Source organism: Lagenorhynchus albirostris, chromosome 18 (assembly GCF_949774975.1).
Source record: "Lagenorhynchus albirostris chromosome 18, mLagAlb1.1, whole genome shotgun sequence".
NCBI lineage: Eukaryota > Metazoa > Chordata > Mammalia > Artiodactyla > Delphinidae > Lagenorhynchus > Lagenorhynchus albirostris.
Window position 1 is genome coordinate 78041907 of NC_083112.1, and position 105049 is coordinate 78146955.

At 61.3% G+C, this 105049-nt stretch overlaps 1 protein-coding gene across 6 annotated transcripts; it reads left to right on the forward strand.

The window, feature by feature from the left end:
- Positions 1 to 28742: 28742 nt before the first annotated feature.
- MCF2L (MCF.2 cell line derived transforming sequence like) lies at positions 28743 to 104756 on the forward strand. Of its 6 annotated transcripts, XM_060129434.1 has the most exons (32): positions 28743 to 29388; positions 56000 to 56083; positions 59177 to 59291; positions 71969 to 72059; positions 80665 to 80784; positions 82647 to 82763; positions 83193 to 83342; positions 84007 to 84131; positions 84468 to 84582; positions 85643 to 85762; positions 86809 to 87000; positions 87406 to 87597; positions 87961 to 88120; positions 88568 to 88641; positions 88881 to 88954; positions 90006 to 90072; positions 90654 to 90769; positions 91987 to 92056; positions 93284 to 93376; positions 93479 to 93571; positions 94364 to 94489; positions 95292 to 95513; positions 95627 to 95719; positions 96747 to 96825; positions 96981 to 97047; positions 97888 to 98006; positions 98230 to 98322; positions 99347 to 99421; positions 102290 to 102411; positions 103707 to 103819; positions 103887 to 103990; positions 104095 to 104318. In XM_060129434.1, exons 1-32 carry the CDS (start codon positions 29283 to 29285, stop codon positions 104178 to 104180), a joined length of 3573 nt encoding a protein of 1190 aa, XP_059985417.1. In that variant the 5' UTR covers positions 28743 to 29282; the 3' UTR covers positions 104181 to 104318. The 6 variants fall into 6 exon arrangements, with proteins under 6 accessions (XP_059985417.1, XP_059985412.1, XP_059985414.1 ...); XM_060129429.1 differs by lacking the exon at positions 103707 to 103819 and having other exon boundaries at positions 28744 to 29388; positions 104095 to 104756; XM_060129431.1 differs by lacking the exons at positions 99347 to 99421; positions 103707 to 103819 and having other exon boundaries at positions 28745 to 29388; positions 104095 to 104756.
- Positions 104757 to 105049: the final 293 nt, after the last annotated feature.

Here is a 105049-nt window from a genome sequence, read left to right on the forward strand (position 1 = left end):
CCACGTCCAGAGACCCCCGGTCCTGAGCCCGCCCTGGAGGCCGCTTGGCGAGCTGCCGGCCGGGGTTGGGGGGCGGTTAGCACCACAAGGCCGCTTCTCCACTGCAGAGTCACCCGCAGATAACTCCCCGCTCCGCCCGGGCCCTCAAGCAAAGATCTCATTTCTCATTTTTTCACAGTAAGTATTTTAAGTCCTTAGAAACATGTCGCCGCTTTTTCATGTAAATCTTGAAACTATTGTGTTTTTTACAATAAGGCACTTGTAACTGGTTTATTTTGACACCCTTGCAAAGGCTGTCATAGCTCACTTTCCTGTGTGTCTGCGGACAGGAGCGTCCTTGGTGACTCTGACGCCCCGCCACCCGGCATGTGGAAGGGGCCAACATGTGAACGCAGGGACGCAGCGTCTCGCGGGCACCCGTGGTCAGCTGCGGGCGGAGATCCTGGCGTCCTGGAGGGCCCGGGCTCCGTTAAACACTGACTTTGACTTTGAAACCTGTGTGCTAGTATCTGAACATGGAAACTGCAAAAATGCTGTCTGGTTTTGTGTAAAATACAGTGTTTCTGGGCTCAGATACATGTACCCAAATTTTACTGACAGAATGTCCCAGGGGTGCAGGGCATCGACAGTTGTTGACGCAGCGTTACCCCGGCTCGGACGCCGCGAGAATTGCAGTTCCCCTGCCGCCTGGCGGGCCGGCCTGGCCCTGCTAGGCCCCCTCGTGCCAGCAGGTGGCACTGCTGGGCCGGCCGAGGCTGGACCACCTTTCCGTCCATGTTTAGGGGTGAAGTGTGTTCTAAGGATGTGACAGAATGATGGGGGCGCTGTAGGCGAGTACAGTTTGGATGAGCGGGGAAGTGAGGCCTGCTCCTCGGAGAAGCCGAGGGGTCCCAGGAGGCCTGGAGCCACAGGCTTGCGTACCTGCCCCGGAGTCACGCAGCTGAGTTTATGCACAGGCGAGTTTGCAGGCAGCCCACCCTCCGGCTGGGGTGGCGCCTGGGCGAGCTCGCGTTCCCTGAGTTACTCCGCCAGCTTCTGGATTGTTGCAGGGAAAGTAGAAGAAACTGGCTTGTGAGCAGCTCGACAGCGTCCAGGAGGGGCTGGTGTGTGTGAACGTCGATTGTCTGGTCCGCCATTCACTTCAATTTTCATAACAGCCTGTTTAGGCATAATTCGCATACACGCGGAGCTTGGAGATATCGTGGGTTCGGTTCAAGGCCAACCACGATAAAGCAGGTACCTCGATGAAGCGAGTCACGTGAATTTCTCGGTTTCCCCGGTACATGTAGTCTGTTAAGTGTGCAACAGCGTTACATCTACAAAACCAAAACCCGGGCTTCCCTGATGGCGCCGTGGTTGAGAGTCCGCCTGCCGATGCGGGGGACGCGGGTTCGTGCCCCGGTCCGGGAGGATCCCACATGCCGCGGAGCGGCTGGGCCCGTGAGCCACGGCCGCTGAGCCTGCGCGTCTGGAGCCTGTGCTCCGCAGCGGGAGAGGCCACAGCAGTGAGAGGCCCGCGTACCGCAAAAAAAAAACACAAACAACCTACATACCTTAATTTAAAAATACTTTATTGCTAAAAAATGTCAGTTATCCTCTGACAGCCCAGGGTTGCCATAAACCTTCAATTTGTAAAAACTGCAGTATCTGCGAAGCACGATAAAACAAGGTGTGCCTGTGCCATAAAGTTTCACCCTTTTAAAACGTATAATTTGGTGGCTTTAAGTGTATTCACAGAGCTGGGCAGCCACCAGGCTCTAATCTTAGACCATTCCCCTGGCCCCAGAGAAGCCCACACACCAGCACTGCCTCCCCAGCCCCCTGCAGCCCCCAGCAGCTGCTAACCCACCTTCTGCCTCTGTGGGTTTGCCTGTGCTGGGTGTGTCTCACGTACCGGACTCAGTACGCGGCCTTTTGTGTCTGGCTTCTTTCCCTTAGCATGTTTTCGGGGTCATACGTGTTGTAGCGTGTCAGCGCTTCCTTCCTTTCTGCGGCTGGATCGTGCCCCCCCGCCCCGTGTGGGTGGACCTCACTTCATGTCCACCAGTCGATGGACGTGGGGTTCTCTCCACGTCCTAGGTGCTGTGAGCACTGATGCACTAGTGTCTGTGGGGCCTGGCTTTCCTTCCTCTTGGGCTGGACCTGGGATGGAGCTGCCGATCACGCCTCCCACAGTGGCTGCCCCCCCCCCCCGCTCCCATCCCCACCGGCTATGTCACTGTGCATCGCCTCTCTTTCGGCCACCCGCTGGGAGGGAGGTGGTAGGTACCTCCTGTGACCTGACGCACTTTTCCCTGATCACTGACGTTGGTGAGCATCTTTCCATGAGTTTGAAGACCTTCTTCAGAGAACGGTGAATGCAGGTCATTTTCATTAGGGGCGTTTGTCTCCTTACTGTTAGTTGTGGAGGGCTCTGCGTTTTCCGGGTACAAGGCCCTGCACCTCCCCGTGTCCCTGGCTCTCACTCTGGGGCTCCCACCTGGTATGGCAGGTGTGCGGGCGAGTTGCTCGTGGCCAGGGGGCCCTTCTGTACACAGTGGGGCACGCGGCAGGTCCGGCCTCCACCCACCCATGCTGACAACCAAAACCGTGCCCAGGGGCACGAGTCTCCCTGTGGGAAGTGCGACCTCACTCATGCGCTGACCCCTGAGGACCCAGAGGGCGCCGGGGCTGGTTTCCTGCCAGGGTGAATGGGCGTGGTCCCCGGGGCTGGGTGCACCTGGGCCCGTGACACCCTGAGTGGAGCGTCTCAGAGCAGACTTTGTCTTGGGGAATGTGCCTTCCCGACGGGCAGGTTTCCAGGGTCCGGCACCCCAAACCATGTGTTTTTTGCTTCTCAGGCTGCAGCAGGGCCTGGGGAGAGGGAGGAAGGTCCTGTGGGCACCACGGGGGTGTGGGGACCAGGGAATTGGGGGGTGGAGGGGCGAGTGGGCGGGACATGAGGGTAGGTCGCCATGCCTCCAGCTTGCGTCCTGTGGGATGGACCACATCACAGGGACGCCCCAGAGCCACCTGGGGTGACCACAGGGTGGACAGAGAGGGGGCTTTTAGGGCAGTGAAACCATCTTGCACGATACCATAATGGTGGGTACGTGACACCATGCATTCGTCCAAACTCAAAAACTGCCTGACGCAAAGAGCGAGCTCTGATGTAAACCGCAGATTTAGCTAATAACATAGAACATAGCAATACTGGTTCATCAGTCATAACGTGGGTACCACACCAGTGAGGGGGGATGTGTGGGGACTCCCTGTACCTCCTCTTCCGTGTTCTGCAGACCTCAAACTGCTTTCAAAGTTGAAGTCTTATTTCTAAGCGCTTGTCGTGGAAGGGGGTGATCCCACGTCACTGTCGTTGGGATCTTTTCCCACGAGGTGTGTTGGAAGCTGCGGTGACGGGTTTGCAGCCTCACCTCCTGCACCGTCTTCTTGACCGTGGGCCGTGTGCCCGCCCGGCTGAGCAGGAAGTGCCCGTGTGGGCAGAGAGTCAAAGCCTCACCTGCACGTGCGATGCGGTCTCGTCTTGCGTACACGGGTGGTGGTGGAGCATGCCTGGCACGTTTATACACCCACTACCTGAGGTGGTCAAAACAGATAATTGGGCTGGTACCAGCGTCCTTCTTAGTCTTACAGAAGCGAACCACAGGCAGGTGAATCAGTGACACGTGGTTCACTGACACGGCTATTAACCATGTTTTTAATTTTTTAAACCCAGGACTCCTCCTGTGGCTTCCAGGTGGTTCCAGCCAGGTGGGAAAGTGCGGTTATTTCCTGCAGAACACCTGAGCTCACCCGAGGGCCAGCCTTCTCTCTTTGGGGCATCATGTTCTGAGGGGATTTCTCTTATTTATTTATTTATTTTTAACATCTTTATTGGAGTATAATTGCTTTACAGTGGTGTGTTAGTTTCTGCTTTATAACAAAGTGAATCAGTTATACATATACATATGTTCCCGATATCTCTTCCCTCTTGCATCTCCCTCTTTGAAATGCTAACACTTTTCCGTTTGTATTTGTTGAAATTCCAGAGCTTTCCGTGACGGATGCTAAAATTTAGTCACCTTTTCGCTTGGTCAGCTTTTCATTTGATATGTCAGAATGTAAGTAGGCACATTTGCTACCCAGTGAAATTACTCTAACTAAAGCTAGCCAACATCCTTCAACAGATATCCCTAAAGATCATTTTTCTTCCCTTTGCAATAAAAACGACAGTAACTCTAATCTCAAAATAAACAAAATAGATGCAGCTGTGACCCGCAGAAGCATAATTACTAGCTGGATACCCTGTGAGCCGACAGATCACTAAACTTTAAACCTATGGGAATGCACGTGTTCTACCAAACAGGAAGGAAACAGACGAGAATGGCAGGTCACAGCTTCACTGCAGCCGCTGGAGGAAGAGGGCTGTGTCTGCCCGGACCCTCCTCGGATTTTGCTGTGAAAATGGGCTGGAGGTTCCCTCGAGGTCAGCGCCCGCCCCCAGGTCAGGGCCCTCCTCGAGGTCAGCGCCCCGCCCCCAGGTCAGGGCCTCCTCTTATGTGGGAAACTGAGAGGCAGCCCCCTTTGTTGTCTCAGGAGTTTTTCTGAATGAATTCACCCAGAGCCAGAGGGAGGTATGTATCCAGAGCTCACTGGGTCAGAAGAGATGCTTGTGCTCTGATGTCACTTTAAAACTTAACCCATGAAAGACCACCTCACAGAAGATGGAGCAGACGGACTTTCCCCCGACCCTTCCACTCGGTAAACACGGGCCCCTGAACTTCACATGTGAAAAAAGTGAGAAGATTCTGAGGAGAGCAGCCGGGATCCCAGGGCCCAAGAAGGACACAGTGGTCCAGGCTGGGTGCTGGAAGAACCGGCAACCGGAAGCACCACTGGGCGTAAACCCCAGAAAGCCCTGACCAAAGCCTGCTCTCTCCACCAAAGGACCGGGAGAGGAAGGACAGCAACTTCTGGACGATACCTGCTCCACCCCAGCCTGACATCACGGGAAGACTGTGCCCCTCTACCCACCAGGCCCCAACGATGGCGGGGACGTAGACTCCCACTCTGAGAGGCTGCCTGAGGCTCCCCTGCCTCATTCGGTGGCGATGAGTCCCATCCCAGCCCTGACACTTGAGGTCAGTGGAGACCACGTGGGGAGCCTGGACGTCCCTCTGCCCTGGGACTCGGAGGAGGCTTAGTGGACCCAGGACTTTCACCACCACCCGGGGGACCAGCGAGCCCCCCCCCCCACAGTGACAGTGGGGATGCTCAGGGAGCAGTGACAAGGAGCTCAGACCCCCAGCCGGGAGGCGTCAGTGGGGACCCCTCAGCAGTGACAAGGAGCCCAGACCCCCAGCCGGGAGGCGTCAGCGGGGACCCCTCAGCAGTGACAAGGAGCCCAGACCCCCAGCCGGGAGGCGTCAGCGGGGACCCCTCAGCAGTGACAAGGAGCCCAGACCCCCAGCCGGGAGGCGTCAGCGGGGACCCCTCAGCAGTGACAAGGACCCCAGACCCCCAGCCGGGAGGCGTCAGTGGAGACCCCTCAGCAGTGACAAGGACCCCAGACCCCCAGCCGGGAGGCGTCAGTGGGGACCCCTCAGCAGTGACAAGGACCCCAGACCCCCAGCCGGGAGGCGTCAGTGGGGACCCCTCAGCAGTGACAAGGACCCCAGACCCCCAGCCGGGAGGCGTCAGTGGGGACCCCTCAGCAGTGACAAGGACCCCAGACCCCCAGCCGGGAGGCGTCAGTGGGGACCCCTCAGCAGTGACAAGGAGCCCCCCGACCTCTCACCCTCTGCCCCAGATGTCGAGTCTTGAGTGTCACCGTTGGGGAACCTGGCCTCTACCCCTGCCTGGCAGTAAAGAGGCGGTGCCCTTACTTCCCCCCCATTGGAGCACCCAGAGGAAGTCCGCCAAAACGGCAGCTTTTTAACAAATACAGAGTTTCGTAACATAATGCAGAAATGTCCTCGTGTCCTTCGAAAACTAACTCATATCAGGAACCAGGAAAGTCTCAGAATGAATGAAAAAAGACGAGGTGTCAACACAGAGATGGGAGAGACGGCAAGACCGTCGGACAAAGAGGTCAAAGCAGCCACCGCAGACGCTTCCCCGAGCGATTACAGACATGCTTGAAAAGGGAAAACAAGAAATCTCCGCAGAGAAATAGAAGATGGAGAGAAGGAAGTGGGCATTTCATAAATTTCATAAATACTGTAATTGAAGCAAAAACATCCCAGTCAGTGGGCTCAGCAACAAAAGGGAGAGGACGGCAGGAGCAATCTATAAACTTGAAGAGAAAACAACAGAAATCACCCAACCATAAGGAAAATAAACTAAGGGGAAAAAAGAAGAACAGAGCCCTGGGGACCCGAGGGGATTCTAACGGAAGATCTGACCTTCCCGTCACTGGAGTCACAGGAGAGAAGACAGAGGAGGGGCTGAAAAGTCCCTAAATAAAGGCTGAAAATGGCTCTACCTGGCAAAAGACACAAACGCAAATATTTAAGAAGTTAGTAGAACCCCAGTTAGAATAAATCCCCCCGAACCACACCAAGACATATAGTTAAACTTCTGAACATTGAAGACAAACAAAAATTTCTTGAAAAGCGCAGACTGCCACCATTCCCTTGAGAGGAAACAGACAATCTGAACGGTCTGAAGCTGTTAGAGACACTGAGTTCATAATTTAAAAACGCTCAGAAAGGAAACCTTCAGATCAAGATGGTTTCACGCAAGAGTTCTACCACGCAGTAAAGAACGCCAGCTCTGCACGCCCTCTTCCTATTCATCTTACGAGGCTAGTGTTACGCTGATGCCCAAACCGGACAAAAACGAGAAGGAAAACTGTGGGCCAACAGCCCTCATGGATACAGACACAAAATCCATAACAAAGCATTAGCAATGGAGTGAAGCCACAAATAATAAGAATTACTCATTATGGCCAACGTGGGTTTAATCCAGGAGTGCAAGGCCGGATCAATATTTGAAAATTAATCGGTGTAATCCACCATATTAATGAACTAAAGAAAATTCACACGGTCATTTCAATCAATGCAGAAAAAGTGTTTCACAAAGTTCAACACCCTTTCAGAGACACAGGAATACGGGGGAGCTTCTTAAGTTATCAGAGTACTTACAAAAGACCCCTGCAGCTGACGTTACACTTAGTGGTGGGGATTGTACGCTGTTCCCGCACAGCTGGGAACAACGTTCTCAACATTGTATTGGAAGTTCCTGCTGGTGCAGTGAGTCAGGAAAAGGAAATAAAAGGCATGGAGATTGGCAAGGAAGAATTAAACAGTCTCTATTTACAGATGACACGATTATCTAACTATAAAATCTCAAGGACTCTACAGAAGTGCTCTAGAACTAATAAGTGAGTTTAGCAAGGCTGCAGGATACAAGATAAACATTGAAAAATAAATTGTATCTCTCCGTATAGCAATGAGCACAGGGACACCAAAATTAAAAATACAACACCATTCACAATTACTCCAAAAAATGAAGTACTTCGGTGCAACTCCAACAAAACACGTACACGGCTTGAAAACTGGAAAATGCTGATGAAGGAACTCAAATACCTAAACGAATGGAGAGACATACAGTGTGTACGGATCGGACGTCTTAACATAGTGAAGACCTCAATTCTTTCCAAACTGATCAACAACATTTTTTGTAGATATAGACAAGATTATCATAAAATTTGTGTGGAAAGTCAAAGAGGTAGAATACCTAAAATATCTTGAAAAAAAAGAATGTAGTAGGAGGAAGCAGTCTAAATGATAGCAAGGCATTATTTTGCCACACTAATCAGGACGGGTAGGAGCTGGCAGAGGGACAGACAGCGGAGCGGAATAGCGGAGCGGAATACAGCGCTCAGGAGTAACCCCACACAGACGGACCAACTGATTTTTGACAAAGGTGTCAAATCAGCTCAGTGGGGGGAAAACAGCCTTTCAACAAATGGTCTGGGGCAGTCGGACATCAGAGGCAAAACAAAAACGAACAAAAAACCATGCCTTAAGTTTCACACCTTATACAAACATTACCTCGAAATGGGTCACAGATTTAAACATAAAGTGTAAAACTATAAAACGTCAGAAAAAAATATAGTAGATGACATTCAGGACCTAGGAATAGACCAAGAGTTCATAGACTTGATGCCATAAACATGATAAAAGAAAAAACGTGTAAATTAGACTTTATCAAAATGAAAAACGTATGCTCTCCAAAGGACCCTGCCAGGAGAACAAAGACAAGCTACAGACAGGAGAAAATATTTGCAAATCACAGATAGAGGACTACGGAGACTCAAAGCTCACCGGTATAAGAGCAAACAGTCCAGTTAGAAAATGGAAAGCAGAGATGAAGAGGTGCTGATGACAAAGGCACACCAGAAAGGTGATTAGGGAAATACAGAATGGCTACAAGCTACCATTACGCAGCTGCCAGAGGGGCTCAAGTGAAGAGCAGTGGCCGCACCCAGTGCTGGTCAGGGCGCTGAGGAGCTGGGTCTCTACGTTGATGGTGGGGATGAATGTAAAATGGTACAGCCATCTGGAAACGGTTTGCCAGTTTCTTTGAAAACAAAACATGCAGCTGTCATCCAGCCCAGCAAATTGCACTCCTGGGCATTTATCCCAGAGAAAGAGAAACATATTCACACGAATTCATGCACACGAATGTTTCCATTAGTTGTATTCATAGTAGCCCCAAACTGGAAAGAACCCTCACGTCCTTCAGTGGGTGAATGGCTAGAAGAAGCTGTGGCCCCTCTACTCTGTGGAACGCTAACTACTCAGCAAGAGCAAGGACAGACGACAGGTTCACAAAACCACCTGGATGAACCTCCAGAGAGTCAGGCTGAGTGATTCCATTTGGAGAACATTATTGAAATGACAGCACTATGGAAATGGAGAAAAAACTAGTGGTCGCCAGGGTTCAGGAGGGGGTGGGAGGGAGGCGGGTGTCTATGAAGGGGGCCGCGTGGTGATGGGGAGCCCAGGGTGTGGGCTGTGCTGGTGTCACTGTCCACGCTGTGACATCTTACTGTACTTTTGCACGTTGTAACCACTGGGGGGAAGGGATCTCTCTGGATTATTCCTTGTAACTGCCTGTGAACCTACAGGTGACTTTAAAAAGGGAGTCAATAACCCACAGCCCTGTTCACCCGCTGCCAGCAGGTCCACACGTGCTGGGTAGGAGGGGTTTTGCCGAGATGTAGACTCTTCCTTGCAGTGGGAAGGAGGGGAAGGAGCTCTCCTTTTAGATAGCTGTGACCTTGGCTGGCGTAAAATAAATATTTGCTACAGAGTTATAGGTCCAGATCTCCAAGTTGAAATACATGTTAAGGTAGGTTAAATTCAATTTCAGTGACCTTGGTGTTGAGCCTTGGAAAATACGGCCTCTTGGTTAACCCTTGAATACATGACATTTCTGAAATTAATCAGGTATGTTTAAATATTCAGTGGTAGGCAAAGGGGATGGAGGCGGATACATGACATTTCTGAAATTAATCAGGTATGTTTAAATATTCAGTGGTAGGCAAAGGGGATGGGGGCGGCGGCGGATGCCCGGGGGGTGTGGTTGCCTGCTGCTGCTGCTGGAGCCCCAGCGGGGGCCGCAAGGGAGCTCAGAGCACCCCCCGCCCTCCCCCCGCCGCCCTCCCCCCACTGCCCCCGCCCTCCCCCGCCCCCGCCCCCGCCCTCCCCCCACTGCCCTCCCCCCGCCCCCGCCCTCCCCCTGCCCTCCCCCCACTGCCCCCGCCCTCCCCCTGCCCTCCCCCCACTGCCCCCGCCCTCCCCCTGCCCTCCCCCCACTGCCCCCACCCTCCCCCTGCCCTTCCCCTGCCCCCCTGCCCTCCCCCCACTGCCCCCTGCCCTCCCCCCGCCCCTGCCCTCCCCCCACTGCCCCCGCCCTCCCCCCACCCCCTGCCCTTCCCCTGCCCCCCTGCCCTCCCCCCACTGCCCCCCACCCTCCCCCCTGGCCCCCGCCCTCCCCCCACTGCCCCCCCTCCCCCCGCCCTCTCCCCACTGCCCCCCACCCTCCCCCCACCCTCCCCTACTGCCCTGCGGCACCGCTGGTGTCACTGTGTGCGATTCACACACATGCCCGGCTTCCCGGTTCCTTCCTGGAGGTCTCAGCGCCAAGGCGCCCCTGCGTCATCTTTTCCACTGACCACGTCCCCGGGGACAGACAGGAGGCCCACGGCCCACGTACCAGCCCCCGAGCCTCTGCAGAGCCTGAGTGCCTGTGACCCCCTCCTCTGGACCTTCGGGTATTTTGTGGATTGTTGGGTGGGGAGAATCTGAAAACATATGATAAAATCAAATTTAAAGTTGTTACTACTAGTTTTCTAAACAAAGTAATAAACCAGCTTCCTAATCACAGATTGGCATGTTCCCCATGTTTACTGTTTTGGACCAAAGTCCCCGGAGAAGGAGTACAAACAGCACAGAGACGTCAGCGCGGGCGCCCCCGGAAAGACCCGCTGTCATTCCCGTCGGTGACCCCTATTGTTAGCAGCTTCCTCTCCACTCAGACGTCAAGTCCACTGCCAGGGAGAGCCCGGTGGGGGGGGGGGGATAATTAAGGCTGCAGGCGACAGTCACACACCCGCCCATTTGGGGAAGAGACACTGTTTGTACGGAGAGCAGCTGGTACCCAGAAGGTCCGAGGTACCTCGGGTGTGAGGGGCTACTTTGCGCGAGTCTGTTCTGTGGGCTGGTGCTGGGCACACCCCACCCCCAGGGAGCTGAAAGGGGCCCTGCTCCCTGCGGGGGGAAGAGGATGCGACCCTTTGCCAGGGGCCCTATTTCGGCATCAGTGCTTATTCCGTACATTTTTGGTGGAAGGAACGTTTCCAGCCCTGATCTCCGTAGGATGTGGTGAAGGGCTGGCCACCTGACACTAGTCCAAGAGAGGTCTGACGTGGGTGTCCATCTCCTCCAGGGTCCCGCAGACAAAGATGGACACTAGCGGACACACATGGAGCCGCCAACCGTCCAAGGGGCCGCAGGAGCCTAAGACGGAAGCCGTGATCTCTGTCACGGGGTTCACCTGTGCAGGGGCACAAATGGCAGAGACGGGTGGGAGAGCCCCTGCGGGTGTCCCGGCCCCCAGGGACTGCCATGACCCCTGTTGCCTGGCCTCCCGTCCACGGCCTCCCAGTGGGAACCTGGGAGCTGCTCCCAGGAGGGGGCCGCCCGGCCGGAAGACTGTGTCTGCGTCCAGCGCCCTGACGCTCTCTGGAGGGGACCGTATTTGACAGCCTCCTTCCGCCACCCTCCTGGCCTTTCCCAGCGGCTGTGAAGTCGGGAGTCAAGTTTGCTTTTATCCTGGAGCTTCCCCCAAACTTGTCTTATCACCCGATGAGATTGTAACTGCCTGGAGCCAGGGTAGTATTTCACTTTCCTGGGACATCCGCCTTCCCAGGCCTCAAACACAGCGGTAGCGAAAAGAATGAATCTCCCCACCTCTGCCCGCCCGGCTCAGGCCCCTCTGGCTGCCCTGGTGCCCCCCCCCCGCTCCAGCCCCCACCTCCCGGGGGAGGGGACACCTGCCACCGCCCCCTCCTCACGCTGGTGTTGTGCTCTAAACGCCTGGCTAGGACGGCCAGCCTGAAAGAAGGCAATCCTGTCGCTTGTCACAACGGGGACTGACCTGGAGGACATGACGCCGACTGACGTGAGCAGGCAGAGGGGCAAAGGCTGCAAGGGCTGAGCTCTGAATAGTCAGACCCAGAGGAGCAGGCGGGCCGGGGCTGCAGGGGCTGCAGGGGCGGCTCAGCGGGCGTGGGGTCTCGGTTATGGAGACGAGGGTGCTCCGCAGCTGCTGACGGCACAGCGCCCTGGTTGAGAGCCCGGTGCTGGGCACCTGAAACCGCGTCAGGAGGGCAGGGCTCACGTTAAGTGCTCTGGCCGCAGCTCGGGGGTGCAGGCAGCTCGGGGTGGGGGCTCCCTCTGTTCCCCTGACTGTGGAGGGGCTCTCGGTGCTCTCGCAGGTCCAGGCTCATCGCACCGTACATGGCGACGGCGTGGCTCTTCGTATCTCAATTGTCCTCAGTAGAGCTGTTCAAAAATGGAAACAGTGAAATAAAAGAACAACAGGTGTTAGCGGGGCCGCTTTAATTCTTCACTCTCTCTTTACTGAACCTCACGATTCCCCTGACCTAGTCCGGCAGCCACAGGGGCCACCTGGAGGTGGGCCCCTCTGAACAACCGTCCCCTGTGGGCTGAGCCCCCCCCCACGGCACCCCCTACGGCCAAGACCCCGGACTCTGGTTTGATGAGGCGGCAGGGCCTCGGGAGGGCCCTGGGTTTCCGGGCTCTGTGTGCTCGTTGCGGGGTTGGGTGCGCGGCTTTGCAAACATAAGGTGGCTTGCCCTGCAAGGAGGAAACAGCCCTGGGATCCTCGGAGCTACGCCGTGTCACACCCGCTGTGCCCTGAGGGGCCGCTGGGCCACGGCCAGGCTGGGGGCCCCGCATCCTCAGACCTCAGGAGGCGGGCAAACGAAGAAGACGTGGCCGCGACCTGGGCCCCAGAGGGGGCGGCTCAAGTCCGTGCTGGACAAGTGGACCCGCCGCCAAGCAGGAGCGCAGCCTCGCGTCCGTGCCGGGCCTCGGGGCTCGGGGTAGGCGAGCGTGGGGTCCCCCCCGTCGCCCTGAACCACGGGGACAAGGCCTGATTCTCTGAATGTTACAGCACTGCCGATATTTATCGAACGTGTGCCACGTGCCGGCACTCTTCTCACCGTTTCCACGTATTTAATCTTCAAAACGACCCAGTGCTGTAGGTATTCTGTGGTCCCCATTCACAGATGGGGAAACTGAGGCAGGGCGTGACTAAGAAACTTCTTCGAGGTCACCCACCCAGTGAGTGGCCAGGCCGGGATGTGAGCCCAGGTTGCTGACTCTGGAACCCAGACTCCGAGCTGCGCTGCTAGGCAGAGTCTCCCAGAGGGGCGTTTCCACCCCCAAAAGCACACTGTCAGCATTTGGCCTTCCGTGGGGATGTCTCCCCAGAGGCCCAGGGTTGGGGCTCACGGTGGGTATGCCACGTGCACGACCCCGAACACGGGGGCCTCTTAAACGCACGCACAGGAGATCCCCAGGCGCTCGGAGACTAAAATCAACTCCAGCTGCTGTAGGACCGGGCGTCAGTGTTGCACTGAGTCCCAGAGGGAGCGGGGCCAGGTCCCTTCAGGGCCTACCACGCGCTCTTCTCTAGTCTCCTTCGGTCTCTTGGAAAGTATCTGAAATGAGGGAAGAAAGTCCAGATGCCACCGTGCACCGAGTTATCTTTCCTGCTTCCCAGGAGGCGTGATTCCCAAGGAACCGAAAGAGCCCAACAAGGTGCGAGGTCGTGGGGCCGGTGCTGCGCCCGGCCCTAACCCCGGAGCCTCCCGCGTTGCTGCTCGGACCTGATGTTCTGTCCTGAGAACCCGAACTGAGGTTCACGTGACGTGAGGAGAACGTTAGACGTCACAGTGCGAGTTCGCTTTCAGCATTTTGCCTCTTAAAACTCTTGTGTTTCCAGCCAGCACTTGTTCTGGGCGACGGGCCGTGTTTATAGAGCGAAGCAGGAGGGTCAGGGTCTGGAGAAGGGACACAGACACGCGGTTCCCGCTCCGAAAGCTCATTTCACTTATAAGCGAGGTCGGTGTGCACTAACAGAGCACCTCGCCTGTCTGTGACACCCCTTTAGAGTCAGAGCACCTGCCGACGTGCGCTGGGCCCGAGGGACAGCAGCGCGTTACCCGGGCCGCGACTGTCCTCGGGTAGCCTGTGTCCCTGCCTCGCTGCCCGCGCGCTTTCCTCGCGGGGCATCCAGCGCTGTTGGGATGGACGAGGCGGCCCCCAGGCGAGGCTGCGTCAGCTGTGTTCCGACCAGGGCTCCTGGAAGCCAGGCGCGCTGGGCCTAAAGCCTCACACGGCTCCACTGACCTGACCGCGAGCGGATGTCCGTCAGAGCCAGACACCCGCAGAGTCTTCCTCAAGTATCAGGCTTGTCTGCTGAGCTGCCAAGTCTTCTGTGCATTCGTGTAACATCTGGGGATCTTACCAGCTGCCAGGTGGACGGATCCTACTGTCCTCACGGCCAGGCAGCCTGGTCACTTTGGTGACTTTGTAGCAACACGCCTACGTCATGGCAACCACGACTCCTTTTCTCCCCCTCCCCGGACGGCCGACTCCTTTTCTCCCCCTCCCCGGACGGCCGGGAACAAAGCAAAGAGCTCAGGAGGACTGGAGCGTGGCCGTGACTGTGAGCAAACGAAGCCAGGACCTGCTGTCCAGGGCAACGCAGGAAGGGCCCCGGAGGCCACCGGGCTGCCGTCACAGCTGAGTGCAAGGGCCGGGGGGCTGCTGCTCCCGGCATCGCGGCACCTCGCTCCTGGGCGGGCCCGGGCGTGGTATGGGCCTAGGTACGCCGTAGGCCCAGGTGGCCGCCCCTCCGGAGGGTCCGGGGGTAAACCTTGGTGTTGTCATGGCAGCGTCTTCTCTGCAGGGCTCCAAGCTGGGAAGGCTGCGTGAGGGCGGCCCCTGGGGCCTGCACCGACCCCGCGCCCCATCTTGGAAGACGGCCCCCCCGGGGCCTTAGGGTCTGGACGGGCTAGGGGCCTGCTACCCTCCATTCTTCCCTTTCTCCCCTTTGGGACGGGGCTGTTTGTCCCTCGGAAGCGGCCGCCTGTCCGGTTCCACGGGCTCTCGGCCGGAGAGGACCTGGCCTCGGTGAGTAGCCTCAGCCGTGTAGCTCAGGTGAGACTCGGGACTCTTCTGAGTTGATGCCGGAACAAACACGTTCTGCGTGTGAGGATGTGGATTTTGGGGGGCCAGGAGCAGAATACCGTGGATGGGCTGTGTCCCGCCCCCAAAATTCATATGTTGAAATCGCAACTCCCAAGGTGATGGTGTTAGGAGGTGGGGGGATTTGGGGTGATTAGGTCGTGAGGGTGGAGCCCCATTAGGGCTCTTATAGGAGGGACCCGAGAGAGTGCCTCACCCCCTCTCACGTGTGAAGACACGGCAAGGAGGCCCTAGAAAGGGGGTCCTCCCCAGACCAGACCATGCTGGCGTCTTGGTCCTGGACGTCCAGACCCCAGAACCGTGGGAGCTAAGTTTCTGTTGTTACGAGCCCCGAGCCTATGCCGTTCTGCTATGGCTTCCACACCGACTCAGGCGCGGCAGCAAAGTGTGAAGTGGGTCCTTGCAGTTATTTACGTCTGAATGAACGTTCTTCCCAGAAAGTCGGAATCTCTCTGGCTTGGAGGCTGCTCAGGCCCACAAGGAGATGCACAGGCCCGATGCCCCAAAAGATCTGCGCAAAGTGCCCAGCTGGGAGGTGGCAGGGCTGAACCCCAGCCTGGTGACATTCTTAAAATAACCACGGAACCCGAGGAGGCCAGAGCTCTGCAAGCGGGAGGGAGTGGGGGTGGGATCCCAGACCTGCACTGCCCTCCCCCCAGGCCCTGCCCTGTGGCTGCAGGGGGGCCCATGGCCCCAGCACAACAGGGGCTGAGTTCGGGGCGGAGCCCTCGCTGAGGAGGGCTCCACGGGGGGTCCCCACCTGCTCACTCACAGCCTGAGAGCATCACTCAGACCAGAGGCTTTTACTTTCCCAGTTGGGATCTTTCTGGACGGTCAGTCCTGCGTCCCAGAGTCCTTGCCCCAGTTGGTCAGAAGTCATTTATGGGCCGCTGGGGGATCTTTGTGAAGTTTCCCTTGAACAAATCCCCAGTAAATTATGAAAGGGACACCCTGCCTTGCTACCAGGTAAGTGATGCTGTGACAGTAGGGAAGCACTCTGAATTTTGCATTTCCTCTTAGAATGCACAGGGCGCTGGGCTCCTTGCTGAGCTCAGGAATGGCAATGCAGAGCCCGTTAGGCTGTGAAAGGGCAAAGCTGGAGAAGCAGGGCCCCGGTCTGTGGAGGCGTCTGGTTAACCTGAGCCTCGTGAGACAGGATGCCGTCTGCAGGTTCCCCGAACTGGGCCGGGATCCCGCAGGTGTGGCCACGCCCAGACCAGCCCCTCTGTTACCTACAGAGGGGGTCCCAGTGACTTTTTATTCTGAGTCTAGAAGTGGATTAATTGTTGTCATTCAGTTAGCTCAGCTCAGTGTCCAAGGCTCAGTCCTAATGTAAAACCTGGTCTCCATCTCTCCCTCCCCACCCTGTCCCGCCCCACCTGGGCGCAGGTTTGGGATGGATGGGGCGCTGCTCTCCACTCTCCCTCCCCCCAGCGTCTCCCTGGACCCAGGGCGGGGCAGGGCGGGGAGATGCAGGCACGTGCACGTGCGGGCTGACTTGCGGGCTGTCTCCTGGAGACCAGCGTGTGGGGTTGGCCAGGCGCACCACCGCCACCCCTGTGGTACCACTTCTAGCCGATCCCGGTGATGGCCACCCTCCCCTGGGGCCTCTGCACCAAACCTGGGCCATGGGACCGCTACCGCCTTTTCGGTGGATGCCCCTATACACACTGTTGAGCTTCAGGTGCCCGGTGTGGCAGTGTGATACACAGTACATCAGGTGAACAGCACGATGAGCTTAGTGAACGCCTCCACCACGTCACACAGTTCCCGCTCCGCTTCTGCGGTAAGAACCTTCAAGATCTACCCTCTTAACAACATTCACATGTAGAATACGGTGTTGGTAACTGTAGTCACCGCGCTGAACAATGGAGCCTGAACTGCCTCATCTGTAACTGTAACGGGAGGTTTGTATCCTTGGGGCACCATCTCCCCGTCTCCCATGACAACCCCCTGCCCGCAGCCCTTGGTAACGACCATCCTACTCTTTCTCTGAGTTTGGTTTTTCTAGATTCCGCATGTAAGTGAGATCACACAGTGTTTGTCTTTCTATGTCTGACTTATTTCGCTCAGCCTAACGCCCTCAGGGTCCATCCGTGTTGCTGCAGATGGCAGGACTTCATTGCTTTTTACGGCTGAGTAATATTCCATTGTGTGTATGTACATCGTCATCCATTCATCCGTCGATGGACACTTAGGTTGCTTCCATATCTTGGCTACTGTAAATAATGCTGCAGTTAACGTAGGGGTACTTATATCTTTATGAATTAGTGTTTCTGTTTTCTTCAGAAAAATGCCCAGAAGTGGAATTACCGGATCACGTGGCAGTTCTGTTTTTAGTTTTCTGAGGAACCTCCACACCGTTCCCCACAGCGGCTGCGCCCGTTTACGTTCCCACCAACAGTGCACGAGGGCTCCCTGCTCTCCGTGTCCTCACCAGCGCTTGCCGTCTCTCGTCTATTTCATGAGGCTGTTGGCAGGTGTGAGGGGGTGTCTCCCCGAGGTCTGGTTTGCATCCCTGACATCCCTGGTGTTGCGCACCCTCCAGCCATTCTTACGCTACGCGCTGGCTGAGCCACAGCTGGTCCCTCCCACAGCATCCTGGGTGACCCTGCCTTCTGTCTGCGGAGTGTTCTGTCCGCGCCTTTGGCCCGGGGCTTATCCTGGGAGCCCCGTGAGGGCGGGACCGCCCCCAGCCGCGCCGCCTGCTCAGCACCACCTGGACCCAGTGCCCAGGGGGAAGCTGCCCAGGAGAGGCGGGTGCGTCCTGAGGTCCCCGAGGGCTCCGGGATGCCCCCTCAGATGGAGGCTGGCTCTGTACCCCAGCTCACAGGTGAGGCTGTCTGCCCAAAGCTGTGGGTTTCTTCACAGCATCCTTTTCAAGTCTCCTCTTCTTCTTTGCTGCCCCCCTGCTCCGCCGTGTGGGACAGTCTAGTGCACGAAACAGCGCGCCCAGGCCTGGCGGGCGGCTCCCGCTACCTTCCAAGAGCCACGTCGCCGCCTCTCCCAGGGCCCCCTCCTCTCTCCCGAGGGCAGGCTCCCCCGGCGCCTGGGTTCTCAGAACCCGACCTGCACACCCTCCCAGCTCTCCTGTTTCTCGCCTCCCCTTTCAGGGCTGACTTTCCGGAACAGTTGCTAAGAGGATGTGTTCAGTGTCCGGGGATAATCTTACGTTCTGCCTCTTTCTGGGACAGGCCGAGGCAGCGATGCAGAGCAGGCCTGTGCTCTTGGGACACTCGGGCTAAGATGCGCTGTGCAGGGTGGGGTCTGGGGGTGACATTCCAACTGATCCGTGACAGTGCTTCCCTGAAGCAAACACTTGTTTTTAGGCCTGTGTTTATACGCGTCGAAGTTTGGTCCTGTCTCTGACTCCTTACTAGCTGTGTGACCTTGGGCAAGTTACTGGACCTCTCTGCCTGTAAATTCTGTAAAGCAGGGTAGAAACAGTGCCAGCCTCCCAAATCCTTGTGAAGATTTAATCGTTCACATCATGGAAAGAGCTTAGGAAGCGCTCGGTAGTGTTGGGCGGGGTCGTCACGACTGTTATACTTTATGCCACATCCAGTGATTTTCATAGCAACGGCACCATGTGTGCCGTAATTTAAGGAGAGAGTAAAGGTCCGATACAGATTGAGAGGGAGGGAGGGACTGGCTCACGGGGTCACGGAGGCCTGCAAGTCTGCAGTCTGCAGCATGGCCGCAGCCTGGGGACCCGGGAAGAGCTGAGTCTGGACAGTCTGGAGGCAGAATTCCCTCTCCCTCGGGGACCTCAATCTTTTCCTCTTCGACTGATTGGACGAGGCCCACCCACACCGGAGAGGGTGATCTGCTGGTCTACATGTTCATCGTGGCTACCAAACACCCTCAAGATGACATCCAGACAGTTTGAGCAAACACCTGAGCTCAGCAAGGAGCCCAGTGCCCTGGGCACCGAGGCCAGCAGACTCGACCCTGAAGCAGCGCTGGAGTTAGCGGCTTGGCCCCAGAAATGCACCAGCGAGAGGCGCTTCAGGGGACGAAGCTGACAGTGAGTGGGAACAGCTGACTGACAAAGGGAGCGGGAGCCAGTGAGAGCAGCACGGCCAGAGGTTTGCATTTCCCTTTGTTTTGCTTTTGGTTTAAAGATGGGCTAGACCCCGGCAGCAGTTCTCAAAGTGTGAACCAGCGTCACCGGGGTTCCCGTGAGAAGGGCATGTTCCTGGGTCCCCCAGACCTACTGGATGGGGAACTCTGGGGGGAGGGTGCTGGCCTTCTGGGGTTAACGAGCTCTCGGGGGACCCCAGTCACCTCAAGTTGGAGCCCCACTTGCGCACACTTTTGTGCCTGAAGCGGGGGGGGGGGGGGAGGCGGGACCAGGAGGACGGGGTGGTACCTGGGAGAGAGGGGGCCCCGCCCAGGTGGCCGTGGAGGCCTGAGGGCACGTGGCCTGGGGCCAGTTGTGCTCCTGGACAAGTGTGGCTGTTTTTGCCCTTGGACCAGTGGGAAGGCAGACGTGCCCCCTGCACTTTGGGGAGGGCTGGGCCAGCGTTTCTGGACGCTCCGCCAGGTGACTGGCCTTCCCTGAAGTTGGAGGTGGGAGGTCGTGATGGGGGCACGCTGGCCTGGCGCAGGTACAGCGGGGTTTGCATCAGCTGCAGGAGCCCAGGCCGTGTGTCCACAGGGAGAGGCTCACACCTCTCCTGACCCCCACGCTCTTCGCTGGCCTCCACTCTGAACCGCACAAAACTGCTGACATTCAGTGGGTTTTGACGTTAAAAAAGAAAAGTCATCAGTTTCTTAGCTTTGCTCCACTTTCCATGTGTGGCTATCGTACCTTCATCTCATGTTGCAATTATGTGTTTCCAGATCTTTCTTGCCCCCAGACCCTTGAGCTCTGAGGGCAAACGCTGGGCAACCTTCACCTTTTCACCACCCCCCCCAGCTCCTGGCCATCGGTGCCGACGGTTAGTGGGCACACACTGTGCTGACACGAGCTGCCCACTTGAATCCCCAAAACCACTTACGAAAACGGGCACTTCCTCCCGAGACACTCCCTCTGTGATGCCAGCCTCTAAGGGATGGCCAGCCCCGCGGTAAGGAGAGGCCAGCCAGGGTCAGAGCGCACACGTGGTGCACGCACATCCCTGGGAAGTGGTTTCATGGCCGGGCACACTCACGACTGGCATCTGCAGGATGCCGGGCTGCAGAACGCACTGGGTGGCTTCGTGCCAACCGCGGCGAGGTCCCAGGGCCCAAGTCTGGGCGCGCGCTTCCCTCCTGCGCCTCGCGTCCTCGGGGCAGGCAGCGCAGGGGGAGCGGCCGGTCCACCCCTCCACCCGCGGACCCACCGACCTACTCACCATGGGCGGTGCGGGGAGGGCGCGCTCGGCTGCTGCGGCCTCTGCACCTGCCTGGGGGCAGCCGGAGGTAACGGCGGGCAGGTTCCCGTGCTCGCGCCCGCAGCATCCCCTGTCTCTCCGGGGAGGGCGCAGAGTCGCGCGGCTGGAGGGGTGGGCCGGGCCGGGCTGCGCCTCTGCGCCCGCGGGGAGGGGAGGGGAGGGGCGCGCTGCGGGCTGAGGTCGCGGCGGGGTGCGCCCGCCCGCCTGCCCGCGGGGCTCCCAGGTGGCCTTGGGGGTGCGCGCGCGGGACTGTCCGGGGTCCGTAGGTGCGCGCGCGGGGCTCCCGGGTGACCGCGGGGGGGCCCTTGCCGAGCGCCCTGGTCACCGCGGGGGTGCACTCGCGGGGGTGCACTCGCGGGGCTCCCAGGTGGCCGCGGGGAGACGCGGGGCGCGCACCGCTTCCGCTTCCGCCGAGCAGCTCCCCGCACCCCGCGCAGGGCGCGCCTCCTTGGCGGGGCTCGGGGACCAATCCCGGGAAGGCAGCGCTGCCGGCCCCCTCCCCACCGCCTTCCCCGCCCATAAAGCACCTCTGGTGCAGAGGAAAGCAGGGCTGCGGACCCTTCTGCTCGGTCTCAGGATGAGGTTCTGGCTCAGAAATGACGAGATGGCCCTGGAGGAAATGGTGCAGAGGCTGAATGCGGTTTCCAAGCGCACTGGTAGGCGGAGCCGCTGGCCCTGAAGCCCGTTCTTGAGCTTGACATCATGTGCTGAGTCTAGGGAGATGCGGCTGGGTTTTCTGTAACAGCCTGCATTTCTCCTTCCAAGCTGAGGTAACAGGACAGCAGAAGGACGGCTTTGGTCTGGCCGCTGATAGGCTCCGTGGCCGGTCAGCCTGATTTTATTCCGCCTAGGAAGGGGGACAGAATTGCAGATTGGTGGCGGGCTTTCTGGGAGACCCCAGGTTTGTACGTGGAGCCGTGGTCTGAAATCTGCTCACTCAACCCGCATTTCGGCTTCATGGCTACAGCCGCAATGGAGAAAGCGTACGTGTTTGTGGCCTGAAAATAACGTGAGCCCGGGCGTTTCGAGCTGGTGTAGGGCTGGCGGAGCGTCAGAGGCTCATCTTGAGGAGGGGGAGTCTGGTCAGTCAGGTAGTTCTCTCCACCAAATATGACGCGAACCTAAGACAGGTGTTGGAACGCGGTGTGGCTGTGGAGCGGGGCACAGCTTGACTCGATGCTCGTTTTCTGCCCCGAGTAAAGGATGACTCACGATTAGCTTTGAGGACAAGTTCCCAGGGGGTCGTTTGGACTCAGGAGAGCCCTGCGCAGGCTGCGCTGGGCGCTGCTTCCAGGCGGTCACTTAGGAGCCTTCCTGCTGCGTGTGCAGGGGCACGTCGGCCTGGGCTCGTTTTCCTTGAAATGAGTGGGAAATAAGCGGGTGTTATTAACAGGTAGTCGCCAGCCTTTTGCCTGACGTCGCCCTGCGTTGTTACAGAGCGTGGCCTCGTTGTCTGAATAATGCTTTCCTGAGAGATTAGGTTACTTGGTGTGGGGCATGGTATCCCCCCACCCCTCTCTTATAAGCGCGGGACCCAAAGATTTGGAGAGCAAAGCAATGACTAAGTCGGTGTAAACACACTGTATGTGATGGTCTAACCGAGACTTTGGGAGACATTGTTTTTAATGGTGATTTTTGTGATTAAAGCTACTGGATTTATTGTAAATGGGTCAAAAGCAAATAAAGCCATTTTGTGCCACGTGGCCCCTTATTCTTAGGAAGGGACCCCTTTTTCTGACACGCAAGTCGCGTTTCGCTGGGTACAGGATGCGGCGTGCAGCTGAGGTAAAGGGCACGGGACTGGGTTCCAGGTGCCCTCTGCACTGGGCTGGAGCTGGGATTACAGAGCCAGCGGGAACTGTTCCCAAGAGTGATGTCATCCCTGCGTTTCAAGCAGGCTTCTTGGTGAGCTCGGGAGACGCATGTGCACTTTGAATTGTGAAAAGGCCTCCTGCCCAGAGCGGGGAGGTGCTGACCGCCCCCCGAGTCATGCTGCGAGCCGGGCCCTGGGGGACCATCGCCTCGCTGTAAACAGCAGCTCTCTAGGTGTGTCCTTTGACACACCTGTGCTCCAGGCTCCAGTCTCACCAAGACTCTTGAAAATCCAGGTCAGCAGACGCTGGCCTTAGGAACACCCCATCGGGCTTGGTTAGCGGAGACCTGCTTCCCTCCCACTAACGCCGCCTTCTCACTCCTGCGATGGGGAGGCGTTGCTGGATGGAGGCTGTGAGACACGGCGCCGGGCGTGTGTCGTGCGGTGTCGACGCGGTGCCCCCCGCCGAGCGTGGGTGGGTTACACGTGCTCTTGTGGGAACGGGGATATAGGTCACTGTAAACCCCCTGCCAGCTCAGGTCTGTATCCCCAGCACCTCCTCGGAGGAAGCCCCGTCCGTAGCAGAACAGCTCTGTCTGGAGGCCACAGAGGTCACCTGGATGCTGCTGTCGCGATTCAGGGGAGGGGGTTCGGAGCGGAGGCTCGGGTACCCTGAGCCCTCCCGGGGCTGGGTGGCAGTTTCCCTGCGCGGAGCTGGACCCTCCGAGGCCCTACCCCGGACCGGCGGCGTTTTCTCTCGCCTGCTGTGCGGACGTGCCGCCGCCTGGTTTTAGCTTCAGGGTTACCGTGGCCCGTGTCCTCCAGGACAGTCATCATCCGGTTAGTCCGCCTGCGAGGGAGGCTGACGCGTGCTGCCCGCGTGGCCTGTGAGGCTGTTGACCTTGAGAATTTAAATTCTCTGGACTCTCGAACTCAATCTTTAGTCACAGGGCCAGGACCCCCTTCCATGTGGTTGGGCTCCTTTTCCAGCATTTTCATTGTTTTGGTTTTCTCCCTAGATTTGCAGTAAGTGGTGACAAAGTACGAAACATTGGAGGCAGGGATGCTGACGGATCGAGTCCTTGTAACGTTTGCCCAACCGGAGCGTCTGGGTCTTCTGGAGGGAATCATCTCAGGTTCCGGGGCCACCCCTAGAGTTTCTGATTCAGGAAGTCAGGGGCCTGAGAATTTGCATTTTAAGTTCTCAGGTGACGCTGAAGGTACTGGTCCAGGAAGCAGAACTGGAGAAACACTTAGTAGAAAAGTCTTTAAATCTAGTGCCACCTTCTCCACTGATTGCCCTTGAGCAAAGTGCCAGCTACTGTCGTGGGGGGATGGACGGACACACGGACGGATAAGGATGGATGGGTGGGTGGATGGACGGACACACGGACGGGTAAGGATGGATGGATGGGTGGATGGACGGACACATGGACGGATAAGGATGGATGGGTGGGCGGGTGGACGGACGGACGGATGGATAAGGATGGATGGGTGGGTGGATGGACGGACGGACGGATGGATAAGGATGGATGGGTGGGTGGGTGGACGGACACACGGATGGATAAGGATGGATGGGTGGGTGGATGGATGGACACATGGATGGATAAGGATGGATGGGTGGGTGGACGGACGGACGGACGGATGGACCCATGGACGAGGTTGCACACAAGACAGTAAAGATAGAAGCTCTATCACATTTCAGAGTTTTCATGTCTCCTGATGAGGGCTAACAACTCCTAGCTCTTTGCATGTTGAAGGAACAAATCATTGGTTTGCATCAGGACGTAAGCAGTGAGGCCGTTCAGCCCCGGGACCCTTACTCTTTATCCAGACGTCTTCCTTTCTGCCCTTTCGGTCCCATCATCTCATCTTTTACACCACCTTTAACCACAATGCAAGAAGCTAAATGCACCTGCTGTCCCAGCTGCTAACTCGGCCTGTTGGGGGCAGGGATGCTGTCCCAGCACCATCATTCTAGCAGCACCTGAGTACATGGTGTTCACGTGTCTGACCTGTTCCCTTTAAGGACCCAGGCGTCCCACAGCCGTGTCCTCTGAAAGCCGTGATCAGTTGCAAGAAGGGAGGCTTTGTAGGGTTCCTATCGCTGAGCTCCCTAGAGAGCCCCGGCAGAGGGAAGCGGATGTAGCTCTGTGCCAGGCCTGACCTGAGCCGTCTCTTTGTAGGGAAAACAGACACCGTTGGGTGGAGAGGACGTGCAGGAGACTGACGGCCCGGGGGAGGGGCGGCTGCAGCCACAGCCTGGCCTGGCCTGTGCGGCCTGCACCCCGCGGAGTCCGCTGTGCGCTGGGTTGTTCCTAAGGAAACCGTTGGGCTCTGCGGCTGGTCGTTGTGGTCCTGCCGCCCCCCTGCACTCCCGCCCCACCTGGGACAGCCTGGCTCCAGCCCAGGACTGCCACCTCCGCCCCCAGCGCGCCCACTTCTGGCCCGAGGCGGGCTCTGCCCTGGTCGTGCCTGGTCCCTCCAGGATGTGCCCGCCTGGGCAGGGGACTTTCTCCCTTCGGCGTGGCAGGGCTTGTGGTGCCTCTTCTGTGTCCAGGGTCCCTGGTGACGCTCACCCCTTCCTCCGGACCCCCGACTGGTGCCCACACCCTGTGGTTGGCATCGCTGGGGCTGAGCTGCCTTTTCTCTGTACCAGCCTGAGTCCTACAGCCAGCGAGGCGGCCCGGCCCCCCTCCCCTACCATCAGCGCTGCGAGGAGGGCGGCCACCTCTCCCCGCCCCCTCGTAACACTTCCTAGGGGCTTGCTCAGGATGGTAGATGGGAGCACAGCACTTCTCAGCTTTGTAAAGTGGCAACAGTGGCTTTATCTGAAGAGCCTCCACACACAGCGAAGCAGTAAGTGGGGCTGAGGGCAGCGTTTGCTGAGGTTTCGTGAACGCGCCTTGGTCACCCGCCCTTGCAGCTGTCCTCTGTCTTGCGATGCTTGATGCAACCCCGGCTTCCTCCCCAGGACTGAGCAGGTTGTCTTTCTGATTTGCCAGGTACCGCCTCTGAGGGTCCAGAAGCGCCAGGCTTCACGTCTCCTCGAGATGGGGGGACTGTTCTCTTCCTGGGGAAGTTGTGCTTTTCCTGGGTCGCTTCAGAGAGTGAACCCGCGCGATGAGGACGCAGGGGGATTTTGGGGTGAGCGTCCCCCAGCTGATCGGCAGCTGGAACCTGGTTCTTTCTTCTCTGGTGGGTGGGAAACTCTGAGGATTCACTGAATACCTCTTTGTTAGGTGTTTGGTTTTTCATCTTTGGAGTTTGCTTTTCCCCATACGTAAATAGACCAAACATGGGCAGTTGACGAGTCAGAGAAATCGTGTGCTCCTCTCCAGGACTTAAGGTTTGAGCAGATGATTGTCAAAATCTTGTGTTTTGATAAAAGGAAGAATTATATTTTCCCAAGTAGAAGTCAGCATGTAGTTAAGAAGCTCCCTTCAGCCTCACACCCCCTTGCCCCGTGCAGAGCTGGGCCTCTGGCTGGCCACGCCCTGGCCTCTATTATGCGTGTTATTAACTACGTCATTTGACTAACATCCCAGTAATGAAAGGTGGGGATTCTCCAGGCGAGTGAGAAGGAAAAGGAAGTGTCCTGGGGGAGTGGGAGTTGGCTCAGGGGGCCAGGGCCGATGACCCAGGCGCGGCAGGTGTGCAGAAGACACACACGGGCGAGTCCGGGGCCCAGACCCCTTTCCCCAGCTCAGACCCCACAGATGCACACGTATGAGAGGAAGTCGAACTCTGGGGAGGAGACTTTCAAGAAAATTTAAAGTTGAAAATACAAAAGAGCTGATGGTTCTTTCTCAGCTTTCGAGCTAAGTGCCTCTTATGTGTCTCAATCGGGGTTTCAACGAATGCTCTGGGTTTTTGCTTTATTCCATTATTAGTAGTGTGAAAGAAATGAGTCCCAGCCTCAAAGCATGACCAGTTCCTCATGCTTATCGTCATCTGCGTGGCCGTGGTACTTACTTCAGCAAAGGAAAGAACTGGTATCAAAATGTCCCCAAATGATGACATCTTGGACGAGATGTTAGGGACGGTGCACTAATGCCCCCCACACGACTTCACTTTTGTAAGGGTGCTTTGTCTTTAAGGACAACATGTTTTACTGTTTTGATTCCTGAATCCTTAAGGAGGGGAACGTGTCATTTGATACTTAAATGATAACAGAATATGGAAAGCAGTTGAATGCACGTAGATGGTAGGTCTCTGTGTTTATCAGTTTATAACCATACCTCCATCAATTGGAGGACTAAAGTTTTTACTGTCTTCTCCTCTGAAACCACACCCTTAGTGTGGACAGGATCACTCATTCCTGTGGACACTTTCATTCATTCACTCACCGGACGCTTAGGGAGCAGAACCAAGGCCGGGCGAGCAGGGCAAGCACGTCCACCACGTGGAGTGTGACTGCGAGGTTCTGTCCGGATCCGGAAGCTTTGCCGGGAACAGACACAGCCGTCACTAAACGTGATCAGTGTTAGAACCTGAGCAGTTCACGGGCTGCGTGCTTGTTCCCAGCACAGGGAAGACCCTTATGTAAGATGTGGCCCAGCCACGACCCAATCCGTGTCTTTGATTTTTGTGGGAATTCCCTGGCGGTCCAGTGGTCAGCATCCACGATTCCACTGCAGGGGGCACAGGTCCGATCCCTGGTCAGGGAACGAAGGTTGTGCAGGCTGCAGCCGAAAAGAAAAGAAAGAAAGAAAGAGTTTTGCAAACACAGCTTAGAAAGGACCTGAATCACCTTGTCATCTGTTATCTGTGTTTTCAAAGATTTCTAAAGTCATACGCCTTGGACATCATCTCCACATGTTGTCATGATTGGTCAGTCAGTTGTGACGTATCCTTTACTTAAGGAAATTAAGCATATCATTTAAGAAGCTCGTTTTTAAGAGTAACTAGTTCCAGACTCTATAATGGCCTGTTTCTCCACACATGGTTTTATTCCTAGGTTACAGAAGCCTCTGAGTTTTAGAACCATAGCAAGTCCTACAGGTTACCTTGATCGCCCAGCTCCCAGAACTTTCTTTGTTAGAGGGAAGACATGTGCCTGGAAATGACAGAAAGCATCCCTCCTCGACGCCCCTCCTGAACACGGAACAACTTAGGAGGGACTGGCCGCGCGGCTGCCTCAGGAACCGCCACTAGCGGGACCGCAGGTTGTGGCCAAGAGCGGTGCCAGGTCATGGGGCTGGGGCCGAGGAGGGCTCGTCGGGTGTGTGGCCGCCTGTGGACCTCGGTGCTCACTGGACCCGAGACCACACAGCCAGAACGAATCCCCTCTCCCCCCGACCCAGTGCAACAGGGGCACCAGGCACCAGGTCGAGGAAAAACCCAGGGAGGGATGAAGTGGGCAGTAGGGCCATGCTTGTCCGTGCTCCGCGGGGCAGGGGCTCCTCGGGCGCAGGTGTGCTCAGCGGTGCGACGGCTTCATGGGAATCCACTGACTCCACGTGTGAGCCACGGGCTGCCCTCTGTACGCGGCGTCCCGAGAAGAGCGAGGGGCACACTTTTTGCACCTCAGTTCGGAGCGTGGTGCTCCCGCCTGCATCCTGCCCCCGGAGGGTTGAATTTTCAATCACCCAGTGTCTCACTTGGCATCAGACCTGCACTGAATGACTCCCCGCTCCCCTGGCAGGATTAAAGTCTCTTTTACTGCCAAAAGCCCTGCCATTTATGGAATTTCCTAGTAACTTGAGACCACGTTGTATGAAGTACACCCCTGGGTCCAGAGAAGCGAGTCCGGTTCGTGAATGGCCTTCAGCTTACCCGGCCAGCGTCCTCCCAGGAGCCCTGGCTCTCAGGAGTCTTTGTGAGTTTTTCACGGGGTCTTGGGGAGGAAACGCCCGCCAACTGCTGGCAAAATCCCGCAGTCTCAGGATGCTCTGACACCCGAGGCTGCAAACGTGCGAGACAAAGAAACCAGCAGTTTGTGAGTGAGGCCCCAGCGCAGAGCAGACTTTTGGAAAAGGGTTTAATTAGTAACATCTTTAAAACAATTAGATATTTGGGAGAAAGTGGATTAACCCCAGCCACTGGGTGGGAAGACTGTACTGGGTCATAAACCGTCTGCACCGGTGCGCAGGGGCGAGTTCTGACTCACCGGCCCGACCCCCAGCGTTCAGGGGTCTCTGTGGAGCCGCACGCATGGGGAGGGACACAGCCCAGGGCGACGGCTCGCTGCGGGTCCCGGTAGGGACCCCGTTTCCACGTGGCTGTTCCCGAGGCGCTGCACCCTGGTTGCGGGAAGGGGCCTGTGTCCCGGACATGCCACATCAAACGCACCATCTGTTTCCTCTGGATCGTGTGCCGGGCCAGCCTCTCTCGGAAGCCGGTGTGAAAACGCAAGCGTGGACGGCGTCTGCTCCGGCTTGGGTGTCGTGTCGTGTCGGGAGCGCTCGTGGGAGGAGGGTGAACCAAGGCGTCATGGTGCGGCCCTGTCACCCGGGCTCCGGGAAGGGCACCCAGGTGCTCCCCCCGCCCGCCCTGCGACCTTGAGCATCTAGTAAGCGCCCGGAGCCCGGGGAGCCTCTGTGTCACATGGCGTCATCGGCACGGAGCTGCGTGCAGGGCTCTGCCACGCCCAGGGTGCCCGGCCGCCGCCCGCAGCACAGGCGTCCCGGGACGGTCCCGGGCGGCCTGCTGGGGGGCCTTGGCCGAGGGGCGGCTCAGCGTCTCTGTGTGGAAAGTGTTGCTCACCAAACAAAGCAGCGTTAGGGTTTCCTCTCCCGGAGCCGAGCTGCAGGAGTGACAGGGGGCGGAACTGCCGGTTTATTTCAAGAGAGCCGGGCCGCGTCCCCTGAGGCCCTCCTGCCACGTTGTTTGTTTGGACCTGAGGCTTCCTGAGCTTGGAAGGGGCTTTGGCTCTAGCGGCCCCCGAGGCTGGGAGCTCCGCCACCACTCCCCACCCCCAAGGAAGGAAACGCCCAGGACTTGCAAGTAGACAGCCGAGCCTCGCCTCGCCCACAGCGGAGCCCTTCCCTGACGAGTCCTGCGCCCTGCAGCCAGGCCCCCCGGTGCGCAGCTGCCCGAGTGGCCTGGCGGTGCCGGGCGGTGTGGGGACCGTGGCCTGGACGTGCACGGCAGACCCGAGGTCACCCGGGGCCTCGTCCCAGCGCAGCGCGCAGTGCGCAGCCCACGCCCGGCACCCCCGCTCCACGTCCCGGCGTCGGCTCGGCTTTCGAGTGAGCGTCCCCGACGGAGCCCTGCGGGGCAGCCCTCGAGTGAGCCCGGCCTGAAGACCCGCTGCCGCTGCCGCCGCCGCTGTGTCCCCGGTGGGGAGACGACACGATGGCCGAGAGGGGCGCGTCCCGGGGCCCCCCCGGGCGCTGGCTCTGCCCGCTTCCCCTGCTGCAGTGCTGGAGGCGTCGGGCGGCCTCGCGGTGCCCACAGCCCGGTGAGGCGGGACGGGTGGCGCTGGCTGCGGGGCGTGGGAACCAGCGCCTGGGTCCCTTGGCGGGCGGGCGGCTCCCTGTATATTTCTTTCACCAAAGAAACGTGTGCCACTCACAGGACTTTTCGGAAAAAGGCTGGAATAGAAAAGCCGTGTTGGGCAGCCTTGACTGAGGCTGGGGTGCGGCTCTTATCTGGTTCACTTTGTCCTCTGTCCCGAGGGCCCCGGGCTCTGGCTGGGAAAGGCTCAGCCAGACGGCGCAGGACAAACACTCGTGGGTCTCAGAGGATGGTTTTCCTGGCTGACTGCCCCAGGAGTGGGGCTTCCACGGGGCTGACTTGGAGAAAAGAGCCCCGTCTCCCTGCTCTGCTCCTTCGGCGGGGGGCCCCTTCCTCCTTCGGGGACCTGGAGGGCGGAGGGTGGGTGCTGACCAAGGCACGCTCCGCGCAGCCATGAGGCTGGGATCGCTTCCCGGGACAGACGCCCGTGTGTCTGCAACGTGCGGCATCAGAAACAACAGGTCAGAGCCGGCCCCTCTGTGGCTCGGCCCACGGTCCTCTCCTTTTCGGGGAGTGTCGGACAGCTGCCCGGTGCTGGGGGGCACTGAGAGAGGGGGCAGGGCGCCCCGACTGGACGGAGCTGCGCGCGTGGCCCCGGTGGAGCTGGACTCAGCCTCACGCTGCCGGCTCCGTGGCCGTCGTTCTGGGCTCAGCCCCGTCAGCGCCCACGACGCAAGGCCTTTCACCAGGTCCACTGACTCCTGCCCTAAACTCAGCGCGAGGGGCCGTCACCAGGGGCTGCGTGGGCCCCCGCCTGGCCCGGTGCACACAGGGGTGTGAGTACTCCGTCAGGCCTTCTCCTGTCTCCCTCCCAAGCCCGCGGTGGGCTGGGCACTCCACCCGGGTGGCGGGGTCCCCGAGTAGCCTGACCGGACGAGTGCTGGCCCTGGGGATCTGCGCCGTGGCTTTTAGGGTGGCACCCAGGACCCCCAACCCCAGAAGGACTGAATTGTTGTCCTGACGCCCGGGGGGGAAGAGTGGGGCCTGAGTCTGCCCCCCACTCTCCAGGTGTGCGTCGGGGCAGTGGATCTGGGGCTCCAGGGGCCCTATGCTATGAAGTGGGCCCCGAGGGTCCTCTCTCTATGGAGCAGGGGGTGGCTGTGACCATCGGAGATCTGGGGAGAGGGGGCCATGTGACCGGAGCAGCTTCTCTTTTCCTGGTCAGCACGTTAGATGCCTTTGTTCTGTGCTCTGCCTGTTGGTCGTGAGGATCCAGCGTGGACGGTGGGCAGCTGCCTGCTCTGTGACACACGTGGCCCCTGGTCAGTGTGGTTCCATGCAGCCTCCACCTCCACTCTGTCCGTCTGCTCCCCACACCCCGCCCGTCTGGCCTGGCCTTTCTGGGATCAGTTTCCTCGTCCTGCAGGAGCAGTGCCCAAGCTCTCGGGTCCCCACAGCATCGCTTTTTCCTGCTCCCATAGAAGCAGTCTGGCCGCAGCTTTCCTTCCTGCCTGTGAGTTTGCCCTGGTTCCTTCCTTGCGAACCCATCCATGCACATGTCTAGGTCAGGCTGGCCTCTGCGTCCCATGGACAGACCTTCCCAGGCGCCTCAGCCGTTTCCCTGGGGGGAGTGTGGAAGGGAGCACCTTCAAGTTAGGGGATGAACAGGTCAGACTTCCCGCTGCAAGGCGAGGGTGCAGGAGAAAGTGTGGCTGCGAGGCTGTGGTTTTCTTTGATCGCCAGAGTGGACATTATCAGTTCATGAAGGGGAACAGGGACAGCTACCTGATTGTCGCCTCTGCTCTGTTCCTACAAGGAGCTGCCACCCTTTCAGAAGCGGAACACTTCCTGCAGTGGGCCCTCGAGCAGTGGGGAGGAGGGTCCACTCTGCTCTGGGACATTTGGGACTGAGTCCCAACGAGCAGGAAAGCCAACTGTTTCCCTCAGAATTGACAGTTCTTTATAGGAAGGTGTTCCAGGTTGTCACGGACAGTTTTGCTCAGGACCAGGACTGATTTTTACAAAAGCAGATAAACCCACCCTAGGCGCGTGGGTGAGCTGATCACTGCAAGTGGGCGCAGAATTTTCCCTTGAGCTTCCTGGCAGCTGAGGCAAAAAGGGGAAATGTTTAAATGCAAGGTCACGGGCCCAAAAGAAAGGCCCTTCTGGAAGGAATTCTGGAGGAAAGCGGTCGCTTGTCTGTGTGCCCTAGAGGCACTGGAACACTAAGTAGGCGACGTCTTTGGAAGGTTTTCTTTCTTTTGGAAAATCGATGCACCTGAAAATGTTGAAAACAGCCCTAAATGTCGGTGAGGCCCCTTCAGAGTCGGCTGAGGCATCAGTGTGGTTCCAGCCTTTGCCGGGGCCCCTCCCCCCGTCGTTCCAGGAGAGCCTGTGTGAAGTGGGATCTGACTCGGGCCGAAACTGTCTCAGGACCGCGCCGTCATGCTCAGGACACCAGGCCACGGGCCGCGGAGCTGCCGTTCCCGTGGGCCTGGGCGGTGGAGGCCCAGGTCTGTGCCGAGGCCAGAAGTGGGCGGCGAGGTGCCCGCGAAGCCCCGGTTTCCTTAGAGTAGCCGCACGTGGGCCCGCATTTGGGAAAGCACAGTCGACGCCCGGCCCTGGCGCTCCGGGTCTTCCCCGCTCGGGTTTGCCTTGTGAACGTGGTTCTCATCCCTGTGGGGGTTAGGGAAGCTTCGGGCACTTGCGCTCGCCGCGGTCATTCCGCTTGGCTTCTTGGAGCACACGGCTGAGGGCTGATGGGGGCTGTGAGGACGGAGAGAACGTGCCGTGTTAGTTACAGTGCTTTCTCGGGGGAAAGACTCGCCTTGAGGTGTCTCCCTGCGGGCCGTACCGCCGTGGGTAAGGAGACGCGTCACAGTCTGAGGAAATCTGGTGGTGGTTCGTATTTTTATTACTTTGAATTTCAGGCAGCTCGGTTGAAGTCCCTCCTCTGGCCTCCTGCTGCAAGTTCCGCATTTCCCCAGATCCAAGGAGGACACAGACTGGGGTGTTCAGGCGTCTGGGTCTTGGCGGGGTCCCGGCCCAAGGAGCCCTGGGGCTGCAGGCCCACCCGCCAGCCGCCTGCCCCAGGCCCCGTGGTCTGCGCGGCCTGGGCTCCATCCGCTGCGCAACAGGGAGCCTCACTGGCGCCTGCTGGCTGCGGTTTGGGGACTCTGCCCACCTTCGTCTCTGAGCACTGGGTGAGGGGAGCCTTCCCGCCATCCCCATGGTGGGCAGGGCAGGGCCACCGTGGCAGCCGGGCGGCACGGCGTTCTCTGGGCTCTGAAGGGGGGTCCCCAGGTGGGGCCGCTGCTTCACGCCCACACGGCTTAGAGATGCACACCCTGAATGGAAGTCCGGGAAGAGACGCGAGGGGCCTTGGACGCAGTGCCTGTGTCCGCACTCCCTCCCCTTCCTGAGACAAGCGTGGCCGCCCTCTTGGACTTTATCAGATGGGACGGGACGGTATTGTCCGATTAGCACCTCCGGCGAGTCCCGGGCGGGGAGGAGCACGTCCCTGCTGGAGAGCACAGATGTCTCGCCCGCGGAGGTGTATGTCTCTCGCCCGCGGAGGTGTCCCTCGTGCCTGGAACCGAGGCCGGGACAGCTACACGGCCCGAGCCTGTGCGTAAACACGCGGGGCAGGGGTGGGTGGAAGCGCTGGCCCGCGGGCCGGTAGCCGCCCTGTGATGGTGCGTCCTGGCTGCCACGTGAAGCAAAAGTAGAAAGCCGGCGGGTCGCAGGCAGATTCTAGGGAGCGAAGCTCAGCGGGCGGGAGCTGCCGGGCAGCGGTGGCCCCTCGGCCACGGGAGACGGGCGGCTGCCCACACCCCCTCGGGGGAGATGAGAAGCGACTACGTTTACTCTGACTGCTGCTCCTGGCTGCTCTCTGTAGCTGAGGGTGAGTCCTTTGGGGTCACTCCCCGGAGGCGTGAGGGGACGGGGCAGGGACCCGGCCGTGGTGGCGGCGGCTGTGCAGTGTGGACGTGGCACGTGCAGGTTTCTTGTGTTGACAAGGGAGGGTGTCTTGGTGGGTCACGTGCACCCTGCATCCCCTTGGCATTCAGAACAGCTCGGGGATGGGGTGTGAGCCCTTCGCCCAGTTATCGTCAGATGACTCTCCCTTTGGCTAATAGCATAAGCTTTGCCAGTCCAAGCCTGGTGCAGTCAGCACCACACCCGTCAGAGCTGCAGCCGGACCTCCTTCAGGCACCCTTGAAGGACGAAGTCCATGCAGAACGCAGAACAGAACAAAGCCGTTAGCTACGCAGTACCGACGAGCCCATGACAGAGAGGCACGAGCAGGTGACTCACTTGGACGAATCCCCCGGGCCGTCCCGGCAGGACCCGGGCCACGCGCTGGCCAGCGGGTCTCCTCTGGGCTGAGTCCCGTCCTCTCTGTGGGAGGCACCCTGGGGTCGCCATGAGCGGTGGCTCGCTCTTAACCACACGCCTCTCTGGGCCCTTCCCCAGAGGACAGCGGGGACAGGACGGCCGAGGGGCTGCCTCTTCTAGGGGCACAGGCCTGGGGGGCCACCGGGTCTCTGCCTGGGTCTCATGTGGGCGGGATGGAGTCTCTTACCGCCTGCCCCTTCCAGCACTTTCTGAAAACACTTTTGGCTCCGAGGGGTGGACACTGCAGCCCCCGGGCAGGGTGGGAGTGCGCAGGACGCAGCCCAGGTCCCCCTGAGCCCGCCAGGCATGAAGTTAATCCGGGCAGTGCAGTTTCTGTTTTGATTCTCCGGCGTTTTCACGTTTGTTGCATGTCCAAGTTCCCCCCGGAACTGCTCTTCACATGACAGTAGCATCCACAGAGCGGGTGCCCTTCTCCCCACATTTGGCTAAAAATACTCAGCTGGTGAATTGAAACTGAGTCAGAGCGGCCATGGGGAAGTGGAACTCGAGCTCCTGGGACCTCAGCGTCTCGTGTGGCCCTGAGTCTCAGAAAGCTCCGCTTCCGCCCCGAAGAGCAGAGGCCGGGGAGGCGGGCTGGGGGCGTATCCCCACCGGCAGCAGGTGTCGCTCAGAGCTGCTGCCAGTGCCCGTGCACGTCAGACCCGGACGTGGAGGTGGGAGAACGTCCGCCCCGAGGGCAGAGGCGCCGTCGGGACCGTCCGTCAGGTGGGGCACACCCAGACCGAGCCCTCCCGAGGGAGGGCCGCGGCCGTTGGGCAGAGGCGGCTGCTCTCAGTAGTCTGCGTCTCGAGGGGCTGCAGGCAGTGAACCGAGGGTGGGAAGCTTCCCCGGGGAGGCGTGCCCAGCGCGGTCCTGCTGGCGCCGCCGTGTTTGCTGTGATTCCCGGGAAGCTGAGTGATATCAGCGAACAGCCTGGCAGCATGAAGGCGTGGGCGCGGCTGCTTCGCACCGGGCGCGAGATGCTTTTATGTGCTTTACGTGCTGTGCTGGCTTTTCTTTCCCCAGTGTGGGATGGGGAGCAGAGGAGGTTCAGTACCTGTGGGATGTGGTTCTGCGATATAAAAACACGCATCTAAAACGTACAAAAGAGCAAGGAGAAGCGGCGAGGCCTCCTGCTTCACCTGCGTCTCTGCGGGTGGCCCCAGGAGGGAAGAGGGTTCCGAGACCCCGGCCCAGCGCAGGAACCTCCACTCGGGTCTGCCTGGCTCACCTGAGGGCGGTGGCCCCTCTGCATCCTGCCCCCCGGCCCTGGGGCACCCGAGCTGGGTGGGCAGCAGCAGAGATGCCCCCTCCCTGGCCGGCTGGTGCGGGGCGTGCGGGACCGGTGAGACTGACGGAACAGGAGCGGGAGGCTGCAGCCCCTTCCGTCCAGTCCGTGCACCTCTGCAGGCCCGGGGCAGGGCCAGGACGCTCCCTCAGGCCCCCGGTGCCCCTGGCCAGGCGCCCACACAGGCTCCACCCTGTCCTCTAGCGGGTCCGGCCCCCATGCTTCTCCCCCGAGACCGCCTGTCCCTCCCACGGTCCCCCCCCACCCCGCCTCACCATGAATCAGGCATCTCTTCTGAGCCCAAAACAGTTGGCCCAGTGTCTAAGTAATGTTTAGTTATGTCTGGTAGCACAAAGGTAAATGGTGTTTTAAAACAAAACATGTTGGCTTCAGAGAGTTTTTCTTTTGTTAACATCTTTATTGGAGCATAATTGCTTTACAATGGTGCGTTAGCTTCTGCTGTATAACAAAGTGCGTCAGCCATATGTATACATATATCCCCACAGCCCCTCCCTCTTGTGCCTCCCTCCCACCCTCCCTATCCCACCCCTCTAGGTGGTCACAGAGCACCGAGCTGATCTCCCTGTGCTATGCGGCTGCTTCCCACTAGCTATCTATTTCACATTTGGTAGTGTATACATGTCCATGCCACTCTCTCACTTCGTCCCAGCTTACCCTTCCCCCTTCCTGTGTCCTCAAGTCCATTCTCTACATCTGCGTCTTTATTCCTACCCTGCCCCTAGGCTCATCAGAACCTATTTGTTTGTTTGTTTTTTAGATTACATATATATGTGTTAGCATATGGTATTTGTTTTTCTCTTTCTGACTTACTTCACTCTGTATGACAGACTCTAGGTCCATCCACCTCACTACAAATAACTCAATTTCATTCTTTTTATGGCTGAGTAATATTCCATTGTATATATGTGTCACACCTTCTTTATTCATTCATCTGTTGATGGACACTTAGGTTGCTTCCATGTCCTGGCTATTGTAAATAGAACTGCAGTGAACATTTTGGTACATGACTCTTTTTGAATTATGGTTTCTCTGGGTATATGCCCACTAGTGGGATTGCTGGGTCATATGGTAATTCTAGTTTTAGTTTTTTGTTTTTTGTTTTTTTTTTTGCAATACGCGGGCCTCTCACTGTTGGGGCCTCTCCCGTTGCGGAGCACAGGCTCCGGACGCGCAGGCTCAGCGGCCATGGCTCACGGGCCCAGCCGCTCCGCGGCATGTGGGATCTTCCCGGACCGGGGCACGAACCCGTGTCCCCTGCATCGGCAGGCAGACTCTCAACCACTGCGCCACCAGGGAAGCCCTAGTTTTAGTTTTTTAAGGAACCTCCATACTGTTCTCCATAGTGACTGTATCGATTTACATTCCCACCAACAGTGCAAGAGGGTTCCCATTTCTCCACACCCTCTCCAGCATTTGTTGTTTGTAGATTTTCTGATGATGCCCATTCTAACTGGTGTGAGGTGATACCTCATTGTAGTTTTGATTTGCATTTCTCTAATGATTAGTGATGTTGAGCAGCTTTTCATGTGCTTCTTGGCCATCTGTATGTCTTCTTTGGAGGAATGTCTATTTAGGTCTTCTGCCCATTTTTGGATTGGGTTGTTTGTTTTTTTGATATTGAGCTGCATGAGCTGCTTGTATATTTTGGAGATTAGTATTTTGTCAGTTGCTTCATTTGCAAATATTTTCTCCCATTCTGAGGGTTGTCTTTCGGTCTCGTTTTTGGTTTCCTTTGCTGTGCAAAAGCTTTTAAGTTTCATTAGGTCCCATTTGTTTTTTATTTCCATTTCTCTAGGAGGTGGGTCAAAAAGGATCTTGCTGTGATTTATTTCGTAGAGTGTTCTGCCTATGTTTTCCTCTAAGAGTTTTATAGTGTCTGGCCTTATATTTAGGTCTTCAATCCATTTTGAGTTTACTTTTGTGTATGGTGTTAGGAAGTATTCTAATTTCATTCTTTTACATGTAGCTGTCCTGTTTTCCCAGCACCACTTATTGAAGAGGCTGTCCTTTCTCCACTGTACATTCCTGCCTCCTTTATCAAAGATAAGGTGACCATATGTGCATGGGTTTATCTCTGGGCCTTCCATCCAGTTCCGTTGATCTATATTTCTGTTTTTGTGACAGTACCATACTGTCTTGATTACTGTAGCTTTGTAGTATAGTCTGAAGTCCAGGAGCCTGCTTCCTCCAGCTCTGTTTTTCTTTCTCAAGATTGCTTAGGCTATTCGGGGTCTTTTGTGTTTCCATACAAATTGTGAAATTTTTTGTTCCAGTTCTGTGAAAAATGCCATTGGTGGTTTGATAGGGATTGTATTGAATCTGTAGATTGCTTTGGGTAGTATAGTCATTTTCACAATGTTGATTCTTCCAATCCAAGAACATGGTCTATCTCTCCATCTGTTTGTATCATCTTTAATTTCTTTCATCAATGTCTTACAGTTTTCTGCATACAGGTCTTTTGTTTCCTTAGGTAGGTTTATTCCTAGGTATTTTATTCTTTTTGTTGCAATGGTAAAGGGGAGTGTTTTCTTAATTTCTGTTTCAGATTTTTCATCGTCAGTGTATAGGAATGCCAGAGATTTCTGTGCATTAATTTTGTATCCTGCAACTTTATCAGATTCATTGATTCGCTCTAGTAGTCTTCTGGTAGCATCTTTAGGATTCTCTGCACGTAGTATCACGTCATCTGCAAACAGTGACAGCTTTACTTCTTCTTTTCCGATTTGGATTCATTTCTTTTTCTTTTCTGATTGCTGTGGCTAAAACTTCCAAAACTATGTTGAATAATAGTGGTGAGAGTGGAAAACCTTGTCTTGTTCCTGATCTTAGAGGAAATGGTTTCAGTTTTTCACCATTGAAAACGATGTTGGCTGTGGGTTTGTCATATATGGCCTTTATTATGTTGAGGTAAGTTCCCTCTATGCCTACTTTCTGGAGGGTTTTTTAATCATAAATGGATGTTGAATTTCGTTGAAAGCTTTTTCTGCATCTATTGAGACGATCATATGGTTCTTCTCCTTCAGTTTGTTGATATGGTGTATCCCATTGATTGATTAGCATATACTGAAGAATCCTTGCATCCCTGGGATAAATCCCACTTGATCATGGTGTATGATCCTTTTAATGTGCTGTTGGATTCTGTTGCTAGTATTTTGTTGAGGATTTTTGCATCTATGTTCATCAGTGGTATTGGCCTGTAGTTTTCTTTTTTTGTAGTATCTTTGTCTGTTTTGGTTTCAGGGTGATGGTGGCCTCATAGAAGGAGTTTGGGAGTGTTCCTTCCTCTGCAGTTTTTTGGAAGAGTTTGAGAAGGATGGGTGTTAGCTCTTCTCTAAATGTTTGATAGAATTCACCTGTGAAGCCATCTGGTCTTGGGCTTTTGTTTGTCGAAGATTTTTAATCACAGTTTCAATTTCAGTGCTTGTGATTCATCTGTTCATATTTTCTATTTCTTCCTGGTTCAGTCTTGGAAAGTTATACCTTTCTAAGAATTTGTCCATTTCTTCCAGGCTGTCCATTTTGTTGGCATATAGCTACTTGTAGTAATCTCTCATGATCCTTTGTATTTCTGCAGTGTCAGTTGTAACTTCTCCTTTTTCATTTCTAATTCTATTGATTTGAGTCTTCTCCCTTTTTTTCTTGATGAGTCTGGCTAATGGTTTATCAGTTTTGTTTATCTTCTCAAAGAACCAGCTTTTGGTTTTATTGATCTTTGCTATTGTTTCCTTCATGTCTTTTTCATGTATTTCTGATCTGATCTTTATGATTGCTTTCCTTCTGCTAACCTCAGGGTTGTTTTGTTCTTCTTTCTCTAATTGCTTTATGTGTAAAGTTAGATTGTTTAGTTGAGATTTTTCTTGTTTCTTGAGGTAGGTTCTAAAAATAAAAACAGAGTTTTCTAAAGTGCCCACGGTGGCCACCCTGGGACCGAGGCCCTCCCGCTGCCCCGCGTGGCGGCAGAGCTGTGCGCCAACCCGACGGCATTTGTCACCTGCGACGGGAAGCTTGTTTTGGAAACAGCTTTAAACGCGTCATGACATCTGCCCCTCCTGAGGGATCTTACCGTCGCCGCATCTGTCTCCTCCATCCGTTGTCCCCACTCTCGGGACCACCTTCCCCAGATGTGGATCCGGTGGGCCCGTGGGCGTCCCCATCTGGTGCCCCCTCGGTTCTCCTAAGCACCCCGCCCGGCAGCACCGCCCACCTGCTGTCTTCACTTCTGGGCTCCCGTCCGCAAGCCTCCTGCCTGGGACCTGAGCTGCCGCCCGCTCGGAACTCCTTCAGCCCTAAGGCACACGCAGCACTGGCGCAGGCTGGTCTGCGCCCCACATCCCGGGTGAGGGCCGCCCTCCTCTGTGCCCCGTGGCCAGGGTCCTGCCACCCTGTGAACGGAGGGGATTGTGAGCCCCGGAGGGTGGGTCACCTTGTCCCGACCTCTCCCTTAAGGAAACTGAGACCAGCTCGGAGGTCAGATTTAGGACCCAGAATTCCCGAGACCACCGTGGTCCAGCCCAGAAAAGCCCGTGTCACCTCTCTACGTCCTAAATCCCACAACAAAAGCCCCTTTGTGCTTTCCAGTGGCGGGCAGAACGCTGCTGCCTTTCCTCTGGGGGCAGGAAGGGCCCAGTAAGTCAGGCGTCCCTCCGAGCCCTGGACACCTGCCGTCCACTGGCTGAGCCCCCAGGGTGTCCCGGAGCCATGGGTGTCCTGGACCCACGGGTGTCCAGTGGACGGACCGAGCCTCGCCCTCACGCAGTGACATTGTATTAGCCTCAGGCCCAGCTGTGTTTGCTCTCTGCCCTGCGTCTGCTCCTCTCAGCCACCCCGCAGTTACTGGGTTTGTGACAGAAGTCGTTGATCTAGCAGGCGGGGCCTGGCCCCCTCCCGGTCCGTCTGTCCAGGTCGCAGCTTGTGCAGAACAAATGGCACATTGTTCCCGCTGCCCCGGAGGGTGGGGAGTGATGGGTGCAGATGAACACTCATCCCGGCCCCGCCCGGAAGGCAGGCGATAGTATCTGCAGCTCTTGTGTCTTGCTTCCAACAGGGCAGGAGAGTCTTCCTGTTTAGCTCATGGAGGTGGGCGGGGGCCGCCCAGCCAGGCTCACAGCCCTGCGGGCGGCATGTCTGCTCTGCGGCCCGCGGGAGGGGGTCCTGAGCCCCTCGTGCCGCCTTCCACCCGAGTGGTTAGGTGTCACTGGCTTCCGCTGGCCTCACCTCTGTCCGTCTTTCAGTCCTCGGTTCCCGTAGTCACCGAGAGACTTTAGGGCACGCCCAGCATAACCCCCACGCACGTCACTGTGCAGAATAAAAGTAAGGACTGAGCACGTCCCGCAGCCCTCTCTGGTCCCGCTGTGGGCAGCCCTAAAACGTCAGGGCTCACCCCCGCTGTGATTGGGAAAGGAAAGCATACATGCCAGCACACGGGACGCAGACACGCAGTAAGACACAGAATCGAGTGGTGAGCAGAGGGAGGGGCGGCGTAGAGCTGGGGCGGGTGCGGAGGCCCGGCTGGGGCCCTGTGGGACGCGCGTCCGGGTGTATGCTGTCCCGGAGGGTGACTGGGCACCGGAATCGGGTTGTAGTCAGATGGAAGGGAAGCCAGAGAGGCAGAGCAGCGGCCTGCCTCTGCCGCAGCCGGGCTGGGTGCGGATGGATCGTCTCTGATGCCGCGGGGATACGCTCGGCCCTGATTTCACGTGTCCCATCTCAGGCCGCCCACGAAACGTGGTCAGAGCCCCCGGTGCCCTTGGCACTTGAACCCTACAGGCAAAGGTCAGACGGACAGAGCCGCATCCCGGTGCACGTCCCCGCCAGCCGCGGTCCCCCCATGGCAAGGAGCGCGGGTCGGAGGTGCGCGTGCTCAGAGCCCGCAAGGCGCCTGGCCTGGAGGCTGTGGCCGCGGGGGAGGCCCAGGGCACGGGGGGGGGGGGGGGGGGTGGCCGTCGGCCGAGTGGTTCCAGTGGCGGCGGCAAGCGCGCTCCCGGGAGACTCCGAGCAGGGCCTCGTGGCGGCCTTCCGCGAGGCTGCCGCTGGACCGCGAGCCCACGCCCCCTTCCTCAGGCTCGCTGTGAACCCGGGGCCGGGAGGCCGTAAGTCATCCTGGGTTGAGGATGAAGAGACAGCCCTTCCGAGGGTCCGGAGCACGTGGACGTGGAGGGTGGGCAGGCTCCACCCGCCTTCCCAGGAGACTAGTCCAGCCGCCAAACAAAACCAGAATCACTGGAAGGCCTCAGGGGCGGGTAAAGGAATGGGGGTGGGGCGAAGGAGCTGCATGCCTGGAGCCTGGGGCCAGGGCTAGACCCCCGACAGACCCTGAGGCAGGACGTGGGGCCGGGGGCCAGGTGGGGGCGGTTAGCTCCGGTTTAAGACTGGAGGGCGCCGGCTGCAGACTCGCTAGCTGGATGCGCGGACCACGGTGCTTGCGGGAGCCGAGAGGTTGCCTGGGGACGAGCTGCCTGCGAGCCCTCTGCCCGGTGGCCGCCCACCCTCCTTGCGGGTCCCGCACTCCTTCCTCGGTTCTCACCGCTGCGGCCACGGCGGGAGCTCGTGCGGGAGCCGGGGGGCGCGGATGGCCGGCCGCGAGGCCTGCCCGTCGCTCCAGGAAAGCTGCTGCTTATCCTGTGACCGCGGGTGACCTTGGGGGCGGGGTGACGCGTTCAGCTTAGGAGAGCTGGGTGGGCGGGGCTGCAGGAGACGAGAAACGGGGCGAAGCGCTGGGAGCACCTTAAGCTAAGGGGCAGCAGCTGGGGGTGGGAAGGACCCGGGCTGCAAGGATCACAGGGCCTTAGAAGGACAGTGAGGACACGAGAGGGGGACAGGGAGGGGGACAGGGGCCAACTAGGCCTGGAGAGGACTGAGGAGCGCTGTGTCCAGTTTCCCTGCTGCCTGAGGCTTTGCTGATCAGGGACACCTGCCTCACAGGTTGCCATGACGATGAAACAGGACCAGGTGGCAAGGGTGGCCTCGGCAAACAAGGGCGCGCCTGTGAGTGAGGGATGGTCCCTCCCACATTATCAGCAGCGGGTCGTGGCTGGAGAGGGTGGCGGCTTGGTTAGCTTGTCTTGCATCCCTGGGCAAGGAAGAATTAATACCAAGTGTCTGTAACTATCTACAGGACCAGCTAGGCGGGAGGCCGGGGTGCAGCCGGGGTGCACCCTGTGTGCTCAGAGCATGACGCCGCCTATACCGTGTGCTAAACATGTGCGCGTGAGCCAGACGCTGCGTTCGCTCACATATGCCCTGTTCACGCTGAATTCCGTGCCTGCGTGTCCTTCCGGCTAAGGGAGCCCCTGGAGGGTCACGGGGGAAGCTGGACCGCCCTTCGCAGTGGGTTTCTTCGGGGAACAGAGGCCCTGCCCCTGCCCGCTGCCTTTCTCTCAGGGCGTCCGCCTGGGGCCCGTGGTCGGCAGCCTCTGGCCTCCGGTTCCTGTCCGACCGTCAGGCCTCCTTCCCCGGATTCTCTGCACCCTCTCCTGCCCGCTGGTTCTTTCCCCATCTTGCGCTGGTCGCCCGCCTGTACTGCTGGGCAGAGCCGCATAAAATTGCCTTCTTTGTAGGTTGAAGAGGTTTGAATATCCGCAAACTCACCGAACCCTGCACCTGGGAGAGCGTTGACATCTTAAGCAAACACCCTCCTGGCCCAGCGGCCGGCCCTGGAGCCAGGTCCTGAGTGAGCTCACGGGCCTCGGACGCAGCCAACTCTGCAGAAGTAACCAGTGTCAGCCCATCGGGGCTGAGGTCACGAACCCCCCCACCCCCAGCTGGACACACCCGCCAGCCCGAGAGCCGAATGTCAGTGGCATCCGTGTGTGACTCTGGGCTCCGGCTCAGCTGTCCCCCAGTGTGACTCGTCATCCCTGGCCCAGGGCCTGTCCTTGAGGCTCTGCGGGGCATCAGCTACTGAGCCATCCCCAGAGACTGCGAGAAATGTCTGCGTGCCCTTTGGCCCCAGCTGGCCCGCACACCCTTCCTCACTCCGTGCACGGCCTACTCTTGAGAGCACAGCATCGGGTGGACGTGAAAACCAGGGGCCGAAGCGATGGTCCTAGAGCCGCCAGCACAGCGAGAGGAAAACCCCGGTGGCTTCCAGGTCTGTGGTGGAGCCTGTGGTCAAGGGCCACGTGGGGAGTGGGTGGGCACACAGGGACTGACGCGGAGGCCCGAGGCCGAGGAGAGCCATGCGAGCATGGACCTGTGGCCCGGGCGCCACCCCGAGGGCCTCTGGGGCTGCGGAGAGCCAGTGGGGGGAGGTGACTGCAGAGGGAGCGGCCTCCTCTTCACTCCTCTCCCGCCGAAGAGCTGTTCCTTTCGTCATGCACCTGCCCTGGGCTGCCGGAGGTGTAGCAGGGGGCTCGGCCCTGGGGGGCGGCGGCAGACACGAGCTGAGGCGCAGACACGGGCACCCGAGCGCCGTGGATGCGGGAACCGGGCTGGCGGTGTGCCGACGTGTCAGTGGTGCCGGTGCCTCTCGGCTCTCTGGTCTTCGGGGTAGAGAGACCAGGAGCTGATTAACCGTGTGCAGTTTGCCCTGATGCTCCCCTGACCATGGCCCCTGGGGGAAGAGCAGCCCCCGGCCTCCTCTGACCCCTCCCACCCGACCCCACGCCTCAACGGCCGAGGCCGCACGTTTCCTGGATGAACAGATCACGTGTCTCCGAGTCGGGGATCCGGAGCGGACCGGTTTTAAAGGAGGGCGCGTGTTGTCTTGTGCACGCTGAAGCGCGGTGCCTGCTGGTTCTGCACAAGCACAGGGCGCGCGTTAGGACCCCCCCCCAGACCTGTGGGCCTCGGCCCTCTCCTCGGAGGCCACGCAACCCAGCAGTGGGCCGGGCACGCGTCTCACGTTCAGGCACAGCCTGGAGCGGAAACGTTGGGGCTGGAGCAGGGCGCCCGCAGCTGAGCCTGTGAACCCGGAGCTCGTGGCCCGGCAGCTGGCGGAGGAGCGTGGCGACCTGCCTGAGACAGTGGCCTGGAGGTCGGGCCTTCGACCTTGACTCGGTCGGTCGGGAAGAGAGGACAGTGGGAGCAGGCGAGGCTGGACATACCCCGGGCGTGCGCCACGACCTCCTGGTAAGAGCATGTCGGGCCTGAAGACTCCTTTCTCAGCACGGTCACCCCTCAGGCTGTCAGTCGCTCACTCGGCAGGTGTCCACCACCATGCTGGATGCCCGAGGTGTCCCTGGGGCAGGAGGGGGCCGTTGTGGTCTCCGCGTCTCCGAGCGGTCAGAGGCCAGCCACCCTGAGCGTGCTTCTGGAGGCCGTGCTCTGGGCAAGGACCCGCCTGAGGTGTGAGCCGCAGGCCGCGTGTCGGGGGACGTGGGCGAGGGCTGCCCAGGGAGGAGCTGGGCCGGCCCGGCCACAGAGGGCCTTGCCCACCCGCTGGGAGCTGCACCCGGATCTGCAGCAACGTCCGTGGTCCCAGCCCCTGGGCGGAGGGTGTGAGAGCTGTGCTCGCGGGACTCCTGTACCAGCGCCGGTGGGAGGCGCTGTTCACGGTGTTCAAGGTGTTCAGGGTGTTCAGGGTGTTCAAGGTGTTCAAGGTGTTCAAGGTGTTCACGGTGTTCACGGTGTTCAAGGTGTTCACGGTGTTCAGGGTGTTCAAGGTGTTCAAGCTGTTCAGGGTGTTCAGGGTGTTCAGGGTGTTCAAGGTGTTCACGGTGTTCACGGTGTTCAAGGTGTTCAAGGTGTTCACGGTGTTCAAGGTGTTCACGGTGTTCAGGGTGTTCACGGTGTTCAAGGTGTTCAAGGTGTTCACGGTGTTCAAGGTGTTCACAGTGTTCAGGGTGTTCAGGGTGTTCAAGGTGTTCAGGGTGTTCAGGGTGTTCAAGGTGTTCAGGGTGTTCAAGGTGTTCAGGGGGGCTCGGGGGCCACCCAGCAAGGGCCAGGTCAGGCCCGGGGCCACGCGACACACGACGGGAGCGCGGACGGGGCCCCCAGTGGCGAGAGCAGCTGGACTCCACAGCCTCCCCTGGGGTGAGCGGCCCGGGGCCCAGGCTGGGGGAGCTCACATCTGCCTCATTCCCACGATGGAGAGGACGGAGCCCTCGCTGCCCGTGGATGCACAGCCACAGGCAGTCCTGGTCCAGCCCGAGGGCCGTCCTCTCCAGGTGGGTCGGCTCCAGGCTGGGCTCAGCCCCTCGGGTCCTTCCTGCTGGAGATCTGGTCCTTGGGGGGCGGCCTGGCCTCCCCCTCCCCCGGGAGCGCCACCTGCAGAACCAAACTCTGCATTTTAACGAGCTCCCCCGGGGGCCCCCCTCGCCCTGCGGCGGCTGCCCCCCCACCCCGTCCCATTTTCCTTGTTCTCAGCCACCCCATTCCCCCCCGCCCCCGCCCCGTGCCCCAGCCCCTGGAGGCGGTGTTCTGAGGTCTGGCTGCCGAGGACCTGGGGGTTCGCCCCTGGGAGGTCCTGGCCGGGTCCTGCGCCCCCAACCCCGGCCGTCCTGCCTCCCGCCCGCCCGGCTTAGGGAGCCACTGAGCGCGGGGGGGCCCCCCGCAGGGAGGGTCTGGACGGGCGACGGGGAGGGAGCCGGCGCTGTGCGAGCCCTGCCGCCGCCTGGCCGCACGGTTAACCGGCGGCGGGCAGAGCAAGGGAGCCGACCGCAGGCCCCGGGCTCGGGGACGGCAAACCCGAGGCCCCGGGGAGAGCCCGGGTCCTCGCGCTCCGGCGGGCGGCGCGAGCATGGAGCCCGACCACGTCCCTTTGTGCGCCCCGCACGGGCGTTCCGGGCGGCCGGTCGCCACCTCCTGACGCTGCCGGCGGGCGACAGCATGACCTTAAGCCTCCTCTCGCTGCTGTCGCGGGACCTGTCCGCGCTGTGGCTGCTGCTGAAGACCCGCACAGGTGCGCGCCGGTGGGCGCCGTGGGGACCGTGCGCGCCGGGGCGGGGCGCCGGGGGTGTGCGCGGCGCCCACGCCGGACTCGGGACTTGTCCGCGGGGTCCGGGCCGGGTGGCGGGCGCGGAAGGCAGCCTCCCGGGTGGGCGTGCCGCGCGTCCCTCCCCCGCATCCTCATTCTCATCCTCGGGCAGCGCCTGCCGGGTACCGGGCCACAGTCGCCGCTCCGCCTGGAAGCTCCTTTGTTCCGGCTGCGGGAGCCCTGCCGATGCTGGGGGGTGCCGGTGGGGGCTCTCCACGCAGCGGGACCGGGGCTGGACCGGCGGGGGGAGCACCGCGGGGCGGTCTGCAGCTCGCGCTCCTGTACCTGCCTGGCTGGGGGAGGGTCACACCCGTGGTGACCGAGAACAAAGAGCTGGGCCCGGGAGGGCGCCCAGTCTCCTGGGCTCGTTTCTAGGGACGAGGGTGCTCGCTTGGAAGTGGTTTGTCGTGAGTTCATTTTGCGGTGGGTGCTCCTGCTAAGGATTGACCAACAGTGCGTTAAATAGTCTTTTGTAAATTTTAATGAATCAGCCGCACCCTAGCCTTCAGTGCATGAAGTTTCCGGTTTTATAACGAGGTGACCCGAAGGTGAGACGAGGGAATCAGTGAGTTTCCTGATGGACAAGGCTCAGGACGGTGACCGCCTGGGTGGCCAGGTCGGAACACAAGCTGGTACACAGGGTGAGAGCGTGTGATTCACGCCTGAGGTGGCAGCAAGGTGACAAGGCTGGGATCCTGAAAGGAACGCTTCCTGGGGCTTAGAGCTTAGAGGCTCGCCAGTGGGCGGTGCGTTCCCTACCGAATGCGGTAGTCTTCCCTCCTGCGTGGACCTGCGTGGTCATCAAAGCCGCCCCTTTGTTTCCAAGCTACACTCCTGCTCTGATTCTTATCACGTTCCCTCAAAAATTCTAGGTGTTTTTCTAACACGTGCTTTATTTTTAAGATAAACGGGCTCTTGAGTGAATGTCCTGAGGCAATTTGGGGTGCCTGAGGGGCGGAGGGCTTCTCCCCCAGTCTCTGGAAACCATCCACTGGTTTCCTACAGAAGGACGCGTTGGTCCAGTTTCCCAGAGCTGTTGGCACATGTGCTGGGACCTCTTCCTTGGTGTTGCTGGGGAACACTCCCAGGTGGCCCGTACCTGGCTCTGTAACCGGATGCTGACTTTTATGAGCGCCTGGTGTTTGCGGACAGGTCGCTGCACCTCCTTCCTCACTTCTGCTCCGGCTGCACAGGATGGGGGCCGGGGGGAGCAGTTGGCACCGGCCGAGCCGGCAGCTGGGCCCTGGGCAGATGGAATGGATGAGAGTCACGTGGCGAGGCCACAGCTCCGTCACCGTGTCCAGGGCAGTGGAGCCCACAGAGCAGGACAGCAGGGCTGAGCCACGCTCCCAGACCAGGGCCAGGGTCTCCCATTCTGTCCCTTCTGAAACCAGGGAGGTCGCCAGGTGTGCACGACCCGCCGCTGCCCACCCCCAGCTCCCTCTCCGTCACCCCTCCTCCACCCCCTCCCCCAGCTCCCTCTCCGTCACCCCTTCTCCACCCCCTCCCCCAGCTCCCTCTCCACCCCCTCCCCCAGCTCCCTCTCCGTCACCCCTTCTCCACCCCTTCCTCTCTCTGTCTCTGTCTCTCTCACTTGGTCTGTCTCGTCTGTCTCGCTGTGTCTGTGTGTGTCACTGTCTCTGCCTCTCCCCCGCAGTCCCTCTGTCTCTCTGTGTCTTTCTCACTCTCTGTCTCTGTCTCTCTACCTCTGTGTCTCTCCCCTGTCTCCTGTGTGTGTCCGGGGCTCCGCAGTCAAGCTCCGGTGGGGCAGCGTCCGTGGAGGGCCCAAGCCCCACTCTGCTCTGAGCTGTCCCATCTGGCGATCAGGGACCCCGTCAGCAGGGACCGCCTGGGTGAGGCTCAGGGTGACATGCGCCCCCGTCCCTGTCGCCCAAGGCCCCAGCCTCCTCTGCCCTGTGCATCGTTGATTCTGTTTTCTGTGGGGGAGGGGTGTGTCTTGAGAAGGTTAATGCAGTTCCTTGTTTGGTCTCAGATTTGTCGAGCTGCGGACACTTAGGAAGTGGGATGAGCGTGTCCACCATCGAGGGGAGGGCTTGGGGAGCTTCTGGGGCCCTTGCAGGAGCGCGGTGTGGGTGTCGGGCCCGCTCTGTGAGGTGCTTTTCGAGGCAGATATGGACAGGTCCCCGGGGTTCTGCTCGCAGCCCCGCCTTCTGCCTTCGGAGCCAGGAGGGGCGGAAGGAGGTGGACATCCCTGCGCTTTACGGACTTGCTGCTTTTTACTGTTGACACGTGGTTGTTTTAGAAAAGAGCTGTCGCACATCTCCTTCCTTTCCGAGCAGCAGTGGGCTCACACGTGTGTGTATCTGTGGTGTGTTCGTGAGACGTGTCCGACAAGCTGCCGGGGGCCCAGCGTGGCGGGAGACTCGACCCAAAGCCGAGTGAGGGTGAGGCCCTGCTGCCGGCGCACTGCTCGGACCTGCTGGCTTTCACTGAACCCCGAAGTGCTCACGTGCAAAGAGGGCGTGGTGGGGGGTGGCTTGAAGGGTGTGTGAGCTGCTGGCCGTCGGCCCCCCGGGAAGGCGTCACGTCCTCCACAGGCCCTCGAGGCACCTCCTGCGGCCTCTGCTTGGTGCGTCCTGCGGGGAGGCCGGGCCAGAGTGACCCCAGCCGCAGCCCCCCTCCCGGTCATCTCCAGGGCCTGGAATCCCATCTGGACCGTGTCCCTGATCCCTGTGGAGGCCCCGCCCAGCCGGGATGAGACGCAAACAGCACGAGGGCAGGTTCCACCTAACTGGGCGCTGAGAGTCGCTGCTTTTGGAGCAGGCAGGAGCCCGAGGGACTTCCAGCACAGCTCAGACGGAAGCGGGGGGCCTGCCTGGCGGGGACTGCTGTTCTGCTCTCAGACCCGCTCTTTCGCGGGGACGTGGGCCACTGGGTGCATGTTTAAGTGGCAACATTAACTCATCAGGCAGGTGCTCTTGGGCCCAGGACGCCCAGGAGGAGGAAGGTTTGGAAAGGACTGACCCTCAGGCCCTGGGCGGGGGTGGACTTTCGGCCGGGGGAGGAGCCGTGAGGCCCAGGAGAGGGACGCCCACTGTCTGGCCCCGGGGCTGCTTTGTGGGCCCGGCCTGCAGATCCCCCGCCCCTTTCCAGCTTGGCCGGGCTCTGGGGGCTCCCAGGAGCCATGGGGAGCCGGTGGGTGTCAGCAGTTCTGCCCACTGCGTCGTCGTAACCTTGGGCCATCGTGTGTGACGACCTGCCTGGTGGGCCGGCCAGGCTCGGGAGCTGGACCCTGGCAGGGTTTGCCCGGTGCTGCGCGGGGACGGGGGTCACTAGGATGAGCGTTGTTGGTAATAAAAGGTCCACGGAGATTCCGTTCCCTGCCAGCCCACACCCGATGCCCGAGCTCAGAGGCTGCAGCCCAGGCCCCCGGCTGCCCTAGTCCTCCCCGACCTCTCACCTGGCCCGCCTGCCGCCTGGCTCCCTGCTGGGTGTGTGAACCACCCTCATCCCTCCAGCCCGCTCTGGGCACTCAAGAGTCGCTGCGCAGAGTGACGTGTAGTAAATTAACCTGCCTGCGATGTGGCCACGAGGCCTCCTGCTGGGCTTCCACCCCCCCCCCACCCCCGTCCTGTAGGTCTGATTCTAGTTCATCAGGGCCCTTCTCTAGGGAGGCCTCGCGGGGGCAGCCCGACCCCGCTTGGAGCTCCACGGTGTGGATGCAAAGGAGGCCCTCGCCCATGGCAAGGGGGCCCCTTCCGGGGCCTCTACGGGGCCCAAGGCCCCTTGGTCCAAGCGCACATCCCAGGCCCCAGCCCGGCGCCCACGCTGAACCCAGGGTGAACCCGGCCGTCCGAGCACGCGGCCGGACCCCAGCTCCGCGACCCGGGTGTCTGTGGGTCGGGCGGCAGAGACGGGGACTCGGGTCGTCTCGGGAGCCCTGGGGGCGGGCGGCCTGCTCTGGAGACAGGTGAGGCGCACGCAGCGGGGGTGCCGGCGCTCTGGGATCAGGCGCTGGGGTGGCCGCAGCTGAGCTGAGACGCAGGACGGTCAGGCCGCGTGGGGGGTCCTAGGCGGGGCAGCAGAGCCAGAAGAAACGGGAGAGGCCGAGGGGTGGGTGCGGCCCTTTCCTGGCCCGACCTCCCCGAGGTGCAGTGCGCCAGGTGCCAGGTCGCACACTAGCAGCAGTTAACCACCCACCGCATGCCAGACGCCATGCTGCACGTGTGCACTGCCTCCCCAGAGCTAGACGCCGCAATTATCCCGATTTACAGACAAAGAGACCCGTTCAGAGAGGTTCGGTAACACGCCCAAGGTCACACAGCTCCCGCCTGCCTGTGGAATACCGGTCCACCGCCCAGGAGACCAGGGACCCTGCACATAACGGGTGGTGATCCTGCAAAATAGAACACAGCCTCTGGACCAGAAGGTGCCCAGGGGCCAGAGCAGCTCTGTGTGAGCCTCGGGGACAGCGGACCGTCCTTGCTCACAGGTGGATGCAGGTGCGCGTGTGCCCGTTCACCGAGGGCAAGGTCATTCTCCGCTCCGCCCACAGCTTCAGACCTTAGAAGATCTCGGGCCAGAATTCTCCTTGGGGGCTTCCCTGGGGGCGCAGCGGTTAAGATCCACCTGCCAACGCAGTTTGTCTGACTGCGGAGCCCTTCTCTCCCCGACTGGGGAGGGGCTCTGACAAAGGTGCAGAGAAGTGAAGGTCTGGAGCCCCCCACTGTGAGTGGAGCCCCTGGGAAAATGCTCCGTGCTGGCGTGAGGGCCAGTGGGTGTGAGGGTCGCTTATGCGCTGATGCAGGTCACTGATGCGGGTCGGGGCAGGTCTCCGCGTGCTTGGCGAGCTGCCTGGAGCCTGTGTTAGAGAGGATTCTGAGGCCCGCTAGGGCTCAGCCGTCTGCCATCGGCAGGCGGTGCAACGTCTAAGCCAGGTGTCTGCCATGCCCTGCGTCGCCCGGGACGTGGCGGAGGTGATGTAGTTGACACCCTACGGGACAGGGTTCCAAAAGCTGTTTTTTAAGAAGTTGTTTGTAGCTCTGAAACCGCCCAGCGTGTGGCGTGAATATCCACGAGCCAGGCTGTGAAACGTGCGTGCAAGCTTCGTATCCGGGGCCCCTGGCGTGGGTGTGGAGCGTGCGCCCCAGGGCCCACCTGGCTGAAGCTGCTGCCCAGGTGGTCTCTTCTGACGTCCAGAACCTTCACAGAACGGGTGTCGGTGAAGGGGCAGATGGAGACGCGTCCGGGGAGCCCTGGCCTCTGATTGGCTGTCCAGCGCACGGAAGGAGGGTCTGATCAGCGCCAGCCTCGCGGGCGGGTGGCCTTGAGAAGCCCGCACTCGTCTGAGATCCATCGAAAAGGCCATGGCCGGCGGGGCAGGGCGGGATGAGGGTTCTACGAGAGCCTCGCCGAGGCCCCAGGGGTCATTCCCATGCAGCCTGAGCTGCAGACACGACGCCGAGTGGGCCGTGGCCTCGGAAGATGCAGGTCTGCAGCCTGGATGGCAGGAGGCCGCGGGGCCTCGTCTGCACAGCTGGTGCCCGCTGTGGTCCCCCAGGGCCTCCCGTGGCTCTGCTCAGGGTTTGTCCCTGGCGCCCACGCGGAAGAGCTCCTACGGCGCCAGCTGGGCCCTGGCTGGTTCCCTGAGCTCCGCCGGGGGTGCCTGGGAGCCAACCCCTCTGCTGAGGATGGGGCTTCCCTGAGCACGAGTTTGGTTAAGCATCTTCTCACGTGGGGCCTTTTATTTTAAAATACATAAGGATTCACGTCCTGAGATCAGGAAATCGGGGAGAACAGGGATGAACTGAGTTAACGACGCATCGTACGTGACGTGAAATGTTTGTGCCTAATCCAGTAACGAGTGACTTGTTAAAAATACCCAGGATGGCCTGTGAGAGAGGATTCAGCCCAAGTGAGGGTAGATCTCCAACACCCGAAGGGCTGAATCCCAGAGCCGTCCCGTGGACTACAGGTTGCCATGGAGATGCCTCTCCCGCCCGACCAGGGACTTGGGGAGCTGATGGGTCCCTGCCTGTCTGGAGCCCCAGGCATCCTCGTCCCCCAGCTTGGAGTCGCCTCTTTGCGGCCATCCCTCCGCACACGCTCTGCTCTGGTTTGGGGCTTCCTGGGTGGGGTCTCGGTAGACTAGGAATCCCACCCACGCGGGATGGTGAGGCCACCCCACGGACTCTCCACTTCGGACTTTGAAAGGGCATCACGGGTGTATTTTGACAGAAAATAAACAAAAGCCTCGGGTGTGGATGTGCAGCCAGATATAAACAAGGAAGAGAATTAGCTTGTGACGGACTTAGTGGACTTTGCGGCCCAGGGCCTCTTGCCAGCTGCCGACCCCTCCGTCGGAGCCCTTCTCAGGCTCCTGTCCCCCCTTCAGCAAGGCGGGGACCAGCCTCGAACACGAACGCCAGGCTTCTGCACGCGCCGCGGGCTTCCTTGACCCAGACCCTCGCCACCGGGACATGGATCTTCAGGGTCCACGCGCCCTGCGTCTCTCGAGCCCCAACCCTGCACGTGTTCTCGGCCCGAGCAGCGCTGGCATGCATGGTGCCGCTCGGAGGCCCTCCCCATGGGCAGCGCGGGCCAGATGCAGCCTGCTCTGCACTGTGAAATCCTCGTCCTAAAAGAAAGAAAATATGCGCGTCAGTTTGCCAGAGGAAGGAAGTTTGCTGCTGGAGTCTGATTGTGTTAAGATGAAACGGTGTGAAGATAAAAGGGTGGTGCCCCTCCCCCGGACTCTCCGATTGCTGCGCAGACCAGGACTCAGGGGACCACTTCGTGGCCAGAGATTCCAGCGGTCGATGTTTCTTCCCCTTTGTCCTCATGTAGAACTGAGCTGGGTCCCCGCACCGCTGAGATGTCGTGAGCTCAGCGAGGGGTCATTCCCTCTGGCCTCTGACAGGGAGCGGGCCTCTGTCCCCTGCGGTGCTCCGGACAGAGCGACACTTCCAGACGGGCTCCCAGAGCTGGTGCCAGAGGGACCAGGTCAACCTGCAGACCCCGCCCCCGGCCCCCACCCTGCAGGAGTCGGAAGGGAAGCGCTGTCCTCTCCCCACTGCACCCCTCCCGTCTCAGAGTGACTCTGTGCTGGGTAATTGCCTGGAGTCTCCGCTTACGTCTGGGCGACAGGAAAGTCGTTGTCGGGTGGTTATCTGTGAGGCATTGTGTGTACACAGAGCGGGTCTGTGCAGGAGCTGGGCCTCCCCTGACCCTGACCCTGACCCTGACCTGGCGGGCAGGGCGACCCCACTTCCCGTCCCAGACCTCAGATGGGCCAGGCCGGGTACCTCCACTTCCTTCTCAACCGGCCGCCACCTGCCGCTCGAGTGCAGGATGAAATATCGTGGACGAGGCCCCAGCCTTTGAGGGAGAAAGAAGCAGTGCGTGCCTGACGCCGCAGCGCCTGCTGTCCACGGAGGGCGCGTGACAAGCACCATGTGCCTCGATGGCAGCCGGAAACTGCTCGGTTATTCTCAGCTCTCTGAGGGGCGGTAGCCCGACCTTCAAACCTAAACTGGGTCATTTGATCTAAGGCACAATATTAGGTTAGTTCTGCCCCAGAAGATTCACGGGTGGTGGGTTCGGGGCGCGGCTGCCGTGGTGAGGGGTCTGCACCCGCGGGGCCCGCCACGGGCAGAAATCCTGGAACCAGCCTGTGTGCAAGTCGGAGCAAACTTTGCCAGATTAGCCAGATTCCACGTGAAGCTCTGAGGAGTCATCGTCTGTCCGTTCAGCACGAGTTCTCTGGGCTCCTGCCCTGGGAGTGGGCCGGCTGGTGCCCTCCGCGGGGGTGCAGGGTGCTGTGAGGCCCCCGCCAGGCTAGGAGGCAGAGAAAGACGCCCCGAAGAGGTGGCATCTCGGTAAGACATCTTGAGTAGGATTGGACCAGGAAACAGGGATGGGAGAAGCATCACAGAGGAGGCAGCCTGTGCAGAGACCCCGGGCCTGGCAGGACCTCGGCTGGTCGGGGAACTCGAAGCACGTCGGGGCGGCGGCCCCGAGCGCGTCCCTCTGTGGAAGCAACTTAACATGGACGGTGGTCCAGCCAGTGAGAAAGGGCAGGGATGGTCAGGGGTAGCCGCTGTGCCCCTAGTACGTGGGGAGCCGTCTGCCGTCCGGGGGAGCTGGACACGGAGGGCAGACAGCTCTGGTGTCCACGGCGAGCTGAGGAAAGAGGAAGTGTGCTCGTCGGAGGGGCCACGTGAAGGCCCTGCCACTCGGAGCTGCTCGAAACCAGGTCTGAGAATCTCTGCAGAAATGCCCGTCGGAGTCTCGATGTGGTCCGGGGGGGTCTGCGAGCTGAGGGCAGTCCTGCGAGGCCTGAGGAACTGCCCGTCCCAGCGTCCACGCCGGTCAGGGGACTTGCCAGCTAGCAGCGTCCGTGCTGTTTTCTGCAGCCCTGGGCGTCTCCTTTCCAAGCTTGAGGGCGACCCCACTTCCCCGGGGGTCCGTCTCAATGACGCGCTTGTCCCCGGCGGGCAGAGGCCGGATTTGAGGAGAACAGGGTCCATGCTCGACAGTGTGGGCAGCGTAAAGTCTGGCCTCCCAGCCTCCGGTGCAGCTGCCCGTCCATCGCACCTGACGTGTGTTCTAAATAAATGAGGTGTGACGGCCATAAACCACCTCGTCTGGAATTAAAAACATTTCAGGTTTTCTTTTAGCACTTGTTTCCAGCCCTGTTTTTCTCCCACAAAAGAAAGCCACTGGTGAGACGTTTCCCTGCACAGGGGAGGTGGCATGGCCCCGAGCTGCCCGTGGAACCGGCAGAGTCGTGGCCTCTGAGTTTTCTGAGTGTGACCCGTCATTCGGTCCCTGACCCTGAACGGGCTGCGGCTGTGTCGGGATGAGTGGACACGGCCCCCATCACGTCCTCGTCAGCACCAGGCAGAGTCACGGGGCAGCCAGCCGTGGGTCTCGGCAGTTCCACGATGACAGCCGGGATCTGGGGACCCGCCTGTGTGTTTAATTGTGCCACCTGCCCACGCTCACTGGTCTGCAGGACGGAGGCTCATCTGCTCGGAGGGCGTTCCACTGTCTCCGTGACCTGAATCTCCAGGCCCTGGGGGCCGGGGTCTTCTTCTGGGTGCAGGAGAGCTGACTCTTAAGCCATTTGTGAGTTGTAGTCTCTGTGGAGAAGTTGTGTCAACACTGAAGGCTGCAGACTCGCCAGGACACCCGGGTCTGGAGACACGAGACGTGGGCCGTCACTCACGTGGTACCCACCTGGCAGCAACTAGAGACACAGGTCCGCGAAGGCCCCCCAGCAGCCCGGCCCTGTGGCCACCTGCTGGTGCCCCCGCACGGACCCAGACCCTGGCCGTGTCTGGGTTCCACCAGGAGTCTTGCTAAACCTTTTGTTTCTGGTCAACACCTCCAGGCTGTGGCTGGGTCACTCGGGGCCCTGATCTAGGACTTGTGGCTGTCGGTACCGGGCTCAGCGCCCTGCTCAGGGTCAGTGTCAGGCTGGGGTGAGGCTCCAGGCATGTATGTCTGAACCCACTGCCATGGCCAGGTTTCCACTCTGACCAGGGGGTTGTTGCATAGACAGCAGGCGAGAACCCCAAGGGTGGCCCAGCCACTCCCAGGACGTCAGTAGGTGCTCTCAGACCAAAGTGTGTCTGCTCCCCCAGCACTCATCTCGGGGTCAGTCCTCCAGCTCCGGTCCTGGCCCACTCCCCCCACCTCCCCTCTGCCCGCTGGTCCTTCTCTGTCCCCCTCTGTCCCTCCGTGTCCCCCTCTGTCCCCCCGTGTCCCTCCCTGTCCCTTCCTCCACTCCCTCCGCCTTTCTCTGTGCTTCTGACACACACCACGCTTTAAATACTGATGAATCACTCAGCGCACAGCTTTCTGTGCTCTGCGAAACAAAGGTTTCTCTACTGGAAACTGGAATCCCTTTCTCCAGGCCCGTGACCGCTGGACCCTCGAGTGTCTGCGGTGGGGCTGACCCAGACGTAGCTCGGGAGGCCATTTCCTCCAAATGACAGCGTGTTTCCGTCTGCTCTGCTCTCCCCGCAGATGAAATCATGCACCATGACATCAGCCCGCTCTGTGCTGCCGACATCCAGGACCAGCTGCAGAAGCGCTTTGCGTACCTGTCTGGTGAGTGCGAAGGCCAGGCTGTGTGACGCGGGCGGGGGAGTGTCTGCTCGCCAGGCGGTCGGCCTCCTGGCCCTCCGTGACCGTGTCGTGGGGCCTGGGGACAATCCGTGCGGTGCGGCCCGCCCCCCATTGCACCGATGCCTGTGATGAGGGCAGCTCAGAGCCGGCAAATGCCGGCCAGGGGCCAGCTGGGTCCCCAGGGGGGCGTGGCCCGGCTGCTCCTGGCTGCGGTCTCCTGGATTCCAGAGCTCTCCTGGGACGGGGAGGAGGTGCAGGTGTGGCACAGTCGCCCCCGTGCAGTGTCCAGGGCCTGGGCTCTGGCTTCTGTGGCTCCGCCTTCTGGGAGAAGCCCCTGGGGTGCCACCGACAAGGGCGAGGGGCCGGCACTGCCCACAAGCCTGTCCTGGGGTCGCTCCGTATCTCCAGCCCCTGTCCACCTGCCACCTCCCCTGGGATCCGGGCTCTGTCTCCAGCCTGCAGGGACATCTTGCTGCCCTATCCGGCCGGCCAGGGTGCTGGTGCCTCGGGCCCGCAAAGGCCGTGAGCATTGCGCGAGAGCAGTGCCTGGAGCAGGTTGGTCGCCGCTCCACCGGGCAGGCCCGCCCCCCCGAGGCTCGCTGTGCTGTTGGTCAGGGGCCCGAGGTTGAAGGCCCCTGCTCGCGGCCCTTTCCCCTGGCCGGCAGGTTGGGGTCTCTCCTGAGCTCCGAGAGCCAGTCCTGCGCCCCCGGGCTCCCCTGCCCGCCCCTTGGTGCCAGGAGCTGCTCCCCAGGCCGTGCCCTGTGTGGCTCAGGCCCCCCTGCCCCCCTGCACATGGACCCGCGGTGTCACTCGGGGGTTAAACCTCGAGGCCTGAGCCCCCTGAGCAGGAAAGCTGAGCCTCTGAGGTCTGTCAGCGGAGACGGCCTCCTGCTGTTCCTGGGGGGGCACCGCGAGGAGCGCCCACCTCATGGAGGACGGAGAGAGAGCGGGGTGTCCTTCTGAGAAACCAAAGTCCCCAACAGGACAGGGTCATGACCTTGACCTTCCTTCAGGTCTTCACCCGCTGCCCTCAGGAGGAGACCCCAGGGGGGCCCTGACCCCCAGACACACCTCCTGTTATTCAGAGGCCGCCGGGTGCTCGGGGAGGGGGTTTTGCGGAAGTAACCACGGCCCCAGCTCGGCGGCTACAAGGTCACTGACCACTGGGCCTCACAGGCCCCAGGTCCCCCAGCACACGGGGGGCCAAGGACAAGGGAGCTGATGTGACCAAGATACCCTACCGCCGGCCTGGGCTATGGGGGGTGTCTGGAGGAGGGTAGGCGGCCGAGGGGGGCAGAGAGCGACCCCAGCGCTACAGCCACGGGAGGGGGTTCCGCCAGCATCTGAGGGAGGCTGGAAGGTGACCCCGGGCTCAGGCGAGCCCACAGGCGGGTGGCAAGGCCCTGAGCTGAGGACCACCAAGCCCGCCGCCATCCCAACCTGCAGGGCGCGAGCCGACGGGCCGGGTTGGTTCACGTCGTCAAGTCTGGGAATTGGTTAGAAGACAACACATCCCGAGCTTCAGCGTCTGGAACAAAGCTGGAGCGTCCTGGGTTTTTGCGGACACCCCGTGCGGGTTGGCCAAGCAGAGCCCGGGGCGGAGGTGGCCCTCGTCCTCTCCATCCCTCCCCCACCCGCCAGGACACCCGGGTTGCCCGCCTCCCAACGTGAGGACGCCCTGGCCAGTTATCACGGTGCCCACTGCCTGCCCTGGACCAAACTGCCGTAACTTCCTGCCGGGGTGTCCGTGTGCGAAGGTCGGGGTGGCTGGCTTCGCAGCCCAGCACCGCTGACACTGGGGGGACGGCTCCCCCGTGGGGCTGTCCCACATTGTAGGACATAGAGCAGCCCCACCCACCGGAGGCCAGCACCCCCCAGAGTGACGACCAGAACTGCCCAGATGCTGCCAGTGGACACCAGAGCAGCTGGTGTGGACAGAGTGAGAGGTCTTCAGGGGTCAACCGGGTCTGCCCTTGTAAGGGGCCCCAGGTGCTCGCCTGTGTCAGGCTGTCTGCGGCCGGCCTCTGCAAGTTCACTGCTGACCAGCCTTGAGAGTCACGCGGCATCACTTCTGCCACCTCGGATGGGCCAGGCCAGCCTCGGTTCGAAGGGAAGAGGGAAGGACCCAGCCCCGGAGGAGCAGAGGTGGCCATCTCCTGCCGCGCAGGGCACCGGCTGGCAGCAGACCACGCCTGGCCTCACCTCCTGGCCTCTGCACTGCCGCCCAGGTCGTCGGTGGGACAGCTCGGCCCAGAATCCCAGCCTGCATCTCCACGCCTGCCCTCCCGACTGCCTGGCCCTGGGGAGCCGTGCTCACCTTCCCAGATCCAAGGCCACTGCCTCGTTTTCCCTCGGGAACTGTGTCGGGTGCACCTCCCCTGGGAAAAGTGCCCCCCCCCGCCAGTTCCACCTGTACCTCCCCACACACGGTGCCGAAGGGATGACTCCCATCAGACAGGAACTGTCTACCCGAAGTCGCCACAGGGCGCCCAGGCGGTCGGGCTGCAGCCTGGTGGCACGTGCAATGTTTAAATGCTCTTCACGTCACCTGTGGAGCGTGGAAAATGTCCACGCCGTCGGGAAGGAAGCAGGATGCCAGCTTTCTGTTCAGCGCGGTCCGTCACACACAAAAGCGCACGGAAGTGGGTTTGGGAGGAAACGTGCTCCCGCGATGCTCCGGCGGCGGCAGGATAGCGGGTACTTGCTTCAGCTCATCACCTCATTCCAAATATTCCCATCGATAGCACACATTTCTCTCATAATAAAAGACATGGAAGGGACTTCCCTGGCGGTCCGGTGGTTAAGACTTCGCCTTCCAGCGCAGGGGGTGTGGGTTCGATCCCTGGTCAGGGAGCTAAGATCCCACATGCCTGCGGCCAAAAAAACAAAACGTAAAAACAGAAGCAATATTGTAACAAATTCAATAAAGACTTTAAAGATGGTCCACATCAAAACAAAAAAAAAAACCCAAAACACGGAAAGTGAGTTTCCTTCTGGAAAATGACTGTCCTGCCGACACCCGGGAGCAGCGCCCCCGCGCCCCCCGTGCTGAGTGCAGCTCTTCTCTCTCCCCAGGTGGGCGGGGGCAGGACGGCAGCCCCGTCATCACCTTCCCCGACTACCCGGCCTTCGGCGACGTCCCCGACAAGGAGTTCCAGAATGTCATGACCTATCTCACCAGCATCCCCAGGTGCGTGTGGACGGGTCACTCTGTTTTATTACAAGCAGAACTGGGTCCGTCCTTCAGAAAGGTAGGGAGACCTCCTCCGAGCCCACGGCCACGCTGGGCGGTGTGGCACCCAGGAGCCGAGGGGCGGGGGGGGCTGATGCTGCCTGGGGATCCCCCCTCGGAAGGGGTGAGGCTGCCGACCTCCCGCCCAGCGGACGAGCGGCTGCCCCGCTAAGGCACTGGGGGCATGGGTGCCGTCAGACTCTCCCTCCGTCGGGTTTCAGAAGGCAGGTCACAGCTCGGTGAATTAAGTCTAATCTGGGAAACAGACCCGACAGTGAGTTTGACCGCCCAACACCTGTCCTACAGAAGGTGCTGGTCAGTGTCGTCCCGTCAGCACCGATCAGTGCCGGGGGTAGGGGGAGGCTGGGGGAGATCCTTCCAGATGCCTGCGGGGTGGAGGTGTTAAGCTGGGGGAGCCCTCCCGATGGACGTGGGTGGTGAAGGTCACTTGGCAGAGGGAGCTGGACGACGCGCCCTGGGTCCCGCGGGGCGGGGTCTCGTGTTAGGGTTGGCTTATGGTGGCCACCGTCTCTGTCCTTCTCTGTACCCAACTCGCTGGGCTGGCCGAGCTGAGGCGGGAGGTTCAGCCACTGTCCTGGGAGTGCGTAGCCTTCCTTGAGGGCCCCTCGGGCTGGCCATGCGATCCTGCAAACATCTCCATTTGTCTTCTCCCTTGAAGTTACAGCCAGGAAGGCCACGGACAAGGCCCCTGGACCTTGGGGGACGATGCTTGAGTAGGTTCAGGGGTCTGGAGAGTGGCGGGAAGGTGGATGCTGCCCGCGTGGGGCGGCACAGGGGGTGTCCTTGGGGGAGGGGGACCCGGCACGGTGGGTCCAGCTCTCGGCGTGCCCAGCAGTGAGGCGCAGAAAAGCCTCACAGCCTTGGCGGTGGGACACCGGGGACAGGCCAGCAAGAGGAAGGGCAGCTGCACTCGGCACCGGTGTCAGGCAGTCCGGTGACTTAACAAGAAGACGGCGGCTGTTGGTGGCTGACCGTGGGCCCCCCCAGGGGTCTCACTGGCCCTCCGGGGGGTGGGCTTGTGGCCAGCTCCCCCGCTCCCCTCCATGACATCTCCCAGGGGTGGGCGTTCCACGTCCAGGTGAGGCGTGGCCCTCCTCCCCCACCCTGTGAGCCCCCCAGCCCATGCCTCTTGTCCCCGCTGTGGCCGTCTTTTCCCCCATCTCCCGTGGTCCCCAGGCCTGTCTCCGACCAGGCAGTGGAGCTCACGGTGCAGTAAGCCTGCCCGGGGAGGAGTCCGAGGCACTGTTCTCAGTCTGACACCCGTGAGCCGTGACAGAGGCTGCCTGCGCTCCGCGGAGGTTTCTGCCCATCTCCGTGGCCGGGGGGTTAGGGTCGGATGACTCAGAGGCATCGGCGAAGGCGGGCGGGCTCTGCACGCGTCCAGGGGCTGGAGACCCCCCGCGGCCGGGGGGTCTCTCTGTCTCTTCCCGCTCCGGCCCCTGCACGGGGACGTACGGGCCGAAGTCCTGCGGTTGGAGGCTGCCGTGAGCCTCTCCACAGCTACGGGCACGGCCCTGCTGCCCCAGCCGAGGCGGCGGCCGGCCCTGGGCTCGGCGGTCGGCGGGCGCCGTTGCCACAGCGACCGAACCGCTCAGTGCAGGCTGAACAAGGGCCCCGGGGGCACTATATGTGGCCTCCCACTGCCCACCTGCGATGGTGCGGTGGGGTGACCCTCCCCTGCCTGTGGGGGAATCTCAGATTTCAGGTCACTCTCGGGTTTGGGAAGGTCAGACGTCACTTTCTGTCTGGCTCAGAGGCGAGGCTTCTCCCGGACGCGCAGGCCGGCGCCTGTGCCCTCTCGGACCCTCCCCGCCCGGGTTGCCACCCTCGCTAGTGCTGGGGCTGCTCAGGCCTCCTGGCCTCGGGGCCTTTGATGCGCTCCCTCGGCGCGGTGTTTCCTCTTCGGGCTGCAGGCGCCCTCCTCTGGTAGGCCGGCCGTCACACCCGCCACCCCCGGGCCCGGCCCACAGGCTCCCTGGCTTCACGGGCTTAGCTGCGGTGTCCCCGTTACCTGACAGATCGGTGTTGGTCTGTGTCTGCCCCGCACGCAGGTCCTGAGAGCAGCAGGTGGTTCCTTGGTAAACATTTCCTGGACAAGTGGGCTTGGTCTGCAGAGAGCAAAGCCAGCTCAGCTGGTAGTCAGCCCGCGGCCTGGCGGGACTGAGGCTCCCCCCACCCCCCGTCCCTCACCGCAGCACACTCACCTCCCCTTCAGGTGGGACCAGCACCTGTGTTTCTCTCCTTCTTTAAGGGGTTCTCACCCCGGTGCAGTGGAACCTCTCCAAACCTTGGTCTCCAAGGTCTCAAACAGAACTTGCCCGCAGATGCAAGGGCAAGAAGCGCGTTCCCCCTGAAGCTGAGGAGCGACGGTGGGCTCCTGGCACCTGGCGGGGCTCTGGTGCCGTGGACCTGGCCGCAGGGCCGGCTTGAGCGTGTGCAGCCCAGACCCGTGGGCTCCGTCTCCAGGGAGCCGCGCGCGGCGTGGTGGTCGGCGTGTGTCCTGTTCACGTCTCTTCCTCTTGACGGAGGATGGGGCGGGGGGGGGGGGTCCCGTGGCCCCGACGCCCTCTCACACAGAGTGAAACCCCGCGTCGGCACCGGATACCGTCCTTTCGCAGCTGGGTGCCGGGCCAGCGGGGGAGGGGCAGCTGCCCGGCAGGCTGTCAGGGAGGCGGGGAGGGGCCGCGTTCCGAGCCCTTGGCCGCAGCGCTGTTGGGCGGGCTCCTCGGGGAGGAGGGGATCAGCCCCGAGCGAGGGCGGATTTGGGGGACCTCCTAAGCGTACGGAAGGGTGTCGCCCATCAGCTCACAGGCAGCTGCGTTTCCAGAAGATTCAGCGCACATCTCACGGGGCGCGGGGGAGACACTCGGTGTGTGGGTCAAGCAGGGCCGGGCGCTGCCTGCCAAGGGCTCCCCTCCTGCGGGAACCCAGGGAGGGAGGGGCTGCCGCCTGGCGGACGCAGCCAGCACTGCCGGCCCCAAGAAAAGGGGGAACCCTCCCTGCCCCCCGCACGGGCCGGGCTTACCCTAGACAGCCCGGCGCCAGCACGGCCTCCACGCGGGAGGGTGAGATCCGGGACCCGGCGCGCTGTAAAGGTCAACGCAGATCACGTGGACGGACGGTCTCGTGCCGGCTGCTGCTGAGAGGCGCTGACTCCTGCGGTCGGCCCCGAGCTTCCCTCTGTCCTCTGAAAAATACACCCTCCAGCGCGTAGCTCTCGTCCCGTTATTAAACGCAGAGGACAGGAGCCCCAGGTTACATGTGGTTCACAGTCGTGGGTCATCTCGGAACCTTACGCTGCCGGGCAGCCCTCGTCCGGACGCACCAGACACACGTGAACATGGAAATGCCGCCACGAGAGAAGCTGGGCTGCCTTGGTGATTTCTCAGCTGGCGGGTCCGCGGCCGCACCGCAGGGCTGCTCCTGGGAGCCCGTCGTGGCTCGGGGACCGGCTTCCCACGCCGATGCCTGCAACCCTTGCGGTTCCTCTGGGGCTCGATCACCACCATCTGCCAGGCCGGGGGGGACAAGTCCAGGGACATGTGACCATGACCCCCAGGCCCTGCCCGAAGAGTGGCTGTGACCTCAGCAGAACTCATGCCGGGGGTTGGGGGGGTGCACGCGGCAGAGGGAGCTGCTCAGGTCACCGCTGTGAGGGTCGGCCGGTGCTGGACACCCTTGGGACCAGGCAGGGGACAAAACAGGTAAAATCCTGTGCTCATGGTCTCAGAAAATTAAATGAGATGCAAGGAGTGTGGGTTGCAAAAGAAAAGCAAAGCAAAAAGGGGTGAAGGATGGGGGGTGGGGAGAGGGGACCCCCCGCCGAGGTGGCTTACGGGAGGTGAGGGGACCTCTGGCAGGGGGGACGGTCCTCACAGGACCACCGGGGGTGTCTCAGGGGGGACGGTCCTCACAGGACCACCAGGGGCGTCTCAGGGGGGACGGTCCTCACAGGACCCCCGGGGGTGTCTCAGGGGGGACGGTCCTCACAGGACCACCAGGGGCGTCTCAGGGGGGACGGTCCTCACAGGCCCCCCGGGGGTGTCTCAGGGGGGACGGTCCTCACAGGACCACCAGGGGGGTCTCAGGGGGGATGGTCCTCACAGAACCATCAGGGGGGTCTCAGGGGGGACGGTCCTCACAGGCCCCCCGGGGGTGTCTCAGGGGGGACGGTCCTCACAGGACCACCAGGGGGGTCTCAGGGGGGATGGTCTTCACAGGACCCCCGGGGGGGTTGTCAGTCAGGGGAACCTCAGTCATGGAGAGGGATCAGAGCCAGTGCAGGGAGCGTGGACACCTCCTTCCAGGATCTGCTCTCGAGGGGGGTGGGGAAATGGTCAGTGAGGGGCGGAGGTGGGGCAGACGAGGTTGGGGGCGGGGAGATGGTCAGTGAGGGGCGGAGGTGGGGCAGACAAGGCTTTCTTCTAAGATGGGGGAGATCGCAGCATGTTTGTGCTGCTGGAAGTCGCCCAATAAAAAAAGCAAGATCGACCTTTTGATTCATTTGCACCTGCCGCGTGTCGCCACGCAGGGCTTGGGTCCAGCACCCAGTAAACTGTGAGCGAGTCAGGGAGCCGGGCTGCCAGGCCCCAGGGCCCCTCCCCTCGCGATTCTGGAGTCTGGGTCCCCCCTCCATCCACCTCTCACCCCCTCTCACCCCTCCCTGTGGCAAAACCGAAGCTTCCCAGCTGATCCTCTCTCCTGCTGAGGGCAGTCACTGGCGGCTTCCCCTGTGGGTGCCGGTGTACACATACAGGACGCGCACAGGCACACGCGTGCACTCACACACGCAAGGTCATAGGGTCTTAGGGCTGCCAACACTGAGACAGGTTTCTGGCCTTTCTCTGAAGGACAGATTTAGCCGTCCGGGACGCCCTTCCACACGGCGGTCCTGCAGGATCCCTGGGGGCATCCCCCACCTACTCGCCCTGGGTTTGGAAGATAACACCGCGAGGATCACCTTGCTGCACAGCTGCCGCCCTCCCCAGCCTGGTGACGGCGCAGCTCAGGGGCTCCTAGATTACTGGACGCCGATAAGGACGCTAACTTTCCATGGACCCGGGTCAGATCACCCAGCTGCTCGGGAGACACAGGCACATCTCCCATCTGCTTCCGTGGTGGGCCGTGTTCACCCGAGGAGAGGTGCACGCAAAGAGGTCACCCACACACGGGCGTGCATCACACACGACACACATGTACATACAGGCGTGCATCACACATACACAGGTGTGCATCACACACCACATACACGTACACACAGGCGTGCATCACACCATATACATGTACACACAGGTGTGCGTCACACTTCACACACACATACACAGGTGTGCATCACACCATGCACACTTACACACGCAGGCTGCATCACACATCACACACACACAGGTGTGCATCACATGCGACACACATACACACAGGTGTGCGTCACACACCACATGTACACACAGGTGTACATCACACCATGCACACTTACACAGGCGTGCATCACACATCACACGTGTGCATGCAGGTGTGCATCACAGACCACACACACGAATGCTCATACGTGCATAGGAGCGGGTGTGCACACCACACGCAAGCATACACACCACACGCGTGCACACACGTGCCCCCACTTGGCAGTTGTGTGGACTACGTGACGGGGAAAGGCAGCACACGTGGGGATGGAGCAGGGTCGTAAATGCCGTTCTGAGGCCCCCAGCCGCACTCGGGACACGCCTACTGCCAAGCCCTGCAGCCAGGCTGCCTCGAGCCCTGCCTCGAGCCCCTGGCAGCACCTCCCTTCTCGCTGTGGCTGTGACTCCATGTGAATTTTCAGCTGACTTTTGAATATAAGGATAGAAAATGTGGCATGAGCGTGTCCCGAGCAACTCAAACGCATACGTGAAACATCGTTAGCTTTCACGCTCCCCACAGGAAACCACAGTCAAGCATGTCGCTCCGTCCGTGTGCAGATGCGCCCCCACAAGACAGGACGGCGCAGCCCCTTCCTGGTCGACGGCGTGTGGCAGGCGTCCCCGTAGACGGCGCCCTGCCTGTCCTGTGGCGGCTGTGCCGCAGCCTCGGGCGTGGATGGACCGGGCAGGCGGGCCCCAGCCTGTGGCCACCACCCCTCTGCCTCCGGCAGCCTGGCCCCCACGTGGCAGGTGTGGTGCTCTGTTCTGAGGCCGGACACCTTGACGGTGATCCCGTTTGTGACAGCTCTCAGGCGCTCTGGCCGGGGGGACCCTTCCCCGGGGCTCGCATAATTAGCAACAGCTCTCAGGCGCTCTGGCCTCGCGTGATTAGCAAGTAAAGGGCCGTCCTTGCCATGTGCTGTCCATTTGCTGTCCAGTGGCCTGGCTCAGCCCGTTGCCCCACGTGGCCTGAAGCTCAGGGACCCGTGCCCGCTGGGGCACCCTCTCCACAGGGGTCCTGTCTCTCTGTCCTCCCGACCTTGTTCTCCTGTGGAGCCAGAGGCCGCCCGGCTCAGGACTCTTCCTTTGTCGTAATGACCTTTCTCTGTCACCACCGTCTAGCGCAACAGCCACTGGCCACGTGTAGCCATTTAAATTGAAACTAACTAAATGTCAAAGCTCAGTCCCTGGGCCAGGCTAGCCGTCCTGCAGTTCCCAGGGGCCAGTGGCTGCCATCTCGGGCAGCTCAGAAGTGGGACATCCCCACCTGTTGCGCACGCGGCTGTGATGGGGCGGCATCCAGCTAACAGCGGCCATGCCCTTCACCTGTGGGGGGAAGAGCGAGAGACCTGCGCGGGAGGAGGGGTGCAGCCCTGCCCTGCTTGGGAACAGCGACAGGTCCCCGTGAGGGGAGCCCAGGAGGGGTGGGCGTGGGCTTGGGGAGCCCCTCCCTCGCTGCCGTCAGAGCGCCCAGGCTGCACCCAGCAGCTCGTGCACATGGGGCGTCGCCACGCCCAGAGGCCTCCTCATCTAGGGTTTCAGCTCCAGGTGCAGAGGACGTGCCTGAGGCAGCCCTGGCACAGCTCAGGACCCACTTGCAGGGCAGGAGCCAGACGGCAGGCAGCTGGGGCTGCAGCAGCAACGTGGAGCCTCTGGCAGGTAACGAGGTAGCAGGGATTCCGGAGTAGCCGAGGTGGTGCTGGCGTCTGCGTGCCCTCGGGGGAGCAGTTCCCTCTGTTACAGGGAGGCAGCCGATAGTGTGTGCGTGTGCGCGTGTCTTTTTTTTTTCATGTATTTAAGGAAGCTGTGTGCTTGGTGGGTTCTTCCCCCAACGTAATTTTCTAGTTGTGGGAAAATACACGTACTTCTCGCCGTCCTAACTGTTTCTAAGTGCACAGCTCAGTGGTGTTACACGCACGGTGCCGTGAAGCAGACTGCAGAACTTGGCGTCTTGTAGAACTGAAGCTCTGTCCCCGTGAAGCGCTCGCTCCCCGAGCCGTGGGCCCCACCGCCCACTTTCTCTCTCCGTGAATCTGACTCCTCCAAGGACCTCGCGTGAGTGGAATCAGCCCGGATTTGTCACTCTGGGTGGCTTATTTCACGGAGCATACCGTCCTCAAGGTTCACCCGTGTCGTAGCAGGTGTCAGGATCTCCTTCCTTTTTAAGGCTGAGTAATGCTCCGTTGCATGGCTGGACCACATTGTGTTCATCCGTCATCTGTTGGAGAAGGCTGTGTTTTGAGATAGATGAAAATCAGTCTTTGAAAACCAGGTACATACCCCAGTTTCCTTCTGTGCCAGGTGGGTCCCTGTAGACGGGGCACGGGGCTGCGCGTTAACCTCTCCGTTGTGTAAGAAAGACCCTCTACTACTGCACACGCGTCAGTTCAAACAAATCTTGAGTATGTTCACCTTGATGTTGATGTGGAAAAAATAATTCAAATATAAAGAACAAAAAATGCAAGTTTTCGGGCTCTTTGGAGAAATCCCTGTGTTTTTGTAAGAGGTGGACTGTTTCCTTTGGGTTGTGAGGACGAGGCGACAGCCCTGCTGTGCGGTCAGGGCTCCCTGGCCGGCCCTGCTCTCCCCGTGTGCGTCTGACCCTGACGGGGCTGCTGTAGCCTTGAGAACAGATATGGTGGTGTTACCAAGTGTGAGAGAGTTCTTTAAAAGGGTCTGACGTTTTTCTTGCCGTTGTGCTTTCTGGGATGGAAAGCTGAGCAGCGTTAAGAGAACCGCATTGCACACGTGATATGATAACAGGGGCAGCTTTTGAATCACAAGAAGAGGGAAGAGACAGCCAGGAAAGAAAGGCTCAGGCTTGAATGCTCAGGGCTACGTTCAAAGTCACGGCGTTTGAACCCGGCAGGTAAGTCACAGGCAGAGAGGAAACGGGCTGCGGCATTTCGCTTACAAAAGGAAGACAGGGAAAGAAAATCTTTGTAACATTCGCAACCTCTGTAGACCAGGGTCAAAACATGGGATGCAAAGAGAGAAGAGAGGGCAAAGAAGTACAGCCAGGTGGGGAAGCAGGGGCGGTCAGGAAGGTGGGGCAGGTCCTGCCTGGACCCATTTGCTCCACAGGCCGGCTTGTGCCCCCCAACCCCCAGCTGCAGCCTCCACCCGTACCCCAGGCCCCTGCCTGGCCTGCCCACCCCCTGCCCACCCCGAGGGCTGGCCCAGCCCCAGGGCCCAGCTGCTTGGCCAGGGCTCCTGGAGGAGGTGGGACCTTCTCTCCCACGGGCCCCTGGGGATGCACCGCGCTGCCACCCGCCAGGCCGGGCTGGGATGGGCGCCAGCCTGCCGGCGCCTCCTTCCTGGGCCTGCCTGGCCCGCTGCCCCCCTTGCTGCGCTTGTTTCCCCCGCCTGGTGCCAGGCCTAGCTGGCCTCTGTCAAGGTGGCCCTGAGAACACTCACCCTCACCCCAGCCGTGGTCCTTCCCACCGGGAGCTCTGCGCGGGCTGAGCGAGGCCAAGCCGGGCCTCGTGTCCCCGCCTGTCCCTGCTCTGTGACGTGTTGGGTCCGAGAGCAAGGGGTAGCCACGCAGGAACTGGTCACGGTGACGCCGGGTGGCCGCGGCCTCGCTGCGGGGACCCTCCCAGCCCAGCCCAGTTCCCGGGCCGCCCCCATGCTGCCCAGTCCTGACGAAGGGGAGGTCAGACCGCAGCTGGCCGTGCCTCTGGCTCCCCAGGGCCACCCGAGGAGTCAGCAGGCCTGGGGTGTTAGAGAGGACACCATGCCTGCGTGAGCTCTGGGCCTTTTTTGATTGTCAGGGCCTGAAGTGAGCTCGTCAGCCCCACGCAGCGGCCGGGCAGCCATCCAGGGGCCCCTCCGAGCGGCTGTTGGGACATTGCGGGCTGGCGTCTGTGCGTCCACGGGGCCGCGTGTGTCCAGGGTCCCAGGGGCTTGCCCGCGTGGCTGCAGGTCCCCCGCCACCCTCAGCGCAGAGTCACCTCGAGGCCTGGCACGCGAGGGACCCTGGGTGCTGGCCTCTTGTGCAATCTGAGCGTCAGCCCCCCTCCCTCTCCCCTGGGCACGTGAGGTCACGGCCGCGGGAGACGGGCAGATGGGACCCTCCTTAGTGCGGTGGAGGGCGGAGTGACGGGACCCCGGGATGCTAGGCCCTGGCTCCTGGGGGCTGGGCAGATCACACGGCCTTGCTCTGGGGCTGCAGTCATGTGGGCAGAGGGGGCCTTGGAGGGTCCCTACGTCCTTACATAAGGTGCCTTCTGTTACGCCTGTGCACCTCTGAGCCAGCGTTCCCAAAACGTGGTCAGAGACAGGAGAGCGGCAGGGAGGAGAGCTCTCGTGGCCCCGAGCCAGGTGCTGGTGCACGGGCATCGTCTCCTTCCGCCTCTGGGGCCGCCCTGCCTGGCCCGACACAGGAGGCAGCCCAGGGGTGGGCGGGAGGGAGGGCAGCTTTATCCCGCAGGGTGGACTCGGCCTGGGGGGTCTGGACGCGGAGCCAGGCCGCGGGCCCCACCCGGTCTGTGCTCCCCGGCTGTGTGACTCTGGGCAGACGGCTTAGCCTCTCTGTGCCTCTGGCTCATGGTGAGGAGTGAGGGAAGCACAGCCCCAGGCTTCAGTGCAGTGCCTGCCGGGAGGGGGGACCCAGCGGGGCCTCGGCCGCACCTTCCCTGCACGACCCCACTGGGCACCTGCGGGGCCGCAGGCGAGTGACCGCAGGGCTCTGGCCCGAGTGTTTTCATACGGCGGGAGCCGGGAGCTGCCGGCCCGACCGCTGCCTCGCTGGGAAGCCCGCCTTCCGGGACACGTTTCTGTGGAGCCAGCAAATTCCTCACATTTCTCTTGAAATTCTCTTTTTAAGAGATCCTGTCGTTGGCGCCTTCGCGTCTTCATCGTGTTTGTCGTCAGCGCTGTCCCCTGAGGTCGTGACGGACTTTTTACCGTAAGGCTTTCAAACGCGCAGAGCCGGTTAAAGACCCCAAGGGACGGGGGTGGGGGCGGCAGGGGGTCGTGGAAGTGACGCGGGCGGTGGGGCGCGAGGCCCTGGGCCGCGTGCTCTGTGGGTGGCCAGGCCAGCGGCCCTGCTCGTGCGTGAGGGTGACAGGCCGCCGAGGGCAGCGGGGTCAGCGCAGGGGCCACGGGAGGACGTGCCCACGGGCCCAGAACCACAGCTGACACCCTGAGGCCTGCTGTGGAGTCACGAGGGGTGATGGGGAGGCGGGCCGCGCCCCTGGAGCTCTGTCCCGGGGGAAGGGAGACGGCCGCACAGCAGCCGCCGCTGAATAGGGCGCACGGCGGGCCTGCCGCCATTGTCAGGCTTTGCTCCCGCGGCAGCCCCAGAGGTGGACACTGTTCGGGTCCCGCTTTTGCTTCTCGCTGAGTGGCCCGTCCAGGTGGCGCCGAGGAATGGCCCGGCCCGGCTTGCGGTGACAGGCCCGTGTCCCCACGTGTGGCGTCCGCCCCTGGGCTGTGCTCCTCTCGGTAGCCCCCCACGGGCGGGTGGTCTGGGAGCGCATCTCAGACCCCTGTGCCGGCGGGGCCCATGCCTGGCAGGGTGGCCGCCTGCTCAGGGGAAGCGAGTCTCCTGCACCTCAGGAAGAGTGGGATCCCGGCGGCTGGGCCTCAGACCCGGGCCGGCCCCACGGCGCAGACCGCAGGGCAGCTCCCTGTGAGACGGAGGGAGGGTGGGGCAGAGTGCAGACACAGGCTGTGGAGAAGCCGCTGTGGTCGGTGTCATCGGGGGGCTGCGTGGGACTTGTCCCCCCGGGGGAGGGGCCGCCAAGAGGGGCAGGGCAGCAGCGAGTGGACGGGACGGGGCCGCGCGGGCGCCCGATGCGCTGCCGCCTCGCGCCGGGCTGAGCCCCGGCTCCCATGGCCGAGGCTGCGAGGGCTCAGGAGCCCGCCGGGGGCTGCCCAGAGGAAGGCGTGTGCCCGTGACGCCCCAGGCTCCTGACCGCCCCGGCCAGAGCCGGCACCAGGCTTAGGGGCCGTCTCAGCTTCCACTGCCCTGCCCGCCCAGATCAGGCCCTGAGGCCGCCAGGCGTGGGGGGTGGGGCAAGGCAGCTGTGATCCCAGGTACCTGGCACTTAAGCCCGAGTGGTAAACAAAATAAAACTTCCCTCCGTGAGAGCTGAGCCCGGTTAGAAGGCGGTTCTGTCGGGGCGCCGTGTGGGCCTGGCTGTGCGCGCTCTGACGTCTGTTTGTGCTTTTCCCGGAAGTCCTGTGCCGTCTGTGGAGCAGGTAACGCTGAACGGGTGGAGCCTTTCACCATCGGGTGCGCTGACACACAGCGGCGCGCACGCTCCCGTGCAGGCGTGGCTCTGTGTGTCCATCATCGGTGTTGCTCCGACACGGAGCACTTGGGCTGTCTCAGCTCTGGCTTTTGTTACATAACGTTCCCAGCAGGCAGAGCACCGCCGCCAGCCACGTCGTTTGTACGTGTGCCGTGTATTTCTGGTTTTCATTTACACCGTCGGTGTGTTCGGAGACGTGGAAATCAGCAGCTCCAGTCGGAGCCTCGGCCCCTCGCTCGTTCCTCCGCGCCGCCTGGCTGGCGTGGGCGCTGCCGCCCTGCAGCTGGCTCACGGTGGCGGGCTTGTCCAAGGGGAGAAGCCTCCTGGTCTCCGCAGTGACTCAGACGCCGCGTCAGGCTGTGGGGACGGGGCTGTCGTCACCGGTGCTCAGCGCCTCTCTCAGATGCTCCTGCTGCAAGGAGCCTCATCTTGTCTCCCGTCCCCAGTGGACGCTCGTGCACCTCCGGGCGCCTCGGGGCTTTTCTCCCCGAGCTGTGGCCGTGCCTTCAAGAGCGATTTTGTGTCGTGGATGACCTCAGGGACCCCAGATGCTGGGACTAACGGGACGTGTGGGTCATAGGCTCACTGTGAAGGGCTGGGCCGGCCGGTCCACTTGCAAGGCAACATGACCAGCTCTGACTGAACAGCTGGGCTCCAGGAAGCATGGGTCCTGCCCACCTCTCTGTGCCGTGAGCTGGTTGGTGTCAGGCTGGGAAATAAACAACACAGAGTCTGTCCGTCCGTCTCGGGTCAGAGCGAGCCCTGGAAGGTGCCCGCGAGCTCAGGGAAGCCCTGCAGGTGGCTCGATGCTGTCCTGGCAGCGGCGCCCCCGGCAGTGTGTGGAGCAGGCTGAGGGCCACAGGAGGAGCCGGTTTGCCCCGAGCTCTTCCCGGAGATGGACGGCAGGGCAGGCCCATCCTCCGGCGGCGCACTGAGCGCGGCTCTCTCCTCCTCTCAGCCTGCAGGATGCTGGCATCGGGTTCATCCTGGTCATAGACCGCAGGCAGGACAAATGGACCTCGGTCAAGGCGTCCATCCTGAGAATAGCGGTAAGTGTCGGTAACCGCGCGCGTGCCCCCCACCCCCTCCTCCTGGGCGGGTGGCGCAGCCTCTCCTGCCGGCTGGCACTTTGGGTTCTGGCCTGTGCTGCTCGGTGGGGCACCAGCTCGGAGCACCAGCCTGGGGCCTGGGGCAGGGCCAGCCACCCCTCCCTGGGTTCCTCGAGTTGCGAGCACAAGTGTGTGTGCACGTGTGTGCATGTCTGTGCACGTGTGTGTGCATGCCTGTGTGTTCTCAAGTGGGTTACCACTCTCGGGGGCTGTGTTATAACTTGACAACCATCTCCCCAGCTGGTTTGTCTCTGACGCTGAGTATGTGAGATGCTTAGGACACACCGTGCCGTCATTCTCGAGGGAAACCTTCAGGCTACGAGTTTGGGGATTACATTGAATAGCTTTTCCTATGTGACCTTCTCCTTCTCAACGGGCTGTTTCTTCTTTAGTCTTAGACTAAGGCAGACTAGTAGCCGTCCTTGGTGGCCCTCATGGCCACGTGGAGACCCTCCTGGTCCGCAGACTGCAGGCGGAAGAGCCGCTGGTCTGCGCTGCTGCTGTGCTGTTTTTAGCCGCGGGAATAGCTGAAGTCAGCAGAAGGCCCCCAGTCTTACTTGCGGCGGCGGCTTGGCCCGGCTCCCGAGCTGGGTGCGGAGCGCTTCTCCCCGGCTGAGTTTCACCCACCCCTGCCTCCCCACAGCCAGAGGACCGGGAAGTTTGCTGCTCTGCAGGCAGAGTGACCCCGACCGACCCCCGGTGGGGGGACGGTCCCCCAGGCTCTTGCTCTGGGTCTTGTTCTGGCCTCTGAGGGGCTGTTGCTGTGCTGGGGTCTGGATGTGGCGGGAGAACTGATCCCTCCTCCTGGCTGCCTCGTTACTTCCTCTGAACAACGCTTCAGGCCCAGTATCTGCCCCGACGCTCACGACCGACAGGGTCCTGTGCAAACCCGTCCTGGGGCTGCCCGGTCCCCGCTTCGTCCTCCTGACAGAGTGACTCCCTCACCGCCCTGCCCCTGCTTCCCGTCCCCACCAGGCACGCACTCTCTACGTCACCGTTTGTCTGCAACAAATCAAAACACTTGAGGGTGTTTCAAAAGCAGCGTATTCACGTAGTATATAAGTGTTTCATCGTCAGCTTTCCTTTGTTTTTAAGTCCTTAGAAGCTCACAGAGGACCTTGATGTACCACCCCCAGTTCACAGCCAGCACGTCCATTTCATTATTTTAAATTTTAAAATAAATTTGCGCGTGACGTCACCTGACAGCCCAAATTAAGGATTAAATTGTAAAAGCCACTTGGGTCAGATGCACAAAGGCCTTAACAACACATTTTTCTTGAATCAATAACTCAGTAAATTAGTCCTGAGCTGGCGGCCAAGAAGCTTCCAGTCAAGTGTGTTGCTGTTTTAAAAGGTAACACTGTTATAACAACAACATTTTCGAGTCCAGTAATCTGCCCAGTTCTTTTGCGTTTGTCTGTCAGTGGTTTGAACCACCGCTCGGGCACGTCGTGGTGTGCACGGGCGTCTGAGTCAGGCGCTTTGCCGTGATGGTCACGGGCATCCCCGTGGGGTCCAGGCCTTGCCACATGCCACACCCTGGGGGGCCCTCACCCAGAGCCAGGGTGGCTGCCACTCATCCCTCCTTACCCGCCCCTAGCGCCCCCCCCAACCCTGGAGCAGGGCTGCACTCAATCCCTGCCTGGCCTCCCTTCCCGGGAGGATACCCTCCTTCTCTGTTTGCACGCCATGGGCCCTCGAGGCCACGGCCAGCCCCATCCGCCTTCGTGTGGCCGGCACCCACCGGGCCCGGGCGAGACAGGAGCACTGTGAATCTCTCTCAAGCTGGTCAGCGACTCCTGGTCAGACAATAAGAGATTCTCCAAATGCAGTGTTGTTTTCTAAGAAACAGATACATTATTTCTAAAACCTGAGTAGTCATCGAGATCGCCAGTGGCCCCGGGTAGCCTGTGTAGGGTCAGGCTCTCCCGTGGCCGAGCGTAAACACAGCTTTACTCTTCATCCAGTTGTTTGTTTGGTTGGTTGGTTGGTTGGCTTTTTGTGGCTGCATTGGGCTTCACTGCTGCGCGCGGGCTTTCTCTAGTTGCGGCGAGCGGGGGCTACTCTTCGATGCAGTGCGCGGGCTTCTCATTGCGGTGGCTTCTCGTGTTGCGGAGCACGGGCTCTAGGAGCGTGGGCTTCAGTAGTTGTGGCTCGTGGGCTCAGTAGTTGTGGCGCGCGGGCTTCGTTACTCCACAGTATACGGGATTTTCCCGGACCAGGGCTTGAACCCATGCCCCTTGAATTGGCAGGCGGATTCTTAACCACTGCACCACCAGGGAAGTCCCTTCATCCAGTTTATAATGAGATGAATTTCTGAAGAGAGCCGGCTCATCTTCAAAACTTTGTGAAAATCATAACTGAAAAGTTAGGGGCTTCCCTGGTGGCACAGTGGTTGAGAGTCCGCCTGCCGATGCAGGGGACGCGGGTTCGTGCCCCGGTCCGGGAAGATCCCACGTGCCACGGAGCGGCTGGGCCCGTGAGCCATGGCCGCTGAGCCTGCGCGTCCGGAGCCTGTGCTCCGCAACGGGAGAGGCCACGACAGTGAGAGGCCCGCGTACCGCAAAAAAAAACAAAAAAAAAGTTAGAGTTTTCGTGTTTGCACTGATTCTTATACAATAAAAATATAAATTTTTCTCCTGTAAGCCTTAGGGTTCCCCAATACTGCCTTGGAACTGCCCAGAAGTTAGCACTTTTCAGCAGAATGGTCAGAAATTCTCTTTGAACTCCAGTGGTTTTTGTTACAAGAATTCACTGATCGTATTAATGCCAAAAGTTCCCTTTATATATTCAACACATTTATTGAGACCTTAATGTGTGCCTGGCATGGTAGGGAGTGCTGGGGACAGGGGGGCACAGCAGGAAATGTGTAGACTAGTGGAGTGCAGGTGGCTGACACCGTGACCAGATGCCGGACACACACACAGGGCGCCGGAGACGGGCAGGGAGGTGGCAGGGGGCCGGGACTTGCCGCTCCGGGTCTGCGCCCCTCTGAGCTAGGCGCGGGGCCCGCGCTGCACCCTTCGCTTTCATCCAGGGGAGCTTGGGGGGAAGACCAGCTGGCTTCAGCTGGGCCAGAGCCCTTGAGGAGGGGAGATCTGTTGGCACCGGCCCAGCCTGAACGATTCCACCACGCCGCCCGAGTGAGCCTGGGCACTTACATAATGCGCTGAAATTTGGGGCTATTTTTAGCCGCCATGTGTGCTGTCTCCTGAGCTGAGATTTCTGTACTTCGGGGTGTTCTTTTCCCTTTTTTTGGATGCCTTTACCTCAGCTTGGAATAGAAAAATAAGGCACTGGAGGGTCCAAAGTCCAGTGTCGCTAAAATCAGACTTGCCGTGTCCCCATCAAGAGCAGAGCCCGCGACAGCTCACCGGGTGTCAGTTTGATGTGCGTGTCTGCCTGTCACAGTTCACGGTCACAACCCACGGAGGAGACCCAAAGCTGAGAGCTGGAACATTGCTCTTTGCCCAACAGTTGGATCAAGGTTTGGACCGTCCTCGGATGGATGTATCTTTCATAAAATACCGTGTATACTCTTCTGGGATTCATTTAAAATTGAACCCCCTTTTTCTAAACTACAGGAGTTCGTGGAGGGGTTGGGGGGCAGCTGGGGACGTGGCAACGGAGGGCGCTGATCTGCGTTTGGGGCCAGCCCGACTCAGCTGAGTCCGTACCCGAGAGCACACCTTGCAGGAAATCACAGTGAGAGCTGTTTCTAGTCTGCGTGGGGCAGAGCTCCACTTTTTGCTTGTCAAGCCTATGCCTTCCGTGTGCAGAAAAGGTACCAACTGAAGTATCTGAAGCACCAGGATGTTTAGCATCCGGCAAATATTCCAAATGTAGCAAAATAATATCGTCCTAAACAACGCTGGTGACTTCCTACCGTGCGCCAGTTACTAGAGGTCTAAGCGCAGCTTGCGAGCACCTCTAGCACAGGGAAGGCGGGAGCAGAGCAAGCTCCAGGAGGGCTTCCCGGCTGAGGTGACCCTGCCGAGAGCTGGGAGGGGAAGGAGGCCTTGTCTGGGCAGAGGGGTGGTGATCCGCCCCTCGGAACAGACGGGAAGGCGGGGGGCCAGGGCATGGCTCCTTCCGAGGGGCCTGGGGCGCAGGGGGTGGAACACAGGTCACCGAGGGGGTCGGGTCATAGCACCGCTCTGGCTGAGGACAGTGCATGGACTGGCCCCTTGGGAGGCCAGCGTTGACTCTTGAAGAGCTGTGACTTCTAAGATAAGTAGCTCAGCAGAGCTGCTCTGTGGAGGGGACAGGGCGCCTCCAGCCCTGGGCTGTGCGTGGAGAGGCCTTCAGGCAGCTTCCCTTAGACTCACCTGCGCTGCCGGTGGAGACTGGGCTTCAAGGGCCGAGGCCGCCTATGGATGGGGTCGGTGGCTGGGGGTCCGAGTCCAGGCCGGTGGGCGGTGCAGGTCCACACAGAATGTCCTGGGGGAGGACAGCTCCCCTGACGTGGGGAGCATTTGGTCTCATGATCGTCCTCTGACCAAAGAGATGCCCTTCCCACCGAGTTCTTCAATGTCTTTTCCATAGCGGTGTTTATGGCGGTCTCCACTCCGTCCACCAGGAGGTGGGGGGGTCTTAGACGGCCCCATCCTCAGTGCTCACACACAACCTGCGTGGGAGCCACCCTGGGAGCGAGGGGCGGCCTCTTCTCACGTCAGCCTCTCTGATTCAGACCCTAGGGTTTTCATGTGTTGGCACTGAGACACCAAGTTTCAAGTCTATATTCATCACACAAACTCGTGTTTTTTGACTGCTGTCAGACAAATGTTATTGGTCAGGGTTTGGCTGCTCTGTTTGAAATCAAGTGTATAGTCAGGCTGGGTAAATGTGACTTCGAGCAAAACTTAAGAAAGTAACATGCACATGCGCTTGGGGAGTGTTTTCAAACCCCGTTCCCTGAGGCACTGGGGTTCCACAGAGCTTCTGCTGCGTTCCGCTGCGTTTAGCTGTTTTGTAAATGTAGGTGATGTCTTTGCAGTGTCTAAGGCTCTTAGGATATTAGTTCAGAAACCAGCCTCCTTCTCTGCCTCCAGATTACATTTTAATGGTCCTCGCACCACCTCTCTGTTCCTCAGCCAATGAAGGTCAGCCTCAGAAAAGAAACACTGTTACTTTCAGGTTACATAGAAACTATTGTAATCACTTGATTACTGAGTAAGTTACAAAAAGATGTTATCTTATAGCCTTCATCCCAAATCTTCCATATAGTTACTCTATTTTTATTTATTTATTTATTTTTGGCCGCGTTGGGTCTTCGTTGCTGCGCGCGGGCTTTCTCTCGTTGCGGCGAGCGGGGGCTACTCTTCGTTGCGGCGTGCGGACTTCTCATTCTGGTGGCTTCTCTTGTTGCAGAGCACGGGCTCTAGGCACGTGGGCTTCAGTATTTGCAGCATGTGGGCTGAGTTGTTGCAGTGCATGGGCTCTAGAGCGCAGACTCAGTAGTTGTGGCACATGGGCTTAGTTGCTCCGCGGCATGTGGGATCTTCCCGGACCAGGGCTCGAACCTGTGTCCCCTGCATCGGCGGGCAGATTCTTAACCACTGTGCCACCAGGGAAATCCCATAGTTACTGTATTTTTAAAATAAAGTTTTTGTTTTGGAATTTCACAGAGCATTTCATACAGATGTTTGACTCCAAGGGGGAGAAAATTAATTTGCAGCTATAAATTATGATTTAATTTATAGTTGTGTGTGTCTCATTGAAGTGTTCCCACTGGGCTGGGATCTCACAGTTACTCTCTTCAATATAAAGACTCAATCATTTAGAGACACGGAAAGACTGAAGCAGAGGACAAGAAGGGGACAGTCTTCTCCACGTTGACGGGACGGTGAGCACGGCTGGTGCCCCTCCTCCCGGGATGGGGTGGGCAAGTCCCCCACCCTGGGTTTCCTGGCCACCTGCCCTGAGTGGACCTCAGTGAAGGACAAGGGCTCGTGTTACCTTGTAAGCTCAGACCACAGCAGCTGTGAGGTGCGAATCAGGGCAATAGAACCGGGCTGAAGGCTAGAGAAGTGTGACTCGGTGTCGCCTCCAGAAAGAGACGCTGAAGGCGGTTTTCCTGAGGTAGTGGACGCTGGTCTCACGCCTGGTGGGGGGGCTACACGGCCCTCTTGCTGATGGGGACCCAGAGCCCCCCGTCAGGCTGCCCACCTTCTCGTCTCTGTCCACAACACTCAGCAGACACGTGCTCGGGTGCTGGCATGGGGGACACGCAGTCCTGCCCTCCAGGGCTGTGACGGCGACACCCGGACACGTTAGGGACTGTGGGGCAGGCGTGCAGGGGCTGCAGGGGGGAGGGGTGCAGCGGGGAGGGGCGGCAGGTGACGGAGGGACGCAGGGGGGAGGGATGCAGGCGGGACGGGCGGCGGGCGATGGAGAGGCGGCAGGTGTAGGGCAGGTGCGGCCAGGCTGGACAGGGTGTGGAGTCACAGTGGTGACCAGCGCCGTGTGCTGGTGTGCAGAGGGGCCGGGAGGTGGGGTTGAGGTGCGGGAAAGCTCAGCTTCCAGGTGGCCGCGCGCTGGGGCAGAGCACACCTGAGCGGACGTCTGGGGGGCTGTGGTTGGCTCACGGGGTGACGATCAGTAGAGGGGATTGGGGTCGGGCTCCGTGAAGGGCCAGGACCCCGCCGTGGCCTGGGGAGGGTAGCTGGAGATCAGGCGCGTGGCGGCCTGGGCGGGAGGGCGGGAGGGCGCCAGGGGGCAGGTGTGCGTCGGCCACGGGAGCGGGATGGCGAGATCCAGCCCGAAGATGTGGGTCGTGTTTGGAGACAGAGGACGATGGCGCGGGGCTCCTGGGCAGACACGGAGGCTGAGCGCTCGCTGCTGGGGTTCAGGGTGGCCGCCCCGACGCGGTGGGAGGGCGGGCCCTGGGCCCGCGGGGCCACGGCCTCGCTGTGTCCGGTTCGGGGACGGGATAGCGGAATCCTCCGACGCGGGGCCAGGCTCCCGGGGCCTCCCTGACCCACCAAGGCACCGGGCAGTGTCCAGGTGCGGAGGCTGGGGAGGGCGTGGAACCATGTCGGGGGGTCGGGGAGCCGCGGGGTGGGGGAGGGGGACTCTGGGCTTGTTCGCGGCCAGGCGGGGACTTGTGTGGGTGTTCTGGGCGGGGGCTGTCATGGTCAGCTGACATCTCGAGAGGGTCCCAGCGCTTCTGTGGGGAACAGCTGGGCAGCATCAGGTCAGGGCCGCCGGCAGGAGTGACACTGCCCGCCCCGCCTGGCCGGGGAGCCCTGAGCCTGAGCGCCCAGTCCCAGCGGCCTCTCTTTCTCCTCCTTTTTCTCTCACTTGAGGGACCGGTTCTCAGACCGAGGCCACCGGGTGCGGCCCCAGGGCCCTGGGCAGGCAATGCCCGTGTCTCAGCTTCAGTCAGGAGCAGGGCTCTGAACACTGCCTGGGCGGCAGAGAGCTCGGCCTCCAGGACCGTGCGCTGAGGAAGGTGCTTTGTTATCCCCATTTGCACATGGGGAGACCGAGGCACAGAGGTTAACTTGTCCAAGGTCAGGCACCTCGTACGCAGAGCTTACGTGAATGTGCGAATCTGCTCACGTGACCATATCTACGGGTGTGCGCCTGGGTGTAAGCTTATCTTTAGCTCTGTTTTAGGTGATGCGTGCGTGCGTGCGTGCGTGCGTGCGTGTGTGTGTGTGTGTGTGGCTTTGTCTTTATTGCACAAGTGTCTTAGTTTCCTGGGGCCGTCATAACAGATACCATAGACCACAGAGGGGCTCAAACGACAGGAATCTCCTGTCCCCCGAGTCTGCAGGCAGAAGTCTGAGATCACGGTGTCGGCAGGCTGGTCCCTCTGCGGCTGTGGAGGGGTGTCTCTCCGTGCTCCCCCAGCGTCTGGTGGCCTCTGGACACCCTCGGCCATGGTAGCCCCTGTCTCTACGTCCATCCTCACATGGGTCCCCGTGGGTCTCTGTGCCCAAATGTCCCCTTTGTATTTATAAGGACACAGTCGTGTCCGGTCATGGGCCTGCCCTGATGACCTCATCTTAACTCGGTCACTGAGCCACCGGGGACGTGGGCTTCAAAATGAGCAGCTGGGGGTACCAGCTCAGCCTTAACAAGGGGTCAAAGCTCGTTTTTTTACAGTTTATTTTTTATTTTATTTTATTTTTAAAATTTTTATTGAAATATAGTTGATTCACAACGTTGTGTTAGTTCCAGATGTACGGCAAAGGGATTCAATTATACATAAATATATACCTTCTTCTTTACGTTCTCTTCCATGATAGGTTATTACAGGCTCCCCAGAAGGTCAGAGCTTTTGCCCTTGAAGTTGAGAAGCAGCATAGCACAGCTGTACCAAGCAGTGTGACTTTTGTGCTTTTCTGTAAGAAATGGTGATGCTCTAACGGTGCAGTGTCTGTAACCATTTCCACTTTAGTCTGACGTTGGCGTGTTGGAAACGCCCGCTCTGGTGGGCTGGTCCTCCCCGTTGGGACCGAGGGCCGCTGCGGGCGTGGGGACCCGGCTGGCAGCCGTGCTGCCCGCAGACAGAGCCGCAGCCCTCTGTCCCCTGCAGGCATCCTTCCCAGCAAACCTCCAGCTTGTCCTCGTCCTGCGCCCAACGGGATTTTTCCAAAGGACGCTCTCTGACCTCGCCTTCAGGTTCAACAGAGATGACTTTAAGATGAAGGTACCGGTAAGTGCTCACCTCCTGTGAGGAGCGGCCCGGCTCCACCTGGGCATGGGGGCGAGGGGGCCAGGGAAGTAGGTGTGAGCGACCCCCAGCTGCAGAGGGACCCCTGTGTCGCCTTCTCACTCCGGCCAGCACAGGGCAGCCCCTTTCAAGGCAGAGGTTGCTGGGATCCCTTAGAAGCTGTGCACCCAGGAAGCCTGCGTCCCACGTTGAGCCAGGTACCCAGAGCAACCCAGTTGGAAGGGGTTGCCCGGCAACGCGCCCGATACCAAGAGGACAGAGCCCACCCCCAGCACCTTAGAACCTCTCCAACAAGACCAGCCAGGTTTCTCTTGGAATCTGAGAATGCCGGTGTGGGTCACCGTCCCCGAGGTTGTCCCCTGCTCTCCGCGCTCAGGACAGAGGGTGCTTTGCCGGCCGGGGCCAGGTGTGCAGGCCACACTCAGCGGCCCTAGACCTCAGGCTCCAGGGTTTGAGGGGAAGGGGGTGCACCCGTTTTTGTAGCATCAAAAGCCTTGGTTTCTGACGCTGCGGGCAGGGGTCTGTGCTCCCCAGGCCGCAGCCCGGCCCTCCCTCCGCCAAGCCATCTCCTGGGCACCAACGTCTCAGGGACCCTGTGAGGGGGTGACATTTGCCCATATTTGGCGAGTGACCCTCGCTAACAAGAGACCCCGGGTCAGAGGAAACAAGGCTGGGGTCCCACCCTAAGTGCGGTGGTTGCCCTGCATGTGGCCCCGTGGGGCTGAGCCCGTGAGTTCTCGAAACACGGTTTCACAGAATTCGTCGCCAGCATCTCCTGTTCCCTGGGCCATTTTGGATCATTCTTTAGAATTAGAGAAGCATCATCTCGGGAAGGCTGCTGCTACAGTGTGTCCACGTCAGTGCTGGTGCCTGTGCTGACCTCGGTGCTAAGTAGAAAACGTCCAGAGGGGCGGTGTGTTCTCGCCTCTTCTGTCGTGGTTCAGTAGACGCGAAGCAGGTAGAAGTCACGGAGGAAGAGCGTTAGGTCCTTGGATAGTGGACCGACCCGTCCCTGGTCCTGTTGGCGTGAATCAGGCTGACCTGGGGGAACGGCCTTGCCGGACGGCAAAGAGAGACCAGATACCTCCGCTGAGAACTGACATCGTAGCCTGTTCTTAAGTGAAAGTTATGCCTCAGTCGGGGGGCCTCACGTGGGCCCCCGACGGCGGGGCAGGCGGTCCTCCGGGTCTCAGTGGCACCCTGACCTCCCACGTCGGGATACAGTTGACCTGGGACGTGTCAGGTGTCCCCTCGGCCCCCAGCGAGCTCAGAGTTTAATAAAACACGAGGTGGTGTCGAGTGGCGCGTGGGCTGAGCCTCCCAGGACCTCGGCAGCAGGAACTGACAGCTTGCAAAGCAAAGGCTGTATTTTTATCCAGGCTCATGGATGGAATGACCTCAGAAGGACAAGAGCAAGATAGGAAGTAAAACTCATCCGTGTGGAAGAGCCTCCGGGGCCACCTGTTCTCCCCAAAGGCAGCTGTGCCGTGCTGGGCACCTACCCCGCCCCCGCGCAGCCTCCCGGTCTCAGCAGGAATGCGGACAGACCCGCGGCTTTGGGGTCCGTGCGGCTCCGTTAGCACGAGGGCCCCCTCACCCATCAGATGCCCGGTGTCGGCAGCGTGCCCGGCTCCGTCCAGGGCTTTGCTCGACCCCAGCAGCGGTCGTCTGGTGAGACCGGTCATCGTACACTCGTCTCACGGATGGGAGAGCCGAGGCCCAGGGGGCGCCGCGCCCTGCCCTCCGTGGAGGAGCCAGGAGACGCCTTCCGTCCACGCCTGCCTCGGCCCCTCCGTCTGCGTGTGCGGGGCGCTCTGCTTACGGGCGGCTCTCATCCTCCCCAGGTCATAATGCTGAGCTCCGTCCCGGAATTACACAGCTACATTGACAAGTCCCAGCTGACCGAGGACCTGGGCGGGACCCTGGATTACTGCCACTCCAGGTGGCTCTGCCACCGCACAGTGAGTCCCCTGCGTCCTCTGTAACCATAGTCAATCCAGCAGAGCTGCTTTTGCCTTAAGGTGCTGCCTGTTCCAAAGACCTCTTCCCGTCTACCCGGGTTTTCTCCCCGAGGATGAGCAGGTGGTCTCGGTGGACGTTAGTCATCCTCCCCGAGGATGAGCAGGTGGTCTCCGTGGACGTTAGTCCGAAGGAGGAACGCGAGTCATGAGTCGCGACTGGCTTTCCTGGGCTCAGGACAGAGAAGAAAGAAGGAAAAGCGCGAGCTGGGTTCTCGGCACTCGCCCTCCGAGGAGGGTGCAGAGCCCGTGTTTGTGAAGGAGCCGAGGCCGAGGCGCAGGCGGGGAGACGGGCTGGGCTGCGGCCAAGCTTCCAGGCGCGGGAGCCGCAGCGCGTCAGCAGCTTCATGAGGGTGCTTTCCTCCCCACCAGGCGATAGAGAGCTTCGCCCTCCTGGTTAAGCAGACGGCTCAGATGCTGCAGGCCTTCGGGACCGAGCTGGCCGAGACGGAGCTGCCCAACGACGTACAGTCCACGAGCTCCGTGCTCCGTGCCCACACGGAGAAGAAGGACAGGGCCAAGGTGCGTGCGCAGGCGGGTGGTGCAGGGAGGGGCGTCTGGGAGGCTCCCGAGCTGGCTGCCCTGCAGGGAAGCTGAACCTCCCTTCCAAGCAACGTCTCTGGTTGGCCCTGCCGTCCTGCTGCCGGGCCCTGCTGATCAGGGCAACGAGACAGCATCCCCGGCACCCCGGGAGAGGGGGGCGGACTCGGACGCCTGAGCCTGACCAAGTGGTCGCGGCACACAACCGGCTTCCTGGTCAACGCGATCGGGACTGTGCCCCCGAGGCCGCCGCGTGATTCGGGCTTTGAGTTAGTGGCGGCCGTGACCCACTGCTGGTGCATGGGGGCCGCCCCCTACCCCGCCAAGACAGCCCTCACCCCGTCCGGCCCCCGGCGGCGGGCCGCGGGAGCAGACACCGGGGGTCTGGTTTCCTGTTACCCTGTCCGGTCCCACTGCCTGGGAGACCCGTAAGCCTAGCCCTTCCCCGTTCACGGTGGGAGCGCCTCCCCAGCACTGCTGGGCGGTCAGCAGAGGGTCTGGGGGACAGGCGGAGGCCACCGTGTGCCCACCTGATTGTCGTCACCTTCACACTCCCCTGTGGGGCCGGGCGCCACGGAGCCCACCGCCGGGGGCCAAGTCCAGGGCCCAGCGGCCTGGGGTGATGGGCGGCGCGCTCTTCCCACAGGAGGACATGAGGCTGGCGCTGGACGAGGGGCGGAGCGTCCTGGAGAGCATCCGGGAGCCGCTGGCCCGGGGCCCGGAGCAGAGCCCGAACCAGGACCAGCTGGACAGTCAGAGCACCGTGCAGAGGTGAGGCCGGGGCCGGCGGGGTCAGGGCGGCAGCGCGTGACCTGCAGGCGCAGAGGCAGCTCACCGCTTCCTCGTCCGTCCCCTGAGCTGAGGTTGCGAATGACAGGCCCAAACGGCCACGTCTGCACCTTTTAAAACAACACACTCAGCACAACCACCGGCCCCAGGCGGCTCCGAGAGACCCAGGGCGTCGAGGGCAAGGGCAGGGCCCTGGGGGGAGACAGACCCCGGCCCCCCGAGCCCTCCGACGTGCCCCCTCGCGTGTGGAGGGCAGACCGAGCGCCCCGCCCGCTTGGCGCTGCGGGGGCCCCGCATGGCTGCCGTCCCCTCTCGCAGGCTCCTGGCCCAGCTGAGTGAAACCGAGGCCGCCTTCGATGAGTTTTGGGCAAAGCATCAGCGAAAACTGGAGCAGTGCCTGCAGCTCCGGCACTTCGAGCAGGACTTCCGAGAGGTGAGAGGCCGGGGCTCGGGGGGCCTGCGGGCGGGCGCCCGGCACTGCGGCTGCGGCAGGCCGCTGACAGCGCGCGGTGAGAACTGGCTCGTCAGCCACGCGGAGCCGCGCGGGGCCGCGGGATGGGCTTGGACTACGTGAGCGATGAGTAAACCATTGCCGACGAAGGTCGGTCGTAGAAACTCTGTCCCGCCCCCTTCATCCTTCTCCATCACGGTGGTTTTAGCTGTTCTGGTTCCTTTGCCTTTCCGTGTAAATTTAAAATAATCTCGTCTACGAGACAAGATTTGCCTACGAGGAAATCCTGCTGGGCTCTGTCAGGAACGGTGTTGAACAGTGTACCTCAATTTGGGGAGAATCAGCGCCTTCACTGTGCCAAGTCCTCCACTCAGTGAACGCGCACGTCGGTCCATTTATTTAGATTTTCTTACATTTCTTTCACCAGTGCTGTGTGGTTTGCACGAGTTCAGTACGTGTTTTGTTTGATTTACGTGTACATGTTCCGTTTCTTAAACAATTGTAGATGGTGTTGTATTTTTAATTTCGGCGTCCACGTGCTCATTGCTATCTATGGAAGTACAGCTGGGTTTTTGTATATTTATCTCGTCTCCTGAAACCTTGCTGAACTCAATCTGGGAGTCGTTTGGTAGAGTTTCGGGGTTTCTCCACATAGACGATCAGGTCATGTGCAAACAGAAATGGCTTGATTTCTTCCTGTTTGATCTGTATGTCTTTATTTGTTTATTTTTTAAATTGTTTGCCCCGTTGCCCGGAGAGAGCTTCCACCGCTCGCGTAACGGTAGTGAGGGCGGGCGTCCCTGCCCTGCCCCCAGTCTCACGGGGAAGGCGTCTCGCCGTCGTTGCGCCTGTGGCGTCGGCAGTGGGGTCGCCGTAGAGGCTGCTTCTCAAATCGAGGAAATTTCCCTCCGGCTCTGCTTCTGAGAGGGCTCCGGGCCCCGCCCCTCCCTGCGCGCCCCGTTTCTGCGGCATATACCCCCCTTCTTCTCTCCTTCTTCTCACTGCTCTCCCTGCCTGGTCTCTCACCCCCACTCCGTCGCAGGTCAAAGCCGCCTTGGACGTGTTGGCCCAGAAGATCACGACCTTCACCGACGTGGGGAACAGCCTGGCGCATGTGCAGCACCTCCTGAAGGACCTCGCCAGCTTTGAGGAGAAGTCCAGTGTAAGAAGGGACGTGGGCGGCAGGCGCGTGGCGGCCTGGGGACGCTGTGCTCAGTGTCACCGTCCCCGCAGAGGCCCCCGTCCCTGCCCTGAGCCCCGTGGGCAGGGGGAGGGGCGGCTACCTGGCCCACTCACCCCCACTGACCCCCATCTCACCCTCAGTGACCCCCATCCCACCACCACTGACCCCCGTCCCACCCTCACTGACCCCCATCCCACCTCACTGACCCCCGTCCCACCCCACTGACCCCCGTCCCACCCCACTGACCCCCGTCCCACCCCCGCTGACCCCCGTCCCAGCCCACTGAGCCCCGTCCCACCCTCACTGACCCCCGTCCCAGCCCACTGACCCCCGTCCCACCTCGCTGACCCCCGTCCCAGCCCACTGACCCCCGTCCCACCTCACTGACCCCCGTCCCACCCCCGCTGACCCCCGTCCCAGCCCACTGACCCCCGTCCCACCTCGCTGACCCCCGTCCCAGCCCACTGACCCCCGTCCCAGCCCACTGACCCCCGTCCCACCCCCGCTGACCCTCATCCCAGCCCACTGACCCCCGTCCCACCTCGCTGACCCCCGTCCCACCCCCGCTGACCCCCATCCCACCTCACTGACCCCCGTCCCACCCCACTGACCCCCGTCCCACCCCACTGACCCCCGTCCCACCCCCGCTGACCCCCGTCCCAGCCCACTGAGCCCCGTCCCACCCTCACTGACCCCCGTCCCAGCCCACTGACCCCCGTCCCACCTCGCTGACCCCCGTCCCAGCCCACTGACCCCCGTCCCACCTCACTGACCCCCGTCCCACCCCCGCTGACCCCCGTCCCAGCCCACTGACCCCCGTCCCACCTCGCTGACCCCCGTCCCAGCCCACTGACCCCCGTCCCACCCCCGCTGACCCTCATCCCAGCCCACTGACCCCCGTCCCACCTCGCTGACCCCCGTCCCACCCCCGCTGACCCCCACGCCCACCCCTGCCGACCCCTGGCAGGAAGTGGTGCCCCTTTGCCCCAAGAACCAGGCTGAGCCGGTCTCTGGCGGCTCCGCAGGCGGTCACGCAGCGGGCCCGCACCCTGGCCCTGGAGGGTGAGCGGCTCATCGAGCTGAAGCACTACGCCGTGGACTCCATCCGCCCCAAGTGCCACGAGCTCCGCCAGCTGTGTGACCAGTTTGCAGCTGACGTCGGGCGGAGGAGAGGGCTGCTGGGCAGGGCGCTGGATCTGCACGGCCTCCTCGAGGCGGTAGGCCCCCCAGCCCGGCGCACACACCCCACGCCCCGCGGCCCCGCGGGGACGCTCCTGCTGTGGGCTGGGCCCCAGGCACCGGTGAAAAACGGCCCTTTCCTGTGGCCCGGAAGGTCCCATCCCGACACGGAAGCGTTTATAGGACTCGCCTGCCACAACTGGCCATTTCTTTAAGAAACCCAGAGGCTGACTGTCCAGCCAGTTCCCTGCACTTGGTCCTCAGCGTGGGTGCGTCCCGTCCCGGGCGATCCACTTGGTTTCAGGCCTGCGTCCCCCAGGGGAGCCCTCTGGACGTAGGGGCAGGACAGGGACGCTACGTCCTGCAGGTGGTCCCAAAGCACAGCGGTCAGCGGGCCACGGGAGACGCCAGGACAGCTTCCAAGGTGCCTTGTCTCCCTCCAGTCCATGAAGTGGTGTGACGAGGGCATCTACCTGCTGGCCTCGCAGCCGGTGGACAAGTGCCAGGCCCAGGACGGCGCCGAGGCGGCCCTGCAGGAGGTCGAGAAGTTTCTGGAGACGCGTGCGGAAAACAAGATCCAGGAGCTCAGTAAAATCTACCAGGACTACGAACCCATCCTCACCCGAGACCTGCTGGTGAGGAGACAGCCTCTCACCTGTTCGACGACGGGTTACTCTGACGATGCCCAGAGACACCGGGCGATCGGGGGGCGGAGGGCAGCGGGTGCCTTTCGGGCCGGACGTCGCTCCCGGGCCCCCCACGCCCCTACGGGGTCCCCGCCTGCGGGGAGGGCCCTTGCTCGGTGCTGACAGTGAGACGAAACCGGACCCCTCACTCGGCCGCTGTCTGCGCCACACCGCCGGCCGCTCACCGGGCTCCAGGCCCGGGGCCCCTCCCCCCTCGGTGCCCCCCGCCTGCCAAGGGCAGCGCGGGGGCCACGTGCGTCGCGGCAGCTCTCGGGAGGTGTCCTGATGAGCCCGTCACCCCCTTCCCTGCAGGAGCACGTGCAGAAGGTCTTCCGGAAGCAGGAGAGTGTGGAGGAGATGTTTCACCGGAGACAGGCGAGCCTCAAGAAGCTGGCCGCCAAGCAGACGCGGCCCGTGCAGCCGGTGGCCCCCCGGCCAGAGGCGCCCGCGAAATCGCCCTGCCCCTCCCCGGGTACGGGCGGTCGCCCCTCCCCCTGGGCAAGGCCCTCCTTCCCCCCAGCCCATTGCGTAAATGATAAAGTGTCATCGGCCCTCGGCCTGCTCATTCCTGTGCTCACATCCGTGCCACTCCCCGTTGCTGTGGCTGGACGGGGACCGCCTGACTGTCGGGGCGCGCAGGGCCCATTCGGAGGCCTCCAGGCGCCGAGTTCTCCCCCGTCACCTGGGAGCCGGGCCGCACTGGGAAGTGGTGGACGGTGGGCGCCCCACGCGCCCGGAGCCCCGTTTCCTTGCTCTGTACCTGACTGTGCTTTCCCCACCCTGCTTTGGGCTGCTCGCAGCTTTTCCTCCAAAAGTTAAAAAGACACACTCAAGAGCACACCGACGGTCCTGGATAAGCTTTTCACCTCCAGGCAGTAGGGTGCGAGGTCCCACTCCTGTCCACTTCTTTCCAACCCAGGCATCCGGAGAGGCTCTGAGATCCACAGTTCTGAGGGCAGCGTGCTCCGGAGGGGGCCCTACAGGAGGGCCAGGGTGAGTGCCCGTCCCCGCCGCCCGGTCCCCTCCCTGCCCCCGGCCCCCCTGGCGCTCCTCCGTGCACACAGGCCAGCGCACCTGGGGGGCATCCTCTGCTCCCGCCCCATCCCTCCCTCCGGGCCGCCCCATCCTGCCTGCGGGGCCTCGACCGGCAGGAGGTTGGGTTATGGAAGCAGGGCGTCCGGCTGCACCTTCTCGTCTCTGAAAGCGCGATGTGGGCCCCCCTTTCTCCCCAGAGTGAAGTGAGCGAGGGCCGGCAGGGCCGCGGCCGCTCCACCGGGGACGAGGAGAGCCTGGCCGTCCTGCGGAGGTGAGTGGCCTGCCTTTCCCCCTAGCAGGTCTGAGGACAAGCCTGACCCACCGGAGCTCAGTCCCTGGGGAGGGTCTGTACGTAAAGGAGCCAGAGGCGGTGGGACCAGAGGCCCGTGTTGTCCCTCCCTGGGCCCAGGGCACCCGGCTAGTGGATGCAGCCCCAGGCCACTCTCGCAGGGCCAGCCTCGGACCCACCCCCGCCGGCCCTGTCTCCTCGGGACGGGCCCCTCCTGCCGCCCACGAGCCTTTCCGACCCTCCGCTCCACGTGCTGGTGCCGGGCGTCACTTCTCTTTCTTGGTCTCTCCCCACCGCAACCCTGCGGAGGCTCTGCTCGCCCCACACCCGCCCTGGGCGCCCCGCATGCTCCAGCCCCACCCAGATGCCGGGAGAGTGTCTGTCCCTGAACGGACGCACTGCTGGGCTCCAAACTCTGGGCTGGGCAGGAAGGCACTGCCCACGTGCTTCCCAGGCTGGCGGTCGCTCTCCCGCAGGGCCCCTGCCTGCCAGCCGAGCTGGATCGTCCATAGCTCCACGAAGGCAGCCTGCACTCGGCGCCCTCCTGCGCCCACTCTGAAACCCTGCTCAGACCCCACACTGCCCAGCCTCCCACAGGGATGTCCTCCCCGCCGAGCTCACGCCGCCCTCCCGCCCGCGGTGGGGAGGGAACCCGAGCCTTCCTCTCCCGCGACCTGTCCCACCCTGTGCGGAGCACGGGCACTTTGAACGGCGCCAGGGCCAGCTGACGTGCCGGCTGCCGCCTGCTCCACGATCCCCACCCTTGGCTCCGTTTTCTGTGCGTGAAAACAGGAAGCTTGGTCACAGGCAGTTAGAAGGTGGTCCTGGTCCGTAAGGCGAGGTCTGAGTGGCCGGTTTGCAAGCCAGGCCCTCCCGGGAGCCCTAACCTGACGGCACGTAGACGATCCCCAGGGGGTCGCTGCAGAGCCGCTGCCTGCGGGCGGCCGGCGGGGCCTCGGGCGCTGGGAGCCCAGGGCGCCTCAGGGGACGGTTGGGAAGCTGCCCCTGCATGAAGGCCGTCGCCCATCCACAGGCACGTGATGAACGAGCTTCTGGACACGGAGCGGGTCTACGTGGAGGAGCTGCTGTGCATCCTGGAGGTGAGGCGCCGGCGCCGGCGCGCCGTGTGGTCTCGTGGCCACTACACGGCTCTGCCGACAGCCCAGGGCTGGAGGCCGCTCGCCTGCCCGTCCCGGGACGGGGCGCTGGCTGCAGGTGTACTAGCACTGGGCCTGTTTGCGGCCGGAGGGCAGCCGTGCCTGGCCCTCCCTGGGTGGGGGGCTGTGGCCTGGGGGCGGCAGAAGGGCTTCTGGGTGCGGGACTGTTCTATCGTGCGGTGTGGGCAGTGGTCACGGGTGCGGACACAGAGATGACGCACCCACAGGACTTGTCCTCTTCATGGAAGGTGCGCCTGAATTTACTGAATTTACAAAGGTTCAAAGGGAGGAGGATGGAACCACCCTCCCTCCCAAAAAACATAATTGGTGCCGCTTCTAATTCACTCGTCTTTCTGGTGCTGGTCCGGAGAATCACCTTAGATGGTCAGTGAATGAATTTGAGGTGGATTCGATTTCTGAAGCCTGAGACAGTGTCACTTCCCCGCTTGGCGGCCACGTGGAGACCAGGCTTATGCGGGGCTGTTGGGCCTGGGCTTCCCCGCTGACCCCTCCCCGCTCCGCAGGGCTACGCTGCTGAGATGGACAACCCTTTAATGACACACCTCATCTCGACGGGACTTCAAAACAAGAAGGATGTTCTGTTTGGAAACATGGAAGAAATTTACCACTTTCATAACAGGTCAGGCCCTCCCTCAGGTCGCCCACGGGCCTCAGGTTATGCTTTGCTGGGGGAGAAGGTTCCTCCCTCCCTCTCAAGAGGGATAAGCGGACGGGCAGCGGGTTTGGTAGGGCGTGCCCAGGGTAGCTCCCTGGGCGGCGGTGAGTTACAAGGGCCGCCCACAGAGGGAGGAAGCGGGAGCTGGCCCCCCAGGTGCGCGCACTCGGCCCTTCTGGGTGACACCGAAGCCACACCCCTTGGTGACGCCCCTCGCCCAGCCCGTCTCGAAAGGAGGGCAACACCACAAGTTCCTTCCTGCCCGCCCTCCCCTCGTGGGAGCACCCGTGGCCTCTCTGTGGCTGTGGGGAAAGGGTGCATGGTCCTCCTGGGCCCGCTCACCCTCAGCAGTCTCGGGGGCTCTCGGGGAAGATCCGTGGTGGGCAGCCGTCTAGCAGAGAGAAGCAGGTTGGCAGCACGAGCCTGTGGTCCTGAGGAAAGGCCGCTGTGCACGAGCCCCTCCTGTGCTGCCCGGCCCTCCCCTCCGCTGGACTCCAGGAGACACTGGGGCTTCTGTCTGGCCACTCACTTTCACCCTCTGTCGTCAGCCTCTGTCACCTGCCGCTTATAACGGAGGTGTCAGGTCTCACCTGAGCCGCAGCCGGAGGCTTCCCTTGGGGATTAGAGTGAGCAGGTGGCCTGGTCCCCCTGCTCCCTCTGCATCCTCGCCCCGGCCTAGGGTCTCGGCCCGTCCTCGGTTCTGGGGCCCTGGAGGGATTTACCCAGTGGACAGATGCGAGTCAGGAACCTAGAGGAAAACTCAGCCCGCAGGCTCAGGGGCAGTGCTTCGTGGAGGAGGGTCCCGGGGGCAGAGCCAAGATCCCTGACGTCTGCAGAAAACCCGCGGAGCACACGGGCTGTGAGGGCCTCGAGATGCTCCCGTCTGCTGCTGTGGACTCTTCATCCATGTTTGTGCTGATGGAGCGTCTCCCAACTTCTGTGTGAGCGCAACACCAGAAACACAGCATCCCCACGGGGCCACGGCTGCATGAACCTGAGAGTCTGATGCAGTCGGGACCCCAGGTCTCGAAATCAGGTGGCGCGTCCTTGCTCCCACAGCCCCCGCGGCCGTCCAGAGTCAGGATGAGTGCTGTCCGGAAAATGACGTCTGATGGCTTGTGACGGATGCCGTCTTGTGCTGGTGTTGTTCATGTGACCTATTGCAAACTTTCTTTGTCTAGAATATTCCTGAGGGAGCTGGAGAACTACATAGACTGCCCAGAGCTGGTTGGAAGGTGCTTTCTAGAAAGGGTAGGTGACTCTCAAATGCATACTTCGCCATGCCTTAACTCTTACAGTTACTCCTCGCGGTCATATGGCTTTAAGTTCTGTCACAGTCCCCGTCTAACCAACCGGAATCACAAGGACGAATGTTTCCAGTTTAGCTGAGACGCTTTGTGGTAGGGCCAGAAGAATACAGTTTTGTCTGAAGCCAAATTAGCCCAAAAAAAAGAGAGACTATAAAGCATCAGCTTTGAGAGATGCCAGGATGACACAGCGTCTAAGTTTGGATTTGCAAGCGTACGGGTAGCTGACGCTCCTTCCTGCTGGGGTTGGTTTCGTGCTGGCCTTGCCGATCAGGACTCCCGCGCTCACCAGCTGACCCTGCACGTCACTCGTGCTCTGAAGCTGTAGACGCGCCCTCCATCCGGCGGGACGATCGCTAGCGTGGGGGTTTGTGGCGAGGCTCTGGGAGCGGGAGGGGATGCGGGATGCGGGATGCTGTCTCCCCCGACCCTGCTGCATGGATCCCGGTGAACTGCTGACTCAGCAGCAGGGGGCGCACTTCCTTCCTCCCAGTAGTGAAAAGGTCTCCTTCACAACGCAAGCCGGAGGCCGAGGCTCCCTGTCAGGAATTGGCATCGAGGAGCAGAGGGAGGAAAGAAGGGGCCATGTTTGTGCCCCGCTCGGCCTGGCCCCGGGGAGCGCCTCCCTGTGCTCTCTGAGAATCGGAGCTGGGGGAGCACCGCGCCGTGGCTCGGGGGACCCGTGAGCGGTGCAGGCTCTCAGGCCGCCCCTGGCCTGCGGAACCCGGAGCGCGGGTGGAGGCGGCAGCCACTGCTTTCCCCAGCCCGCTGGCCGTCGGATGCGCACGCAAGCGTGAGCACCACTGTGTAGCTGAGCCCTGGGGGGTCTCTTTACAGAGTCGGTGCTGGTCCTGCATTTCTTTTCAGTCTGTTATCTCTGAGGCCAAAGCCAGCCGTATGGACCTAATCTTTTATAAAAGAAGTACCCAGACTAGGGCAGCCCTGAGAACTGAACTTCTGGGGGGCTGTTACCTGGCTGCCCGCCAATGACAGCCGTGGCGTCTGAGATGGAGGCGTGACCCGGATTCGGGGGGAGGCCAGGCTGGTCCCGGAGGTGCCGTGCGTCCTGGCGCGGAGGGGCGTGACTCAGCAGCGGGGTCAGCCCACCTCCGGGCGCTGAGGTCCCCGTGAGCCAGAGGCGCCCTGCGACTCGGCCCCTGTCCCGCTGCAGATGGAGCAGTTCCAGGTCTACGAGAAGTACTGCCAGAACAAGCCGCGCTCCGAGAGCCTGTGGAGACAGTGCTCCGACTGCCCGTTCTTCCAGGTGTGTCTCCTGGCTCTCTTGAGCAGGGACGTTCCTTTACTGCTTGACTCTCAGACAAGGAAGAGCGTCAGCCGTCTAAGGCAGAGGTTCTGGTGGTTGCAGGAATGCCAGAAGAAGCTGGACCACAAGCTGAGCCTCGACTCCTACCTGCTGAAGCCAGTCCAGAGGATCACCAAGTACCAGCTGCTGCTCAAGGTGAGAGAGGCCGGGCGGCCACACCTGGCCGGGCGTCCCCCAGAGCCCCCTCCCCGCCTGGCCCCCCCGCCAGCCGCACACCATTTAATGGCGGCCGCCCCGACCCGTCCCTGAACCCCGTGGTCTCTGGGCACCTTCTTCCCGTCTCTGCGAGGCCCTGGCTCTTCACACGCCTTTGTGGAGGGCCTGTTGTGCGCTGCCCATTGTCGGGCGTCAGGGACACAGGGGGCAACAGGCGGGCAGACCCTGCCCCACAGGGCACATGCGAGGCTGCCTGTGTCCTGCTGTCTTGGGGGCCCAGCAGAGCAGATCCCTGAGACCTGAGAATGGGTGTGAAGAGCTGTAACAGATGTTCTTTCAGGGTTCAGATCTGGACGGAAGGAGTAATGGCTTAGAGGCGGGGAGACGGGAGCTGCAGCGGGGGTGGGACTGGGTGCTTGCCCAGGCCAGGCGCTGCGAGGGGCCTGCCCTTGCCCAGCTCAGGGACAAGCCCGATCTGCAGCTGCGAGGGCTGGGGTGTAGGCCCGCAGCGGCCGGGAAGGTGGCTTCCTGAGGCGCTCTGGGGCCAGGGGCTCGGGCGGGCCCCCCGGCGGGGGGAGGGCGTGAGTGTCTGAGTGCGTGTGGGGTGTTGTCCCCACCGGCGACGACTGCTCAGGGAGCCGCACACGGGTCCCGAAGGTCGGTGCCCGGGGCTGCCCAGGGCCTTCACCTGTGGGGCAGAGCACGGGCATCCCAGCCGCTCTCGGTGGAGTGGCGGGGTTCAGTGTCCAGACGGGCGTGGAACCTCCCCAGGAGATGCTGAAATACAGCAAGAGCTGCGAGGGGGCCGAGGACCTGCAGGAGGCCCTGAGCTCCATCCTGGGCATCCTCAAGGCTGTGAACGACTCCATGCACCTGATCGCCATCACGGGCTATGAGGTGAGGCCCCGACCCTGTCCTGCAGGGGGAGCCCACGAGCCGGCGGCGGGGCCTCGGGCCGTGCCGGTGCCTGCGCGGGCCCTACTCGCGCCGTCGGACCCGGTTCTGGCTGGGCCGCGGCCGCCCTGCACGCGGCTCACCAGCCTGTGCGGCAGCCAGGGCGCTTCACCCCGTGGCTGCACCTCAGCGCAGAGGCGGCTCCGAAAACGCCTCCCTCCCGGTCTTTCCCTGAACCCGTTTTGTTCTCGGTGACGCCCGTGTGGGCCCGACCTTGAGACCCCGCCTCCTGGCCCTCTGCGCCCGCGTAGGCCGCGCACGGTTCCTGTCCTCTCTGTAAATCCGCTCAGCACTCGCCTCTGTTTTTTCATTAATAGACTTTCTTTCTGGAGCAGTAGCGGGTTCACAGCAAAACTGAGGGGAACGCGCAGGGGTTTCCCACCCAGCCACCCCCGTCCGGCCCGCCCCGTGGAGTCGGGCGTTTGTCACAGCCGACGGCCTCCACTGGCGTGTCGCCCAGAGTCCACGGCCCACGGCAGGGTCACTCTGGGGGTTTGGACAAACCGATGACCTGTGTCCCGCACGGTAGCGTCACACAGAGCAGCCCACTGCCCTAGACACCCCTGGGCTCCCCTGTTCATCCCCGCAGACCCCCTGTGACCCCCGACCTTTCCAGCACACCACAGACTTGCCTCTCCCGGGTGTCGGGCCGTTGGACCCCGCGGGGTGCAGCCCGGCCTCCCAGACGGGCTCCTCGGCCGCACGTGCTCTGGGCGCTAACTGCACCCCACGCCGCCGCCTTTAGGGGAACCTGAGCGACCTGGGGAAGCTGCTGATGCAGGGCTCCTTCAGCGTCTGGACGGACCACAAGAAGGGCCACACCAAGGTGAAGGACCTGGCCAGGTTCAAGCCCATGCAGCGCCACCTGTTCCTGCATGAGAAGGCCGTGCTCTTCTGTAAGAAGCGGGAGGAGAACGGCGAGGGCTACGAGAAGGCCCCGTCCTACAGCTTCAAGCAGTCCCTGAACGTGAGTGAGGCCGCCCCGCGGAGACCCTGGGGCCCCCGCTGGGCCGCGACGCCCACCTTCTGGAGCGGGGGGTGCCCTTGCCCGGACGCCTACCGCCCGCCCCGCCCTCACAGATGACGGCCGTCGGCATAACGGAGAACGTGAAAGGGGACGTGAAGAAATTCGAGATCTGGTACAACGCCAGAGAGGAGGTGTACATCGTCCAGGTAGGCCCCGCGCTCTCGGGCCAGGCTGCGGGCTCTGCCCAGCTCCGTCAGGACCGCCGGTGAGCGTCTTCTGCTGAGAGCTGCTGTCTGGAATCTTCGGAAAGCTCTATTCCCCGGAGGCCAGGGCCCCGCCATTCGTTTGGGGCTGCCCTGGGCCGTCAGTCACTAAGCTGAGCCCGGGACAAGGCACAGGGACGCCGCGGGGCAGGGGTGCCCCAGGTGCCCTGCCAGGAAGTGGGCTCCTGGTCCCCGGACGGCGGGGGGTCCCGGCCCGCCTGGGCCAGGCATCCTCGCTGCCGCGCACAACCAGGCGCCTGCAGGGAGCGTGTCCTCCTCGCTCGCCGGTGATGGCGGGAGGTGGTGGAGTGTAAGTTCGCCCATGAGCCCGGGAGAGACGGCGATCCGGCACTGGGAGGTGCCTCGCCAGTTGCCCTTGACCGTTCTGACGCCCTTGGCGGTCTGGGCCTGGGGGCCCTGGGGGTGTCGCAGCACCGCAGCGTGGAGGCCCCGGTGACCTGCACTCTTCACAGCTCACAACACCCAGGCTAGCGCGGCCGGCCGAGGGCCCCACAGAGCTACAGCGGGAGCGGCCAGGGGCTCGGCCGGCGCCCCGGCTTTGCACAAGCCCAGGGTCCTCAGGGCCCAGCCGCCCGCCTGCACTGCCCTCGGGCCCCAGGCAGAGTGGAGGTGGGGCAGCAGCCCGGCCGCGCTGGTCCAGCTTCTGGTCCACTTGCGGGATGTCAGACGCCCGTCGTCCTTGTCAGCTAGGGAGACGTCAGGGCCGCATCCCAGAGAAACACTCTCGGGGCAGGCCACGTTGCAGGGGCTCCCACTGAGTCAGAGTCAGAGACCGTGCAGGGTGCTGGCGTGGGGTCCGTGCACCGGCGCCCGCGGGGATGCCGCCCCGCATCGCGAGCGTGGCGCCGTCAGCCCCGATCCTGAGGGGCCCGGGCGCCTGCAGAGTGAGACCCTGACGCGTCCCTCGGGAACACACGCACTCACCTTCCGGTCTGCTTTGGCGGCACAGGCACCAACTCCTGAAATCAAGGCCGCCTGGGTGAGCGAGATCCGGAAGGTGCTGACGAGCCAGCTGCAGGCATGCAGAGGTGAGGGCGCGGCCTCTGGGCTGTCCCCCGGGGGCCCGTTTATGTCCCGCAAAGCCTCCTCGGGATCCTTAGCCATCTGGGGCACCGCGGTAGCACCTGGAGGGGAAGGTGCTGGACTCGCGTTCCTGAGCCACGCTGGGCTCTTGTCCCCGCAGAGGCCAGCCAGCACCGAGCCCTGGAGCAGTCCCACAGCCTGCCCCTGCCCGCGCCCGCCGGCACCAGGTGAGGCCCGGCCGCGCGTCGGGGGTGTCACCAGTGGGAGCCAGCCCGTGCCGCTGGGTCTCCGCGGCCTTGTCACCGAGCCTCCTGGTCATCGGGGTCGCTCTGGAGAGCGTCCCTGGGGTCGCATGCTGCTGGGTCAGTCCCAGCAGGTCAGCGTCAAGGCGTGTGCCTCTAGCCCTAGCCCCAGCCAAAGGCCCGTCCGCAGCATCTCTGACCGTTTTCCATCCGGGCGGTATTTCCCATCACGATCAGTGCGCGGCGGGCGGCTGTTCCAGAGAGCAGTCCAGCGCCAGCACTGCAGTGACGGTAGTGTCCCAGGTGGGCAGGGACCCCGGGCACGGGAGGCTCAGAGCCAAGGCCGAGGCCCATGGCTCGCAGACAGACGCAGGGTCACATTCCACGCTGGCCTCATTGTACCTTTTCTGCCCTTATTTTTCCTTTGTTATTTTATTCATTCACTTACTTGTTTACTGTTTCTTATGTAAGCCACGTCTGATTATTCATGGTTGAAATAATAATGATGCTCTAATAATGATTAATGGTCTAAATAAATAAACCACAGAACAATAGCTTTAAAGGAGAAAGGGCCCCCCCAGGGGAAAGAAAACAACAACAAAACCGCCTCCTACTTAATAGTCAGGGAGGTGGGTTTTGTTCTCACTTGGCTCCGCCCAGAGTCTGGACATGAGTGGCCATGGCCGTGGCCCTGCGGCGGGAGACACGCAGCCCGAAGGCCTGGGTAGAAGCTCAGGGAGGTCTCCACCCTCCTCCTCACAGACCTTTGAACGCCAACCAGGCAACAACATTCTCTTTCTTTTTCCATGTGTCTGATGTCCTTAGTCCCTCTAAAGGGAACACAAAAGACGTCAGAAAGTTGGAAGAAAGAAAAACGGACCCGCTGACCCTAGAGGGATACGTGGGCCCTGCGCCACTGCCGAGGCCCCCCGAGAAGGGCAGAGGTGAGTGTTGGGGCCAAGCCCGGAAGTGCCGGGAGCTGCATCGGGGGTCCGCGGCGGGCGTGTCAGGGCCTCACAGCCCCCGGTGGGCACAGGGAAGGTTCACGGAGAGCGCGGGGCCCGGCCGCCTGCACAGAGCACAGGGGCCTGGGCAGGGGGCCCGGGCGTGACCGCCTGCCCTCTGGGGCCGCCCGGCGCCCTCTGCACTGCCCTCTCTTCCCCGCAGATGACGCGGTCACTAGCTCTACTTCAGAAAGCTCTGCGCTTTCCAAAAAGCGCTTCACCCTGCAGAGCTTTGCTGCCCTCAAAGGTCAGAAAGGTAAAGGTGCCCGGCCCCAGCCGGCCGGCGGGCTTCTGGGCGGGTCGCGCCCATGGCTGTCTGTCATCCATCCGTGCCGTGCTCATCCGTGTGGACGGTCTCGGGAGGGGCATCTGCCTCTCGCGTGGGTCACCAGGCACGCGTCTGCCGCTGAGTCGCTCTTTCCCTGACGCTGGCGGGTCTGTCATTCGTGCAGCCAGGGCTCTGTTTTCAGGGCCTTTTCTTTGCAGAGGTGGAGGTGAGCTCTTCTGACAGAGGCCCGCCTGCCAGGAGCTGGGACTGTCCTTTGCTTTTCTGGTCCAGCTCCTCCCTTTCCTGCCTTTTCCCGTGGGGTCCCCGAGGGCATTGCTCCCCCTGCCAGAGTGCGAGGCATCCGCTTCCCTCTGGGCGTTTCTAGTGCACAGGCGGGTTCAGAACACCCGATGGAGGTCTCTAAGAGCTTGCCTGGACTCCTGAGCAGTGAATATGGGGGAAATACGCCCAGACAGCACAGGAGGCCAGCCCTGAGGTTCCAGGCGGGTCGCTAGAGGACTCCCTTCCCGATTCTGAAAGCCCGTCTTGTCTAGAGGTCTTTTCATTGGTCCAAATATTGGAGAGTTTTTTCTTTTTTTCCCAATTTATAAAATACTTTTAAGTTGACCTCAAACAAACAAACAAAAAGACGGACAAATCCCGGTCCTTATACCTTGCTGGGTTTGGCGAGCATGCGTACTGGGCATGCTCTACGTGGAGCTCAGAAAACAAACCAAGGGGCCGCTTACCTAAAGCTACGATGCCGACGCAGGGCCATCACCCACCCGTCTCCCCCTCCTGCTCTCCTGGGCCTCCCCCTGGACCTCTGGATCCCTCCGCCAGCTGAGCCGTGTTCCCAAGAAGCTGCTTTCTGAGTCACTGGAAAGCAGCCTGTTGCCGCCGTGTGTGTCTCACCCCAGCATGAGCTCGCTGTGTCTCCTGCCCCCTTGGTGCTCCGCTTGCTCCTCACTCCGTCTCTCCCGTTCTGTCTCTGCTCTTCCTCCTTTTGCAGCCTCTCCTACCAGTCCCGACAAAAAAGCTAAGCGACACCAAGTAAAGAGCGACCCAACGCCTTTTGGTTTACGAGGTAGAGTGGCTCCGCCTCCTGGACTAGCCTGGCGCCATTTCCCCATCCGGTTAGGGACCCTGTCTCGCCATCTGAGCTGCCCAGTGAAACAGGTCCCTCCCAGCCAGGAGCACAGTCACTGTTTTGTTCAAAGCCTGACGCTCCGGCCACAGGTACCGTGGTGACGTCACGCTTCTCGGTCCAAGGCCTCAGGCCAGGTGTGCCCAGAATGCGCAGAGCTGCCCACGGGCCACCAGGTAGCAGCTGCTGACACCTGGCTGGTGCCTGGGCTGGGCTGTCTTACTCAGTGGCTGCGGGGCTCCACGTCCCAGGCCCATCCTTCCTCACCGTTTGTCCCCATGCTTCTGGGGACGCAGACAGATGGGGTGAGGTTCCGTATTGGAACTTGGGCCTTTGTCTCTCTTGCCCTCATATTCTGAGGGCAGAGCCCCCCCCAGGGAAACCCAGAGCCCCCCATCTCCACCCGGCCCAGGTTGAGGGTCTAAGGCTCGCAGACAGGGTTTCACTCTGTGAGCTATCCCGCGCTTCCAGACCATGTGATGGTACTGCCGGGCCAGGTCCCGACGCAGACCCCCCTCGGGCCTCAGTCCACAGTCCGCACTGCAGGGACCCAGGCTGCAGGGACCCAGGGCTCTTCCATGGGCAGCTGGAGAGCCCAGAGACCCACCCCTACCCCAGCCTGCACCCAGCCCTGCAGACGGAGCCCCAGGCACTTGGGAGTAGAATCACCTCCCCACCACCGTCTCCGTCTCCGGGGAGGGGCTGGACTTGGCCATTAGTGTTCCTGCTTAAGGCCCAGAGGTGCCCGAGGCATCTCTCTGCTTTGCTGACTCTCCTTGTGTGGGAGGCTGCAGTCTACTCCTTTGAGCCCAGTGTGTCACCTCTGTGAGCTCCTCTGCTCACCTGTGAGACAGGTGAGGTGACCTCATGTCCTGGTAGATGAGTGTTAGGGCCTTGAGCTCAGGCCCAGCTGCCAGCCCCCCCTCCCTCCCTCCTCCTCCCCCTCCCCCTGCCCTCCCCCTTACTCCCTCCCCCTCCCCCTTACTCCCTCCTCCTCCTCTCCCTTCCCCCTCTACTCCTTCCCCCTCCCCCTCCCCTCCCCTCCCCCCTCCCCTCCCCTTCCCCTCCCCTCCCCCTCCCCCTCCAGCTCCTCTCCCCTCCTTCCCTTCCTTCCCCCTCCTTCTCCCATCCATCGGAATCACTTCAGTCCACAGCAGGTGACAGGGAGCTGCAGGCCGTCCTGGCTGGCACTCTTGAAAATGCCAAGTGCTTGCTTCCTGGAGTTGCATCGGCCCCTTGTTTTTTCAGTATCAGTGTCAGCGACTCTTTTACTGGAACGAGAGGTGACCGTATTCACGGTTCCTTGGCCTGATGTCCTCCTCGAAGCCCCCAGCATCCTACGTGGATTAAGAGCGGGCCACGGGCTCAGTATCTCATGCTTATTCCGTGTCACTGTGTTGACACAGGGACCGTCCCGCTTGTTAGCAGAGGGTCACTCAGAGGCCGCGGGTGGCCGGGGTGTGACCGAAGGGCAGAGCCGTCTGTCCACGAAGCTCTCCAGTGAGGGTTTACACACCTCGTTTCCAGGGGCTGCCCTCTGCCCAGGCAGCAGCGTCGTCCTTCTGCCTCCGCTGTCCCCCTTCGGACACATGCTTCCATTTGGCCGGGAGCCCTGTGTCTATCGGTGCTGGGCTTGAGGGTGGACATTTGTGGCCAGCTGCCCGGCGCCGGGGCCCCTGGTGACCCCCACCCGGCGTCCGTCTGAGCTTCCCGCCCTGGGCGGCTCCGGACGTGCCGAAGCAGGCGGCGAGCGTGGTTAATGGCTGGCAACCCACGGTCCCCGCTTCCCGCTTCCGGCATGGACGCCAGCCGCCCGGGGGCCAAGGGTCGTGCTCGCCACCCCTGCCCGGCTGGAGAGGCGGGGCCAGAGGGTCTCTGGGCGCCGGGCCTGGCCTGGAGCAGGGGCTCAGTGCTCTGCGGGCTGGGGGGGGATCTCTGGGTCCCAGCTCCCTTTTCTGTGAAGACAGAGGCAGCTCCCTGACACCGCTTTAACACAGGCTTGTCACTGCCAGCCTTCAAAGTGTCGGCCTTGGGACAGCTGCCCCTCTGCACCCTGACTGCAAGGGGTGGGGGGACATACAGGCATGCATTCTGCCCTTGTCCACGTGGTTCCCTCACTCCCTCTCTCCCAGGAGAAGGTGTGCTTCTGGCCACACCAGCTGGGACTGGGGACTGGTTCTGGATCTGCTCCCTCTTGTCGAAACGCCACCTCACGCGGAGCGCGGCTGGGCTCCAGAGCCGCAGGCGTGTGGCTCTGGCCTCTCGCTTCGTTCGTGACACTTGCTGTATTTCTCCACGACGCACTTGCACTCTCCCCCAATGGGAGATGCAGCGGCTACTCTTTGGGGACACAGGGCAGTAGAAGGAATGTTTACGTAGTTTATAAAACCCGGAGGAAGCTTCTTTCCCCGCCCGTGACCCGCACAGGGCGGCCCCCTCCCTGGCCTGGGCGCTCCTAGCACCCAGCATCGTGAGGAGCTGTTCTCCCGGCCGGCCGATGGGTGTTGAGAGTTGCAGGTGTTGATTAAAAATGCCTTTCCCTCGTCGTTTGCCTCGACACAGGACGGGCGGTTGTCACCAGCTGTCCGGTGGAGGCTGGGGTTTGTTTCCGGCTGAGGAAGCAGGTGCTGTGGCCCAGGTCCCCTGGGCAGCTTGCACGGTTGAAGCGGAAACCTGCGGGTGTCCGGCCCGCCTTTACGCACTGCTGGGAAGGGCAGGCTCCCCCAGCCGACACGTGTGGGTGGCGGGGATGTGCATAGGCCGCCCTGGACCTTGAGGGGGACCTCACTGGGGCCTGGTCCTCTCTAGGTTGGAGCAAAACGTCTAACCCGCCAGAGGCTCCTGAGGACAACGACGGCTGGTCCAGCGCCGAGGAGCCGGTCAACTCCTCAGACGCAGAGGAGGAAGGGAGAGCGGGCCTCAGGAAGCTGGTAACCTTGGCTCCCACCTCGTCCGCGGCACTGCTGGTCCCGGGGGCAGGGAGCCAGCAGTGCAGCTCAGGGGGCCGCACCTCCTAGGGCTTAGGGAGGACCTTCAGGTGCCAGGGCCCCTTGGCTGTGTGCCCGCCCTCCTGTAGTTCTCACCAGACCACCTCACGGCGGACAGTGCACACCTCTGACCTGCCCCTCAGAGGAGCTTTCTTAAAGCTGCGTGTGTACCGCCGTCTGTTTCAGAGAATCGCACTGTCTGAGGTACGGATTTGCTTCCTAAACAAAGTCCTGTTTTAGCACGAGCAGCAGAGGAAACTATTTATATATTAAGTCATCAGAGTCAGGACGGTAGCAACAGTTATTTGCTGCCCGCTCAGTGCTGCCCTGGTGCACACCTGGTTTATCGCAGCGAGCAAAGCACCCCAGAGCTGGAGGGGTAGACACAGGTAACTGGAGGAGAGCGCAGGGAGAGTCTCGGGTGGCCAGGGCAGCCTTTCCCGAGGAGGCCTGAGGGTGAGAAGAGCCGGCCAGGGCGTTGCGGGGCCAGTGGGGGAGCCTAGGCAGGCGGGCAGGGAGGCGGGCAGGGAGGCGGGCGGGCGGGGAGGCAGGTGGGCGGGCGGGCAGGCCTGCTGGTTGCATTCCGCTCGCGGTGCAGCAGGAGGGTGCGAGGTGCTGCTCAGGGTGTCCAGAGGGTGCAGCTGCTCCCGTGAGGGTAACGGACACCGGCCTGGCTTTCCCTGCTCCCAAGCCTGGTGGCGCGTGACCCCGGCACAGTTCAGGGGCTCCCAGTCATGTGTCTCGCTGCCCGTGAGGCCGCAGCCCCACAGTCCAGCAGAATGGCCTCCCCTTCTCAGAGTCCGCGTCGCGCAGCAGCTCCATCCACAGGTGTGCTGAGCACCTGCTGTGTCAGGCACTGAAGGCAAACGGGGGACAAGGTGGACAAGAATCCCCCCTCTCCTGGGGTGAAAGACTAGTAAAAGGCAGAGCGTGTGCCCTGAGGGCAGAGGCGTGACCCAGTAAGAGGTGCAGCAGGTGCAAAGGCCCTGCGACCGCAGGAGCTGGGTGTGGTGTGAGCACTGGGGCGCAGCCAGGGGCATCGCACAGGCTGGTCAGGTTTAGTGGTCGCCACGTGAGACCGAGCGTCTCCCTGGACGAGGAGACCTTCCCAATGTAAGGCCATAGTCCCACCGGAAGCTCTGCGAATGGCAAGGCTCTCGTCCTTCCCGGGACGCTGGACGCTGGGCACCGGCAGCTGCGTGCCACGTGTGCCATGCGCCCTGCCGTCCCCTCCCCAGGTCCCCGGGAAGTACACCGTCACGGGGCTGGACGAGAAGGGGGGCCCCGACGCGCTGGTCCTGAGGAGCGGGGACGAGGTGGAGCTGGTGCAGGAGGGCGACGAGGGCCTCTGGTAAGACCGCCCGCGCGCCCCCCCGCAGCCCGCGCGCGCTACCGCACCCTGACCGCGCCCCTTGCAGGTTCGTGCGGAACGTGAGCTCCGGCGGCGAGGGCTGGCTGCCGGCCCGCAACCTGTCCGCGCTCCTCGGCCAGCGCGGCGCCCCCGCGTGCCTGAGCAGCCCAGGTACGGGCCGCTGAGCAGCCCAGGCGCTGCGGCGAAGGCGGGGCCGGGGGCGGGGCCGGGGCGGGGCCAGGACGCGCGGCAGCCGCTCGCCTGCTTGTCCGCAGAGTCCAGCGCGGGGTCCGCCCTGCTGAGCGCCTCGTCCAGCTGCAGCGAGAGCTGCGCGGCCGCCCTCGCGGACCTGCAGGGATAGCGCCGCGGCCACCGCGCCTGCGGCCCTGGGAGCTGGCCTCTGCTCGGGCCGGCGCGGCGTGGGGAGGGGCCGGCGCCCACAGAACCGCCCACGGAACCCCGAAGCCGCCGCGGCCCCAGACGAAGGTTCGGGAAGAGTCCGCCCTGCGGCCTCGGCGCCGGGACCGCGCGCGCGCCCCAGGGCGCAGGAAGAGCGCGGCACCGCGGCTTCCTCGGGGAGTCGGACGGACGGGGCTGCAGACGACAGACCTCTGGTGCAGAAGGGCTCCCGGGACTCCCCTTCGGCCTCGGCCGCAGCCGCTCCCCTTTGGTTTCCGACGTTTCTGGTCCGGTGCTTTCTGCAGGAACACGCGTTCTGTGGAGCTGCTTCCGAAAGAAGTGACCGATTCACTGACCCAGCGGCTTGGTGCGGGGGCAGGAGGCTAGTTTGTCTTATACACATTTTTTTTTAAAGCAAGGATTAATTCTACGGCCATCTTTTTGGTGATACTTTGGCCTCTGATCTTTCCCAAGAATCACTGTGTTTACGTGAAATGACAATTTCATACTGTATTTGATATAAAACTATTTTTTGTTACTGGGGTTTACATGGCGCTGAATGATTTGGGGGACACGCTCTCGTGGAAACAGCCCACCTGGTCACAGGTGAGTGGAAGGACATCCCTCGGTAGAATCAGGCAGCGTTTCTACAAACACAGGCAGTTAGAAACCAAGGAAATTCCTTCACCTGTGTAGGTTAGTTTTCAAACGAAAATGTGAACTATAATTTAAAATATTAACCTTCTTTTCTACAGAAAAACACGGGGGACTCGATTTTTTAACACTTCACTGAATTAGGGTATTTTTATTATTTTTAAAGACTGTGTAAAG

Coding starts and splice junctions, on each gene's coding strand:
- MCF2L (XM_060129429.1), top strand. CDS start 29,283: ATGGCCGAGAGGGGCGCGTCCCGGGGCCCCCCCGGGCGCTGGCTCTGC. Junction 29,389..55,999: donor CTCGCGGTGCCCACAGCCCG/GTGAGGCGGGAC, acceptor CTCTCCCCGCAG/ATGAAATCATGCACCATGAC. Junction 85,763..86,808: donor GCTTTGAGGAGAAGTCCAGT/GTAAGAAGGGAC, acceptor GCGGCTCCGCAG/GCGGTCACGCAGCGGGCCCG.